The sequence below is a fragment of the Ranitomeya imitator genome, chromosome 1 (genome assembly GCF_032444005.1).
Source record: "Ranitomeya imitator isolate aRanImi1 chromosome 1, aRanImi1.pri, whole genome shotgun sequence".
In the NCBI taxonomy this organism is placed as follows: domain Eukaryota; kingdom Metazoa; phylum Chordata; class Amphibia; order Anura; family Dendrobatidae; genus Ranitomeya; species Ranitomeya imitator.
Window position 1 is genome coordinate 305,132,910 of NC_091282.1, and position 144,179 is coordinate 305,277,088.

At 44.0% G+C, this 144,179-nt stretch overlaps 4 protein-coding genes across 6 annotated transcripts in view; 1 reads left to right on the forward strand and 3 right to left on the reverse strand.

The window, feature by feature from the left end:
* The window catches only part of LIMK2 (LIM domain kinase 2), a 63,517-nt gene extending 62,386 nt beyond the window's left edge, over positions 1–1,131 (reverse strand). The window contains exon 1 of the mRNA XM_069757884.1: positions 1,033–1,131. Coding sequence (XP_069613985.1) covers positions 1,033–1,069 — 37 coding nt within the window. The 5' untranslated portion in view covers positions 1,070–1,131. The remainder of the gene's footprint in view (positions 1–1,032) is intronic.
* A 30,388-nt stretch (positions 1,132–31,519) lies between these two features.
* On the reverse strand, positions 31,520–42,482 carry RNF185 (ring finger protein 185). 2 transcript variants are annotated; one of them, XM_069757935.1, is made up of 8 exons: positions 42,403–42,482; positions 38,715–38,848; positions 38,413–38,633; positions 36,479–36,497; positions 35,892–36,004; positions 35,742–35,796; positions 34,036–34,153; positions 31,520–32,303 (listed from the first exon to the last, which is right to left on the reverse strand). In XM_069757935.1, exons 3-8 carry the CDS (start codon positions 38,580–38,582, stop codon positions 32,206–32,208), a joined length of 573 nt encoding a protein of 190 aa, XP_069614036.1. In that variant the 5' UTR covers positions 38,583–38,633; positions 38,715–38,848; positions 42,403–42,482; the 3' UTR covers positions 31,520–32,205. The 2 variants fall into 2 exon arrangements, with proteins under 2 accessions (XP_069614036.1, XP_069614042.1); XM_069757941.1 differs by lacking the exon at positions 42,403–42,482 and adding an exon at positions 39,023–39,160.
* On the forward strand, positions 42,482–63,472 carry C1H12orf43 (chromosome 1 C12orf43 homolog). The gene is made up of 6 exons (XM_069757924.1): positions 42,482–42,629; positions 46,326–46,389; positions 46,830–46,928; positions 47,010–47,083; positions 52,868–52,958; positions 62,231–63,472. Exons 1-6 carry the CDS (start codon positions 42,536–42,538, stop codon positions 62,646–62,648), a joined length of 840 nt encoding a protein of 279 aa, XP_069614025.1. The 5' UTR covers positions 42,482–42,535; the 3' UTR covers positions 62,649–63,472.
* Positions 62,972–93,715, reverse strand: HNF1A (HNF1 homeobox A). 2 transcript variants are annotated; one of them, XM_069757906.1, is made up of 9 exons: positions 93,186–93,715; positions 74,085–74,284; positions 73,819–74,005; positions 73,322–73,530; positions 72,931–73,239; positions 72,579–72,767; positions 69,637–69,758; positions 69,328–69,442; positions 62,972–63,110 (listed from the first exon to the last, which is right to left on the reverse strand). In XM_069757906.1, exons 1-9 carry the CDS (start codon positions 93,503–93,505, stop codon positions 62,980–62,982), a joined length of 1,782 nt encoding a protein of 593 aa, XP_069614007.1. In that variant the 5' UTR covers positions 93,506–93,715; the 3' UTR covers positions 62,972–62,979. The 2 variants fall into 2 exon arrangements, with proteins under 2 accessions (XP_069614007.1, XP_069614014.1); XM_069757913.1 differs by having other exon boundaries at positions 73,819–73,990; positions 93,186–93,636.
* Between the last annotated feature and the right edge of the window lie 50,464 nt (positions 93,716–144,179).

Genomic DNA, 144,179 nt, shown 5'->3' on the forward strand with positions numbered 1-144,179 from the left:
AGCGATGTCACAGCAGGATCCAGATCGCTACTGCGTGTCAAACACAACGATATCGCTATCCAGGACACTGCAACATCACGGATCGCTATCGTTATTGTTCTAAAGTTGCTCAGTGTGAAGGTACCTTAAGGGTATGTGTCCACGTTCAGGATTGCATCAGGATTTGGTCAGGATTTTTCATCAGTATTTGTAAGCCAAAACCAGGACTGGAACAATTAGAGGTAAAGTATAATATAAACATATGCTCCACTTTTGCATTTATCACCCACTCCTGGTTTTGGCTTACAAATACTGATGAAAAATCCTGACCAAATCCTGATGCAATCCTGAGCGTGGACACATACCCTAAGAAGCTCCACAAGCACTGCGGCAGCTTTCATCTCTGAAGAGTTTTAGTAAATAATATAAAACCATGGTGACTATCACCTTGAATCTTATCTGACTGTCCGCTTATAAGTTATGGAATAATGGCCCCTGCAGACTTTCTCATTCTTGATTCCCCTAAAGCCGGAGCTTTTAGCTTAAAACAGTCCTGATGTGGCAGGAATGCACCAGCAGGTGGCGCTGCAACAAAGCCTTTCTAACATTAGGATTTTCACTGTGTTCCTGAAAACTAGGATGTGCATGTAACCCAGTCCAGGGGGTAGTCCCGATCATACACTACTACGCCACAACACGGCGGGCGGCACAGGCAGAAACATTCTACATAAGCCTGGCATCAGCATGATCACAGGCACTGAGCGCTTACTGTAAAGCTACACTGGATACGGCTGCTAACAGATTGCAGAGACCAGGGACTTCCCATCAGTAATGTCAGTGATTACACTGCAGTCAGCCTCTGATCATCCTCAACTGGCTGATAACAGAAAGCGATAGCGTAACATCCAACAAGTAGTAGTGCAGATGGCAGCAATGGTAACAGAGCCCGAGACGTGCCCTGCTATGGATGTAGCTGCACAATACAGAGGGCTCATACAAGCAACTAACGTGTCCTAGGGTGGTGGCAGCAGCCCGCCGTCTCCTCCTACCTACCGACCACTCCGGTCTCCTCCGGCCGCTCCCGCCTCATACACACACACCGACAGTGACATCACCTGCTGACGTCACTCTATGGAGACCGGTAAGGCTCAATCCGTACCTGTGTCCTGTGCGCCCCTAGCTAAGCCCCGCCCCCTCTCCCCCAGTTCCTGCCCATGGAGAGGGCGTCTCCTGCTGGTCAGCTCTGGGCTGCGCCTGCTCCAGGCAGCACAACACGTCTGCACCTGTGCGCGGCATTCCTCGGCCCTGAGGCGGTCTGTGCGGAGCAGGAACCCCGGGAGGGGCTGAGGACAGCTGTGCTGCTCCCGGGACTGTGCGCCGCTGAAGAGAAGATGTTACACCGTACACACAATAGCAATCTGCTCACATTATTGCAGCTATACATGCGTTTTTCGTTAAAGGGGTAGTCTCAGGTTTGAACTCCTCGATCCACAGGGTAGAGCTACCCAATCACTGCCAGTCTGGCCACTGGGACCCCCACCCACCCCAAGATCCTCTGAATGGAGTAGTGGTCAATTATGTGCAATGCCACACAATTCTTCAAGGGGTTCTCCAGGCATTTCACTAAAGGTTGGCGTCCCATGGTGTGCTCCACACCTGAGGATTTATAAGTCTGCAGTCACACGGAGTTCTGTGAAAAGCCCGGAGAACCCCTTTAAAGGAATCTATCACCACGTGACCTATAGGAACTGTTAAAACGGGCATACAGGTCATATGGGCATACAGGTCATAGACTGCTGGGAAACAGACAATGCTGACGTTGGGTTCTTCAGCATTTTTTTCCTGTGTTTTTTGCGGATTTAACCGCAAAATTCACAATAATGCAATGCAGTGAGGCGCCTTGCTGGGAAAAAGCAGTTACAAAACTGGCACAAAAATTGGCACCGAAGGGCGTTATTGAAAGGGTTAAATGACATTGGGCTACATATCTCACACTGCGGACACACAGTGATGCCTCACATCTAACTCCGGTCCCTTCAGCCTGGCCCAAATGGGTTCTGGGTATCAGAGCTGCCAGTGAAGTGGGCAAATCACAAATTTTCCCAGATTTGAGTAACTTGATATCTTTGGGGGGGGACTGCTGGCACGAGGCCCGAGGTGGAGACTATGGGTAAGACCTGTTAGTAATGGCTTTAGCCGTATATACTGCCTGATCAGCTGCCACTTTTTGATCACTAGATGGTGGCCCGTTTCTAACGCTTCGGGTATTCTAGAATATGCATGTCCACGTAGTATATTGCCCAGCTACGTAGTATATTGCCCAGTCACATAGTATATTGCCCAGTCACATAGTATATTGCCCAGTCACGTAGTATATTGCCCAGCGACGTAGTATATTGCCCAGTCACGTAGTATATTGCCCAGCCACGTAGTATATTGCCCAGCGACGTAGTATTCAGCACAGAGCCACTTAGTATATTGCCCAGTCACGTAGTATATTGCCCAGCCACGTATATTGCCCAGCGACGTAGTATTCAGCACAGAGCCACTTAGTATTTTGCCCAGTCACGTAGTATATTGCCCAGCCACGTAGTATATTGCCCAGCGACGTAGTATTCAGCACAGAGCCACTTAGTATATTGCCCAGTCACGTAGTATATTGCCCAGCCACGTAGTATATTGCCCAGCCACGTAGTATATTGCCCAGTCACGTAGTATATTGCCCAGCCACGTAGTATATTGCCCAGTCACGTAGTATATTGCCCAGTCACGTAGTATATTGCCCAGCCACGTAGTATATTGCCCAGCCACGTAGTATATTGCCCAGCCACGTAGTATATTGCCCAGCCACGTAGTATTCAGCACAGAGCCACTTAGTATATTGCCCAGTCACGTAGTATATTGCCCAGCCACGTAGTATATTGCCCAGCCACGTAGTATATTGCCCAGCCACGTAGTATATTGCCCAGCCACGTAGTATATTGCCCAGTCACGTAGTATATTGCCCAGTCACGTAGTATATTGCCCAGCCACGTAGTATATTGCCCAGCCACGTAGTATATTGCCCAGCCACGTAGTATATTGCCCAGCCACGTAGTATTCAGCACAGAGCCACTTAGTATATTGCCCAGTCACGTAGTATATTGCCCAGCCACGTAGTATATTGCCCAGCCACGTAGTATTCAGCACAGAGCCACTTAGTATATTGCCCAGTCACGTAGTATATTGCCCAGCCACGTAGTATATTGCCCAGTCACATAGTATATTGCCCAGTCACATAGTATATTGCCCAGTCACATAGTATATTGCCCAGTCATGTAGTATATTGCCCAGCCACGTAGTATATTGCCCAGCCACGTAGTATATTGCCCAGCGACGTAGTATTCAGCACAGAGCCACTTAGTATATTGCCCAGTCACGTAGTATATTGCCCAGCCACGTAGTATATTGCCCAGCCACGTAGTATATTGCCCAGCGACGTAGTATTCAGCACAGAGCCACTTAGTATATTGCCCAGTCACGTAGTATATTGCCCAGCCACGTAGTATATTGCCCAGCGACGTAGTATTCAGCACAGAGCCACTTAGTATATTGCCCAGTCACGTAGTATATTGCCCAGTCACGTAGGATATAGCCCAGCCACGTAGTATATTGCCCAGCCACGTAGTATATTGCCCAGCCACGTAGTATATTGCCCAGCCACGTAGTATTCAGCACAGAGCCACTTAGTATATTGCCCAGTCACGTAGTATATTGCCCAGCCACGTAGTATATTGCCCAGCCACGTAGTATATTGCCCAGCCACGTAGTATTCAGCACAGAGCCACTTAGTATATTGCCCAGTCACGTAGTATATTTCCCAGTCACATAGTATATTGCCCAGCCACGTAGTATATTGCCCAGCCACGTAGTATTCAGCACAGAGCCACTTAGTATATTGCCCAGCCACGTAAATATTGCCCAGCGACGTAGTATTCAGCACAGAGCCACTTAGTATATTGCCCAGTCACGTAGTATATTGCCCAGTCACGTAGTATATTGCCCAGCCACGTAGTATATTGCCCAGCCACGTAGTATTCAGCACAGAGCCACGTAGTATATTGCCCAGTCACGTAGTATATTGCCCAGCCACGTAGTATATTGCCCAGTCACGTAGTATATTGCCCAGCCACGTACTATATTGCCCAGCCACGTAGTATATTGCCCAGCGACGTAGTATATTGCCCAGCGACGTAGTATTCAGCACAGAGCCACTTAGTATATTGCCCAGTCACGTAGTATATTGCCCAGTCATGTAGTATATTGCCCAGTCACGTAGTATATTGCCCAGCCACGTAGTATATTGCCCAGCCACGTAGTATATTGCCCAGCCACGTAGTATATTGCCCAGCCATGTAGTATATTGCCCAGACACGTAGGTATATAACACTGCCCACGCAGTATTTAGCAGTGTGTGCACCATATCCCTGTTAAAAAAAATAATCAAAATAAAAAATAGTTATATACTCACCCCTGGGATCCAGCGAAGTTGTGTGATGCGGCCGCCATCTTCCGTTCCCAAGATGCATTGCAAAATTACCCATATGACTTAGCGGTCTCGCGAGACCGCTAAGTCTTCTGGTTAAGTTCGCAATGCATCTCTGGAAACGGAAGATGGCGGCCGGCGCGAGCGCATCGTCCGACGACGGAAGGTGAGAATAGCAGGTTTTTTGTTTTTTTATTTTTAACATTACATCTTTTTACTATTGATGCTGCATAGGCAGCATCAATAGTAAAAACTTGGTCACACAGGGTTAATAGCAGCGGATACGGAGTGCATTACCCGTGGCATAACATGGTCCATTACCGTTGGCATTAACCCTGTGTGAGTGGTGACTGGAGAATATTATGGAGCGGGCACTGACTGCGGGGAGTATGGAGCGGGCGCCGGGGACACTGCGGGGAGTATGGAGCGGGCGCCGGGGACACTGACTGCGGGGAGTATGGAGTGGGGAGTATGGAGCGAGCGCCGAGGACACTGACTGCGGGGAGTATGGAGCGGGCGGCGGGCACTGTGACTGTAGGGGAGAGACTAATCGGACTGTGCCTGTCGCTGATTGGTCGCGGCAGCCATGACAGGCAGCTGCCGAGACCAATCAGCGATGCGGGATTTCCATTACGGAAGTGGAGGATAGAAAGACGGAAGTACCCCTTAGACAATTACAGTGGGGCAAAAAAGTATTTAGTCAGTCAGCAATAGTGCAAGTTCCACCACTTAAAAAGATGAGAGGCGTCTGTAATTTACATCATAGGTAGACCTCAACTATGGGAGACAAACTGAGAAAAAAAAAATCCAGAAAATCACATTGTCTGTTTTTTTAACATTTTATTTGCATATTATGGTGGAAAATAAGTATTTGGTCAGAAACAAACAATCAAGATTTCTGGCTCTCACAGACCTGTAACTTCTTCTTTAAGAGTCTCCTCTTTCCTCCACTCATTACCTGTAGTAATGGCACCTGTTTAAACTTGTTATCAGTATAAAAAGACACCTGTGCACACCCTCAAACAGTCTGACTCCAAACTCCACTATGGTGAAGACCAAAGAGCTGTCAAAGGACACCAGAAACAAAATTGTAGCCCTGCACCAGGCTGGGAAGACTGAATCTGCAATAGCCAACCAGCTTGGAGTGAAGAAATCAACAGTGGGAGCAATAATTATAAAATGGAAGACATACAAGACCACTGATAATCTCCCTCGATCTGGGGCTCCACTCAAAATCCCACCCCGTGGGGTCAGAATGATCACAAGAACAGTGAGCAAAAATCCCAGAACCACGCGGGGGGACCTAGTGAATGAACTGCAGAGAGCTGGGACCAATGTAACAAGGCCTACCATAAGTAACACACTACGCCACCATGGACTCAGATCCTGCAGTGCCAGACGTGTCCCACTGCTTAAGCCAGTACATGTCCGGGCCCGTCTGAAGTTTGCTAGAGAGCATTTGGATGATCCAGAGGAGTTTTGGGAGAATGTCCTATGGTCTGATGAAACCAAACTGGAACTGTTTGGTAGAAACACAACTTGTCGTGTTTGGAGGAAAAAGAATACTGAGTTGCATCCATCAAACACCATACCTACTGTAAAGCATGGTGGTGGAAACATCATGCTTTGGGGCTGTTTCTCTGCAAAGGGGCCAGGACGACTGATCCGGGTACATGAAAGAATGAATGGGGCCATGTATCGTGAGATTTTGAGTGCAAACCTCCTTCCATCAGCAAGGGCATTGAAGATGAAACGTGGCTGGGTCTTTCAACGTGACAATGATCCAAAGCACACCGCCAGGGCAACGAAGGAGTGGCTTCGTAAGAAGCATTTCAAGGTCCTGGAGTGGCCTAGCCAGTCTCCAGATCTCAACCCTATAGAAAACCTTTGGAGGGAGTTGAAAGTCCGTGTTGCCAAGCGAAAAGCCAAAAACATCACTGCTCTAGAGGAGATCTGCATGGAGGAATGGGCCAACATACCAACAACAGTGTGTGGCAACCTTGTGAAGACTTACAGAAAACGTTTGACCTCTGTCATTGCCAACAAAGGATATATTACAAAGTATTGAGATGAAATTTTGTTTCTGACCAAATACTTATTTTCCACCATAATATGCAAAAAAAATGATAAAAAAACAGACAATGTGATTTTCTGGATTTTTTTTTCTCAGTTTGTCTCCCATAGTTGAGGTCTACCTATGATGTAAATTACAGACGCCTCTCATCTTTTTAAGTGGTGGAACTTGCACTATTGCTGACTGACTAAATACTTTTTTGCCCCACTGTATATATATATAGATGTGACCTGTATTATGAACCTCTGAGATACTATTTATGAGCCTGGATTTTGGATTTATATTGTTTGTGTGGTGAGGCTTTTACTGTAATTGATATGCTGGGAGGCCATAGGAAATGTGGTTAGGAACTGGCCCGTTATTTGCAATGCTGCTATTCCCATTGGTCCCCCATCCACTGTATTTTTGGGGTCTATGTGCTTTTTGCACCTTTGTTCAACATTGTCCATCTTTGTCATTTTCGCTGTTCTTATGCCTAAGGGTAGGGTTGGGGCTAGGGTTGGGCTAAGGTTAGGTTTGGGGTTAGGGTTGGGGCTAAAGTTGGGGTTAGGGTTTTGGTTAGGGTTGTGATTAGGGTTAGGGGTGTGTTTGGGTTAGGATTAGGGCTATGTTAAGGTTGGAGTTAGAATTTGGGGGTTTCCACTGTTTAAGTACATTGGGGGTCTCCAAACGCGACATGGTGCCCGCCATTGATTCCAGCCAATTTTGCGTTTAAAACGTCAAACGGTGCTCCCTCCCTTCTGAGCCCTGCCATGTGCCCAAACAGTGGCTTTCCCCCACATATGGGGTATCGGTGTACTCTGGAGAAATTGCACAACAAATTTTGTGGTCCATTTTCTCCTGATAACCTTGTAAAAATAAAAAAAATTTGGTTCCAAAGTAATTTTTTTGTGAAAAAAGTAAAATGTACATTTTTTCCTTCCACATTGTTCTTGATCTTGTGAAGCACCTGAAAGATAAATAAACTTCCTGAATGTGGTTTTGCGCACCTTGAGGGGTGCAGTTTTTAGAATGGTGTCACTTTTGGGTGTTTTCTGTTATGTTGATCCCCCCAAACTCACTTCAAGTGTGAGGTGGTCCCTAAAAATGATTTTGTAAATTTTGTTGGAAAAATGAGAAATCGCTGGTCAACTTTTAACCCTTATAACATCCTAAAAAAAAAAGATCTTTACAATATTGTGCTGATGTAAAGTAAACGTGTGGGAAATGTTATTTGTTATTTATTTTGTGTGATCTGATTTCCTGGTTTAACACTAGAACTACTGATGGAGTCATTTTGACTCCTTTCGTTTTTTATTTCTCTTCTGTGACTACATTTTTCAGAATTCCGGCTTGAAACTCGGTGACTTTTCCTCAAATATGATGTGAAAAAAGATTTTGTGAGAATAAATAATTTTGGTAAAAAATTTGCGCTTTTTTTTCAAAATTTACCAAGAACTACTGAAGGGAGTCATTTTGACTCCCTACTATATTTTGAGGTCCTTTTGTCACTAAATGTTGCTATAAAGTTTTGTGCATAATTTTTTCACTCTGTCTTATTTACCCTGATGTTCATATAGATGTAGTTCAATTTACATGTCAACTTTTCACATTTTCCTTGTGTTTTACCTGCTTGTATTACTGTGTAATGCTGAACAAAATAGCTTGTTTACTCTAGGCTCTTATCTTATGCTAATGAAGGGTGGTGTTTTTCTAAGGTCCTAGCAGGAGACAGTATTCTGGATAGTAACTTTACTTTCAGTTCAGCTGAAGAGACAAAGAGAACAGACGCAGACATACGAGCTCTGAAGACTCATACAGGTATGAATTGTTATGAAATAGTTTAGCTGTCTGTCAACTGATTCAGCCCACCTACTTTTGAAGGTGGCAGAACAGTTATTATTTCTTTTAGTTTTCATTTCATTTCTATTTTTCAGCAGGGAACTATATAGAATTATGGGATTTGTGAGGAATATGGAGAGAAGACGTTTGATAAAGCCTCAGGATATTCTGGCTACTTTGCAATACATACCGGAGGATGAATCGGAATCCGAATTGCAGGAACATGTATTTGATTCTGACAGTGATGAAGATTTCATTCCTCAGAACATATCAAGTGAATCTGAAGACTCAGAAGGAACAAATCCAGAAGGTAAGTAGTTATGTGTATTTATTTGTTCTTCCACACACTGAGTTAGGGCCTGTGCACACTAGCAGAATTCTGGCTGAATAGCCATCTGGATATTCTTGCCGCAATACAGGCCGTACCTGCCCGCTCATGCCTGAAGCTCCGCTCCGAACCCCGGGCTGGAGCCGCTGTCAGGGACAGAGCAGCGCTTGCTTACGCGCGAGCACGGCTCCGTCCCAGACAGCGGCTCCAGCCCGGGGTTCGGAGCGGAGCTTCAGGTATGAAACTCCGCTCTGTACCTGAGCGGGCAGGTACGGGCCGGATTGTGGTGAGAATATCCGGTCGGATATTCCGCCGCTAATCCAGCCAGTGTGCACGGACCCTTACAAAACAAAAATTCTAAATATTCATCAACTTTTTTCCAGATATTCCAAGCACATCAACTGGGGATCGGGCTCATGCAGTTATGTTGCCTCGTGACCATCCTCCTGGTCGTGGACAGAAAAAAATCAGCAAAACGTCCCAGAAATGAAAGAACAACAGATAACGATGGCGGCGAAGGTAATGCAACAACAAACACCAGAGAAGGCGAATCTGAAGGAATACTAGTTTCAGCGGATGGTATTCAATGGAAACCTGTTGAAATTGGACAACACTTGCCTGGTAGGCGTGACAGCCAAAATATTCTTCGAGAAGCACCTGGCCCTACAGGATACGCCAGAAGAAATATCATTATCGATAGTCCTTTGAGCGCATGGCGTTTATTTTTTGATTCATATATATTGACACATATAAAGAACTGTACGCTTGCAGAAGCATGCAGGAACAATAATTTACAGTTTACTCTATCTGATGAGGAGCTAGATGCATTCATTGCGATATTCTATGCTCGTGGAATATCTGGCACGAACCGTCACTCGATTAGCAGTATTTGGTGTAATGACTGGGGAATACCGTTTTGCAAAGCGACAATGTCTAGGGACCGCTTTGTTGAAATTATGAGGTTTCTCAGATTTGATGAGAAATCTACTCGATCGGAGAGACTGCAAACGGACAAGTTTGCTCTATTTTCTACTGTGTGGGACAGGTTTATTGAAAATTGTATTGCGTGTTACAAACCTGGCCCATACATAACGGTGGATGAGCAACTTTTCCCAAGCAAAACTAGGTGTCCATTCACGCAGTACATGCCTTCCAAACCAGATAAATATGGCCACAAATATTGGCTAGCTGTTGATAAGGAGAGCAAATATCTGGCAAATGGCTTCCCTTATCTAGGCAAAGATGACACACGCCGTGCTGAGGACCGTTTAGCTGACCATGTGGTAATGAAGTTATTGGACCCGTTTTTGAAAAAAGGTCGCAATGTTACAACCGATAATTATTTTACTTCATTAAAATTAGCTAAACAGCTAAAAAGCAAAGGAACAACCATCGTGGGAACACTGAATAAGATAAGGCGAGAAGTGCCTAAAGAAATAAAATCCATGAAAGAGGAATTGTACAACACTAAAGTGTTTAGAAATGAAGACAATTTTACACTTACAGTATATCAAGGAAAGCCCAACAAAAATGTTGTCATTTTGAGTTCCGTCCATCCAGATGTTGTTGTTGCGTCCGATTCCGCTAAAAAAACTCCAGAAACGGTAAAGTTTTACAATGAAACAAAATATGGAGTAGATGTAGTGGATCAGATGACACGAAAATATACCACACGAACATCCACAAGGAGATGGCCTGTTCATGCATTTGAAAATGCCTTAGACTTTGCGGGTATAAATGCATGTATAATATTCAAGGAGATTACCCACCAAAAAATGTCACGCAAGGCATTTTTGCAAACGCTTGTGAGAGAGTTGAGTGGTCCTTATGTCACAGATAGGGAAAAGGGTTCCACGTCCCAAGTTTCTACATGTTCAGAAGTGATGGTTCAAACAAAATTTTGCCAGATCAAAGAAAAGTGCAAGAAAAATAGATCTGTCGGCAATTGTAAGACGTGTGGTAAGTCTTTGTGTGGCCAATGTACTGCCATAAATCAAAGGCAATGCCTAAAATGCGAAACACCAAATGTTTAGAAGGTGAATTCTGCGCCATATTTTCATTTTTATGCTCCTCCACCTACATTTTCTCTGCTTTTTGTTCTTCAGTTGTTGTTTATATGTGTGCACTTGAATAAAAAAAAAATGTTTGAAAAACGTCTATTATAATTATTGTTATTTTCTGTAGAAAAATAAGAAAAGCAGAAAAAAAACAATCAAAAGCATTACTGTTGGATCTCACAATAATAATACATTACAAAAAATATAATTATTAATAAATAACCACAAATGAAACTCTAAAAATAAACGAAAACAAGCAAGGAGTCAAAATGACTCCTTTCAGTAGTTCTAGGCGGGGTCACGAGTCCAGTAGTCCTAGTGTTAAGGGCACAAAAATTAAAAGTTTGAAAATTGCAAAATGTTCAAATTTTTTGCCAAATTTCCTTTTTTTTCATAAACAAAAGCAAGTGATATCAAAGAAATTTTACCAATAACATGAAGTATAATATGTCACAAAAAACATTCTCAAAATCAGTAGGATCCGCTGAAGTGTTCCAGAGTTATAAGCTCAAAGTGACAGTGGTCAGAATTGTAAAAATTGGCCTGGTCATTAAGCACCAAATTGGCTCCGTCACTAAGGGGTTAAACCCATTGACCCTCTCCCTGTGGAAACGGATTTAAAGTGGTCCCCGAACCTTACAAAAAGGGGTCTATTAGTTTTTCCAATATAGAAACTATTACATGGGCAGAAGATGACAAACAACAAACCGAGTTCTGCAGGAAATACATTGATTGACATAATGTGATATTTCATTTAAAGAAATTGGATTAGTTTTTAAATGAAATTGACAACAATGACAAGAGCCACATTTGTGATTTCCCTTTGTAGTGGAAGTTTTTAACCAATTCTTTTAAAGCAACTTTAAACGGATTTGGATCAAGTTATCTTTCAAATTTTGACACCATCTATAAGTAATTAACGCAATCCTCCTCAAGCGCAAAAGTTTACTATATGGCAATACGTTCTGCCATAATTAAAAACTGGCATGTCCTAAGTTCAGATGAAGATCTAAGATGAGAGCATTATATTGCCTCTGTACAAATCCCTAGTTAGACCGCACATGGAGTACTGTGTCCAGTTTTGGGCACCGGTGCTCAGGAAGGATATAATGGAACTAGAGAGAGTACAAAGGAGGGCAACAAAATTAATAAAGGGGATGGGGGAACTACAATACCCAGATAGATTAGCGAAATTAGGATTATTTAGTCTAGAAAAAAGACGACCGAGGGGCGATCTAATAACCATGTATAAGTATATAAGGGGACAATACAAATATCTCGCTGAGGATCTGTTTATACCAAGGAAGGTGACGGGCACAAGGGGGTATTCTTTGCGTCTGGAGGAGAGAAGGTTTTTCCACCAACATAGAAGAGGATTCTTTACTGTTAGGGCAGTGAGAATCTGGAATTGCTTGCCTGAGGAGGTGGTGATGGCGAACTCAGTCGAGGGGTTCAAGAGAGGCCTGGATGTCTTCCTGGAGCAGAACAATACTGTATCATACAATTATTAGGTTCTGTAGAAGGACGTAGATCTGGGTATTTATTATGATGGAATATAGGCTGAACTGGATGGACAAATGTCTTTTTTCGGCCTTACTATGTTACTATGTTACTATATGTAGTTCAGGAAAAAGCATTCATTACGATGCTGAAGTTGGTTTATTCATCCTGTCTCTTATTCCGTGCTGAAGTTGGTTTCTTATTCAGCAGGTTTTTTTTTTAAGGGTTAAATACAATGCAGGGAGGTGCATTTAAAAGCAGCTACAAAACTGGCACAAAAATGGGCATCAACGTGGGCACCAAAGGGCGGTATTGAAAAGGTTAAATGACTTTGGGCCACTGATCTCACAAAGCGGACATACAGATAGTGATGCCCCACATTTAATTCAGGTCAATACAGCCTGACCCAAATGGGTTCTGGTTATCGGAACTGGCATTTTAACAAATTGAATAAGTAACTGGTGTTTTTGAAGGGTTAAATAACTTTGGGCCACGGATATCATATCACCTTTACATAGATAGCGATACCCCAAATCAAATTCAGGTCCCTCCAGCCAGGCCCAAATGGGTCCTGGGCATTCGAACTGGCCTCAAAGTGTTCAAATAGCCAATTCTCCTAGATAGTAACTAGTGTTTTAATGGGTTAAATAACTGTGGGCCACATATCAAATTCCGGTCACCTCAGTTTGGCCCCAGTGGTTTCTGGGCATCAGAACTGGCATCAAAGTGGGAACACAGTTAATTTTAATAGATTTGAATAGGTAACTATTGTTTCAAAGTGGCTAAATTATTTTAACCCCTCAATGACCAGAGGTATTTTTGGTTTTGCATTTTCATTTTTTGCTCCCGTTCTTCCCAGAGCAATATGGCCATAGGAGTGCTTGTTTTGAACTTTTGAACAACACCATTGGTTTTAACATATCTTGTACTGGAAAACGGTAAATAATTCCAAGTGCTCTGAAACTGCAAAAAAGTGCAATCCCACACATTTTTTTTTACTATGTTCACTAAATGCTAAAACTGATCTGCCATTATGATTCTCCAGGTCATTACGAGTTCATAGACGCCAAACATGTCTAGGTTCTTTCAAAGATTGTTAAAAAAATGGCGCAATTTTCCGATACCCATAGCGTCTCCATTTTTCGTGATCTGGGGTTATGTGGGGAGTTATTTTTGCATGCCGAGCTGACATTTTTATTGATACCATTTTGGTGCAGATATGATCTTTTGATAGCCCTTTATTGCATTTTAATGCAATGTTGTGGCGACCTAAAAAACGTAATTCTGGTGTTTTGACTTTTTTTCTCATTGTGCTGTTTAACGATTGGGTTAATTCTTTTATTAAATTGATAGATTGGGTGATTCTGAACATGGCAATACCAAATATGTATATGTTTGATTTTTTTAATCATTTTATTTTGAATGGGGCAAAAGAGGGGTGATTTGAACTTTACATTTTTTAAATTTTTTTAAATATTTTAAATTTTTTTTTAACTTTTTGCATGCTTCAATAGTCACCATGGGAAACTACTGTAGAAGCTGTACTTGTCTGATTAGCTCTGCTACATACAGGCGATGATCAGATCGCCTGTATGTAGCAGAATTGCTGATTTGCTATGAGAGCCGACCACTGTATGCCTCATATCAGATGTCTTGTTGAGAAATCATCTTTTTATCACTTTATATTAACCCCTTAATCCCATATGACGTACTATCCCGTCCAGGTGACCTGGGACTTAATTCCCAGTGACGGGATAGTACGTCATATGCGATCGGCCGCGCTCACGGGGGGAGCGCGGCCGATCGCGGCCGGGTGTCAGCTGACTATCGCAGCTGACATCCGGCACTATGTGCCAGGAGCGGTCACGGACCGCTCCCGGCACATTAACCCCCGGCACACCGCGATCAAACATGATCGCGATGTGCCGGCGGTACAGGGAAGCATCGCGCAGGGAGGGGGCTCCCTGCGTGCTTCCCTGAGACGATCGGTACACGGTGATGTACTCACCGTGTACCGAGCGTCTTCTCCCTGCAGTCCCCGGATCCAAAATGGCCGCGGGGCTGCATCCGGGTCCTGCAGGGAGTACTTCCGGGTCGCCTGCAGGTGCTGGTAAGCCTGCAGCGGTCAGTGAGATCGCCGATCTTACAGAGTGCTGAGCAAACTGTAAGATCGGCGATCTGTGATGTCCCCCCCTGGGACAAAGTAAAAAAAAAAAATTTCCACATGTGTAAAAAAAAAAAAATTACTAAATAAATAAAAAAATATTCCCATAAATACATTTCTTTATCTAAAAAAAACAAAAAAACAATAAATGTACACATATTTAGTATCGCCGCGTCCGTAACGACCCGACCTATAAAACTGTCCCACTAGTTAACCCCTTCAGTGAACACCGTAAGAAAAAAAAAAAAAAACGAGCCAAAAAACAACGCTTTATTATCATACCGCCGAACAAAAAGTGGAATAACACGCGATCAAAAAGACGGATATAAATAACCATGATACCGCTGAAAACGTCATCTTGTCCCGCAAAAAACGAGCCACCACAGAGCATAAGCAAAAAAAGTTATAGTCCTGAGAATAAAGCGATGCCAAAATAATTATTTTTTCTATAAAATAGCTTTTATCGTATTGTCGGGGTCGTCACGACAATACCCTTCATCCACCAGTCATTCCAAATCAGATTAGGAGCATGTTGGTACCGGATAAGAATGAGTCAGACACAATGCTGGTTCAAACTCATTGCACGCTCGTGTGTAACGTCACAGCAACTGAACTGTTTATTTCATATACATAACATTATATAGTCCATTGGGGGAAGGTGTGCAGAGGGCGGGGTTAGGCGGGGTTTAAGCAATGTATCTAGTATTCAGTCCCTCTGATTGGCTATGACATCATCTGATGAATCTTCCTTTGTCCACATCTTGTTAAGTTTCCATTTCTCCAGAAACGATACTTTAGCTTCAGAAACGAAAGTAGATTCTTGGCAAGTACAAAAACTAAGGCAAAAGTGAACACTGGCAGCCATCTTAAATACAGTTAAATTTGCATTTAGCAAGCAAAGGGGAAAAACTTATTGTTTCACAGCATAAGAATATATATAAGTACAAAAGTGTATAAAGATAAATATTTTTACCTTGACAATCCCCCCTAAACACTAAGTTTTTCCCTAAAAAGAAAGATCCTTTGAGACTGTCCATGTGATGGGGAAAGGGGAGGTGGATTTCTTCATCCAGACACCTCAGAAGCTCTCCCCTTGTGAGAGGCCTCCAGGCAGCTGAGCCCTTCACTAGCTTCACATGGAGTTCTCCTGCTGTCCCTAAACTAAATCTCTTAGCATCATCTGAAAGTAAAGGGTATTGTCTAACATCTTGAGGGGGACATACTTAGGGATTTCCCCCGGATCAGTGCCATTGTACTCTAGTGGGTCTACTTCTTGGTTGAGGAAGGTGCCAGTCGGAGTTGCCTCAGTGATAACCTTTTTATACAGGGGAATAACACAACAGAGGATTATTGATCCAACTACAAGAAGGGCAATCAGTACTAGACAAGCTTGTTGGAGGAATCCTTTGAGCCCACCCAACCAACCGGAAAAGAAAGATGTGTCTACTCCTGCATTAGTTTTTAATTCTGCTGCTAACCCATTTATCTTCTTAAGGGCTATCATGGTCTTTCCATTTACCCCAGAGTTCTGAGGGATATAGGTACAACACTCCTCTCCCACCATCCCACAGACTCCTCCTTCCTCAGCTAAGATCATATCAAGGGCTAGTCGGTTTTGGAGGGTCATTCTAGTGTTAGGGCGCAACTCCTCAACTATACCCTGCAAAGCATCACAGGTAAAATTGACAAACCTTTGTTCACTGTAATATGTGTAATTGATCCAATCAACATTCTTATTAATCTGCACCTGTGGATTAAAGAAGCAAAGCCAACATAGATCTGGTTCTGGGCTTTAAATTGGTCAGGCACCCCCTTGGCACTCCAACGCCATCGACATATAACAATGGATTTTCTTCATAACTCATGTGGAGCTGATCAAGGCTTCTCCTCATTCTGGTATATTCATCAGGTGTCTCTGGATCCCAAGGTAAAATCTTGAACTGCATAGCTAGTTTAACAAGGGTGCATTGACCTGTCCAGGTATTAGGCAACCTAGGACGGAGCTTACCATCTCCACATAACCAATAAATGTCGTACATATACTGTGTATGTTTAGTTAGGAAATCAGTATCCAGGGAACTGTTCTCTTTACAGAAACCTGTCTTGAAGACCCCTACTGGTGTACCTGTAGTGTCATGGGAATTATAGCAGGTATAATTATCAGCTAATACGGTTATCCCTCCTGGGACCTTTAATTTAGGTGCTTCATGAATTAGTGAGACATAATCTGAGCAATCAGTGGGCTTTAGACCCTTCAACAGTTTCATAACACAGACAGTGGTATTGTCATCAGGAAAAAACAATGCATGTGTGTATAGATGTGTATTCGCTGCAGCACAAGCAACATATCCTACAGAGATATTCTGGACTCGTACATTGTATCTTACCCATTCTAACCATAAATTTGTCCTTGGGACTGTTTGTGTTTCTATAGAGAAGACTTCTTGCCAACTAAGACCTGGAATGGGGATTACTTCGTTAACTATATTTTGCAAACGTTCACCTGGGCCTGTTTTAGGTGTACTGGTAACGGGGGCCTTGGTTGGTCTGAAGCTAATATCCTGGAGCTGTATATGGCCTAAATTCCCATAGTATCCACTATTAAACACATTATGAAAATATCTTCCCAGCACAATTGTTATCTCTGGTAACACATATATAATGCTGGATAATTCCCTCTACCACCCGCTGAGTCTCGGGGCACTTGACTACATCGCAGAAATCAAATCACCAGATATTTACCGGGGCCGTTAGGTTTACCCAAAGAATAGTGGCACCGGAATTCTTATTTACAATAGGGACCGAGGAGGTAGGGGCGAGGATGGCCCCCAGCCTCAGGACCAAAAACAACAGCAACATTTTCCTTCGATCACCATTGTGACTAAACGCTGGTCCGGTCTCTTCTGCAGTGTGAAGCGTGGATTCAGGTGCTCTTTTCTTCAAGTTTTACTGACATAGCTTTTCACGACCATAAAACCACCAGGCTTCAAATTGTGACAAATATCGGTTTCTGCTGAATCTGGAAGGGAAAAAGAAACTAAAACATGGGTGTTAGCAACATTTCTTACTAAACTGAATAACATATTGAACAGCACGGTCAGTTTCTTCTGACAACTACTGAGACTGAAAATTTACAACTGAAAACCTAGCACCAAACAATATCTCATATGGGGACAGGCCATGTTTTGCAATAGGGTAGAACGAATGTGTAAGAGCCCTGGCCATGGAGCCGTAGTCTCCTGCATCATTTTGGTCAATTGTCCCCTCAGTGTGCCGTTCAGCCTCTTATCTTTCCCACTGGATTGTGGAGAGTATGGAGTATGGAGGGCTACAGTGGATCCAAGCATTGTCAGAACCTCCTGATACACGAGAAGGAAAGGCCCGGGCCTTGGTCACTTTCAGCAACTTCTGGAACACCATATCTGCATATAAGTTCCATCACCAGTTTCTTTGCTGTGATCTTTGCAGTCACGTTGGTAACGGGGAATGCTTCTGGCCAACTGGAGAACATGTCGACAACCACCAGACAATAGTCATACCTTCCAGACTTCGGCAACATGATGAGGTCCACCTGGAGCCTTTGGAAAGGATAGTCGGGCTTAGCAAGATGCTTCGGGGGTACACGTTGAAGTTGACCGGGTTAGCAGGTCTGACAGATACCTCGATATGTGGAACCATGCGCCCACGTGGCAATAGCAGGGTACATCTGCTTAGGGAGACACACAAGTTGGTCCTTTTTCCAGCGACCATGTCCATACGTGCTCCATCAGCTTTCCACTGCTTCACTTCTTCCTTTGGAGACATTCTCTGCATCGTCATTAAGCGGTCTCGCGGGGTCCGGTAGAAAACCTCAGTCTGGCATAGATCATCAGGTTCCTGTAGAGTCAGTGTTTCTTGTAACTGTTTACGCAGAGAGCGTGTGGTCACCATAGCTGGTATGGTCTGTTCAACGGGTAGAAGAGCAGCGGCTTTTACTTGCATATCCGCAAAGGCATTACCAACAGTCTGTGGACTGTTCCATGGTACCGTGCTCCTTAACTTTGATAATGGCCACCTGGGTAGGTAATTCGATTGAGTCCATGAGGGCTTTAACAGCTTCAACATTCTTCACTGAGTCCCGGCGGTAGTAACAAATCCTCGATTGGCTCATAGGCTCTGAAATCATGAGCAATACCAAATGCATACTGTGAGTCCGTGTATTTATTAGCCCGCCTGTCCTTGGCCAAAGTACATGCAGTAGACAGATCCTGACATTCTGCTTCTTGTGCTGACAGGGAGGGAGGGAGTGAGTGCAGCTCCGTGCACTACAGTGTCTTCCGTAGTAACAGCGTATCATGTGTGAAATCTGCCAAAATCATCACCATATCTTGAACAGTCTTTCAGGGCCTTGTAGAGAGGTTGCATTATGCGGGATGCATCCGGTATCCACTGACAACAATAAGTACATAGTCCAAGAAAACGCTGGAGCTCAGTCACATCTTTTGGGAATGGAAGGGAGCTGACGGCTATTTTTTTTCTTTCTTCTGTGAGGTGTCTGGCACCCTGAAGGAGACAGTGACCCAAAAATATCACTTGACCAAGGCAGAACCGAAGTTTCAAGGCCGAAGCCCGACAGTTCAGATCTGCCAGATACTTGCGAAAACTAACAGTGGCAACAATGGCTTCCTGCTCTGTCTGTGCACACAACAAAAAACAAAAAAAAATTACCCACATACTGAAGTAACGTGACATAGGCATATTCTAACTGACAGGGTTAGAGACACTATCCCCCCTATTTTTTTTTTTTTTTCTACAGGCATTATTGAGGGTGGATCTGGGCCTATCAGGGCCATCATAACCGTGGAAAGGGCATGTAAGATATACATCTCATTATACTCATCTACATAGGGGTTATATAACATAAATACCATCTGACCATCATCTTGGCTCACCAACTCTCTAGGTCTGCTCAGGTGCACTTATACGTCCATCATATTGTCTTTGTCTGTATAATGGGAAAGGTTTGTTCTCAGGGTCAGCCAATTATTTTAGCGTAGCTAGCTAGTCAGAGGGCTTCCAGGGATAATACTCCTGTATCTGTCTTACACTACCTGGTGTGGTTGGTTCTCTGGTGGTGGGGGTGACTAGATAACCGGTTGGGGGTGACATGACATGCTGGTCTACAGCTCCTTCCCAAAAGGATTACTGTCAGCTTACTCCCAAAATTAATGTCCCCACTACCCACTAACCACAATCCTGTGTCAGCTTATCACTACATGTGATCTTATCTGGACAGGAATCAGTGTAATTCACTTAGGTTGCAGCACAGATTATACAAGTATTTCTCCAGTCTGGGTTTGTCTGACCGCAATATTTACAAATCCATCTGTCCTGTCTTGGTCTGAGAATTAACATGGCGAGAGAGATTTCCAGACACAGGGTTAAAATGAATATTGGAATATGAGACTAGATTTGCATAAGGGAGGGGGAGCTGGAGCTGAAGTCTTCTGCTTCTTGGGCCACTGATAAGGAAGCGAGCTGCGAGTTGTGTCCTTGAAGCTGCGAGGGGAGGGGGACTAGAGAGCGAGTGAGGATCGCTGCAGCTGCTGATACAGACTGGGTTAAGTTCTTCTGGAAACTTTGGCCCCCCTTTCTCTGGCCGGCAGCACAAAGAGGAAAAATCACAAACAATTCACGCACGGGTTCACCCCTCCCATTGGGTGTCTCGGAAAACCACACAGTGTGACGAAATACAGCAGTTCTCAGACTCAATTAATTTCTACAAAACCTTCACACAATTCATATACCAAAACACCTTAGAAAAACCAATGGTTGAGATATTTTATAGCCAAACACGGGCTCTGCATCCTCTCATCCTTCCTCTCCATCAACCTTTTTGCTCGTTCTTTATGAGATGGTGCCATGTAGACAGCTGCAATCTCCCTGTCGAGGGCAATCCTACATGCTCGTACACCTTCTCGACATTCTTGACTGCCTTCTTGCCCTCCCGTGACTCTACTATTGTCTTGACTTCCACAGCATCCTCATCTAACTCGTGGGGCACGGACTTCTTCTTTAAGAGACGTAACATGACTCACAGAATACTACGCCCTTCTGCAGTAGGCCGCTGACAGCGACAGCAACACGTGTGTCCTAACACGGAGCCTCGCGCTCCACGTGTTATGAATAAAGAGCCTCGCGCTCAATATTTTTCCCTAACCTGAACACCAGTGATTACAGTCTGTCCTGTCACGATATTCTAAACGTTGGGAGGCTGTCTCCTAGTGAGACCCCTCCACTGTGTTTCTGGTGGTCCCCCTCTTGGGACGTCTTAATTACCGATATGTGCAAGTGTGTGCAAGTGTTTCTGGTGGTCCCCCTCTTGGGACGTCTTAATTACCGATATGTGCAAGTGTGTGCAAGTGTTTCTGGTGGTCCCCCTCTTGGGACGTCTTAATTACCGATGTATGTGCGTGCAATATCACAGAGGCTACGTCTCCTATCCCAATCCACAAACTTCTCAATCTTTCACTCTATCACTACTAGGCAACAGTCACGGGTAGGGTGGTTGAATGGAGTACAATGACCGGTGGAGGAGGTGTGGTGTACACGAGGACGCGCAGAGTGCGACGTCTCTCAGTTGCTGGTTCGAAGCGTGGCACGGGATCGCGCTCGGTCTCACCACTCGACCAGTCACTCCCCAGACCCAAGGAGACCACAGACTAACCAATAATGGCTGAAACACTAGCAAGTGTGACACATACATAGTATGCGATCTCCACTTACCGTGTTTGGAGGGTGATCAGTCCTCGAGGTCAGCCACTACGGGTGTCGTCCACGGACGTCCAGGCATGGGTCCAGGGGGTCTCGGATCGCGGGCCGTGCCCCACGTTGGGCGCCAAATTGTCGGGGTCGTCACGACAATACCCTTCATCCACCAGTCATTCCAAATCAGATTAGGAGCATGTTGGTACCGGATAAGAATGAGTCAGACACAATGCTGGTTCAAACTCATTGCACGCTCGTGTGTAACGTCACAGCAACTGAACTGTTTATTTCATATACATAACATTATATAGTCCATTGGGGGAAGGTGTGCAGAGGGCGGGGTTAGGCGGGGTTTAAGCAATGTATCTAGTATTCAGTCCCTCTGATTGGCTATGACATCATCTGATGAATCTTCCTTTGTCCACATCTTGTTAAGTTTCCATTTCTCCAGAAACGATACTTTAGCTTCAGAAACGAAAGTAGATTCTTGGCAAGTACAAAAACTAAGGCAAAAGTGAACACTGGCAGCCATCTTAAATACAGTTAAATTTGCATTTAGCAAGCAAAGGGGAAAAACTTATTGTTTCACAGCATAAGAATATATATAAGTACAAAAGTGTATAAAGATAAATATTTTTACCTTGACAGTATAAAAGCGCCAAAACATAAAAAATGATATAAATGAGGCATCACTGTAATCGTACTGACCCGACGAATAAAACTGCTTCATCCACTTTACCAAACGCGGAACGGTATAAACGCCTCCCCCAAAAGAAATTCATGAATAGCTGGTTTTTGGTCATTCTGCCTCACAAAAACCGGAATAAAAAGTGAACAAAAAGCGTCACGTGTCCAGAAATGTTACCAATAAAAACGTCAACTCGTCCCGCAAAAAACAAGACCTCACATGACTCTGTGGACCAAAATATGGAAAAATTATAGGTCTCAAAATGTGGAGACGCAAAAACTTTTTTGCTATAAAAAAAGCGTATTTTAGTGTGTGACAGCTGCCAATCATAAAAATCCGATATAAAAAACGCTATAAAAGTAAATCAAACCCCCCTTCATCACCCCCTTAGTTAGGGAAAAATAATAAAATTAAAAAATGTATTTATTTCCATTTTCCCATCAGGGCTAGGGTTAGGGCTAGGGTTAGGGTTGGGGCTAGGGTTAGGGTTGGAGCTAAAGTTAGGGTTAGGGTTGGGGCTAAAGTTAGGGTTAGGGTTGGGGCTAAAGTTAGGGTTTGGATTATATTTACGGTTGGGATTAGAATTAGGGGTGTGTCAGGGTTAGGGGTGTGGTTAGGGTTACCGTTGGGATTAGGGTTAGGGGTGTGTTAGGGTTAGGGTTTCAGATAGAATTGGGGAGTTTCCACTGTTCAGGCACATAAGGGGCTCTCCAAACGCGACATGGCGTCCGATCTCAATTCCAGCCAATTCTGCGTTGAAAAAGTAAAACAGTGCTCCTTCCCTTCCGAGCTCTCCGGTGCGCCCAAACAGGGGTTTACCCCCAACATATGGGGTATCAGCGTACTCAGGACAAATTGGACAACAACTTTTGGGGTCCAAGTTCTCTTGTTATCCTTGGGAAAATAAAAATGTGGGGGGTTAAAAATCATTTTTGTGGGAAAAATAAGATTTTTTTTATTTTCGCGGCTCTGCGTTGTAAACTGCAGTGAAACACTTGGGGGTTCAAAGTTCTCACAACACATCTAGATAAGTTCCTTGGGGGGTCTAGTTTCCAATATGGGGTCACTTGTGGGGGGTTTCTACTGTTTGGGTACATCAGGGGCTCTGCAAATGCAACGTGACGCCTGCAGACCAATCCATCTAAGTCTGTATTCCAAATGGCGCTCCTTCCCTTCCAAGCTCTGCCATGCGCCCAAACAGTGTTTCCCCCCCACATATGGGGTATCAGCGTACTCAGGACAAATTGGACAACTTTTGGGGTCCAATTTATCCTGTTACCCTTGTGAAAATACAAAACTGGGGACTAAAAAATCATTTTTGTGAAAAAAAAAAAAGAATTTTTATTTTCACGGCTCTGCGTTATAAACTGTAGTGAAACACTTGGGGGCTCAAAGCTCTCAAAACACATCTAGATAAGTTCCTTAGGGGGTCTACTTTCCAAAATGGTGTCACTTTTGGGTGGTTTCAATGTTTAGGCACATCAGGGGCTCTCCAAACGCAACATGGCGTCCCATCTCAATTCCAGTCAATTTTGCATTGAAAAGTCAAATGGCGCTCCTTCCCTTCCGAGCTCTGCCATGCGCCCAAACAATGGTTTACACCCACATATGGGGTATCAGCGTACTCAGGACAAATTGCACAACAACTTTTGTGGTCTAATTTCTTCTCTTACCCTTGGGAAAATAAAAAATTGGGGGCAAAAATATAATTTTTGTGAAAAAATATGATTTTTTATTTTTACGGCTCTGCATTATAAACTTCTATGAAGCACTTGGTGGGTCAAAGTGCTCACCACACATCTAGATAAGTTCCTTAAGGGGTCTACTTTCCAAAATGGTGTCACTTGTGGGGGGTTTCAATGTTTAGGCACATCAGGGGCTCTCCAAACGCAACATGGCGTCCCATCTCAATTCCAGTCAATTTTGCATTGAAAAGTCAAATGGCGCTCCTTTCCTTCCGAGCTCTGCCATGCGCCCAAACAGTGGTTTATCCCCACATATGGGGTATCAACGTACTCAGGACAAATTGTACAACAACTTTTTGGGTCCATTTTCTCCTGTTACCCTTGGTAAAATAAAACAAATTGGAGCTGAAATAAATTTTGTGTGAAAAAAAGTTAAATGTTCATTTTTATTTAAACATTCCAAAAATTCCTGTGAAACACCTGAAGGGTTAATAAACTTCTTGAACGTGGTTTTGAGCACCTTGAGGGGTGCAGTTTTTAGAATGGTGTCACACTTGGGTATTTTCTATCATATAGACCCCTCAAAATGACTTCAAATGAGATGTGGTCCCTAAAAAAAAAATGGTGTTGCAAAAATGAGAAATTGCTGGTCAACTTTTAACCCTTATAACTCCCTAACAAAAAAAAATGTTGGTTCCAAAATTGTGCTGATGTAAAGTAGACATGTGGGAAATGTTACTTATTAAGTATTTTGCATGACATATCTCTGTGATTTAAGGGTATAAAAATTCAAAGTTGGAAAATTGCGAAATTTTCAAAATTTTCGCCAAATTTCCGTTTTTTTCACAAATAAACGCAAGTTATATCGAATAAATTTTACCACTAACATGAAGTACAATACGTCACGAGAAAACAATGTCAGAATCGCCAAGATCCGTTGAAGCGTTCCAGAGTTATAACCTCATAAAGGGACAGTGGTCAGAATTGTAAAAATTAGCCCGGTCATTAACGTGCAAACCACCCTCGGGGCTTAAGGGGTTAATGACCTCTTCAAAGATATGAGGAGGATGGTGCATAGAAGATAACTTATACAGGGATGACTTATCAGCATTCTATAAGGCTACGTTCACATTTGCGTCGTGGGGCGCAGCGTCGTCGACGCATACCGACGCATGCGTCATGCGCCCCTATCTTTAACATGGGGGGCGCATGGACATGCGCCGTATGCGTTGTCATGCGTTTTATGACGTATGCGGCTTTTTTGGCGCACCTGACAGGACGCGGATGACGCTACAGGTTGCAGTTTTGATGCGTCACATTTCCGAACAAAAACGCATGCAACGCACCTGCGTCGTAAATGCACCAAAAAGACACATTAGTGTCTATGAAAAATACATAGGGCACAGGTGCCTGCGTTGAGCCGCGTTTTTTGACTAAATGTATTTTTTGGGGCGTTTTGGATCTTCAATTGTATAGGACAACGCATGCGTCAAAAAACGCTGCATTGTGTATGCGTTTGCCATGCGTTGTGCGTTGCGTCGACGATGCTGCGCCAAACAACGCAAATGTGAACGTAGCCTAACCTGTATGCCCATATTAATAGCTTAGATATGTCAAATATGGTGACAGATCCCCTTTAATGCGACCCCAGGAGATAGAGTGGTGCGCCTGTATCTCAGCATGGGCTAGTAGCCTCGGGTGAGGCACTGGTCTGCTTCTGTCACACCCCGTCAAGCAGGGCCGGCTCCAGGTTTTTGAGGGCCCCGGGCGAAAGAGTCTCAGTGGGCCCCCCTTTAACACATACCCCGATTCATGATCGCATATAAACACAGCCATGTAGTATATAACACTGCCCACGTAGTATATAGCAGCCCATGTAGTATATAGCAGCCCATGTAGCATATAGCAGCCCACGTAGTATATAGCAGCGCAGCCCACATAGTATATAGCAGCGCCACTCACTCATGCACTGGTAGGACTAGGAGCTCCTCCTGAATCTGCCTCATAACTTCAGGAGCACGGCAGCCAGCCAGGGGCGGAGATCAGAGCAGAGAACGTGCTCTCTCCCCCCACGAACAATGTCACGCTGGCTGCCTTCTCTTAACCCCTATGTGTGCCTGCCTGGCTGCACTCACTGAGTGATAAGATGCTTGTGTCAGAGCTGGCACATAGGGGTTAAGAGAACGCAGCCTTCAGTGACTTTGTAGGCGGAGAGAGCATGTTATCTCCTGCTCTGCTCTCCCAGCTGTATCTATGACTGCATGAGTGGGCCCCCCTCTCTCCCCAGGGCCCCGGCATTTGCCCGCTGTGCCGGGTGCTGACGCCGGCCCTGCCGTCAAGCTACATAAAAGAGTGGGTCCTGGCTGGGTGTTGGTGTTAGTGTTGTGTGGTCCTTGCACCCGTGCAGGCCGCTTTTAGCTGATGGTGTTGGCTGGCCAGGACCACAAATTACACAGATTTAAAAAGGAGACTTCCATTCAAACATGGGGACTTTCCAAAACTTAATAAGGATTTATGTTCAAGAGAAAATTGGCATACAGTCTTAAGCACATTTTCTTCACAGTAAGAACTCATTTCATTGCCACTGTATACTTCCTCTCTAGGCTACTCCAGGGCTCTGCAGCTTATCTGCTTTTGTCTCTACATCACCACAATGCAGCTTCTAGGCCACAGTCCTAACTGGCGAGTTTCTCTCTGCTCGCTCAGCGGTTCCATGTCCTATCACCATGGACTCCCTGGATCGACCACTCGGGATCCCCAGTAGTCCCATGCTTTTAGTCATGTTTATTTCCGTTACTTTTGGCACTAGCAAGATCCTGGATTTTTTGTGACGCGACGTCTTATCCAATAACGCCTTCCGGAAGGTCTGTCAGTCTAGTCAGTAACTGTCTTTAGGATCTCACTATTCCTCGCTCCGGTCTCTTCTAGCTGTGGATCACCCCTTGGCAGTACTGCACACTTTTTACTCTACAAATTCTAGATAACTCTATCCAGGTAGCACATCTCTATCACATCCTTCATTACTATACATTATGTGTCTTCAACACTTATCACACTGTTATAATACATCACACTGGAACATATTACAATATACACATATAATGCACAGCACTATTCACATGTGATTGTGCCCTAAAGGGTGAGAATGAGACAGTTCAATCCACACCTTACATTCCTCCCCTCCTTAACCATGGCTGTCCTTGACCATGCAGCGACCCGCAAGACACCAAATGCACATGTGACATATATCTCCTATTCCAGGGGTATATAGTGTCTTTTTTGTAGTGGTCAGCACTGACCCTGGTCCCAGTAGGTTTGAGACCCTGGAAACACAAGATCAGGTTTCTTAACAGGCCCGTAGGCCGACATAATTGCCCAAAAGTTCATTGGCACAACCCAACTCTTTCTGTCCTGTCAAGAGTCCTGCCAGGTCAACATTGGCCCTGCTCCACGAAGACCTTCAAGCTGGTCACGAGGCTTCAACCCGATTGGGACATTGGGTCGTCAAGCCCCCTCCCCCAAACATAGGTTCTCAAGACCAGAAGTATATATATATATATATATATATATTTTTTTTTTTACAGAGTCCATAGGTCATGCAAACAGTTTATTCATGCAGGGGGATGTGCAATTGGCACAACAAACCTTCTGCTGTCCACAGCCAACATGGAATGCCAGTCAGATGGATCCTAATCCTGATGAAACTTTCGGGAACGAACACTGGGATTCCGCACTTAATATATTTTACTTGCATTTCTTCAGGCTATCCCTAGACGCGTGTAAGGAAACCCGCACAAAACAATACAGATTTCAACAATGTCCTAACACAAAATTCTATCTAGAGGTCCTCCCGCCTCCTCCTGTTTACACAGAATCTCACCAGTAGTAACCTACCAGCTCCTATCTCAGTAATGCAATAATCCAATTTGACTGAATACAGATTTTACCAAAGAATTGAGAATGAACGATCAGTACAGGACGATTACTCTTTAACCCCATCCTGACCTTGGATGTACCCAGTACATCATGGAAGGGAATGACTTCCTGACCTTGCGATTTCATGTCGATTTAGCGTGTACAAGAGCTGTGTGCGTGTAATCATCATAGCTGACACCTGGCTCTCACTGCCAGAAGCAGTCCCTGCAATATTGATCGCAGCACTTAGAAGGCAGGGAGAGGGGGAGAGCTGACAGTTACGAAGCATTGCAATGCTTTATAACAGTGATCAGACATATGAAAGTGAAAGTCCCATAGAGGGACCAAGTAAAAAAATAAATCAAAATAAAAAAATACATATGTACCCATAAATTTCGCCTAATTTACGGGTGTGTATCTCCAGAAGTATGAGCTGGGCACAGTGTACTGGGCACTACATCATCCACTACTGCTTGTTTCTGGAAAACACACATGGAATCAAAATAGTCACTACCCCAAAATGGGGTCACTTGAGGGGAACATTCTGCTCTTTTAGCACTTATACAGAACCCCTATGGAGTCCACAAACTATTCTATAAAAATCTGTGCTACAGGAGGCAAGTAGTGCTCCATCCCTCCAGAGTCTTGCCGCGTGGCTAAGCAGTACTGTACAGATACATATGGGGTATTTCCATGTTCAGCAGAAATTATGGGACAAATTTTGGTGCCATTTTTCCCCATGTGAAAATGTAAAATATGGGGTTAGCACAAAATTTTAGTGGTAAAAATTTTATTTTTTTCTTCACTGCCCAAGGGCATAAAATTCTGAATATGATCACTGCACCCCTAGATGAATTCATTGAGAGGTGCAGTTTGTAAAAAGGGGTTACTTATGATGGGTGGGAGGGGGGGGGTCTGCTACTCTGGCACCTCATGGGCTCTTCCAGTGGGTCATGGCACCCACAAACCATAGCACTGAAATCTGCACTCTAATAAGGCGCGCCTTCCCTTCTCAGCTTTGCACTGTGCCTGAAAAGTATTTCCTGATTACATGTAGGGTATTGACGCACTCAGGAGAAATTGCACAACAAACTGAGGTTCATTTTTCCTACGAGCCCTCGTTTTTCGCTCCCCTCCTGCCCAGAGCCATAACTTTTTTATTTTTCCGTCAATATGGTCACGTGAGGGCTTATTTTTTGCAGGATGAGTTGTACTTTTGAACGACATCATTGGTTTTACCATGTCGTGTAACAGAAAACGGGAAAAATTCCGTGCGGTGAAATTGCAAAAAAAGTGCAATCCCACACTTGTTTTTTGTTTGGCTTTTTTGATAGGTTCACTAAATGTTAAAACTGTCCTGATATTATGATTCTCCAGGTCATTACTAGTTCATAGACACCAAACATGTCTAGGTTATTTTTTTATCTAAGTGGTGAAAAAAAATTCAAAACTTGGCTTAAAAAAAAATAAAAAAAAAAATACCCGTAGCATCTCCATTTTTCGTGATCTGTAGGTCGGGTGAGGGCTTATTTTTTGCGTGCTGAGATGACATTTAATGATACCACTTTTGTGCGGATACATTCTTTTGATCGCCCGTTATTGCATTTTAATGGAATGTCGCAGCGACCAAAAAAACGTAATTCTGGTGTTTCTAATTTTTTCTCACTACACCGTTTAGCGATCAGGTTAATGCTTTTTTGTCATTGATAGATCGGGCGATTCTGAATGCGGCGATACCAAACATGTGTAGGTTTGATTTTTATTGTTTTATTTTGGATGGGGCGAAAGGGGGGTGATTTCAACTTTTATATATATTATTTTTCATATTTTTAAAAACTTTTTTTTTTTGCCATGCTTCAATAGCCTTCATGGGAGGCTAGAAGCTGGCAGAACTTGATCGACATAGCATGCAGCAGAAATGCAGGTGTGCTATGAACACCGACCACAGGGGGGCGCTCACAGCAGGCCTACATCAGTAACCATAGAGGTCTCAAGGACCTCTATGGTTATCATCCTGAGACAACGCCGACCCCGATCATGTGACGGGAGTCGGCGATGCGCTCATTTCTGGCCGCGCGGTCTGAAGCGCTGGTTAAATGCCGCTGTCAGCGTTTGACAGCGGCATTTAACAGGTTAATAACGGCGGGTGAATAGCGATTTCACCCGCCACTATTGCGCGCACATGTCAGCTGTACAAAACAGCTGACATGTCGCGACTTTGATGTGGGCTCAGCGCCGGAGCCCACATCAAAGGGCTTCCCCTTCCCCCAGTAATAGTACGGCGCATGTCGTGAAGGGGTTAATTTATTGGGGGGGTTTAGTTTGTAAAATGAGTTCACATATGGGTGGTTTCTGTTGTTCTGGTACCTCAGGGGCTCTGCCAATGTGACATGGACCCTCAAACCATTCCAGCAAAATTTGAACTGAAATATGGAGCCTCATCCTTTCTGAGCTTTGCACTGTGCCTCAAAAGTAGATTTTGACTACATTTGGAGTATTGGTGTACTCAGGAGAAATTGTGCAACAAATTTTGGGGTTCATTTTATTAAAATTTGGGGCTAAAACATTTTTGTGGGAAAATGTTTTCATTTTCACACATTGTTATAAAATTCTGTGAAGCACCCGTGGGTTCACGGTGCTCACCACACATCTAAACGTGTCTAGTTTCCAAAATGGGGTAACTTGTGGAGGGTTTCCTTGTTTAGATACATCAGGGGCTCTCCAGATGCGACATTACACCTGCAGACCATTCCAAAGTCTACGTTCCAAAACGTCACTATTTCCTTTCTGACCCCTGCCATGTGCCCAAACACTAATTTTACCCAACATATTGACTATCTGCGTACTCAGGAGAAATTGCACAACAAATTTGAGATATTATTTTCTCCTGTTACCCTTGTGAAAATCACAAATATGGAACTAAAAGAAAAATTGTAGAAAAAAAAATGTGATTTTAATTTTCATGGCTCTACGTTATAAACTTCTGTGAAGCACCTGGAGTTTCAAGGTGTACACCACAAATCTAGATACATTCCTTGAGGGAATGTTTGCGTTCGAAAAGTGAAAACTGAGCTCCTCCCCTTTCGAGCCCTGCCATGTGCCCAAACAGTAGTTTCCTCCCCCTCCACCCATATAGCATATTGGTGTACTCAGGAGAAATTGCACAACAAAATTTGGGGTCGATTTTCTTGTTAGCCTTGTGAAAATAAAAAACATGTAAGGCGAAAGTACATTTTTTTAATGAAAAAGAAAAAAAAAGTAAAAATGTTCATTTTTTCCTTCTACATTGCATTAATTCTTGTGAATCAGCTGAAGAGTTAATAAACTTCTTGAATGTGGTTTTGAGGGGTGCAGTTTTTAGAACGGTGTCAAGTTTGGTCATTTTCGGTCATATAGGTCCCTCAAAGTCTCCTCAAATGTGATGTGGTCCCTAAAAAATGGTTTTGTAAATTTTGTTGGAAAAGTGAGAAAAATCGCTGGTCAACTTTTAACCCTTATAACTTCCTAACAAAAGAATGATGCAGATGTTAAGTAGACATGTGGTAAATGCCATTTATTAACTATTTTGTGTGACATATCTCTCTGATTTAAGGCCATAACAATTAAAGAGTTTGAAAATTGCAAAATTTGACAAATTTCAGGTTGTTGTTTTTTTTCACAAACAAGTCATATCAAACAAATTTTACCACCTGCAAAGTGCAATATGTCACAAAAAAATCAATCTGAAAAACAGTGTGCTCTATTGAATCATTCCAGAGTTATTACCACATAAAGTGACACTGGTCAAAATGGTAAAATTTAGCCTGAACATGAAAGGTGATGGGAGGGTGGATTGAAGGGGATAAATAGGTTTATTCTTTTAAATTTCTTTATTTTCATACTGGCAAAAGGGAAGGGTTTTAAACTTAGGTTTTTTTTTTGTTTAGAACCGATTTACTTTTTACCCATTTTCTTTTAGTCCCCCTTCAAACTCCCTTATAGGACTTAAACCTGTGCATATACAAAGCATGTTAAAATGAAGACAAGAATACTTGACTGTATCGTAAAAATTAACTTTATTCCCAGTGAATTTTAAAATCTCAGAAAATTGAGGAATCAACACCCTTTAACGCCAAAGCACAGAGAATATCTACAGACTGCATGGCATCTTCCATTGGAGTAGATCTCGGAGCATGCATTTTGGACAAACGAAAACCAATTTGCTCTTTATCCAGAGTCTTTTGCCCCCTGATCCACCACTTCTTATCACCTTGCAGGGTATATCATGCGCTGCAGCACATCTTGCCCAGAAATCTGACGTTTTGCTGCCATGTATTTGCCAGTATGAGGCAATGCTTTCAATGTCCTGAGGTGCCTTTTTAATTTCCCGTTCTTCACCATTTTCTTTTTCACATTTAGGTATGTGGTTTCTTACACATATTATTCTGATTTGCATATGTTCAGTATTCTTACCATTCCCCCTCCAAATAATTATAACGGTGCTTCTCTCACACCTCTATTTATGCCATCTGTGACGCTACTTCATAGCCATTAATACTTTTATTCTCTTTTATCTAGCCGCCCTTTCTCTTGTAATCTAAAAGGGCAGAGACCAGAGAATAGCACATCAGAGGCCACAGAAGGACACAGGGCAAAGTTCAGGGTAAGATATCACGGGGATAGGGTTGATATCCGTGAATGGCGCGCAGTCCTCATTGCCATCCATATTGTAATTAGTGATAATCAAGCGATCAACAGCCAAAACATTATGACCAAGGCAACAAAGAGGAAAAGACGAGACAGGAACTGCTCATCCACATACTGAGGGGTTCCGGGGACAGCTGTAAAATAGGTTAAAAGAAAGAATACAGTATAAGAAATCTTCTGCAGAAATTTGTCTAAAACTAAAATAAAAGTAGACACACAAAATAGCCTCAAGTTGCTAAAAAAAACAAAAACAAAAAACGTTGTCTATTTTAACCTAAGCAATCATTCTTCAGTTGCAAAAATGTATTTTTTAGTAGATCGTCACAGTTTGGAAAGAAACATTTACAATTTTCATGTGACAGTCCCTAATCCACACTGGATAGTTTTTGCAATAATGGTTTTTCTTCCGTCTAGTGTCACTGAACATGTAGGGGCCAGTTACAGCAAACGCAACGGTTAGTAAGGCGTAGCGTACAGATGCGTCAGTGCAACAATTGTGCTTGCATTGGTTTCTTTACCATGGAGCTACTTGTATCTCATGTATATGGCCACCTTCAGGTGTAATCTCATAAAAATTCCAATCTGCATCATTGAATCATGCAGATGGAGCCATATAAAGATGCCGATTTTGGCGGGATCAGAGGTCAAGCGTACGGGTATGGTGGCTTCCCCACTCCACCCATTAGATGATGTCAGGGGGAAAGGAGGATTGGATTGAACTTCAAGGCCTGATTTTTTTTTTCTTTTTAACGTTGTTAAGAGCATCTTTCACCTCTCTCCCTGTTGAAAACACACGAACGCACCAAATGCGTGCACATGTGTATGGTGAAATCGGGAGAGATTGCCGTCTGCCAAGCGAACATTCAGTAGACAGCCTTCTCATTTATGGCCAGCTTAAAGAATGGTAAAATCTTTATAAAGTTAGAAAACAAAAGTTGAAAACCTTTTTCTTTCTTCTTTTATAGGTATATTTTTGGATAAGGTGTCTTTTTTGGGCTCCCTATAAATTTCTGACGTCTTCCGCTAGGAAAACCACGCAAACTAAATGAAGGCCACTTCTTTGAACCGCTGCCTGTATTTTGACATCTGGAGTGGTTACAGATCGAACATGTCCACACCTATGTCAAAATGACATGCTGTTCATATAGTCAGCCTTTTAATCATATTTCTGAGTATTTTTAGGGCACTTTCTCAGGTGGGTTTCAGAGCTAAGGATAAGGTTTTTAAAACTTGTGAAACACTGCATTACAGGCAGATGCCAGATTATGAGTTTCTATTGGCATTTTTTCATTTTGCAACATTTTGTTCATGAGTGTTTTTTTATTTTTAGTGGTTTAAAGTCCCATAAAAACGTCTATTGAAGGAGAAAGAAAAACAAAAACCAGATGTAAGGCATCCGGTATTAAAAAAAAAAAAAAAAAAAAAACAGACATACATACATTGAAAATGGCAGGAGAAATCGCCAAGATTGGCTTGTAAGTACTTGCACAGTTGTCAAAGACCTCTTCTGACAATTACAATTTTCTGCATATTGTTACAGTAAAGTAGTTACAGGTGGTAGAGAGATCTACAATTATCCCAATAACTTTCAATGTGGGATATAAGGCTGCAGTCACACTAGCAGTATTTGGTCAGTATTTTACGTCAGTATTTGTAAGCCAAAACCAGGAGTGGGTGATAAATAGAGGAAAAGTATAATAGAAACATGTGCACCACTTCTGTATTTATCACCCACTCCTGGATTTGGCTTACAAATACTGACGTAAAATACTGACCAAATACTGCTAGTGTGACTGCAGCCTAAAACGGAGTATGCTGCTAAAAAGCAAAAATTATTATTATTAATAATAATCATCAGAAGAATACCTGGTGGAGGACGACCATCATTAATGTTAAATGCTGTAGCAAACATTCCAAATGGAAACGCTCCAATGCCAAAGGACATCTGAAAGCCTCCGTCTCCAAAACCAAATCCTTGGAAACCCTGGAAAAAAAAATAAAATCAAAATCAATAAATACTGAAGTTGAATGATCTTTACATTGTATAGGTTTTACAAGCAATCCTATGAATAGATAATACATGTCTTTCGAGGGGAAACCTCTTATAAGATTAAAAATGAAATCTACAAACTTTGGGACTTTGTGTACTGACCATCAATGAATCCTTGTGTCTGGTAAGTGCTTAAAGGGACACTGTCACCTGGATTTGGAGGGAACAATCTTCAGCCATGGAGGCGGGGGTTTGGGGTTTTTGATTCACCCTTTCCTTACCCGCTGGCTGCAATATTGGATTGAAGTTCATTCTCTGTCCTCCGTAGTACACGCCTGCACAAGGTAATCTTGCCTTGTGCAGGCGTGTACTATGGAGGACAGAGAATGAACTTCAATCCAATATTGCAGCCAGCATGCAGCCAGCGGGTAAGGAAAGGGTGAATCAAAAACCCCAAAACCCTGTCTCCATGGCTGAAGATTGTTCCCTCCAAATCCAGGTGACAGTGTCCCTTTAAGTGTAATTTTTTCTAAACTAGCAGAGCAGCAGCATTGTGTCAAGTATGTCACCAATTCCTTTAGTGCCCTGGCAATGATGATGGGTGACAAAGAGCTCCTGCATCACCTGTACTTAACTAATGACAGAGAAAGTCCACACAATAGACATTGATGAGAAGCTGGTAATTTTCCAGCTGCTATTAGTGGAGAAGAGCACAAAGTGGCTACATGTTTACTACTACATACCAAGAGGAGTATTATGTGCACTTATATAGCGCCAATACATTCCACAGCGCTTTACAGACATCATCATCACTGTCCCCATTGGGGCTCACAATCTAGATTCCCTATCAGTATGTCTTTGGAGTGTGGGAGGAAACAGGAGAACCTGGAGGAAACCCACGCAAGCACGGGGAGAACATACTAACTCCTTGCAGATATTGTCTTTGCTGGATTTTAATCCAGGACCCCAGCGCTGCAAGGCTGCAGTGCCAGTCATCTAATCTCATCTTCAATGCAACTAATTTTTTGTGTATAAAAATTCATTATTTCTGAAACTATTTTTATACAATTCCAACCATCATTAAATATTTGCACATACATTCATGCTCATACATAAGTGCAGCACCTGAAATGGCGCACAAATATATGACAGCGACATTCTCTAAGAGCAATGGTTCACTTTTGTCCGTAAAGTGGAATGATGCAATGTGACAAAGTGGCCATCTTCTCCACTGTAACAGCAGCAGGTGATAGAGGACACCAAGGCCTAAAAGATGCCTCATTCGCACCTTGCCACGCTGGTACAAGTCACAAAAGCCGCCAACGCTGTGGTTTACATCGCAACAAAACCATCATTGGCTCATGAAGAGCAGGAAATGGCCAATCACAGGTTTAGAAGCATGAAATGAATGCCAGGAAGCGCTCTGCGCCCTGTGTCATCTTGTTATTGTTAATTAGTTTTTCTCGTGGGAAGCTCGTTATGCGTTAACTAACAATTCCCAGGAAGCAATACAGAATTACAGATGAGAAGCAATGGTTTCATCATGTGACACCCGCCGTACAACCCTTCACCCTACACTCACCCCTCTGTTCTCCGGTTCTGGTCGCTGCCCTTGAGGCCGTGGAGGAGTTTTTTCCCTAATGGAAAGATTATTGTATAGGATTAGCTCTTATGTAACACCGAGAAATAAAGAATGGTGAGCTTACACAGAAATACAGCAAAGGTTACGCACCGTGGGTCTTCTTGCCCCGTGCTTCCTCTTCCATACAAAGGTATTACTTTATCACGGCTAATTCCAGCTTTGCACACAGGACACACCTGACGATTGGGTCGTGTTTCTAACCACTGAAGACAAGGAGAAAAAAATAAAATCAATTCATGATTTGTCTGTAACTATTATGACTTACGCAAGAAGAAATACTAAAGGCTCACGTGTTCGTGTCATTATGGGGGCAGAATTGGAATTCTAAGAAATATAATGGAATTGTTACTACAAGTGAAATATATGTGGTGCCATAAGTCAAGACTATACACGAGGTTTTTCGCCCCAAAGTAATGAAGTTGTCCACATCTAGGGAATTTTCTTAAAAAAATTTAAATGTATGTATTTGGGGCTAAAAAAATTTTTTTTTTTAAGAAAGCTAAAAAAAAAAGAAGGACAGACAATACTTAAACTTTTCAGTTTAGACCCAAGGAATGAGCTCGCTGAAGGATTCTCAGTGAACCCATTTTGCAGCCCACAATAGAAGACATTGCTTAAATGAAATTGTCAATGAATGCCATTCACAGAATACATACATACAATAGTACACCACTTACTTGATGCAAACATGGCCAGCTAGAGGAGACATAAAAAGATGAAAATGTTATATAACCAACAATCTTTTTCACTATAAGTCATATCAGACAGTGAAATACCAGTAAGATAAAGACTAAAGAATTGTAAACTAACAGCCCCGAATGATTATTGCATTTGTGCCTTTTTTCTGGTCTAGTATTTGGTATTTTTAGTCTGTTTTTGATTTATGCTAAATTCTTTAATTGCCGCTTTATTAGGTCAATGCACAACTAAATATATAACAGAGAAAGCAATACTACATTGCACTGCTGGAGATATTATGGTGGTTCTGCACACCCCGTATAAAATGAATATTCACCCATGTAAAACATTCTGAAAGATCTCTGTGCTACTTGTACGTCAATGACAACTGCTTAAAATGCAATGCCCTACATCGAGGACTCACAATTTTCACGGGAACAACACCGGCACAGGAGGCGAGTATAAGCGATTTTATTTTCATGGGGGCTAGCATGCAGATTGAGAAGAGGATGCCTTGGTAGTGGAAACCCCTTTAATCTATGTTTAAAGGCGCAGTCAGACGGCCATAATACTTGTACTACAATCGCATCACAATCCTCGGACGGCCGTCGGCTCTCCTAACCTGGACAGCTGCATAGGAATACATACTGTCACACTCGGTTTAGGAGAGGCGACGGACAGTCCAAGGATTGCGATGCGATTGTTGCACGAGTAATACGGCCGTCTGACTGCGCCTTTATACTGAGAACTATTATCAACCATGTATGTAGATCTTAGCCTGTATACTGTCATCTCTGGTGTTAAAGACATCTTGGTATTTGCCCTTGGTGCAGGGCATTGCCTTATAAGCAATTGTTATAGACATACAAATTGCGCAGAGATTTTCCTGTATGTTTTATATTGGCGAATATTCTACTACTACGTGGTGTGCAGAGCCGTATAATACCTCCAGCAGCTAGCAGTACTGCTTTCTCTACATTATTTAAAGGGAACCTGTCACCCCCAAAATCGATGGTGAGGTAAGCTCACGTCATCAGGGGCTTGTCTACAGCATTCTGTAATGCTGTAGATAAGCCCCCGATGTAACCTGAAAGAGGAGAAAAAGAGATTAGATTATACTCACCCAGGGGCGGTCCCGCTGCGGTCTGGTCAAATGGGTGTCTCAGATCCGCTCCGGCGCCTCCTATCTTCATTCCATGACGTCCTCTTCTGGTCTTCACGCCGCGGCTCCAGCGCAGGCGTACTTTGTCTGCCCTGTTGAGGGCAGAGCAAAGTACTGCAGTGCGCAGGCGCCGGAGCCGCGGCGAAGACCAGAAGAGGACGTCATGGAATGAAGATGGGAGGCGCTGTTGCAGACCTGAGACACCCATCGGATCGGACCGCCCCTGGGTGAGTATAATCTAACGTTTTTTTCTCCTCTTTCAGGTTACATCGGGGGCTTATCTACAGCATTACAGAATGCTGTAGATAAGCCCATGATGACGGTGAGCTTACCTCACCATCGATTTTGGGGGTGACCGGTTCCCTTTAAGGGTGCCGATGTAATTACTATACCAATTGACTACATTTTATGAGTTCGCTTATTTTTGCTTTCCGCACGATTCATCAATTACGACTTTTTAAAGAGTTGACCAATGTTTGCACAAACGCGCTCTAGTCCCCCATAGAGTGATTATATGCATGTCTGGAACTCCCCTCTTCCCCTGTAAAGTTTGCAACATTTTTGAAGAACATGTGACTTTTTGAGCTAAAGGATCACAATAAAAGTTTAAAGATAAAAATAAGGGGTTTGTTGATTTTTGTGAAAAATTAATGAACCGGGTGCTCCATCTTGATGGCAACGTATACCACAAGACGAAAAAAAAAGTGGCTTAAACCCTGCAAATGATGAATCAGGACCTAAGTGTATAACCAGCCTGTAAAGTCCACTTACCAGAAGAGGTGGCCACATAAGCTAATCACTGCATCCTTGGCGGTGTCTAGGCAAATGTTGCACTCAAACGTACTGTCCTGGCTGCTCCCCTCGCCATTGCTACTTCCACTTGCTCCACCAGGGCCTGAATTCTCCGCAGATGCAGAGGCGGCTGGACCTGCACTTGCCATCCTACCCAGGGGGCACCACAGGAATATGAGCACTAATCCAAGACAATGGACCTACCAGACACAAGAAAATCATGAAGGCATCTATACATGCATGAGAAGGTCAGGCCAATCTCAAAAGCCAGGCAAACTTACCAAATCTGTTGATCTGCTCTGATAGAACTTGCAGCGAGGAATCACAGTCACTCAGTGATGGGTGAAGACCAGAATAAGCTCTGTGTATGTGTGTTGCTTTTTCAATCTGTTACATCATGTCCCCATAGAATAAACTGATGACAAGAGAAAAAAAAAAAAGCTTGGAGTGACGCACAACAGTGAAAGTAGCCAAAATGGTTCTGGAGAAAGGAAAAGGAAGAATAACAGAGAGGGGAGGGGTAAAATAGACAGTAATTAAAGCAGTGAAATCGGAGAATGCTATAGAGATCTGCAATAAACCCTCTCACCTGTCTGGGCCGTCCCTCTGTGTGCACAGGTAGCCCAGCTAATCCCGTCCTCAGGGACCACCTGCACAGCTGTCACGTCATGTCACAGACAGCTATAGGAAGCCAGGGACTGGCACAACGGTTAGCGAGACTAGTCTGGCAAGTGAAATTACAGAACAAACCAAGGCAGTCAAACACCGGCCTGGAAGAAAACCTGCAGGGCTTGTATAGGTCACAGACTGAGGATTACCTGCTGTAACAATTCTAAAAAGATTGAAGGACCCACATCAAAATAGGGCCAACCTCTTAAAACAACCCCTGCGCTCACCCCACAAGACTGGACGCGGTGACGCAAGTGCTGAGGTCTGCAGTCCGGTGACAACCTGTGCGCGTCTAGAACAAGAAGCTGTCCTGACGTTAAAGGGAACCTGTTACCCCCCCACGGAATGCTGTTAAGCTGTATGGCATAAACCAGTCTCACCTGTATTTCTCATAGCTGCGGTGTAGATATTAAAAGTGCATTACCCAACCTTTTAGGTTAATGATTTCTTCCAGGCTCCGGGGCGTGCGGTGGAAGAAATCTTGGCCTCCTGTCTTCATTACAATGCCACCCCCTCCCACCAGCATCACGCTGACCTGTGACGTGCAGTTGTGGCGCCATAATCCCGCGCATGTGCCATGCACTCGCACGGTTAGGGTTACCTTACACACCCTTCTAATGGTAGTGTCTTCATCCTGTTTCTGCGCAGGCGAGTCACTGCTGCTGCGCGGAATTATGGCACCGCAACTGCACGTCACAGGTCAGTGTGAGATCCATGGGAGGGGGTGGTATTGTAATGAAGACAGGAATGTATTCCAGGCACTGCACGCCCCGGAGCCTGGAAGAAATCATTAACATAAAAGATTAAAAGTGCATTTCTCAACATCTAGACCATAGCTGTGAGGCATACAGGTAAGACTAGTTTAACCATTCTATTACCTGTATGCTTAAAAGCATCCCGGGGGGGGGGGGGGGGTGCTTGGGCGACAGACTCCCTCTAACCCCTTTCCAACATTGAGTGTAATAGTACACCCACGTCGGACTCGCCCTTTTGGTGCGGGCTCTGGCGTTGAGCCCGCATCTTTCCAGGCACATGACAGCTGATCTGTACAACTGAAATGTGCCCGCAACAGACGCGGGTGGAATCGCCATCCACCCGAGGCTGTTATCTAGTTAAATGCCGCTGTCAATCTCTGACAGCGGCATTTAACTCATGCTTACTGGAAGTGTGTTGTTAATCCTACCCATTGGTGACCCTGTCACATGATCGCGGATCACCGATGACCGATGGGTCGGCATGACAACCAGAGGTCTGAAGCAGACCTCTAAGGTTGTCATTGCCGGATTGCCATGAGTGCCGCCCCATGTTAGCAAGTGAGCATTTCTGCTACACACAGGGGATCTGATCATCAACTGTGTGTAGCAGAGGCGATCAGGCAACTGCAGCTTCTAGTCTTCCAAAAAGTAAACAAAACAAAAAAAAAAATTAACATAAAAATATATATTATATATAAAAAGTTCAAATCACCCCCCTTTCTCCCCATTCAAAATAAAACAATAAAAAAAAAAATCAAGTATACACATATTTGGTATCGTCGTGTTCACAATCGCCTGATCTATCAATCTAAAAAAAAGAATTAACCGGATCGCTAAACGGCGCAACGAGAAAAAAATTCAAAACGCCAGAATTTTTTGGGTTGCTGCCACATTGCAATAAAATCCAATAACGGATGATCAAAAGATTGCATCAACACCAAATTATGATACAACACACTTTATTGATCCTGGGGGAAATTACTGAGATCAGTGGCATACCATGAGAAAATGGTATCAATAAAAACATCAGCTTGGCACACAAAAAATAAGCCCTCACCCAATCCGAGATCATGAAAAATGGAGACGCTACGTGTATCTGAAAATGGCGTGGTTTTTTTTTTTTTGGGGGGGGGGGGGGGCGGGGGGGTTAACAAAGTTTGGAATTTTTTTTTCACCACTTAAGACAAAAAAGAACCTAGACATGTTTGGGATCTATGAACTCGTAATGACCTGGAGAATCGTAATGGCAGCTCAGTTTTAGCATTTAGGGAACATGGTAAAAAAAAAAAAAAACCAAGAGAAAAACTGGAATTGCACTTTTTTTTTTTACATCTTCACCACACTTGTATTTTTTTTTCCTGTTTTCCAGTACACGATATGGTAAAACCAACGGTGTTATTCAAAAGTACAACTCGTCCCGCAAAAAACAAGCCGTCCCATGGCCATACTGATGGAGAAATAAAAAAAAGTTATGGCTCTGGGAAGGAGGGGAGCGAAAAAAGAAATTCAAAAACTGATATATCCCTGGTCGTTAAGGAGGTTTTCCAGCCAAAATATGTACCACATAGCCACGGAGAAGTGGATGACTGACAGATCACTGGGGTCGGATGGAAACAGCTAAGAATTTCACATTGCCAACTATGAGCGGGGTCTTCTCTAAGGCCTCATTCACACGTCCGTCCGTGTACGTCTGATATCAGTTCCTTTCCACGGATAGCACAGGTGCCCATTATAACCTATGGTGTCCATTTTTTCTGGATGACAAGTCTATGGGTCAGTGAAAAGCATGTGTAGCATCAGTGCACAGTAGAAGAGAAGCTCTGTACTTTATTTATCCACACCAGGAAAACACGGATGGTAAAAATGGAAGCACGGATGACACTGGTAGCGGTTTTTCGCGCCCGTGTTTTATACAGACGGAGGCTTACTGGGTAGCAAGCGCTGCTGAGATAAGGGCCAGGCTCACTAGGCCATGGATGGCCTCTCCATAGGACATTTCATCAATATCAGATTGGTGGGGGCCCAACGCTCAGCCCCCACCACCAGGTAATACGGTCACATGTCGTACCCGCCGTAACCCCAGCAGCGTGGCCCTGCAGGTTACTGGGTGTGCACAGGCCCCTACACACAGGACTTCTGCGCCACCGTCCTCCTCCATAGAAGGCGATGGATAATCCGTACGGTTACAGGTGTGGGAGGGAAGGGGCGCGACACTGGGACTCCAGGGCTCAAGCAGCCAACATTTACCTACAGACAGCTGCCACTAAACGACCCTGGGGGCTGTGCTGGGACTTGTAGTTCTACAGAGGGAGAGAGGCTGGCACAGCCCCAGGGTCTGACTGTACACTGGTGAGGGAAACAACGGCTCCTACTAAGCCGATTAGCGCAGGCTCTCGGCATTCCCAGCCATGGCCGTGCCACTGTGACCCCATATGGAGGCGAGGGCACGGTGCCCACTACCAGGAGGCCATGGGCACGGTGCACACCACTAAATCTCACTTTGTTTGCAGACATATGTCGGACAAGGAAGTCTCTCAGCGCTCACCTCCAATAAGCCGAGGTCCACCATCACCAAGCGTCAGCTGTAGGCCGGCCCTTGTACGTCACTGCCGGCTCACCGAGGCCTGCGAGAGACTACAGCGACCGAGATGCTGTGCGGCCACGGCACGTGATGCAAGATGGCGGCGCCCAGGAGCTCCTCGCAGGAGGCGGATTCAGACAGCAGTGCTGAGGACCTGGAGCGGTTCCGTGAGGCGGCCTGGGAACCTCCCGGTGAGAGGCCGCTGTATATAGTCCGTGCTGCTCCGCAGCCTACAGACTGTGTAAACTGCAGAGTCGTGCAAACCTGGAGATCACTGGGCAGAGACATGTTGGTGATAGGAAAAATGGAAACAACGTTTTCAGAACGTCTCTACTATAGAGTATGTGCACAAGTACCCAACCTTACATGCTCTGCTGCTATTAATGGTTGTCCGAGGAATGTTCTGCCGCTCTGATGCAGTCAGGCACACAAATCATCAAAATCCACTGCTGGCAGCTCCCCGTGCAATTGTAGACCAACATCGTCCCAAACGTTGTTACCGTTGTTACCGTTGCAATTGTTACCATCCACCTCTCGTGTCTCCCCTTTTCCCCATAGTTTGTAAGCTTGCGAGCAGGGCCCTCACTCCTCCTGGTATCTGTTTTGAACTGTATTTCTGTTATGCTGTAATGTCTATTGTCTGTACAAGTCCCCTCTATAATTTGTAAAGCGCTGCGGAATATGTTGGCGCTATATAAATAAAATTATTATTATTATTATTATTAAACGTTCTCAATAAGAGACAATGTGATCCTGGAACACAAACTAGAGGGGTGCACTGACCATACATTACACCACCCCATACAGTACTCACAAGAGTATGACCGGTGTGATGTTACCTGTCAGTGGCGCTGTCCACGTGGCCTCCAGGCAAATCTCCAGCTATCATTGCTGCACTCGCCACAGAAGTAGAAATGCCACCTTTTCCGCCATCTTGCTCTGCAGCATGCTAGCCTTTGAGAATGGCAGCGTGAAGTGAATGGAACACCTGTAGCTGGACTTGTAGCCCCCAGTGTCACACAAATACCGTCTGATTGTTTGTGTAGATATTTGATGCCTTGGTATGTGTCACCTAATTTCACGTGCTGTACAGAATAGATCACTAAGCGCCACTCTTCATAAGTGCCACTCTTCGTATCTTTCAAGACCACATGGGCGACACCATGAAGAGGCCTTCACGATGGAGCGTCACACCGGTCCTGCTCCCGGGATTATGGTGGGGCATGAGGTACTGTAGCTGCTCACCTCTAGTCTCCGTTCCAGGTGCATTAACAGTTTGACATTACATTGATTTGGTCATGGAACCAGTGGTACGGCATTTCTCTAAAGTGTCCCAGAAGCTGTTTTTTCTCCATGATAGTGCCCGGCCACAAGTTACTCATGTTACTGTGAGCAGCATGTGTGACCCATACGTGCTGCCATGACCTACAGAGGCTCTGGATTTGTCTTCTATCAAGCACCTCTGGGACATCATTGTCAAAAATTAGAAAGGGAGCTGCCAGCAGCAGATCTTGGTGATTTGCATGCCCAAGTGCATTCGGCGTGGCAAAACACTCCATAGACAACCATTAATTAACCCCCATTGATGGTATGCCAAGGCGTGTAAGTGCAGGTATTTCTACTTGGTACCAAACAAATCGAGGTATTTTGAACATTTTGTTTCCATTTTGTCATAATTTACATTTCATTAAGATTGATCCTGTTTTTTTCCATAATTTTTTCCTTCATGGTGTTGCAATTTAAATGTTAACCCCTTCCTGCCAAAGGAAATCGTACTACATCTCTGTTGAAGAATCCTCTGAGTCAGCTCCTTGCGCTGCTAAATTCAATAGCGGGCATCTGTGTCTAAGGGTATGTGCAAATGGTTAGTAAACTTATGCAGCATATACGGTAACCCGCAGCAGCCAGATGTTCTATCATATGGGATGGGATTTCCACAGATGCCTGCGGCTCACCCATAGAGACTGAGATATAGCGCGTCTCTCCAACATGTTCATTTCTCTTGCAAGAGAAATGTCACCTATACAATGTATTGGACGCCGTGATTCCACTCGGTTCAGTGAACACATGCGGATTTACCTGCGTTCAATAGACCGCAGCGCTTTGGACGCAGTGAACATGCACTGCGTCCAAAGTGCTGCCACTTCCAGATCATCTGCTCATATCCTTACAACCGTGGTCAAAGCTAAGCTCCCACAGCTGCCGTTAACCATTTAGTTCCTGCGACATAATTTCTGGGGATCCATAGGTTACTGTGGCAGCTGGGGATCTGCTAAAGGATGGAAAATCGCAGCATGCTCCGATTGTACGCGAATATCGTCCAAAACTCACCAATGCAAGCCTATGGGTGCGAGAAAAGGTTCGCACAGCACTCGGCACATGTGAGTGCTGTCTGATTTTTACGCACTGGTGTCCAATTCTGGCGCTTAACACAAACCTCATGATCAACTACAAAAAAGTCTGACTGCTGTGCTTGCCAACAAGGGTTTTGCCACCAAGTATTAAGTCTTGTATGTCAGAGGGATCAAATATAGTGATGAGCGAGTGTACAAATCTCCAGGTTTGTGTTTTTAGACTTGTGTTCCCCATGAGCATCTGTTCTTTTTTGATTGTGCTATCCCCTAGTTATTAGAAATAGGAGTGAATTGACAGCTGGATGTTGCCAGTTGGGGATGTGTCGTTACACAAAGACACACACCACTGACAAGTAATGCTAGTGCTAGTTCTAGGAGGAATAACTGAGGAATAGCACAGCTCAGAGGTCTAAGAATAGAGGATGCATTCAGTGTCTACAAGTCAGAAAATGAAAAGGTGTTGATTGGCCCCCAAATGTGAATAATTTTAAAAAGTTTGTGATCACCACAGAGCTAAAGAGGTCGTCCACTACTTTATCATTGATGACCTATCTGTAGGATACGTCATCAATGTCTGATTGGTCACGGTCTGACTGCTCCGCCAATCATCTGACCTCTGTCAGCGGCGGCCGCCTTCCGGAAATACTTAAATGAGGAGCTGCTCCGGCTTTTGATAGTGGCTGCGACAGGGCAATGTGCAGTACCCAGTCTCAGCCATTATCCCATGACGGAGCAGCTCTGCAGTTAGAGCATTTGCTGTCGCGGACACAGAAAAACTGATCAGCGGGGCTATCGGGTGTGGGACCCCAACCAATCAGACATTGATGACCTATCCTAAGGATAGGTCATCAATGATAAAGTAGTGGTCAACCTCTTTAATTCCTTGGTGATCATTCACTTCTTATTCATTTGTTTTTAATTTTATTAAGACAGTCTACAAAATTATGCAGATTTTGGGGCCAATCAACACCTTTTCCTTTTCTGACTTGTAGACAATTTAAAATGCATTCAGTAGCCAACAGTAGATCTTTAGAAAAGGATAGGTCATCAGTGATCAAGTGGTGGACAAGCTGTTTAATAAAGTGTACTACAGCTAGCATTGCTTATAGAAAAGAATGTTTCTAACTTAGGACAGCAGATGGCGCATCATAGAGTAGCACGTGTAGGTATATAGGGCTGCAGATTCCTCCCACGTCCTACAGCGGTCTGCATGAGGCCTAAACCTAACTGTATTGTCATGTACTGTATGTCTTTTTTCATGTTCATTGGAAAACGGGCACCGTAAACCAATAAAAAAGCACCTGTTGCCCTACGGCAAAGGTGGTGGATGTTTGGTATCACAAAAAAATAGTGATGCCATTATTTTTGCAATGTTTTCAGAAAAAAATGCTTTTTCTTATAAAAGCTATCCTTCACTCTAGGACAAGAATTAAAGGAAAAAAGCATTTATGTAAAAACAAAAGGACTACTATAGTACATATATACACATTCATTGCACTCCTGGGCATATACTGCATATTTATCATCTTACAGGTCCAGTGAAGAAAACAGTACTGCATCCAGAAAATTCTGCGTTTCTTGTTGTTCCAAGCTTACGGTATGTATATTTAAAGTTGTTGTCCACTACTCAGACATCCCTATCTCAGTCAGCAGGTTTACATGAGTAAAACACTCCCCTCTGGTGCCGGTACTCGCTCTCCCAGGGCTCGTGTGAGATTATGTCACGTGAGCCCTGAGCCCAATCAGCGCTGGTGTCACTCTCCCCATCAGTAATCAAGATGAAGTGAGCTGCGACTCGCCACTCGCGTCCTCTTGATGTTTGATACATCTGAAGGTGGGGAGAGTGACACCAGCGCTGATTGGGCTCAGGGCTCACGTGACATAATCTCACACGAGCCCTGGGAGAGGTGAGTGTTTTACTCATGCAAACCTGCTGACTGAGATGGGGTTGTCTGAGTAGTGGACAGCCCTTTTAATGATCATGACCAGATTCTGTATCTTTTGCTGAAGCCATCTGAACACTTTGTTGTTTTGTAGGGGTCGACCCAACAGCCACGAACATGATGGGAATGAACTACAGACTACCCCTGAATTCCGCTCACATGTCGCCAAGAAGCTTGCAGCCATGCTGGACAGGTAATCGGAGGATCTTTGTACATGAGTACTGGGTAATTTCTGCTTTATTACTGTTATAGATAACTGACTTGTGTTATTCAGCTGCATCAAAGAAATTCCTGGAAATAACAGCGTCAATCAGGAGTTTACAGCCACATCAGACTCTGAAGACGAAGGTAAATAACCAGATGACACAGATCTTGATACAGGTTACACATTCTTAAAGGGAACCTTCCACTTTATTCATCCTGCCTAAATCAGAGAAATTCCAGCTATTTTACCCCCTAAGCTGGGGTTGATTTTATAGTGGTTGTCTATTTTCTGTCATGTCAAATTAAGTTGCTTTCAGGGAATAAGCTCATGTCCCCCCTTTTTTGAATGTAGAAATCCACATCTGCAGGTAGTAGCTATGGATATTAGATGTGCCGTGTTTCTTTGGCCAGATCACATTTTACAGAAGGTGTCGGCCATTCTGAACTGTGTGCAGGATGCTGGAGTGCCTATATGCTGCATTTCAGTTCACAGGTGGTGTGATAACTCCAGTCCAATGCACCATTCATAGATGTGGGAGTAATCTCACATCATGAGCTGTAAGCTGCCCGGAGATGGGTCTGAGACAGCATCAGAATACACTGTACCGCTAAGACCATGTGTGAGTCAGCCTTGACAGACACAGCAATGACCCAAGACATTATTACTAGTTACTCGGACCTGTCAGTTCAGATGATATTGCCGTAAAAAAGTTAAATGTTTTTCACGTTTTAATATAAATAAAAGGGATCTTGTCCGCTTCCCTACACCTGGCAAGCAGCCACCATAACTTTAAATCAGCCTGTCCTCTGATTTTATTATCTTACTCACGTATATAGCGCTATTAATTTCCACAGCACTTTACAGACGTCATCATCGATGTCCCAATTAGAGCTCACAATCTAGATTCCCTATCGGTTTGTCTTTGGAGTGTGGGAGGAAACTAGAGAACCTGAAGGAAACCCACACAAACACGGGGAGAACATACAAACTCCTTGCAGATGTTGTCCTTGGTGGGAATTGAGCCCAGGACTCCAGCGCTGCAAAGAAACAACTCTAACCATTGAGCCACCATGCTGCCCATGGATTACAGCAGTCATTTATGTGCCTTATAAAAGTTACTATTTTCTTGTGAATTGAGATACTGATTTGGCTCTTTTCTTATTATTGCAAGACTCGTTAAAGGGTTGATTGTGACTTGTAGGATCGCTACTTCCAACAGGTGGCGCTATAGAGTTCACGTCCTCTTTTTCTCTGAAGAGGCAATTAGCATATTGTTTTTTAAATTAAGTTTTACGCTTTGTGTTATGCAAATTAGGCAGGGCTTGTTTCCCCAAACTGATCTGGCCTCAGGTCATATAGTCGCTCTAGGCGTGTCAGCATCCACCAAACAGGCAATATAATCATTGGGTCTTTGCAAACCTTGGCCATCCAGCAATGTTCTGCATGTTTAGGCATGTATAATGACACCGGGTATACATCCAGGAAGGCGTTAATGGCTCCTCCGTGTCTGCTTGCAAAGGAAAGGGCAGCATAAAAGCCTCCTTGGACTTACACCGCTGATGAAGCCAGAGAACGCACACTCAGTTTTATTATGCATGCCCTGGAAGGTAGAATATCATGAATTTGCCTAGACCCTATGATGACAACATTTGTGTGCTGGCTATCGATCACGCCCAGGAGGGCTTTAATCCAAGAACAGACTAGTCTGGAGGAATTAATTTCCTGCCGGTCAAGAAAAAGAAACCATTATATGACACATAAATAACTTTATTCTAATTGGATTATTTAACTTTATGGTGGTGGGTTTTGGAGAATAGGGCACCTTGTATGTCTCTTTTACATGGTCCTTTTTACTGTACAATCTTCCAGTCCAGCTAGGGTCTGCCTTAGCTCCAAGTGTCTTCATGATCTAAACTTTATCTCTACCCAGCTAGTCTTACTGACAAACTGCAGGTTGCACTAAGCAGAGTGAGAGTTAACTGCAACACGGCATCGTTTTATTATTTTTTTTAAAGGGAACCTGTCAACCCGAAAATCGCGGGTGAGGTAAGCCCACCGGCATCAGGGGCTTATCTGCAGCATTCTGTAATGCTGTAGATAAGCCCCCGATGTTACCTGAAAGAGGAGAAAAAGACGTTATATTATACTCACCCAGGGGCGGTCCCGCTGCTGGTCAGGTCGGATGGGCGTCTCTGGTCTGCTGCGGCGCCTCCTATCTTCATTACAAGACGTCCTCTTCTGATCTTCAGCCACGGCTCCGGCGCAGGCGTACTTTGCTCTGCCCTCTTGAGGGCAGACAAATTACTGCAGTGCGCAGGCGCCGGAAAGGTCAGAGGCCCGGCACCTGCGCACTGCAGTACTTTGTCTGCCCTCAACAGGGCAGAGCAAAGTACGCCTGCGCAGGAGCCGTGGCTGAAGATCAGAAGAGGACGTCTTGTAATGAAGATGGGAGGCGCCGCAGCGGACCAGAGACGCCCATCCGACCGGACCAGCAGCGGGACCGCCCCTGGATGAGTATAATATAACGTCTTTTTCTCCTCTTTCAGGTAACATCGGGGGCTTATCTACAGCATTACAGAATGCTGTAGATAAGCCCCTGATGCCGGTGGGCTTACCTCACCCGCGATTTTCAGGGTGACAGGTTCCCTTTAAATTGACATACAGATTTTTTTCTTCACAAAGTATCCGAAAAATGCAGAATGCTATCTAAAGGCTTCTGAGATGTCGTCCTGTGAGCCTGCAGACACCCAGTTGTATACCTTCTTGTTCAGGCTCAGTGGTTAGCACAGCAGCCTTGCAGTGCTGGAGTCCTGGGTTCAAATCCCACCAAGGACAACATCTGCAAGGAGTTTGTATGTTCTCTCCATGTTTGCGTGGGTTTCCTCCGGGTTCTCCGGTTTCCTCCCATATTCCAAAGACATACTGATAGGGAATTTAGATTGTGAGCCCCAACGGGGACAGCAATGATAATGTGTGCAAACAGTAAAGCGCTGCGGAATATGTTAGCGCTATATAAAAATAAAGATTATTATTATGTACCCATCTATTATCAATAATCCCATCCATCACTGATGGTAGAGGAGTGTAATATATAGGTAATGAGATGCGTGTAGTGTGCTGCACACGGGGTTGAACTATGAAGCTCTGCATTTCCAAGGATTAATTTCCTTTGCTCCTCACCTCCACGTGTACTGTCGCCCCAGTTTTCACCAGGGACCACTGTCCAGCTTTGGTTGAAGCCCTGCGCTTCTAGTGGGGACGTTTTCTAAGGGCAGTGGACTCTAGTGACAAACAACATGCAGAGTAAAGACAGTGACAAAGACAAATAAATAGGGATCATACATATGACCCAGACATCTGACTGGAACTGCTCAAATACATAAGAGATAAACATATGTGAACATTATTACATATACACAATCTGGGGGCGTCTTAAATACTGCTCTGGAATATTTATGTATTATTTTGTCTGGGGACTAATGGAGGGACATATATAGGTGTCCCTGCTTTCTTTGGCACATTTGGTCTGGGCCGCGTTATATATATTCTGCTATATGGCAGCATCTAAGCGTGTTGTTTCCTTTCAGTATATGCAGGGATATTATTGCCTCTGCATCTGCGCAGTCTTGCCCTGCTTGTTGGGCAATTTGATCATGCGCACTAAATCTATCAGACCTTTGAGGAGGAGACACCGTAATGAGCTGTTACACTTCCTGGATAATTATATCCCTATTAGTGGAACGCAACTTGCGGTGCACCACCGCTGTTGGCACCTGCGCAGTAAAGCTAGTCTCCAGGACATGCGCACTCGCTCCATTTGAATGTGGCTCCGGACGTGCACCGGAAATAGTTTGTGCACTTCCGGGCTAATCGCACTTATACCTGAAGCGCGCTCCCAGCTCCACTACTTCCGGACCGCGTGCAGCGTCTGTACTTCTCGCTGCCCACGCCTATCATTGGCATCCCCTGATGAGCCCCGCAGGATCTCCTCCGGGGTGAAACGCGTCGGGATGAGACATTGTCTCTTAAGATAAGTGTATCGCTTATGTACACAGATGCTGTTATGCTGGCGGTCTATTATGATTTTTTTCACCTGTTTTTTGCTGCATTACATTAATCATGCAGCATCATTGTGTCATTCCCCCTGATTATACATATTAATGTTTTGGGGGTTTGCCTGCATTGATAGTGATGCGATTGGCACAGGTGTTTTGTGACAGCCTCTGGTGATGCTTGTGCATATGCGATGATCCTAATAACATCTTTTTGGCAGTGACGCTATGTATGGATCAGTTCACTGAGGGCTCTGTTCTGGCAATGATGCCAATATCCGTTGATACTTACAGATCATCATATCTCTGGCGATGATGCCCTCACATATATCTGAATAGACTGACTTTTTTCTGGCGTTGATATCACTGTATATTATATTTGGATCATGATACGCTTTGGCGACGATGCCCTCGCATATGCTATGACTCTGTTTTATTTTTTCTGGTGGTGATGCCATCAAGCTTTGATCAGCTTACTATTTATGCTCTATTTTTGAGACATGATGCACTTATAAATATTCATATAATGGAATAAACTGATTATTTGTCTAGCGCCGATGCCAGTGTGCACCAAAAAGGGACTGAACATTGTCCATCATTTACGTTCAGATGTTTGAATGAATTTATCTTTTTCTGGCGCTGATGCCACTGTGCACTATAAGGGATTGACCTAAATATCATTAATAGCCATGTCCCTATATATATATTTTGTCTGGCATCGACACCATAAGATGTATCAAGACTCTTCTGTTTACTAATAGGTGACTACTTGAGAATTTTTTCTTATACTCCACCTGTATCTACCTCTGAGAAGAGTAAAGTGTGTTATCAAACATTGTTTATACCTTATCTTTGTAAATCACTTTATCTTCTAGTGATTCACATTAGTAAGAGTCTTGGTAACCTCTTAGGGTACCGTCACACAGTGGCATTTTGATCGCTACGACGGCACGATTCGTGACGTTCCAGCGATATATCCGTGACGTTCCAGCGATCTCGCAGTGTCTGACACGCTCCTGCGATCAGGGACCCCGCTGAGAATCGTACGTCGTAGCAGATCGTTTGAAACTTTCTTTCGTCGTCTAGTGTCCCGCTGTGGCGGCATGATCGCATGGTGTAACAAAGGTGTGCACGATATTGTATACGATGTGCGCATAGTAACCAACGGCTTCTACATCGCACATACGTCATGAAATTATCGCTCCAGCGTCGTACATTGCAAAGTGTGACAGCAGTCTACGACGCTGGAGCGATATTGTTACGACGCTGGAGTGTCACGAATCGTGCCGTCGTAGCGATCAAAATGCCACTGTGTGACGGTACCCTTAGAGTTTATTATAATAAGCTCACCATCACTATCAGCAGTCAGTACTAGCGACAGCATTTTAGTGTACATATACACTTTTTTCTGTTTTTTTTGTGGTGTTTGTTTGGGTGGTGGCTTGTGGTAGGGATACCTACTAGGGTTATCAGGGTCAGTCGACGTTGAGCGGGGGCGCCATTTCGTATCCCAGGGTGCCAACCTCCGCGGCAAGGAAGGATACAGCTTAGGGTGAGGCACCACTATCATCCCTAATCCTTTCCTTATTATCATATATATTTTTTCTTGCTCTATTATTTTTTATGAGCTTATCCTGACCCTAGGATCCCTACTTTTTGTCTATAGGTTATAAGTGGTTCTTTATTTATATTTTATTTTTATTTATTTATAATAAAAATATATTTTTTAGGTCTTTTTTGTATTTTTTGTTTTTTTCTAGCTGAATAGACCTTGGTCATTTGTTTTGGGTGTTGTTCAAATACATAAGAGGGCTGCGCAAGTGTGCCATCAATTACTTTTTTTTTTTTTTTACTTGTTATACTTTTATGTTTAAGGTTTTCGTCTGTTAACTACATCTGTTCCTGGAGATTCTGGGAAAATATTACCTTCTCCAACTTTAAAGCGCAGAGTGGCATCTTCTACCAGGTATACTATGGGTTGGAAATTGTATTTATTGCATTAGCATGCAGACTGCACTTCAGAAGCAGCTACATGGCAGCATTACATTAGGCTAGCTTCACACTAGCGTTCGGCAGGGCTGCGGATGGCGGCCTTCGTCCTCCATTAAGCCCCGCCCACTGCCGTGCCTCTTCCTTCAGCTCCGCCTATGTCTGCATGCGTCCTGCGTACCCTATCTTCAACATCATTTTGACGCTACGCTGACCGCAACAAAATGAAACATGTTGCGTTCGACTCAGCGCAGTGTCAAAACGACGCATGCGGAGACATCAACATACATCCACATGGCCTGCATACTCAATGTTAAAGATAGAGGACGCATGCAGCTGTAGGCGGAGCTGAAGGAAGAGGTGCCGCAGTGGGCGGGGCTTAACAGGAAGAAGGCTATCATCCGCAGCCCTGCTGAAAGCAAGTCTGAAACCAGCCTTAGAAGAAGACTTTACGCTTTTAACAATCTCTCTCCAAGTACAGACTATAGAGTTAATATGTGGCAGCCTGTATTCAGCTTGCGCTCAGATTGCTATGAAACTGTTTAGTTCCTGTATGAATTGGGGCAATTAATGCTCCTCTTATATTAGCCATGTTATACTTTAATAACATGTTCATGATTGAACTAATCCTTCTAAAAGCTAAATGCTTGCACATATCTATATTAAGGATATAGCAGTATGTGGTGTTTAACCTGTTCTTGCTCCCTTACATTTTTGAAGAAAATGAGTAAAACTAGTCCGGTGTTGGTTGTCACGACCAGTAAAGGCTGTTTCCTAAAATAGGACATCAAAGGATCTTTAACACCCCTTCATGACATGTGACAGAATGGTAGGTGTTGTGTTAGCTCATACACAATGATGCTGGCAGATAATGGCTGTGTTACACAGTCAGGATCTGCACCTAACAGCATTGCTGTTAACTACATAAATGCTGCTGTCAGTCTCTGACTGTAGCATCTTAAAGCGCACGGAGCATAGGGTGCGGCATTCCATGATATCCATGAGAGCAGGGGGTCCGCTGAAGACTCCTGTGTCTTTCAGAACAGTGGTCCTTTGGCTGGGCCTTACAGAAGACTGTGATTTTTGCCATATACTTCAATGCTGTAGTAATTGCAGTATAAACCATTCAATAATCGCAAGTTCAAATCTTGTAAGGAGACTACCAAATAAAGTAAAAAAAAAAAAAAAATGTTTGCATATGTGTATAATATATACCTAATAAAAAAATAATATATCTGCGCTGGATATAATTCCCTTTTTGTTTATATAAAGCAGTGTTCAGGAGAGAAGTCTCTATTATTACGGTTATCGGCTAATTCTAATTAGTGTCTAATTAAGCCTTTGGCTTTTTGGTCCACTGCGCTTTCCATAGCCAGTCACGTGTGCGGAACACGTGACTGGGGCGTCACGCTAGGTCCTGCACTGTCAGGAGACCGAGCGGCTAATATCTACAGCGCGCATTCACCCCACGCTACTGACTGTAAGTGACGGCTGTGGTTGTGCACTGCCACCTGCCGGGGCAACGCTCACCACCCGTTCAAGCTCCAAACAGACTCATTTGGACATGCAGATGTGAGGATCATAACTACAGGCACAAAGGAGTGGAGGAACAAATCGGACGACAGGAGGTAACGTCCTCTCCAGTAAATACCTCAAAGACTTTAACTGACAATATATTTATATATTGGATCATTTATGGGCTTTTATATATTTTTATACAATTTTATATATTTTTATACATACTCTGCTGAGAGGGCTGATGTGCCTATATAACACTATATACGTTTATTTCTCCTTCGCCTCATTGGGGGACACAGACCGTGGGTGTTTGCTGCTGCCACCAGGAGGCTGACACTAAGTAATACAAAGAAAGTGATCTCCTCCCCTGCAGTATACACCCTCCTGCTGGCCCCCAGCTAACCAGTTCTTGCTTAGTGTCCCTAGGAAGCACACGGACGGGTCTGCTATTCAGACCCAAAGAACTCTTTTTACTTTAACCTTATACAACGGACGAAGGGAGCGACGGATTCTTTCATGTTCCGATCTCTCCCGAACCAACAACAGGCGAGCACGGGAGTTTCATCTCTCCGTATCCTCTCCTGCGACGTGGGAAGCCACTGCTTGAGCTGATTTTAGGGGCGACGGGCCCCTTCTAGGGCACCGATCTCCCTCCTCCCTTATCAGACGAGCACTGGAGTTTCACCTTCAGTATCCTCTTCTGCAGCCAGGCCTATTGCCGGACATTCAGCCCTGCCCACCAGGTTTTACCCTCGGCTGTACAGAGGCACCTTCCAGCGTGGCGTCCGAGCAGCCCCCACTGCATCACCACTGAAAAAGCGGATGATGGAAGGAGGCAGACGGTTCCTCTCCACCTCCCTGCTAAAGGAACGATGGATTGAGGACTTTTCTTATCCCTGCACCGTCCAAACAGCAGCAACAGCACAGGATCTTTTCTCTACCTCTGACCTGCTGAACAAAGCTGCATACTGGGGTAAGTGCTGGGACTCGAGCGGTTGGAGGGCTCTGCGCATCTGGCGGTTTATTCCCTCGTTCGGCGCCAGCTGGCTTAAAAAATTTAGCCCACGGCTTCGGGTTTGTGTAGGCCGCAACCCGGAACTCTTCAGGCTCCGCCCCCCTATTCAGGCGCCTCTCATTCAGGATGAGAGCTCTATTCTCGGCGGCCATCTTCTTCCTCCTGCCATTTCCGGACACGAGCTCATCCGGAAGTGGCTGCTGCATCGCATCGGCGGTACTCAGCGCTGAACTCAGCGCTATTCCAGACGGGGGACTCAGAATCTCGGTAAGGAGAATCCTCCCTCCGCACCCCTTCCCCGCACGCACCCCGGCAGCATAAAGGGACTAGCGTTCCCTCTTTTTTAATACTTAACACCTGCAATCTCTCCAGCAGCCTCTGGTCTTAAAGGCACAGGTCTTAAGGGTACATGACCGCATTCCCTGGCCTTAAAGACACATGCCCCTTATAGGTACATGTCCAGCTTTCCATGGCTTTAACACATGACCAGCATCCCTGGTCTTAAAGGTTCCCTAGTTTTTATAAAGGGGCACATTACCAGCATTCTCTGCTCTTTAAGTCATGACCAGCCAGGAGCCGGTCACCTTCCACAGAGTACTTAGTTCAAATGAGCTCAGGAGCCCTCCGCCGCCGCCGATCCCGGCTCTTCCCAGAGTACCTGGTTCCCCTCAGGGGCTTCACCTCTGGCATAATCTTTGAAAAATGCCCCGGTCTTAAAGGCACATGACCAGTATTCCTGGTCTTAAAGGCACGTGACCAGTATTCCTGGTCTTAAAGGTACGTGACCTGTATTCCCTGGTCTTAAAGGCGCATGACCAGTATTCCTTAGTCTTAAGGGCACATGTCCAGTATTACCTGGTCTTAAAGGCACATGACCAGTATGTCCTGGTCTTAAAGGCACATGACCAGTATGCCCTGGTTTTACGGGCACATGACCAGTATGCCCTGGTCTTAAAGGAACATGACCAGTATGCCCTGGTTTTACGGGCACATGACCAGTATGCCCTGGTCTTAAAGGCACATGACCAGTATGCCCTGGTTTTACGGGCACATGACCAGTATGCCCTGGTCTTAAAGGAACATGACCAGTATGCCCTGGTCTTAAAGGCACATGGCCAGTATGCCCTGGACTTAAAGGCACATGACCAGTATGCCCTGGTCTTAAAGGCATGTGACCAATATTCCCTGGTCTTAAGGGCACATGACCAGTATGCCCTGGTCGTAAAAGCACATGACCAGTATGCCCTGGTTTTATAGGATCATGACCAGTATGCCCTGGTCTTAAAGGCACGTGACCAATATCCCCTGGTCTTAAGGGCACATGACCAGTATGCCCTGGTCGTAAAAGCATATGACCAGTATGGCCTGGTCTTAAAGGCACATAACCAGTATGCCCTGGTTTTAAAGGCACATGACCAGTATGTCCTCGATTTAAAGGTACATGACAAGTATGTCCTGGTTCTTAAAGGCACATGACCAGTAGGCCCTGGTTCTTAAAGGCACATGACCAGTATTCCCTGGTCTTAAAGGCACACGACCAGTATTCCCTAGTCTTAAAGGCGCATGACCAGTATTTACTGGTCTCAAGAGAACATCATCAATCCGAGGCTGGTCACCCTAACTGAGCTCTGGAGCCTTCCGCCGCTCATCCCCTAACCACAACCCATGGTTTCTCTGACAAGATATGGAATCCCTCTGTGAACCCTCTGTGGCTCGGAGTGCTCGCAGGACCGATATACATGGTCCCTCTCCTACATGGGAGCCGTCGGCTAGCAGGGGCCGCAAGTGTTCTATGAAATCGTACAGGCGTCTAGAAAACGGAAGTTTTCACTTCCTGATCTCTCCCCTATGATTTGTTGAGTACAACGCTGAATATGGATCGCATATTGCCTTGGATTGCCAGAGCTTCAGCAAAAGAGGGACTCTCCTATTTATACCATCAACAAATTGACGAGTGATTCACTGGACAGAAGCCTCTAAGTAGGTTGCCATACCTGGTCTGTTTTTTATGGGCGACGGGTCCTTTAAAAGGCACCGTTTCCCCCCCCCCCCACATCTTCAACACACGAACACATGCAGTGTCGCCTCCATGTATCCTCTTCTGCATCCAGGCCTAACGCCAGACAGCCTGCCCTGTCCACCCGGGGCCCTCAACTCTGGGGATGTACAGAGGCACTTATTTTTGGCGTCCGAGCACCCCCCTTTGTATCACCACTATTCAGCGGATGATGCAAGAAAGCGGACGATCCCTCTCCACGTCCCTGTTAAGAGGATGATGAATCGAGGGTTCCTAATTTTCTACTCTGCACGACGATGGCAAGAGACCTGCTGGTTGCAGCCCCGCTTTTTGCCACTTGGCAGACTAATCGGGTAGAATTTCTTGTGGTATACCTACCAGTATCTCCGCCCGATGTATCATCAATTAAAATACCACAGACGGTCGGATAGCAAATCTGGTGCGTTCCGTCTTGTGGTTTTGGGTTCAGCGCTCTCCACCACATGGGTTGCTTGACCAATAGTCTCCTGGTCAGAGACCTTAACTACTTCGATTCAAATCAAATCTTCTGAGCGGGAGACTAACAAGGGATCGTGTCTTTTCTACAGACCCATCCAGCAGTGGAAGCGTTGTCCAGGACAGTCTAGATCTAAGGAATCTTGGTTTCAAAAAGGAGGCAACGAAAAGTAAGATCATTCCTGGACCTCAAACTTCTAACAACCTTTCACAGGCTCCTCCATTTTCAGATGGAGTTCCTCCGCTCAGCCATCGACATTCGGGATTCTTACCCTCACATGCCTATTTTTTCCCCTCTACAATAATCTCTTCGCCTTTCCATTCGCGAACAGCAAGGGACATAGCGGTGGTCATGTGCTTCTTGCATCCTAGAAGCATAGTTGTCCTGCCCTACTTGGTCGACTTTCTAGCCGCTCTTCAAGGACCACGCTGAGTCGTTTATATCACTTGCAATACCCTCTCACTTGGGCTAGCAGCTAAACTTAGACAAGTTTTTCCTCATTCCCAGCCCAGCAGATCCTCTTTCAGGATGATCCTGCACAAGAAGGATGTTGATTCTCTCTCGAGTCAAGGTCGTGGCCCTTCAACAGGGAGCTTGTGCACTTGATCTCTCATTCTCTCGGTTCATTCAATTCGCTAGTCGGGTTCTGAGGAAAAAGTCGACAATGGAAGAAGTATCTTTCGCTCCTCTCATTTGCAGCAAGTGAATCAGGCTTTCAAAGTTAGTCTCTAAGCTCCATCCTCATCCAGAGCCTTCTCCTGGTCCAATAGTTATTAGGGAATCCCGATGCCAGTCTTCTTCTCCCGATCATTTCTCTGGACATCCGAACGGTACGGCTAATCCTACAGCAGGTCCACTGCCTTTAGATGGATCAACCATCCGTCTTCAATTGGACAATGCCACGGCTGTACCATACGTCAATCTAGCAGGTACCCACAGTCAAGCGCCATGGCCGAGGTACCTCGCCCTCTGATGGGCTGAGATCTATCATTCGGTGATCTCAACAGTACATATCCCTGGAGTAGAACACTGGGCGGCTGACATATTCAGCCGTCAGGGTTTCTCCTCAAGTGAGTGGGAACTTCACTCGGAAGTCTTCCTTCAGATCTGCCTTCACTGGAGTACTCCAGTTGTAGGTCGGATGGCGTCCAAGCTGAACGCCAATGTACTCCAGTTCATGGGTTGGCCTCGAGATCAGAGACCATCGCAGTGCATGCTCGGTTCTTCCATGGTACCAATTTCCATATCCCCTCTTCCACTACATCTAAGGTCCTTTTGGAAGCAGAAAGGGCCCCAGTGATCCCGGGAGACCCGCACTGACCATGTTAGGTTTTCTCACTTGCGGTGATAGTATTTTTCCGTCTTAGTTCGACAAAACTGGAAATATGGTCTTTCTCGCAGGGAGCCTTCACCTGTAGTTCTTCCCTACCGCGTACCGTTAGATCTGTGGGACCTTAATGGTCCTGGGGATCTTACAGTAGACTCCTTTTTCGATCCAGAAAGACTTTACTATCAGGGAAGGTCTCTCCCCTTTTTTTCTCTGCGTTCTTGTCTTCCGGATGAGTCTTCAGAGCTCCCCGCTCTGTTTTCTTTCAGCCTTTTTTTCTTATTACCATCAAAGCAAGGTTGCCCTCAAGCCATCCCCTTCGCTCGTTGCCAAGGTGGTTTTGTATTCCCACTGTTGCAGGAGCATCGTCCTCTCATCTCCTTCGGCTTCAGTCCACAAGACGGAAGGGGTTCTCCATAATCTGGAAGAAGTAAGTGCTCCGAGCGGGTACGTATCGAGGACGGCGTCCTTCCGAAGGTTGGACACTTTACTTGGGCTTCTCGATGGTAAGTAGGCTTCCTGACGGTCTCAGGAAGTGTTTAACCGTTTCATCGGCCATGTTAGCCTGGTGGATTCTTTTCACCATCCAGGAGTACTTCCGTGCTAGATGTTAGCCTATCTCCCTGTCTGAGGGCTCTAGACACCAGACGTCGGAAGCACGACCGCAAGCTTACGAATTCCGCCAGTCCGCAGGCATTCTTGCAGCACTATAATTCACACACTTCCACAGAGGTGAGTCTGGGCAGGTGGACTTTGCAGGCCACGGTGGCGCACTTGTCAGTAGCGGTTCCACGGCCTGATCTGATGTTGTCCCCACCCAGGGACTGCTTTGGGACGTCCCATGGTCTGTGTCCCCCAATGAGGCGAAGGAGAAATAGGGATTTTTGTGTACTCACCGTAAAATCCTTTTCTCCGAGCCATTCATTGGGGGACACAGCTCCCTCCCTGTTATTAGTTTCTACTTGTTTTTATCATTTGATATGTTATACTCTCCTATATATTGTGACATGCTATACGCTTATATGTTCTAATTGATCTCCTACTGCTTTTGCACCGAACTGGTTAGCTGGGGGCCAGCAGGAGGGTGTATACTGCAGGGGAGGAGCTAACTTTCTTTGTATTACTTAGTGTCAGCCTCCTGGTGGCAGCAGCATACACCCATGGTCTGTGTCCCCCAATGAATGGCTCGGAGAAAAGGATTTTACGGTGAGTACACAAAAATCCCTATTATATAGTATCCAAATTTGGATCGTAGTGGGTATAGAGAGACGAAAAAATAACTCAAGATTTTCATCGTGCCTAATCAGGTAAAACTATAGACACTAATTAGAATTAGCCGATAACCGTAATAATAGAGACTTCTCTCCTGAACACTGCTTTATATAAACAAAAAGGGAATTATATCCAGCGCAGATATATTATTATTTTTTTATTATTTCTAGTATGACACGGGTAAGTGGTGCGTTGTGAATATCTGCTTACAGGAAACTAGTTGAGCAAGTGCCACTGGTATTGAAATACCAATTCTCTATAATATATACATACCTTTTTTTTTTTTTTTTACAGAAATCTAAAAAATGACCCTGAAGTTCAAATCCCTAACTTTTTTTTCCCCAATTAAAAATAAAAGTTGTGTTGCTGTTTCACTAAGTCAGATCTATCAAAATATAAAATTAAACGGCATAAGAAAAAAATTCAAACCGCCAGAATAGGTTTTTTTTTTTTTGTATTTGCAGAAAATGAAAAAATGCAACAACAAGCAGTTAAAATGTCGTATCTGCCCCAAAACGGTATTTTAAAAAAACGCCACAAAGCTCACCACTTAAATAAAAAATTTGTACATACTTGGTATCTCTGTAATCAAACTGAGCTGGCAAGTCATGTCCACAAGTTATTTTTTTTTTTTAATCAAAGTATGAATACGGTTATTTTGTATCATTTGAAATATCACTGCATTTGAATTTTTGTTTTTTTTTCTGTAAAACGAATAGTGCCATTCAAAACTACAACTTCTCCCACAAAAAAAAAAAACACCAAACCTCATAGATCTGTATAGACAGATAAATACTGAGCTCCATCACTCGAGACAAATCTTACCGTTTTCGTGCAGACGACGATCATCCAACTTGCGTGCCTTTCCTAGGACATCGTCAGTGTCACATACCAGTTATTACAAATAGTTTGTGACAAGTCTTATTTTATTTATTGTTCGGTTTGTTAGATTATATAAAGTGCAGCTTACATTGTGTAACGCTATATAAATATTAATGTATATACATCGTATCATCTTCCACACTGATTTATCTATTCCGGAGGTCTGGATTGAGGTCTTTTTAGAGGGGGATTACATGGCAGCGATGAAATGATTCTTGCTGTTTTAGCTAGATTTTGTATACTCCACATTGCTTCTAGGAGAGTCTTACTGTAGGACAGGGAAAGCTATTCCCTGCACTGTCCAATGGTGGAGGAAGAAAAGTAGCAATCTCTCGAGTATTTTAGTTCCTTTAGTGCCTGAGGGCGTCTCACGCTGCAGTAAAGATTCACCACGTTTCATGTAATGAATCTTCGACCTGTATACCGTTTCGAAAGGATTGTTCAGCCACAGCTTGACTGAAAAAATGCTCATTGTAATATCACGATTATCCAACCATTTTGAAATTTGTTTTTAAAGTAAGTTCACCAGCCTCAACAGGTCTAAGAGATCTGTTAATTAATGGAAGCAGTTTGTATAGTGAGATCTTGTACCAGATCCTCTTTAAATGTAGTATTTCACATAACTGTTCTTCAGGGTTGTTATTTTTTTTCATCCACTCGTTGTCTACTAAATAATTGCAATTTTTCACAAAATTCTTTTCCTTTTCATCTCTGCCTGGCAGTGAGGACAGTGAAGAGGAGAAACAGAGAAGATGTCGGGAAGCTGCTGTGTCGGGTTTTGATATTCTGAGAAGCAGTGCATTGCAGACAATCCCAGTGGAGATCGTCGATACAGCCAACAATAACCAAAAGAAGAAGAAGAAGAAAAAGACGAAAAGAGGACTGACTGATGAGGCTGATGACCAAAGCATGGAGTCCAAAGGTAAGATAAATGTGTTTAAAAAGAAGAAAAAGAGAGAAAGAAGAACAAGTGACGAGACTCATTCCAAAGAGCAGATTGAAATGCAGTCTAAAAAGAATAAAAGTGGATCAGACCATAATAATACCGTGGACGCTGTAGTGGATGGATCTAAGAAGAAAAAGAAGGAAATAGGATTGAATAAAGATGCTGCATCTGAGCAGAATGTCAATCCGTACTAAAAATAAGAAAAAGAAGTCGTGGAACATTGTAATGTATGTGACTGACACGGATATCAATGGCTCATCTCGGGAAATCCTTTGTGTTTGATAAAGACACATCTAGTTTTGTATTGACAGGTTAATCCTCGGTGGTTTCAGCCACGTTCCCAGTCCGCATGTACGCTAGAATAGGTACACGGTAGCCATTCTGCACGAGCCAGACATCCGAGGCAGAGGGTGATAGTCTTTATGTCTCGCAACCTGTGTCTGGCAATGACTGTTTATATCGTGCACATCCTTTACTATGAGTCCAAGGAATGTACTGGCAGGTAGAGCAATGGTCGCAGGTCTTCTACTGCGAGGAAGAAGCCATCTGTGTGGACATATAATTGTCTATAGTGTGAGAAGGGGAGAGAAGATGGCTGTGGTTATGGCTGTCCGGGGTACTGGAATTCTGGTAGTGTACCAAGCTTGCTGAAGACACTGTACACAAGAAAGGAAAAAAATAGGAGTATGGTTATTATTCCAAAATATTTTTTTGACAATGTCTTTACAAATATGGTAAACTATTTTTATTAAAGGAAAAAAAAAGTATTTGAGATTTATGTGGTATGAAACGTGTATGGCATAATCTTGCTAATGTTATCACAGGTAAAATGACTGCACAGAAGTTTTTTTTTTTTTACATAACCGTACCCTGGAAATATCGCTCAGTGCTGCAGTAGGGATACAAGAGCTGCAGAATGTGCTCGTCGGATGTGAGCAAAACTTTTTTCTTTTTTTTTTGTGGATGTAAACATATTGTTATCTGTCGTTGTCAAAAATATAAAACTTAAAATTCTATAGAGATCTGACCGTTTTCATATCGACCACAGGGGCCAAACACCTCTTGCCTCTCTTAAATGAACCAAAAATGCATTGCGTGCTCTTAAATACGGTAAGTTGGAACCATTTGAAGATAAAGTTTGATTAACTCTTAAGAGAAAAGCTATTTCAAAATTCAGCCTCTGGGGTAATCGGCTCATTTTTGCTGCAGAAAAAGGAACAATGTGGTTGCTATTCAGATAAATGGCCATACGTCTATTAACCCCTTCCCGACCTTTGACGCATACGCTGCGTCATGAAAGTCGGTGCCATTCCGACCCATGACGCAGCATATGCGTCATGGAAAGATCGCGTCCCTGCAGGCCGGGTGAAAGGGTTAACTCCCATTTCACCCGATCTGCAGGGACAGGGGGAGTGGTAGTTTAGCCCAGGGGGGGTGGCTTCACCCCCTCGTGGCTACGATCGCTCTGATTGGCTGTTGAAAGTGAAACTGCCAATCAGAGCGATTTGTAATATTTCACCTAAAAAACTGGTGAAATATTACAATCCAGCCATGGCCGATGCTGCAATATCATCGGCCATGGCTGGAAACACTTATGTGCACCCACCCCACCCCTCCGCTCGCCCCCCCAGCCCCCCGATCTGTGGTCCGCTCCCCTCAGTCCTGTGCTCCGCTCCCCCGTCCTCCTGTCCGCTTCCCCCGTGCACCAATCACACCCCCCGCGCTCCAATCAAACCCCCCCGCACTCCAATCCCCCCCCGCACACAGCGACCCCCCCCCCCCGTGCTCCGATCCACCCCCCCGCACAGCGATCCCTCACCCCGTGCTCCAATCCTCCCCCGTGCTCCAATCCTCCCTCCCGTGTTCCGATCCACCCCCCCCATGCTCCGATCCACCCCCCCGTGCTCCGACGCCCCCCCCCTTATACTTACCTAGCCGCCCGAGGTCCGTCCGTCTTCTTTCCTGGGCGCCGCCATCTTCCAAAATGGCGGGCGCATGTGCAGTGCGCCCGCCGAATCTGCCGGCCGGCAGATTCGTTCCAGAGTGAATTTTGATCACTGAGATAGATTATATCTCAGTGATCAAAATAAAAAAAATAGTAAATGACCCCCCCCCTTGTCACCCCCATAGATAGGGACAATAAAAAAATAAAGAATTTTTTTTTTTTTCACTAAGGTTGGGGTAAGAACTAGGGTTAGGGTTAGGGTTAGGGTTAGGGCTAGGGTTAGGGCTAGGGGTAGGGTTAGGGTTAGGGTTAGGGCTAGGGTTTCGGTATGTGCACACGTATTCTGGTCCTATGCGGATTTTTCCGCAGCGGATTTGAAAAATCCACAGTGCTAAACCGCTGCCGATTTATCGTGGATTTACCGCGGTTTTTCTGCGCATTTCACTGCGGTTTTACAACTGCGATTTTCTATTGGAGCAGTTGTAAAACCGCTGCGGAATCCGCAGAAAGAAGTGACATGCTGCGGAATGTAAACCGCTGCGTTTCCGTGCAGTTTTTCCGCAGCATGTGTACAGCGATTTTTGGTTCCCATAGGTTCACATTGAACTGTAAACTCATGGGAAACTGCTGCAGATCCGCAGCATTTTCTGCAGCGTGTGCACATACCTTTAGAATTAGGCTATGTGCACACGGTGCGGATTTGGCTGAGGATCCGCAGCAGTGTTCCATCAGGTTTACAGTACCATGTAAACATATGGAAAACCAAATCCGCTGTGCCCATGGTGCAGAAAATACCGCGCGGGTGCGCTGCGTTGTATTTTCCGCAGCATGCCAATTCTTTGTGCGGATTCCGCAGCGTTTTACACCTGTTCCTCAATAGGAATCCACCGGTGAAATCTGCACAAAAAACACTGGAAATCCACGGTAAATCCACAGGTAAAACGCAGTGCCTTTTACCCGCGGATTTTTCAAAAATGGTGCTGAAAAATCTCATACGAATCCGCAACGTTGGCACATAGCCTTAGGGTTGGGTTGGAATTAGGGTTGTGGTTAGGGTTAGGGGTGTGTTGGGGTTAGGGTTGTGGTTAGGGGTGTGTTGGGGTTAGGGTTGTGATTAGGGTTACGGCTACAGTTGGGATAAGGGTTAGGGGTGTGTTGGAGGTAGAATTGAGGGGTTTCCACTGTTTAGGCACTTCAGGGGGTCTCCAAACGCAACATGGCGCCACCATTGATTCCAGCCAATCTTGTATTCAAAAATTCAAATGGTGCTCTCTCACTTCCGAACCCCGACGTGTGCCCAAACAGTGGTTTACCCCCACATATGGGGTACCAGCATACTCAGGACAAACTGCGCAACAATTACTGGGGTCCAATTTCTCCTGTTACCCTTGAGAAAATAAAAAATTGCTTGCTAAAACATCATTTTTGAGGAAAGAAAAATGATTTTTTATTTTCACGGCTCTGCGTTGTAAACGTCTGTGAAGCACTTGGGGGTTCAAAGTGCTCACCACATATCTAGATAAGTTCCTTGGGGGGTCTAGTTTCCAAAATGGGGTCACTTGTGGGGGGTTTCTACTGTTTAGGCACACCAGGGGCTCTGCAAACGCAACGTGACGCCCGCAGACCATTCCATCAAAGTCTGCATTTCAAAAGTCACTACTTCCCTTCTGAGCCCCCACGTGTGCCCAAACAGTGGTTTACCCCCACACATGGGGCATCAGCGTACTCAGGAGAAACTGGACAACAACTTTTGTGGTCCAATTTCTCCTGTAACCCTTGGGAAAATAAAAAATTCTGGGCTAAAAAATTATTTTTGAGGAAAGAAAACGTATTTATTATTTTCACGGCTCTGCGTTATAAACTTCTGTAAAGCACTTGGGGGTTGAAAGTGCTCACCACACATCTAGATAAGTTCCTTTGGGGGTCTAGTTTCCAAAATGGGGTCACTTGTGGGGGGTTTCTACTGTTTAGGCACACCAGGGGCTCTGCAAACGCAATGTGACGCCCGCAGACCATTCCATCAAAGTCTGCATTTCAAAAGTCACTACTTCCCTTCTGAGCCCCCACGTGTGCCCAAACAGTGGTTTACCCCCACACATGGGGTATCAGCGTACTCAGGAGAAACTGGACAACAACTTTTGTGGTCCAATTTCTCCTGTAACCCTTGGGAAAATAAAAAATTCTGGGCTAAAAAATTATTTTTGAGGAAAGAAAACGTATTTATTTTCACTGCTCTGTGTTATGAACTTCTGTGAAGCGCTTGGGGGTTCAAAGTGCTCACCTCACATCTAGATAAGTTCCTTTCGGGGTCTAGTTTCCAAAATGGGGACACTTGTGGGGGGTTTCTACTGTTTAGCCACATCAGGGGCTCTGCAAACGCAACGTGACACCCACAGAGCATTCCATCAAAGTCTGCATTTCAAAACGTCACTACTTCACTTCCGAGCCCCAGCATGTGCCTAAACAGTGGTTTACCCCCACATATAGGGTATCAGCGTACTCAGGAGAAACTGGACAACAACTTTTGGGGTCAAATTTCTCCTGTTACCCTTGGGAAAATAAAAAATTGCGGGCTAAAATTCATTTTTGAGAAAATAATTTTTTTTTTTTTTTTTTCATGGCTCTGCGTTATAAACTTCTGTGAAGCACTTGAGGGTTCAAAGTGCTCACTACACATCTAGATTAGTTCCTTTGGGGGTCTAGTTTCCAAAATGGGGTAATTTGTGGGGGATCTCCAATGTTTAGGCACACAGGGACTCTCCAAACGCGACATGGTGTCCGCTAATGATTGGAGATAATTTTCCATTTAAAAAGCCAAATGGCGTGCCTTCCCTTCTGAGCCCTGCCGTGCGCCCAAACAGTGGTTTACCCCCACATATGGGGTATCTGCATACTCAGGACAAACTGGACAACAACATTTGTGGTCCAATTTCTCCTATTACCATTGGCAAAATAGGAAATTCCAGGCTAAAAAATCATTTTTGAGAAAAGAAAAATTATTTTTTATTTTCATGGCTCTGCATTATAAACTTCTGTGAAGCACCTGGGGGTTTAAAGTGCTCAGTATGCATCTAGATAAGTTCCTTGGGGGGTCTAGTTTCCAAAATGGGGTCACTTGTGGGGGAGCTCCATTGCATAGGCACACAGGGGCTCTCCAAATGCGACATGGTGTCCGCTAACAATTGGAGCTAATTTTCCATTCAAAAAGTTAAAAGGCGCGCCTTCCCTTCCGAGCCCTGCCGTGTGCCCAAACAGTGGTTTACCCCCACATATGAGGTATCGGCGTACTCGGGAGAAATTGCTCAACAAATTTTAGGATCCATTTTATCCTATTGCCCATGTGAAAATGAAAAAATTGAGGTGAAAATAAATTTTTTGTGAAAAAAAAGTACTTTTTCATTTTTACGGATCAATTTGTGAAGCACCTGAGGGTTTAAAGTGCTCACTAGGCATCTAGATAAGTTCCTTGGGGGGTCCAGTTTCCAAAATGGGGTCACTTGTGGGGGAGCTCCAATGTTTAAGCACACAGGGTCTCTCCAAACGCGACATGGTGTCCGCTAACGATGGAGATAATTTTTCATTCAAAAAGTCAAATGGCGCTCCTTCCCTTCCGAGCCTTACCATGTGCCCAAACAGTGGTTTACCCCCACATGTGAAGTATCGGTGTACTCAGGAGAAATTGCCAAACAAATTTTAGGATCCATTTTATCCTGTTGTCCATGTGAAAATGAAAAAATTGAGGCTAAAAGAATTTTTTTGTGAAAAAAAAGTACTTTTTCATTTTTACAGATCAATTTGTGAAGCACCTGGGGGTTTAAAGGGCTCGCTATGCATCTAGATAAGTTCCTTGGGGCGTCTAGTTTCCAAAATGGGGTCACTTGTGGGGGAGCTCCAATTTTTAGGCACACGGGGGCTCTCCAAATGTGACATGGTGTCCGCTAAAGAGTGCAGCCAATTTTTCATTCAAAAAGTCAAATGGCGCTCCTTCCCTTCCAAGCCCTGCCGTGCGCCCAAACAGTGGTTTACCCCCACATATGAGGTATCAGCGTACTCAGGACAAATTGGACAACAACTTTCGTGGTTCAGTTTCTCCTTTTACCATTGGGAAAATAAAAAAATTGTTGCTGAAAAATCATTTTTGTGACTAAAAAGTTAAATGTTCATTTTTTCCTTCCATGTTGCTTCTGCTGCTGTGAAGCACCTGAAGGGTTAATAAACTTCTTGAATGTGGTTTTGTGCACCTTGAGGGGTGCAGTTTTTAGAATGGTGTCCCTTTTGGGTATTTTCAGCCATATAGACCCCTCAAACTGACTTCAAATGTGAGGTGGTCCCTAAAAAAAATGGTTTTGTAAATTTCGTTGTAAAAATGAGAAATCGCTGGTCAAATTTTAACCCTTATAACTTCCTAGCAAAAAAAAATTTTGTTTCCAAAATTGTGCTGATGTAAAGTAGACGTGTGGGAAATGTTATTTATTAACTATTTTGTGTCACATAACTCTCTGGTTTAAGAGAATAAAAATTCAAAATGTGAAAATTGCGAAATTTTCAAAATTTTCGCCAAATTTCCGTTTTTATCACAAATAAACACAGAATTTATTGACCTAAATTTACCACTAACATGAAGCCCAATATGTCACGAAAAAACAATCTCAGAACCGCTAGGATCCATTGAAGCGTTCCTGAGTTATTACCTCATGAAGGGACACTGGTCAGAATTGCAAAAAACGGCAAGGTCTTTAAGGTCAAAATAGGCTGGGTCATGAAGGGGTTAAAAGGACGGATCAGGCCTGCCAGAATGGTAACTGCATACAAAGCGGCTGTCTGTTGTGGGTCAAAGTGTAGAGCAATGAGTTTGTACTCTCCACCGTGACGGCCTTATTGGCCCCTTAGAGTTTAGGAATGGTAGGTACTATTTCTTACTCACTTACCGGTTGGACTTGGGGAAAGTCGGTGGCTGGGAGCAAGATGCAGGATATTGGTGTCCTGACTCTGAAGCTGGGAACTGTGAGAATCTCCCTGTGCACTAGCATGCAAAGAGTGGATCTGAAGAGAGGAGAATTCTGTAGATTTATCACGCATAATAAATACCAGTCATAAAAGCTCGAGATTATTTTCTCATTACTTCCTAAGTGAGATCAAAGTTTATCGGGGAACGACCCCATATCTGCGGTGTCTTCTATTTATCTGTATGTTTGACAAAATAGAACCAACACTTTATTGTACTGGACTGTAGATACCTGTTTGCTGGGCGTCAGACTGGTTAACGTTCCCAGGTTAGATGTGTCAGTGATGACCATTGTTTGTGGAAAGAAGCTAGCCGATGCATACTGTGCAACATCCGGTTTATGGCTGTATAAAGCTGTAGAAATGAAAAGTTGGGAAAATCTGTAAATGATCCAATTTTAAATAAATGGAACCTGCACTTTTATATATGACTATCAAATTCCAGGGGCATGATTACAGCTGCGGTCACCGAGTAGTGAGCGGTGACTGAGTGGAAGCAAGCTGCAATAGGGAGGATATAAGTCTATATTTTCTCTTTCTTTAGCTCCAGTAAGACAGCCTAACATATTTAAAGCTATTTACCTGCAGATTTACCCTATAGCTGCAGATAAGTAGCATTTTTGGACATGGCGGGTTGCCTTTAACGTTACTTAAAAAGGGTGTCCTACTCGGCAACACTTTCTGAAACCCTATGTTTCCCCACCAGTAAAACAATAACATGTATGCTCACTTCTGGTGCCATTCCAGCAGTGTCAGCAATGACTCTCCCAGGAATTGCGTGACATTATGTCACGCAATGCCTGCAGCCATTCATTTCTGACTTCACTCACCTCTCCTACGGATGTAATTGACATCTTGAGAGCACTACAGCTCTCTCTCTTCCTCTGGATGTCTTGATTTGTCCTAAAGATAGGAGAGAGAAGCCAGCGCTGACTGGCCTCACAGATTGCGTGACATGTCATGCAATCCCTAGGAGAGCCAATGCTGATACCGCTGGAATGGCACTGGAGGTGAATATAGGTGTTGTTATTTTATTGGGGAGAAATATATATGTATGTGTGTGTGTGTATATATATATATATATATATATATATATATATATATATATATATATACATATATACATATATACATATATACAGTGCCTACAAGTAGTATTCTACCCCCTGCAGATTTAGCAGGTTTACACATTTGGAATTAACTTGGCATTGTGACATTTGGACTGTATATCAGCCTGGAAGTGTGAAATGCCCTGCAGCAAAAAAGAATGTTATTTCTTTGTTTATTTTTTTTTTAAATTGTGAAAAGTCTTTTCAGAGGGTCATTTATTATTCAACCCCTCAACCCACCAGAATTCTGTTTGGTTCCCCTAAAGTATTAAGAAGTAGTTCAGGCACAAAGAACAATGAGCTTCACATGTTTGGATTAATTATCTCTTTTTCCAGCCTTTTCTGACTATTTAAGACCCTCCCCAAACTTGTGAACAGCACTCATACATGGTCAACATGGGAAAGACAAAGGAGCATTCCAAGGCCATCAGAGACAAGATCGTGGAGGGTCACAAGGCTGGCAAGGGGTACAAAACCCTTTCCAAGGAGTTGGGCCTACCTGTCTCCACTGTTGGGAGCATCATCCGGAAGTGGAAGGCTTATGGAACTACTGTTAGCCTTCCACGGCCTGGACAGCCTTTGAAAGTTTCCTCCCGTGTCGAGGCCAGGCTTGTCCGAAGAGTCAAGGCTAACCCAAGGACAACAAGGAAGGAGCTCCGGGAAGATCTCATGGCGGTGGGGACATTGGTTTCAGTCAATACCATAAGTAACGTACTCCACCGCAATGATCTCCGTTCCAGACGAGCCCGTAAGGTACCTTTACTTTCAAAGCGTCATGTCAAGGCTCGTCTACAGTTTGCTCATGATCACTTGGAGGACTCTGAGACTGACTGGTTCAAGGTTCTCTGGTCTGATGAGACCAAGATCGAGATCTTTGGTGCCAACCACACACGTGACGTTTGGAGACTGGATGGCACTGCATACGACCCCAAGAATACCATCCCTACAGTCAAGCATGGTGGTGGCAGCATCATGCTGTGGGGCTGTTTCTCAGCCAAGGGGCCTGGCCATCTGGTCCACATCCATGGGAAGATGGATAGCACGGCCTACCTGGAGATTTTGGCCAAGAACCTCCGCTCCTCCATCAAGGATCTTAAGATGGGTCGTCATTTCATCTTCCAACAAGACAATGACCCAAAGCACACAGCCAAGAAAACCAAGGCCTGGTTCAAGAGGCAAAAAATCAAGGTGTTGCAGTGGCCTAGTCAGTCTCCTGACCTTAACCCAATTGAAAATTTGTGGAAGGAGCTCAAGATTAAAGTCCACATGAGACACCCAAAGAACCTAGATAACTTGGAGAAGATCTGCATGGAGGAGTGGGCCAAGATTACTCCAGAGACCTGTGCCGGCCTGATCAGGTCTTATAAAAGACGATTATTAGCTGTAATTGCAAACAAAGGTTATTCCACAAAATATTAAACCTAGGGGTTGAATAATAATTGACCCACACTTTTATGTTTAAAATTTATAAAAATTTAACTGAGCAACAAAACTTTTTGGTTTGTAAGATTTATGCATCTGTTAATAAATCCTGCTCTTGTTTGAAGTTTGAAGGCTCTAACTTATTTGCATCTTATTTAACCTGCTAAATCTGCAGGGGGTTGAATACTACTTTTAGGCACTGTATATATATTTATTTATTTATATATCTATATATACTGTATATTATATATCTCTATCTATGTATATATGTGTGTGTGTGTATATATATATATATATATACCGTATATATATATATATATATATATATATATATATAATATATGTATATTTATTTTTTTAGAATCTTTTCAAAAATCAACAGAGCCAAGTGAAGTTAACATATCTTGTTAGAGAAAAATGCTTATTTTCTGTCCTGCATGTATCATTCACTCTCCAACTGAGGGGCTGGAGGAAAACAAGCAGGGAGGCAAAAGCTGCTGAGACTTCTAGTGCAGTGGAAAAGTGCTAAACATGCAGGATACAAGTCATATGATGTCTAGCAAAAGTGTCATGTCTCCTGTACACACAGTACTGCTTATTCTAAAAATCATGTGAAAGTGCAGTTACACTTCAGCCTTTCTTACCATGTGGAGACTGGAGCTGAGCCATTGTGGCCATGAATGGATTCTGTGTCATATGGCTTTGGACCTGTTGGACTATTGGCTGCTGGTGGGACGGATGGATTTGCTGAGAGAACTGAACAGGCTGCAAGGTGGTCAGACTGCTGCCAACACTGTTTATCACGGGGACACTCTGAGATTGTGACGTTAGACCTGAAATGTAAAGTTAGTATAAAGCCTTACTACTATACAGTGTCTCTGTTGTCTAGGTATCCCTCTTACTTCCAGCTTCTTCCATAAATGAAAGGTAAAGTTTGATCTACGACAGATAAAATATTATACTAGTATCGTTTTACTTGTGTACATATTTCCTCACCTATGACTAAAGTTGAAGGGCCAGAATTGCTAAATGCTGGTCCAATTGTATCTGCGCCAATTGTCATGACACTGGGGAGTGAAGCCATAATGAGGTTTTGTGCTTGGCTCAGTGTGTGCTGTCCATGGTCCAGGCTATGTAGAGCCGTCAGTGTGCTGACCGGTGGAAGGGAGCCCCCTACTGTTGAAATTAGCTTGTCACTGCTCATGAGACTGTGGCTATTCTCCATTCCCGATGGAGACAGGCTGCTTTGGCTGGTTACCATTGCGGTCCCTCGCTCATTGCTAGGGTCTTGGGAATAGCGAAGACCTGTTAAAAAACAAAAAACATTGACAGCATGGGGTGTAGTAACACATCAGAACGTTTTGGGGGAAACAGACATCATTGTTACCTGCTGCTTTGGATGTAGGAAGATCGTGGGCTGACAACGAAGGGGCAGAGCTCTGCTGCCCGTTGTATGTGTCCATTGCAAGCTTGTGTCGAAATGCTTCTTCCTTCCTTCGGTTTGCAAACCAGTTGTACACTCTCACTTCCGTCACTAAGTTAGAGCCTAGTCCTTGCGCTTGTGATGGAGACACCCCTCTCTGTATACACTCTGCCCTTGAGTTGAAGAAAATAAGTCTATTAATGGTTCAGAAACGTTGGTAGAATGTTGTGAGAATGCAACAAATGTGGTCCATGTGTATTCGCGGCCTATACTATGGGCTGATTTGTGCAGACCGCCTGGACATTTCTGATATTATGCCATTTATGTTGAGTGAATTATTATTGAGTTGCATTAGGTTTCTCCAACTTTTTATAAAAATGCCAAGTCGCAACATTTTTGCAATTTCTTTTCAAATCTAAGCTCCTCCGCTTACCTACAGATTTCATATATTTGTTCTTTACCTGTTGCATTCCTCAACAAGTGCTTCACGTTCCTCTTTGCTGGGATTCTTCTGTCTTTCATAGGCTTGGAACAAGATGTGTTGCGAAGCTGGACCCCACTTGAATCGGTTCCTTCTCATTTTCTTATTTGGTACTTCGTCACAAGACATGTCATCTGACATCATGGTTTGGCCTGCGTGTGTGAACTCTGTCATTAAAAGACAAGTATAAGGGCCCCGTATACTTTAATCACAACTGAGGTCTATTAGATATTTAGGCATACTCACGCCTTGCAATTTCTCGCTGTTTACCGACATACCAGGTATACAGGGCTGCCCGCTTTTGGGTTTTCATGGGTGTCCCCTTGTTGAGATGCTGGGATAGATGTGACTGGTTGAGCCCGGTGGTGTCCACCACTTCCCTTTGAGGAATATTGTGCTGTTGTAAGTAGGATTTTACCAGTTTTGCCACATGCCATGGGTCTTCCCTACAAGAAAACAAAAAATTAGTTTGCCATGAAAACTTTTTTTTTTGTTAATCAATACATATTTATAAAAGATCTTTTCTTTTACGAAAAAAAAAAATCAAAATTTCTGTCCTGCTTGGGTGACAGTGTAGATACGTGCCTTTTTTGCGCCACAATTTACCTTAACTGTGTGTGCGCTCACAATGCGGGTGTGTGATTCAGCCTCACAGCATTACAGGCGCAGTGGCCTGGAGAGAGGCAGATTGATATTGGGGGCTGCCCATTCTGGATTCAGTGCAGTGCTTACAAGCAGTGGAGCTTGTAAGCGCTGTCCTGTCTATGAACAGTTGGTTGATCTGGCAATGACCAATAAACTATAAGAATAAGTAGAGCTAGCAGGAGAACTGGGCTAAATATTAATAAAGTTAGTTGCAATGTTTCTAGTTTTTAAAACATGCAAACATACCCATCTACGTAGATATGTTCTTTAAGGCCTCGTTCAGATGTCAGTGATTTTTTTCATGTACATAAGAAGCAGTCCAAGTGTCGTCAGTGTCGTTTTTTTACCGTCGGTGTTGAGCAGAAATAAATGACAAAGCTTCTGATGTACATTACAATGTTAATCACAGACAACACATGGGACTGTACTCATGTTCTTTCCATGATTTTCATGGACCCGTATACTTGTATGAGTAAGATTGATCTGCAAAATTCAGATAAAAACGGACACAAAACAGACAAGTGAACAGCCCCATAGACTATAATGGGTGCATGTTCTTTCTATGAAAAATGGATAGAAGACGCATGTCAAAAATGAAATCTCAATAAGGCCTAAGGTACAATGAGCAGAGTATAGTTAGAATATAAGGGGGGCACTTATAATTTTATTTCCTCCATATTATTGGTCTGATTTGCTCCATTTTTGTGCTACACATTTTTAACGCAACATTTACTGCTTTTGCCCCATTTTTGTCAGCATGTGTGCTCTGTCCATCAGTTTCTTACTTTACTAAGAGTTAAAGGAGTGTGGCCATAGTGTCGTATGGACATGCTCTACATTTCTTTTTTGCGACCTTTTATACTGTTCCATTTTTTTTGCTCAGTTCTACTCCACCAGTGAGGTTGTGTACAATGACTAAGGGCAATGGGCATAAATTTACGATGAGGGTCACTTCTTGAATTGTATATAATTTGGGTTTTCAATCATTGTGGTGAGGGGTGGGTGTTAAAGTTGGTTTGTGACAAATATATTGTGCGGCAAAAAATGTATTCAAAAGCCCACATAGTATTAAAAACAAATACCCGTACAAAGTTTTACCCTTTATTGTAATTTCTATCCTAATTGTCCGCCAGAAAACAAAAACATATGAACAGCCTATAGCTTGTATGTGTCCTGTCCGTGGAAAAAGCAGAACACTCACAACATTTAAGGCTGCAGTCAAAGCTCCATGATTGCACAAACTGACTCTTATCCTGGAATGGGCCACTGCACCCTTCCCCAGACAGATGAGGGCCACAAGTTGGGCTATCAGAGTGGTTGACACCATAGTTCGCCATTACCATCAGAGCCTTCCAAATGTCCTGTACTACATCATAATAAAGCCTGGTAATTCAGTACCACAATGGACATAGAGGTCAGAGCACATACAGTGATCTGACAATAATCCAAAAACATAGAACGAGCTCTGAGACGTGGGAACTCTGCTGACCGCAATCCCTAATCCTCTCCAACCACACTAGAGGCAGCCGTGGATTGCGCCTAATGCTTCCTATGCAACTTGGCACAGCCTGAGAAACTAGCTAGCCTGAAGATAGAAAACAAGCCTACCTTGCCTCAGAGAAATACCCCAAAGGAAAAGGCAGCCCCCACATATAATGACTGTGAGTTAAGATGAAAAGACAAACGTAGAGATGAAATAGATTTAGCAAAGTGAGGCCCGACTTTCTGAACAGAGCGAGGATAGGAAAGGTAACTTTGCGGTCAACACAAAACCCTACAAAAACCACGCAAAGGGGGCAAAAAGACCCTCCGTACCGAACTAACGGCACGGAGGTACACCCTCTGCGTCCCAGAGCTTCCAGCAAGCAGGAAAAAAACAAATAGACAAGCTGGACAGAAAAAACAGTAAACAAAATAGCAAAGCAGAACTTAGCTATGCAGAGCAGCAGGCCACAGGAACGATCCAGGAGGAAACAGGTCCAATACTAGAACATTGACTGGAGGCCAGGATCAAAGCACTAGGTGGAGTTAAATAGAGCAGCACCTAATGACTTCACCACATCACCTGAGGAAGGAAACTCAGAAGCCGCAGTACCACTTTCCTCCACCAACGGAAGCTCACAGAGAGAATCAGCCGAAGTACCACTTGTGACCACAGGAGGGAGCTCTGCCACAGAATTCACAACACTACACACATCTCTGTGTAAGAATATATCAAAATATGTTTGTTTTTAATAGAATTACTGCAACAGAGGTTGGGCATGTAGGTTGATATATGGACACAGCTGTCCATGTATTTTTAGAATGCTTTCTTCAAAAACTGTTCAGTATCTGACTCTTAAATTAGTGAAATATATTTCTTACATTTTTTTATTTTATTTTATTTTTTACTATCTTCCATTGTGAGAAATTTAAATGACTACACTATTAGGGTACCGTCACACTATACGATTTACCTACGATCACGACCAGCGATACGACCTGGCCGTGATCGTAGGTAAATCGTAGTGTGGTCGCTGGGGAGCTGTCACACAGACAGCTCTCCAGCGACCAACGATCCCGAGGTCCTCGGGTAACCAGGGTAAACATCGGGTTACTAAGCACAGGACTGCGCTTAGTAACCCGATGTTTACCCTGGTTACAAGCGTAAAACTAAAAAAAAAAAAAAACAGCACATACTTACATTCTGGTGTCCGTCAGGTCCCTTGCCGTCTGCTTCCCGCACTCACTGACTGCCGGCCGTAAAGTGAAAGTGAAAGCACAGCCGCTGTGCTCTGCTTTCACTTTACGGCCGGCAGTCACAGTGCGGGAAGCAGACGGCAAGGGACCTGACGGACACCAGAATGTAAGTATGTGCTGTTTGTTTTTTTTTAGTTTTACGCTTGTAACCAGGGTAAACATCGGGTTACTAAGCGCGGCCCTGCGCTTAGTAACCCGATGTTTACCCTGGTTACAAGCGAACGCATCGCTGGATCGCATCGCTAGATCGGTGTGACACACACCAATCTAGCGATGACAGCGGGAGATCCAGCGATGAAACAAAGTTCCAAACGATCTGCTACGACGTACGATTCTCAGCAGGATCCCTCATCGCTGCTGCGTGTCAGACACAGCGATATCGTAACGATATCGCTGGAACGTCACGAATCGTACCGTCGTAGCGATCGAAATGGCAGTGTGTGACGGTACCCTTAGATACTGTTTTGTTAGTAAAAGCTGAAGGTTTTTTGTTATCTCTTTATATAAATACTAGATGGTGGCCCGATTCTAACGCATTGGGTATTCTAGAATATGCATGTCCACGTAGTATATTGCCCAGTGACGTAATATATTGGCCAGCCACGTAGTATATTGCCCAGTGACTTAGTATATTGCCCAGCCACGTAGTAGATTGCCCAGTGACGTAACATATTGGCCAGCCACGTAGTATATTGCCCAGCCACGTAGTATATTGCCCAGTTACGTAGTATATTGCCGAGCTACGTAGTATATTGCCCAGTGATGTAATATATTGGCCAGCCACGTAGTATATTGCCTAGTGATGTAGTATATTGCCCAGCCACGTAGTATATTGCCCAGTCACGTAGTATATTGCCTTTTTACGTAGTATATTGCGCAGCCACGTAGTATATTGCCCAGTTACGTAGTATATTGCGCAGCTACGTAGTATATTGCCCAGCCACGTAGTATATTGGCCAGTCACGTAGTATATTGCCCAGCTATGTAGTATATTGCCCAGACACGTAGCATATTGCCCAGCCAGGTTTGTCACAGGTGAAAAAATAAACATATACTCACCTTTCCGAGGGAGCCCTTGTAGTCCACGGCAGGTTCCGGTCCCAGGGTTGGTATGAGCACAGGACCTGTGATGACGTTGCGGTCACATGACCGTGACGTCATGGCAGGTATTTGTAGCGCAGGCGTGCAGGGCCTGTGATGACGTCGCGGTCACATGACACTGACGTCATGGCAGGTCCTTCTGCCACCGGAACCTGCAACGGAAGATGGTGGCCAGCGCGAGCTGCAACGGAGGGTGAGTATAGCAAGTTTTTGTTTTTTTTTTAATTATTTTTAACATTACATTTTTTACTATTGATGCCGCATAGGCAGCGTCAATAGTAAAAATTTGGGGACACACAGGGTTAATAGCGGCGGTAACGGAGTGCGTTACCCGCGGCATAACGCGGTCCGTTACCGCCGGCATTAACCCTGTGGTAGCGGTGACCGTAGGGGAGTATGCGGGCGTCGGGCACTGACTGCGGGGAGTAAGGAGCGGCCATTTTCTTCTGGACTGTGCCCGTCGCTGATTGGTGGCGGCAGCCATGACAGGCAGCTGCCGAGACCAATCAGCGAATGAATAACTGTGACAGAAGGACAGACAGGCGGAAGTGACCCTTAGACAATTACATAGTAGATTTTTGTGTTTTTATTGGATTGTAGTCAGATAATGAGTATTGGTATTTATTATCCTTATGTGGCTCTGAAAGTGTTACGAGTTATCTAGAAACACAGGGCAATAAAGGAAAAGTAGAGGGTAGGGTAACCTTTGGATTCAGAGTTAGAGTTAACACAGTATGTGTCTAAGGGCGCTTTGACATTGCGCTTTTCTGCACATTCGTGAGTCCTGTCAGGGCTTGTGTCCGAACTGCCCTGCGGTATGCGCCAATGGGGCCATAGACCATAATGATGCTGACAGAGCGAACGTGCATCAATCATTTTCGGGTGTATATGCCTACTTGAGGCGGACACTCAAAATCAGAATGAACGTGCGCAATATGAGAACACCCTTAGGATACCTCCTGATGCATTTGTTAAACATATCCATTTCCTTAAGGAGGAAATCGTCCCCGACGCCTTCGCATTGTTTTTTTCTGGGCATGCGCAGTTGCGCTGCCCTTGGCCTTTGTACTTACAGCTCAGGCGCCAGGGGGCGATAATACAGCAAGAGGATGGCTGTGCTGCGTCTGATTAGGAAGGAAAGTCCCACCTCCGGGACGATTTCACGGTATTAGGGGGCACATTTTATAAACGTTTATTTCAGCGTGTGCAGGGAGCATAACAAAAAGAGCCACCTTGTCAGAATGCAGCATTTGTGCTGCACAAGGTGGCTCTTTTAGTTACAAACGCCTAAGGGGGGTGACAGGTTCCCTTTAATCTTTTCTTTAAAAAAAAAAAAAACAGCATAAAATCAGATTTAATTGGGTCATCCAATAAGGGAAGATTAAAGAAATATTCATTGATGAGACTTGTTTACTGTAAATGCAGTGTAAATATAAAATTGTTTGCTCCAGCATGTTGTGATTGCCTTTTAAAATCTTAATGAATCATCAATCTGAATGACTGACCTAAAAGGAACCTGCTACTTGATTCATGCTGCACAAATTACTGGCAGCGTGAATCAGAGAGCGGCTCTGATGCAGAAATATAATATTTCTCACTCTGAAACGCTGGGACGTTTCATAGAAAACCTCTTAAATGTCAGCAGGGGACGAAGTGATTAGGAGGACTGGTCACAAAGGTATGTCCCCCCCTCCTCCCCAATTTCTCTCATCTCACCTAGACTGACTGGTCTCTCCATGTGTGTATGTAAGGAAATACCTGTCAGTCTTTAGGAGCGGGACAGGTAGAAGCTGGTGAAGATATCTCTGACTAATCATCCCTGGCTACTGATTTAAAGTATATTTTCTCTGAAATGCCGCAGAGTTTTAGAGTGAAATATACAGGTCTGCAATGATGGAGCTGCCTGTGCCTCAAGCAGCAACAATCCACTGACAGGTTCCCTTTGGTCATTTCTTCACAAAAATTTAGTTTAATACTTTGTAAAAATCCCTGTGCTCTTCACATTCTGCTCCTCTTTTCCATTTCGCACTGCACTGCTCCATTGCAGAGATATTCACTTGTTTCTTCTGGAGCACAATATGTGAAATCTCTGAAGAATTTCCCATTTGTCTGCAAGCAGAATCTTTTCTGATGGCATGCACTTTCACCCCTCCCTCCCAGACACTGCCAATCACAGCTTGAGATTGCTAGACAGCTAGATCAGCTTCTGAGCTGTTATCGTCAACGACTGGGAAGGAAGGAAGGAGTGAAAGAGCAAACATCTAAAGACTCAGAAGAAATGCCCAGTTGGATTGCAGGGAGAGATTTCACATGGTGCGCTCCAGAAGAAACAAAATTGAATATATCTTCAATGGAGTGATGCAGTGTAGAGTGAAGGGAGTGACAGAATCAGGGAATTTAGGGATATTTAAAAGGTTTTTAACTCAATTTTTTTCTTTAAAGTATTCTAGGTTCTGGACATTCGAAGAAGATTGAGACTTAATCTGTTTGCCATAGTTGGAGGCAAGAATGTGTATACTCATTTGTTTGGAATTCCCCTGTTTTGTGCTACAGCAGAACACCTCTCTAAGGCTACGTTCAGACTAGCGTTGTGCTAGTGTGCGTCGCATTAGCGTCGGGCGACGCAGCGGCGACGCACGCGTCATGCGCCCCTATGTTTAACATGGGGGACGCATGCGTTTTTGTTTGTTGCGTTTTGCGACGCGTGCGTCTTTTTTGCCGCTAGCGTCGGACCAAGAAAACGCAACAAGTTGCATTTTTCTTGCGTCCGATTTTCAGCAAAAAACGACGCACGCGTCGCAAAACGCAGCGTTTTTGCGTGCGTTTTGCCGCGTTTTTCGGTGCGTGTTGCGTCGCCGACGCAGCGGCGCACAACGCTAGTCTGAACGTAGCCTAAATTTCTGCAACATGGTGGGTGCCTGCAGTGGCTTCCTCTGATCCTAACAGCGGCTGTGTCAAAGTCCCTAGCAAAGTACTGGAGGAGAGTTACGTCTCACTGAGGCTATTAGCGGCCATTTTAGGGGCTGGGATTTTTTGGACAACCATTGAGAAGGTGGGAGGTTGACCACCATCTCTCTACGCCAGGGTGTGGTCTGGGGTTTAAATAGTCGGCCTCCAGAAGCATTCAGTGTGTCTGGAGAGGCTAACTCCAGTGTAGTGTTTGTGTTTTTTCTAACCCTGAGGGGGCGGATTCCTGCAGACGTATGGATTGTGATATACCATTTTGTTTTGTTTTCCTGTTTTGCCCACAGGGCCGTGTTTATTTTTACTTTACCATGGTTTATGCTGCATGTATATAATAGAGACTGTGTTCCCGTGCTGATAAAATAAAAACATCTGTGCTGGCACCGTTCCAGTGGTGTCCGTACTACTCCAGTGGTGTCTGCACTCTTTCCCAGAGCTCTCGTTTGTAATATGACATGTGGGCCCCATGCCCAATCAGCGCTGGCTTCACTGCCCTCACCTACGGACAAATCAAACATCAAGAGGAAGTAGGACAGCAGCCGCAGTCCTTACTATTTGTTGATGTTCAATACTTCTGAAGTTGGGAGTAGTGGTGCCAGCACTGATTGGGCGCGAGGCTCACGTGTGGTCATAACTGCACGAGAGCTACAGGATCGCGAGTGACGACACCAGTGGAACAGCGTGAGCACTGGAAATGAGTATAGGTGTTTTTTATTTTATTGGCACCAAACATTCAGATCGAGAAGGGGGTTATCCTAATAGTGGACAACTCCTTTAAAGGGAATCTGTCACCCCAAAAATCGTATATGATCTAAGGCCACCGTCATCAGGGGCTTATCTACAGCATTCTGTAATGCTGTAGATAAGCCCCCGATGTAACCTGAAAGGTAAGAAAAACAGGTTATATTATACTCACCCAGGGGCGGTCCCGCTGCAGTCCGGGTCCGATGGGCGTCGCGGTCCGGGTCCGGCGCCTCCCATCTTCATACAATGACGTCCTCTTCTTGTCTCCTGGCAGTGGCGCAGGCGTATTTTGTCTGCCCTGTTGACTGAGCAAAGTACTGCAGTGCGTAGGCGTCGGGAAATGTCAGAGAGGCCCGATGCCTGCGCACTACAGTACTTTAGGGCAGACAAAGTACGCCTGCGCCGGAGCCACGGCAGGAAGACAAGAAGAGGACGTCATTGTATGAAGATGGGAGGCGCCAGACCCGGACCGCGACGCCCATCGGACCCGGACCTCAGCGGGACCACCCCTGGGTGAGTATAATATAACCTGTTTTTCTTACCTTTCAGGTTACATCGGGGGCTTATCTACAGCATTACAGAATGCTGTAGATAAGCTTCTGATGCCGGTGGCCTTAGCTCATATACGATTTTCTCTTACCCCCCATGACGGCACCACGGCAGGGACAGGAAACTTACAGGTGAAAAAAGCGGTACCTCTCTCCCACATCAGTTCGGTTTCCTGTCCCTGATGGGGAACCTGAACCTGCAGCATGATATTCGTGGGATGCCGGGGGTCCATCGGTTCTATTACTGGCAGCGGGGGGCCCTGCCTCGGACACAGTGGATATCCTCCCCGAAGGCCATGATCACGGGGTCGGCGGGCCTTGTGCGTGAGCGGGGGAGAAGCAGTGAAGAAAAAATCCAGTCTGCTTCTCCCCATAAAAAATTAGCAGCCGGTAATAGGTGACGGCGGTCACCTGGTTTCTTACCGCTGGTTCTCCTGCTGGGTGTCATGGAGTGGCGCTCCCTCCATTGTGCGCCGTCGTGCGCCTGTAACCCTAGGGAGGCTAAGGCTGGTCAGGTGCGGTGGTGGCCTCTTTCAACTTGATAATCTGGCAGTCGGTGGAATGGATGCTCCCTCCAGGAAGCAAGACGCCGGGGAAACGAACACGTGCGTACTGGCCACAAAGCATTCTGGTAATCCCAGAATGCTCAGCGCAGGGGTCACTTCCGGGGCGTCGCACGGCATCTTTGGGTAATGGATCCAGCGGTGCGCCGCCCCGCTTACGCATAAGAGGGGCAGAAAACAGCATGGCCGTGCTCAGAAGTAGTCTCACCATGAGTGAGAAGGAGCAACCTGCAGAAGAAATTCTGCAGTCCCCCCGAAAAAGCGCCAACCGCAGCAACGTCAGCAGCACCATCACCAGCAGCGGCGACAGCATGATACTCCTTCCCAGCGTCGCAGCTCAGGATCTCAACGTAGCAGAGGCTCGGGTGGATCCGGAAGGCCAGTAACGGTTCAAGTCGAGGAAGCTACTCCTACGCCAGAACCGGTATCCCCCTTAAATTAGGAGGGTAAGTGATCTTCGTGAATGCTCATTTTCTAAAAGGGGTTTTATTGTTTTTCTTAGGGGAAGAAGTGTACAGATCTGCTCTGTAGAATTGCCTGCTACATGGGTAAAAAAAAACTCTGTGCCATATACATAGAAAATACCATTTCCGAAGAGTCCTCAAGATTCGCATCTGACTTAAAACAGTTAAATAAATCCCAGGTGGAGGATGCGTTAAAAAGTGCCAAAGGTTTAAAAAGGAAACATAGGTCCAATCACAGATCCCCGGAACCAAGTTCCAGCGAAGAAGATGGCAATACCTCTAATTCAGACAGTTCGCTTTCCTCTCTATCATCCTCTTCTTCCTCGGAGGGGGGCCGCAATTGCTTTCCCATTGATGAGACAGACGCTTTAGTAAAAGCGGTAAGAACAACCATGGGACTAGTAGAGACCAAATCCAAGAAAACCGCACAAGACTTTGTTTAGCGGTCTGGAACAAAGAAAACGAAGAGCGTTTCCAGTAAATTATAAAATACATGCCCTAATAAAAAATAGAGTGGAAGAGGCCAGACAAAAAAGTCCTCTTAACCCCGAAAAGGAAATATCCTTTTGACAACCCAGCCTGTTCTTCCTGGAGTAAGGCACCAAAACTGGATGTCGCCATTGCAAAAGCATCGAAAAAATTTGCTTTACCTTTTGAAGATATGGGGACTCTATGGATAAGAAGGCTGAGGTATTTCTAAAAGGTTCTTGGGAAGCTGCTGGGGGAGGACTAAAACCAGCTATAGCCGCCACATGTACCGCCAGGGCATTAATGGTGTGGTTAGATCATTTACAATCACAACTAAAAGATCTCCGAGAGAATCAGTATTAGATTCAATCTCAATAATGGAAGGAGCGGCTGCGTTTCTAGCAGACGCATCTATAGACTCTGTGAGATTGGCGGCAAGAGCTGCTTCCTTTTCAAATGCAGCAAGGAGGGCTTTATGGCTCAAATGTTGGCCGGGGGACCTACAAACGAAAGCCAAATTATGTTCTATACCCTGTGAAGGGGAGTTCCTATTAGGCCCTACCTTAGATGATATCCTGGAGAAAGCGGGGGACAAGAAAAAAGCCTTTCCGGGGTTCCCTAACCAATTATATAAACGGTCCTTTCGGAACAGAAAATTCATGCATAGAAGGCCCCAAAAAAATCAGTAAGAAGGATGGGACGATAAAAAATTTAAGGGAAAAGGCTACTTGTTCAACAAGCCTGACACCATAAAACAACCCCAATGAAGGTTGTCCCCAGACTGGCAAACTTTCTTCCAGCCTGGGAAGAAATATTGGGGAGCCTATGGACACTAAATATGATTATAAACGGGGCTGAAACTAATATTCCATACAATGCTGTCTTGTCACTTTGTCATGACACCACAAAGGAAAGCGGAGGCCGAATAGCTGGGCCTTCAAAAGGAGATACAAACGCTATTAGCAAAGAATGTCCTACAGGAGGTCCCAAACCAGGAGAGAGGTATGGGATACTACTCTCCTCTGTTTCTTCGGATGAAACCGGTTGGAACTTACAGGACGATAATTTTAAAAAAATGGAACCAGTACCTAGTGACGGAGAGTTTCAAGATGGAAACAATAAAGACATGTGTGAGAACGCTTTATCCGTCTTGTTTTATGACTGTCATCGATCTAAAGGATACATATTACCATGTACCCATACACCCAGACTACCAGAAATTTCTCAGAGTGGCGGTATTAATGCAGGGAGAGTTAAAGCACTACCAATTCAGGGCCCTTCCCTTCGGCCTAGCCATAGCCCCGAGGGTATTTACGAAGTTGATGGCGGAGGTCATGGCTCACATAAGAGAGCAAAACATTAATAGTTCCATATTTGGACGACCTCCTGGTAGTTGGCAAAACTCCCCTCCACTGCACTCAACAATTGAACAAATTGATGACATCCCTGATAAACCTAGGTTGAATGTTGAACCTAGCAAAGTCCAGAATCATTCCAACCCAAGTACAACAATACTTGGGGTTAATAATAGACTCAAACCGGCAAGAATGCCGCCTTCCAGGGGAAAAAGTTTCAAATATGGTCTAACTGGTAGAACAACTCAGAGAGTCTCCAGTAGTAACTCTACGAAAAGCGATGTCCATACTGGGATTGATGACAGCCTGTCTTCCAGCGGTCCAATGGGCCCAGAGTCACACCAGAGACCTCCAGTGGGAGATCTTAGAAGCAGATTCTATGTTAAAAGGGAATTTAGAAAAGCATTTAAAAATCTCCTTGTAAACAATACATTCCCTAGCTTGGTGGGTGAATCCACACAATCTAACCAGGGGTGTTCCATGGGTACGGCCAACATCTATAACCCTAACTACCGACACAAGTCCTTGGGGTTGGGGGCTCATGTAGACAACCGGATTGCTCAAGGATCATGGTCGGAGGAAGAAAAACTGGGTTCCTCAAACATGAAAGAACTCTTAGCAGTAAAATATGCAATCATCCACTTCCTACACTCCCTCCATTCACATCACGTGAGGGTATTATCGGACAACAGGGTGGTGCTAGCCTACTTAAATCACCAAGGGAGGCACGAGATCTCGTACACTGATGGAAGTGACAAAATCCATTCTATTGTTAGCAGAGACCAATCTGTTGTCACTGTCAGCCTTTCACATCAAGGGGTCGGAAAATCAAACTGCAGATTTTCTAAGCCGAACACAACTCAAACAGGGAGAGTGGGAATTGAATCAGGCAGTCTTCAACCACATAGTACAATTGTGGGGTCTCCCAGAAATAGATTTATTTGCGAACAACCAAAACCGGAAAACTCGGACCTTTTGTTCAATCGACCCGTGCGGGAACCCGGTGACCCTAGATGCCTTTTCAGTTCCATGGAATTTTCATCTAGCCTATGTGTTTCCCCCAATAGCGCTAATTCCTTTAGTGTTGAGAAAGATTAGGGAAGATGGAGCGAGAGTCATCATGATAGCTCCCTTTTGGCCAAAGAGAGCATGGTTTCCATGGCTAAGGGTAATGTCTTTAACAGACCATTGGGTCCTTCCAGAGATTCCGAACCTGCTGTATCAGGGGCCAGTAAACCACCCGCAAGTAAAGAACTTGCATATGACGGCCTGGAATTTGAAAGGAAGCTTCTAATCAAGAGAGGGTTCTCTTCAAATCTAGTCTCCACTCTTCTGCTAAGTAGAAAACCAGTGACTACTAGGGCGTATGGGAAGGTTTGGCGGAGATTTTTATCAGTATCCGGTGCCAGTTTATCTGAGGAAATCCCAATTCAGAAGGTACTAGAGTTTCTTCAGAAGGGGCTAGAAAAAGGCTTAGCTACAAGCACGCTTAAAGTCCAGGTAGCAGCGCTGGGGGCCCTTTACAACTGTGACTTGGCAGGGAACCGCTGAGTAAAGAGATTCATTAAGGCCTATTCACTAGAGATTCACTAGACCAGTGGTACACCATACTACACCTCCCTGGGATCTAAATCTAGTTCTCTCCGCACTAACCAAAGCACCTTTTGAGCCACTGTCCCAAGCCTCTTTAAAAATAAGATCTCTAATGACCTCCCTTCTTATGGCACTAACGTCAGCACGGAGGATTAGTGGCATGCAGGCCCTATCGGCATACCCACCTCTGACACGCATACTAGATGACAGAGTAATCCTTAAAACCGATCCATCCCATCTTCCTAAAGTGGCATCACGTTTCCATAGATCTCATGAGATCTCGTTACCCTCTTTCTTTCCAAATCCCAGAAATAGGAAAGAGGAACATCTACACACACTAGACGTTAAAAGATGTTTAGTCCTATATCTAGCGGCCACAAGAGACTATAGGAAGGATAGGGCTCTGTTTGTGTGTTTTCAGGGTCCAAATAAAGGGCATAAAGCATCGAAGGCCACACTTGCGAGATGGATAAGGGACGCCATCATCCTCTCGTATTTGTCAAGTAAAGAAGCCATTCCAGAACAAGTCAGAGCTCATTCAACCAGATCGGTGGCGACCTCCTGGGCAGAGAGCGCAGGAGCATCAATTGAACAGATATGTAGGGCGGCCACTTGGTCGTCTCCTTCCACATTCTTTAAGCACTACCAAATAGACCTGACTCCCTCTTCAGACCTCACCTTTGGTAGAAGGGTTCTAGAGGCATTGGTCCCTCGCTAATGTACATCTATGAAATTCTCTCCGTGGTGCCGTCATGGGGGTAAGAGAATATCTTAGTTACTTACCGATAACAGTATTTCTCTGATCCTATGACGGCACCTGTACATTCCCTCCCTTCACGTGTGAGTGTGAACACTAGAGTTAGTCTTAATACTTAGTCACGCGGTGCCTCTGATAAGTTAAAATTAAAATGTTGTTTGATAACATTTAAGTTACAGCTGAAGTTCTATTAAGTCTCTGTAAACCAACTGATGTGGGAGAGAGGTACAGCCTCTTTCACCTGTAGGTTTCCTGTCCCTGAAGGTGGATCCCTCTCTCTCCGTGGTGCCGACATGGGATCAGAGAAATACCGTTATCGGTAAGTAACTACGATATTTGGGGTGACAGATTCCCTTTAAGTTTGTTTTTATAAACTGCAGCAATTTCTGTTTACATCTATAATGGGCCCATGTTGTGATAGTATATATGATACACTGCCTATATTTTTGCATGTTTTGGCTTTTTCTGTATATTCATTTATGGCTGCAATCAGGGAGAAACATAGCTTAAAATACATATCTACCGTAATAAGAACAAATAGGAACCAAATACACAAATTGAGAGAAATGACCGATTCTCAGTGTCAGTGACTTGAAGTTCTAGATGTAGATAATAAGCTAATGCTGGTTCCTTATAGACATATTTCTATATTATCTACTTATATAATTGTCTACGGGTCACTTCCGTCTGTCTGTCCTTCTGTCACAGATATTCATTGGTCGCGGCCTCTGTCTGTCATGGAAATCCAAGTTGCTGATTGGTCACGGCAAAACAGCCACAACCAATCAGCGACGGGCACAGTCTGGAAGAAAATGGCCGCTCCTTACTCCCCGCAGTCAATGCCCGGCGCCCGTATACTCCCCTCCAGTCACCGCTCACACAGGGTTAATGCCAGCGGTTACAGACCGCATTGTGCCGCGGGTAACGCACTCCGTAACCGCTGCTATTAACCCTGTGTGTCCCCAACTTTTTACTATTGATGCTGCCTATGCGGCATCAATAGTAAAAAAAAAATGTAATGTTAAAAATAATAAAAAAAAAAAAAAAAAACTGCTATTCTCACCCTCCGTCGTCGCGTCCTCTCCTCGGCAGTGCAAGCGGCAGGTTCCGGGGCCAAGGATGGTATGCAAGAAGGACCTTCCATGACGTCACGGTCATGTGACCGCGACGTCATCACAGGTCCTGCGCTCATCCAACCCTGGGACCGGAAGCTGCCGCCTGCACCGCACACAGGCGACAGGACTACAAGGGCTCCCTCGGAAGGTGAGTATATGTTTATTTTTTATTTTAACTCGTTTTTTTAACCTGTTACATACGTGTCTGGGCAATATACTACGTGGCTGGCCAATATACTACGTGGCTGGGCAGTATACTACGTGGCTCTGTGCTGTATACTACGTGGCTCTGTGCTGTATACTACGTCGCTGTGCAATATACTACGTCGCTGGGTAATATACTACGTGGCTGGGCAATATCCTACGTGGCTGGGCAATATCCTACGTGGCTGGGCAATATCCTACGTGACTGGGCAATATACTACGTGGCTGGGCAATATCCTACGTGGCTGGGCAATATCCTACGTGGCTGGGCAATATCCTACGTGGCTGGGCAATATACTACGTGGCTGGGCAATATCCTACGTGGCTGGGCAATATCCTACGTGGCTGGGCAATATACTACGTGGGCTGTGCAATATACTACGTGGACATGCATATTCTAGAATACCCGATGCGTTAGAATCGAGCCACCATCTAGTGTGCATAGTAATACTCTCTAGACCAGAGATTCCCAACCTGGAGGTCGGGACCTACATCTGGATATCTGGCTTGTGGAACCATGATTTGTGTCTGGCCGCTATCTGCCAGTTTGGTGTATTTCACCAGGTCTACAAAACATCTAGGAAGGGTAGGTCTTCAGATGGTGTCTTTTAGGAAGGGCAGGTCTTCAGATGGTGTCTTTTAGGAAGGGCAGGTCTTCAGATGGTGTCTTTTATGAGAAGCCTCACACAGATCTGGATATGCATATACTGGCCTTATGGTTGGAGAGCTATATTATGAGACATAGGATAATACTGCTATGGGGGTGCCTGAATCTGGATGTGTTAGCGTGGTGGGAGTGTTTGATGTAAGAATATTGAATGAGGATAAGGTGGGAATCCCTGGATGTAAGTATTCTGCCTTGGTTTAATTTCTGTGGAGAATCTTTTGTTGTCTTAATACCGATAATGTGGGCTCTGGGTGTCACTACTGGTGGTGGAGAGGGATCTTTAAATGTGGCTTGCGACTGTCTGTCAAAGCTAAATGTAGCTCTTAATGTTAGAAAGGTTGGGGAACATTGCTCTAGATCATAAAATAATTATTTGTAGCATTGAAGTGTTCACATTTTCTCCACAAATGGAACAAAGAATGACTTGTACAGGCCTAAGGGCATTAATGCATCTTAGAGCCATACGTCATGCTTAGGTGGGTGGAATATTAACCTTCGTCAGGCTGCATCATTTTACAACGTTAACAGGCTGCAGAGGTACATTTGTACCTTCATGTATATTTTTTTTTAAATTTGGCCAATATATTCTGGACCAAAACTGCAGAGATGTCACGAAATTTCAGCCCTCTACGGCTTTTCGAAAAAAAAAAGTTATTGCAATTTTAAAACGGAATAGTTACAATTGTACCTACTCAGCCGGACGAAGGTTAAACTATGGCTTACATACTTGCACACTATGAAATGTAGAACAGATATAAGAATTACAGTTATTGGCAGCAGAATAGTAGAAAGTTAGCCATGTCTAGGCATTGAAATGAAATTACTCTGAAATCTATTTAGTATAACTATAACACAATGGAAACCAGTGCGTTATGATATTTTGTGGGACACATGGCATTTGGTTTGTTGAATTATTGTTTCAAATAAAGGAGGTTGTTTCACAATGATAAGCTTTCTCAAGTCACATCTGTGAGGTCATCAGTAGAGATGAGCGAATTTGCTCAGGGTTCCCTTCATCAAGCTATAGCGCTTGCCTAATAAGCTGCAGCAGAAACCCGCCTTCCTGGATGGCAGCGGCTGATCTGCGCCACAGCTTCATGTGTCGCAGCTATGTAAGTCACAACATATGCATGGAGGGCCCAACAAACAGGCTGCAGCCTGCAGCTTATTAGGCAAGCGCTATAGCTTGCTGAATAAGAGGGAACCCGAGCAAATTCGCTCATCTCTAGTCATCAGCTCACTGGATGGGCCTTGCTCATGTACCTCTTGTTGATCAGCCTTGGGGGAAATGTAGCATTACACATGAAATAGCTGACCCATGTAAGATTGTATATGCCTGACCTTTTAACTTGGAGACTCTCTTGTATGGCTTTCAGAACGGGACCCCAATTTAATGCCATATGGCGTAATCGGTTGTATGGACAGGGACTGTTTTCATAAGACAACCCATGTTAAACATAGAATGTTGTGAATTGTACTGTCATTCTCTGTTCTGCTGAGATCCATCACTGCTTTTTTATAATGGAAGAGAACATGAAATGTTCCATGTGTAAGTGAAAATGTAGTAAAACAAAAATGGTTGATTGTATAAGTAGATATTGTCATTAAATTTTGGATATTTCAGAGCTGCATTATGTGCTAAGAGTGTGTCCATACACACCTGGACACACAAGGCAAACCCTCCCCCAGCGCCAAATGGTGCCTCTCTACGCTACCGATACCTTCTTATCTGAGCACAAAGTCCAACCTGACGGTAAACAATAACTGCTATGTACTAGGGACATGGAGCTGCACTTATATCAAGGGGCCACCTGTGTTCCATAGGGTCTTTTGCAAAACAAGCATATAAATGTCCCGAACTGAAAAAGATTAATGATGTAGTCAACCTTCAGACTTATTTATGGATAGGATGAATCCAAAAGTACCATGAAACAAAATTCTCTTTCTCAGTCTCTTTACATAAATGATTACCTCGTGATCTCCAGGAAATGCCATCTTGTGCAGTACGTGTACAATGTCTTAGACGGATCTTGTAGAAATATACAGATGCTTTTCTGGGTACATGTGATGCCCCTCAGCCCCATAGTCTATCCTTAAAGGTCATTTCTAAGGGCGTTTTCACCTCCCTTTTGTTCCGTGAACAATAAGTAACCCAGTTAGTTAGTTATCAACTCAGTGGAAACAAGAGGCTGGTTGATAATTTATAGCACCTTAACCAATTTAAATGGAAAGTTCATATGAAGAGATTTCTATCTCAGTAGACCCAAAACAGGCATACACTGTCTCTTATTTCATTCTGTAGGTTGCATGGGGCTGAAGCACAGTACCTTGCTACTAAGCTAACCAGAGAGCAGATCATATTCTAGAACTGGACTGAACCTGGGATTGCAAGGTGGACATGGTCAGAGGTAAGAGTGATTGGCTACCCGAAGACATACTTGGTCAGGACTGCTCCGGAAAATTGGGAATTTCTCAATTCGATGTTCATGAAAGGTTGACTATTAACATAAGTTGTTTGGAAACGTGTAACCTTCAGAAACCAAATTAGGAAAGGAATTTAGTCAACTGTATCTGCCCAGCTGAGTGTTTTGCCCGATACAGGCAGTCAAGCAGAACATTATTGTTATGCCGTCCGTAGCAGCACTATCGCTGTATCTCAGTTCAAAGTAGCATTAGAGTGGTTAATCATCACAAAAGGCTGCGGCCATTTGGTTTATAAGTGTACAAATTATGGAGGGCCTAGATAATTAGTAACCAGCCCAGGCCCCCTGAGCCCCATTGATTAGGAGAACCCACAGTACCCTGAGGAGATTCAGAGCAGGACCCAGAGCACCATAAGCAGAACGATTACAACGTCAACTATAAGAAAGATCAGCATCACCAAAGAAGATATAAAATTGTAGCAAGAAAATGGAGGGATCCCACAGCATCTCAGAGGATTTTACACAATATAAATATCTGGAACCTTGGTGGCCTAAAAAGTGGAGTTGGAAGGCTAAACCATTGGAAGATATCTACTTTGAGAGAGAACTATTTCTTAACGAAGTTCTTTATCATTCTTCTTGGGATAAAATAACAGGACTTGCAAACCTAACATGGGAGATTATGGATTGAGATCAAAAGAGAATATGATTTATAAATGTCTTCTGAAACTGGGCAAATAATCAAGAGACAGTCCACACGCCTTACATTAGACAATTTTGTCATGTACCTATTGAAGGTAAAGCGTTTTCTGCATGCAAGTGGTATTATAATTCTAACATTTTTATCTGCTACAACATGATTGTATATATATATATATAATACATTTATGCAAATAAGATAAAGTATAAAGAAGGTGGCTGAAATAGGAAAAAGTATCTGAACATAAGTATAGAGTCTAGACAGTGTAATGGAGAGTAAAGTGTAGAAAGATCTTACTGGAGCAGACGTTCCACCACGGCCTTCTGATGAGCAGCCTCCTCTGGGCTTAATCTCTCTAAATCCTTAATAACGGGAGGCGTGAAATCTGCCCCATCCTCCGAACTGTCGTCTTCTGACATATGGGGCTCTCCGAGCCCATTGGGAAGCTGTACACAGTGCTCCCCATCTTCCAAACTACTCATATCGTCCAGAGGATCCCTAGGATATTGGTATTTGTTGCCATCGTTTAGCGCTTTAGTAATCGTCTCTTTAGTAACACCTGAGTCCAGCAATGCCCTTAGTAGTTCCTGCTGCAAGTAAGTAAGCTGAGACGCCATCCTTAATGTTACCTGCTAACATCTCACCATCCTGCGGTTGCAATAGGGATCAGCAGGCGGGAGCCCATGCTCTACCCACCTTCTGTCTCCTCCTCCCCCCCAAAAAATACTTGCTCTGCGGCCTCAACCAGCAAGTGGTCACCCCCCGGACTGTCTTCACTGAGACATAGCAGATAAGGGACCCTTGTCACTCTCTGTTTACATCAGAGCAGTGTAAATCCTCCAAGGTTCATATTTATCCCTGCGCTTCACAAGTTACTGAACTTTGGACCCCAACTCTGCACAAAGTGCATGTGTGAGAGAGGGGGGAGAGAAAGGGAAGAGCGAATAAGAGGAAATAAAGACAAGAGAGTAGGAAAGCCAAAATCAGGGATTAAAACAAGAAAAATCTAAAGAACGAAGATTATTGAGATTATAGATAACCAATTCAAGGTTGTGGTGGGAGTGGTTAGAAGCCATGAAATTATACCCTGGTGATTGAATCGGCTTAATCTAGTCCCTACACCAATGGTGCCCAATATGTCCACACCACAGACCACTTACTGAAATATCAGACGATGAGTGCCCCCTAAAGACTTGACATACACTGTTGGGGTATATGTACTACAGGTTGGAAACTGGGACCCCACCCTAAAGTGGCTGGGAATATTTTTTACATTTTGGAGCTAAAAATTTTTTGCAATTGGGTTTTAAATGCTGTGTGCTGCCCTACGGTATGGCTGGTTACAGAATGAGTTATCTGAAAATCTGTCAGTGACCTTGTTCTGATGGGAGACTTTGTAGCTCTTTTATCTGTCTCTTTCTGATTTGCTCTCAGCTGATTTATGACCAGAGACCACATCAAAGTTGAATGTGCAGGTAAAACTCACAGTGCAAAATAATGTAATGAACACAAAATTGTAAACAATGGATTTTTACCCCCAAACACATGCATTTAAAGGGTTATTCCCATCTTCAGATGGATATTGTCAGAGCAGCATTATAAAAACAAGCACTGCTTATTAACATTTTCAGCCATTCATAAGATTTTTTTTTTCTTTTCTACAGTTTATTACCACTACTGTCTACCTTATAAGCACTGCACTTAAGATGCCAGGATTAGGGCTCATTCAGACATCCGTGCAAATCGGTATAGAAATCTATGAAGCTGTTGTGCTACGTCCAGAGACCTGCGGCCAGTCTGATTTGCACGGACGTCTGAATTAGTCGTTAAGAGGTAACATTGACCTCCAGCGATCCTGTTCAGCTTTAAAAAAAAAAAAAAGTGCTTACAAATTGGTTGTCAACACTGCATGTTTTGCTGTCTAGGAGAGGTGGTCGGTCTCTAAGGCAACAAACTGTAAACAATAGAAAGGGTTTCATATCTCAAGAAGGTATTAAAAATTTAATAAGCAGAAAATTTGGTTAACAAGCACTATCCAATAATACCCATATATGAGGATGGGAATAACCCTTTAAGTAAAAAAGCCCCCTAGAGTAAACAACCCCCTTAACGACATAGCACCTCACTGTCAGTAGAATATATTGTGTGCAGCATCATACTGTAATTTCAATTATTAATCAACTTTTTCTTAAATGGAAATAAGTAAGAAAAATTTTCATCTACAATCAGCGTAGGGTCATGTTGGCACAGTGCAGATTTAGTCAATTTTTTGGGGGTGGTGGTATTTAGTATACCAAAGTATAGATTATAATAAAAAAATATATTTTTTTTTCATGTAATATTGATTTAATCCTAAATGAAACGCATTCAAATCCAGAACACCACTGTATGAACAAGGCCTTAAATTTTAAAGGGGAAGTATCAGAGTGCTCCATTTTGGTAACTACATGTGTGTAATGGAAATAAATGTACCTCAATAGCATTTTGGTGCCGAACACTAAAATCCCACATCCTAGATATCACTGAATTAAGTATTCCAGTTGCAAATCTTTATTCATTACATAGTGGAATGCGTTGAGAAGAATAAAGCATAGAAATGATGAATGTAAATCAAAATTAATATCCCATGGAGATCTGAATTTGGAATGATACTCAAAATCAAAGTGGAAAATCAAATTACAGGCTGATCCAACTTCAGTGGAAATGCCTCAAGACAAGGAAATGATGCTCATTAGTGTGTGTGGCCTCAATGTGCCTATTCGACCTCCCTACTATCCTGATGAGGCGGTGGATATTCTCCTGATGGATCTCCCCCCAGACCTGGACTAAAGCATCAGCCAGCTCCTGGAAGTCTGTGGTGCAACGTGACATTGGTGGATAGTGCGAGACATGATGTCCCAGATGTGTTCAATTGGATTCAGGTCTGGGGAACGGACAGGCCAGTCCATAGCTTCAATGCCTTCATCTTGCAAGAACAGTGGACACCCTCCAGCCACATGAGGTCTGGCATTGTCCTGCATTAGGAGGAACCAAGGGCCAACCGCACCAGCATATTGTCAAACCGTGTTGCTTCCTAAGTGGACAGTTAGATTTCACAGAAGATTGATTTACTTGCAGTTAGATTCTGTTGTTTAAGTGTTCCCTTTATTTTTTGGAGCATAATAACATAACTAAAGCTTTTACATTGCAAGCTCCCATGGGCAGGCTTTTTAACCTCATTGTCTGACTATGATCACTTTTTGTCCTTATTTATGATTTTGTATCTTTACTACTTCCCCACAATGTAAAGTGATGTAGAACATGTTGGTTTTAAATAAAGGTTTTTATAAAGATTTATTACAACTGTGTTCTTCCATTTATAGATGACTAATTCACAGACCCTATTAATTATTGTCAGTGCTCGCTAGCAGATCGCGTTAGTAGTTTAGGGGTTAACAACGCGCAGGTGACAGAGGCCAGTGGTGCAGTGTGAGGCAGTTCCTGTTAACAGGTTCACAGACTTCATTAAAATGCAGCAGCAGCAAGGTCAACAGATCTATAAACATAAGCTACAGATACCGACTTAAGAACAGTCTAGTGTCATGCCCCGCACCCGCCTCGCTAGGCCTCTCGGCTAGGCATTTATGATTGCTTACACACTCGGAGCAAAAGACAGTGTGGGATCCAAAGCACGAAATGAAATCTTGACTAAAGGTGGCCATAAATTCAACTCTTGTTGTTCAGGATGATAAATGATCTGATAATATACAGATTATTTTACAATCACGTAGAACATCACACCTACACCATAAACATTCCAACCCCTCTGAACTGCAGAAGTTGGGCTCGTGAGCGTCTCCCGCCTCATTTAGAAATCACAGTTACAGGTAGATGTAACAATTATAGAATAATCTTTAATACCTAAATAAAAATCTGAAAAAGTAAAAAAAAAAAATAAGATGCAATTTTCCAAGAGGGTATTTCTTTGTACTGTTATTTTTTCTTAAACTGTGTTTTTTGTTTTGCTTAAGTTTTGAACACACTTATTTTTGTCACAGGATTTGTGCTACATTTGTTGCAAAACTGAAACAAAAACTCGAATGAAGGAAAAAAAAAAAATTATAAAAAATGACCCTCATGATAAATTTCTGCCCATTGTGAAAAAACTTTGTAACTTTTTAAAAAGTCTCTAATAATATATATCATGCACTTATCACAATATAGCCATATATTGCTTTAAATTCCACAACAAATTTGTGAGAAGTCTACATAAAGAGAGTTATTATGGGTTGCGTGGCATTTTTCCCTCCTCGCCGCCTACTCTTTGTATGGCCTTTTTTTAACGCCATTTTGTCATAGGTGTTTCTAAAAGTCTGTAAAAATATCAGAAAAAAATGTTACAACTTAACAAAATAGGAAACCCTACACCAAACACTTGTAAAAGATGTAAAAAGAATAAAAGCTTGGAAATTTATTGCATTTTTTGTTTTTCAAGTGTTAAATTTGTGTTGGATCTTAATTGAAGTTTAATAAGGGTTTTACATTTTAACATAGTAACATAGTAACATAGTTAGTAAGGCCGAAAAAAGACGTGCGTTTGCGTTTTTGCGTTTAGCAATAATGGTACTTGCAAAGTAAAATGTATAAAATAAAACTTAGGATAAAACAATGAGCTAATACTCTGTGTGGGTACGTATATAGTAATAGTACATGTAAATAACATAGGGTGCTTAGTTGACACTATTTTGATTTAAAAAAAAAAAAGAAAAGTAAAATCCATCTCTCTGCTACAAGGTGTACCCAATCTGGATGGTCTGATCTCTAGTATTTTACCTGTCTATTTGTGACATTTCACCCCTCTACCACATAGATGAAATGCTAGAGATCGGATCATACTGATTGCTCTTAGCTTGTCGCGGTGAGATGGCTTTTACGCTTTTTTTAGCAAAAATTAAATTTTGCTATGGTTATAGCTTTCTTTTAAAGCAACAATTCCAGGAAAATATATTAGGAAACCTTTGTTCAGTAGCATAACGCCTGATTTACTCAGTTACCATTCATTTAATCTAATGGTCACCACATAGGCTCATGACAATGCCTTATATTTAAGAAATACATGGAAGTATTTTATCCCAACTAAAAATCATAAACGAATATTTAAAATAATGACCGATTGGAAATGATTTGGTGAAATTATCATTTACTTCCAAGAGCTTAAGAAATTTAGTACAATACTTAATAGACAAACACCACCAGATAAGCTTTCAGTGCAGTGCAAGTTGCTGTTTACTAACAGTGTGTAATGTACACACTGTTAGGATTTCACTCTACATTTCTGTTCGAGCAGTCGTCACATGCAATTATTATACTTATGGTCACAAACCAACTAACTTCTCATCTGCTTCTCTCAATGTTCTATTGATAGCAATGGATAAGAAACTGGTAAGCATGTGACCGCTAATATGCAAATCTCACACTTAGTCACTTGATGATGGCCTCAACCGGCTAACAGATCCAAATCCTAACATTGTGTATGTAGACTACACATTGGTAGTGTTTACTAACCTGCTCTGCTTGCCAATACATTACTCTGTGGTTAAAAACCCCAATAAGGGGGTTGTCTCAACTTGATTTTTTCAGGGACGAAACACTCATATCCCTGGGTTTCCTGCTGTGTAGGAAGTGGTGTGAAGGTTCACAGCAGATTGACAGTTTGGACCAGTGGCATTGTCGCACTGTTGGTCCAAACTGTGCACTCTCCAAAACCATGCGCTCTCCAAAACAGTGTGCTCTCCCGAACCGTGCACTCTCTGAAACAGTATGCTTTCCAGAACCATGCGTTCTTCCAAACTGTGGGATCCAGTCAGCTTCAAAGTGGCACAATCAAAATCTAGAGCATATAGCCTCCTAATCTAGGTAACCGGCCACTCTGGAACTGCAGAGTGGCCAGTAACCTAGGCAGCGAGCTGTACAATATAGTATTAAAAATACCAATCTTCTCGATTTATTGAGAGGATTTTATTAAGACATAAATTGCCAAGTTGATTGTTTTTACAAGCGCTTTGCATTTTTAGCAACATCAGAACATGAAATTAGAAAAAGGAAAAAAGATGAGAGCTACAGGTAGGAATTTAAGATCAATAACCTGATGTTTGATATTATGTGGCATTGACCTTGGTGATATGACCATTCCTTTCAAACCACAATGTGTCTTTGTACAGAGAGTTTCCTGCTCGATTCTCTGACAACCTTAACCTAATAACTGTCCAAGCTAATATTTTAAGGTGGCACAGTTTTCACTGATAGCATTGTTCATTCTTTGTACAGGAGTAAAGGTACCGTCACACTAAGCGACGCTGCAGCGATACCGACAACGATCCGGATCGCTGCAGCGTCGCTGTTTGGTCGCTGGAGAGCTGTCACACAGACAGCTCTCCAGCGACCAACGATGCCGGTAACCAGGGTAAACATCGGGTTACTAAGCGCAGGGCCGCGCTTAGTAACCCGATGTTTACCCTGGTTACCATCGTTAAAGTAAAAAAAACAACCACTACATACTTACCTACCGCTGTCTGTCCCCGGCGCTGTGCTTCTCTGCTCTGGCTGTGAGCGCCGGGCAGCCGGAAAGCAGAGCGGTGATGTCACCGCTCTGCTTTCCGGCCGCTGTGCTCACAGCCAGAGCAGGAGGAGTGCAGAGAAGCTGAGCGCCGGGGGACAGACAGCGGTAGGTAAGTATGTAGTGTTTGTTTTTTTTACTTTAACGATGGTAACCAGGGTAAACATCGGGTTACTAAGCGCGGCCCTGCGCTTAGTAACCCGATGTTTACCCTGGTTACCAGCGAAGACATCGCTGAATCGGTGTCACACACGCCGATTCAGCGATGTCAGCGGGAGATCCAGCGACGAAAAAAAGTTCTGGACTTTCTTCCCCGACCAGCGATATCACAGCAGGGGCCTGATCGCTGCTGCCTGTCACACTGGACGATATCGCTAGCCAGGACGCTGCAACGTCACGGATCGCTAGCGATATCGTCTAGTGTGACGGGGCCTTAAGAGCTAAGGACAGCCACCGTCTAATCAAATTATGTGTGAATGATTCCTAAATCTGGTCACGTTTGAAGGGAAATCAACAACTATCCATGGTAAAGATTATAAATGTCTGATGGGTGGTGGTTCCAGCAGTTACCAGAATGGGGTCCCAAGAGCTTGAATAGAGTGGACGTTGATCAAATGCCATCCCGTGATATTCAATGTCTATAGGGCTGACAGAAACAGCAAGTCAAATAGGGGCTTGGACTTCAGTCTTGGTGATCACTTGGTTCTCCAGTGGTGAAGCCCCAAGAAGGTGAGTGCAGCTGAAGACGTCTCCTTTGCAGATACCTGCAGGCATGCATGCACAATCAGCAGGTGTCCTATTCTAAAGAGACTGTTATGAAAGGCAATTCAGTACCGCAATGGACATAGCGGTCAGAGCACATACAGTGATCCGACAATAACCCAAAATCATAGAACGAGCTCTGAGACGTGGGAACTCTGCTGACCGCAATCCCTAATCCTCTCCAAACAACACTAGAGGCAGCCGTGGATTGCGCCTAACTCTGCCTATGCAACTCGGCACAGCCTGAGAAACTAACTAGCCTGAAGATAGAAAATAAGCCTACCTTGCCTCAGAGAAATACCCCAAAGGAAAAGGCAGCCCCCCACATATAATGACTGTGAGTTAAGATGAAAAGACAAACGTAGAGATGAAATAGATTCAGCAAAGTGAGGCCCGACTTTCTTAACAGAGCGAGGACAGAAAAGGTTACTTTGCGGTCTACACAAAACCCTAAAGAAAACCACGCAAAGGGGGCAAAAAGACCCTCCGTACCGAACTAACGGCACGGAGGTACACCCTTTGCGTCCCAGAGCTTCCAGCAAAAAATTAGACAAGCTGGACAGAAAAAATAGCAAACAAATAGCAAAGAAGAACTTAGCTATGCAGAGCAGCAGGCCACAGGAATGATCCAGGGAAAAGCAAGTCCAACACTGGAACATTGACAGGAAGCCAGGATCAAAGCATTAGGTGGAGTTAAGTAGAGAAGCACCTAACGACCTCACCAGATCACCTGAGGGAGGAAACTCAGAAGCCGCAGTACCACTTCCCTCCACCAACAGAAGCTCACAGAGAGAATCAGCCGAAGTACCACTTGTGACCACAGGAGGGAGCTTTGCCACAGAATTCACAACAGAGACAGATGTGAGCAGCACCGCACTTCTCCTTTAATGACATGTTCCAACATGTCATTGGAAAAAAATGTGCTTTTCTATCAAAAATAAGGACATTTCTATTTTTGAAAGAAAAGCACATTTTTTTCCAATTAAGCTAACATTAAATGATTCAGAAATACACTGTTAATGTGGTAAATGACTATTCTAGCTGCAACCGTCTTGTTTGTAACACAATATCTTCATAGGTGTATAGAGGCCCATTTCCAACAACCATCACTCCAGTGTTCTTATGGTACTTTGTGTTTGCTAACTGTGTAAGAAGGCTAATGGATGGTTAGGATACCCTTGAAAACCCTTGCGCAAGTGTGTTAGCACAGCTGAAAACTGTTTGGCTGATTTGAGAACCTATAAACCTGACCTTCCTTTGAGCTAGTTGAGAATCTGGAGCATTACATTTGTTGGTACCATTAAACTCTCAAAATGGCCAGAAAAAAAGAACTTTCATGTGAAACTCGACAGTCTATTCTTGTTCTTAGGAAGGCTATTCCATGCGAGAGATTGCCAAGAAACTGAAGATTTCCTACAACAGTGTGTATTACTCCCTTCAGTGGAGAGCACAAACAGGCTGTAACCAGAGTAGAAAGAGAAGTGGGAGGCCCTGCTGCACAACTGAGCAACAAGACAAGTACATTAGAGTCTGTAGTTTGAGAAATCGACACCTCACAGGTCCTCAACTGGTAGCTTCATTAAATAGTACACGCAAAACGCCAGTGTCAACGTCTACAGTGAAGAGGCAATTCTAGGATGCTGGCCTTCAGGGCAGAGTGGCAAAGAAAAAGCCATATCTGAGACTGGCTAAAAAAGTAAAAGATTAATATGGGCAAAGAACACAGACATTGGACAGAGGAAGATTGGAAAAAAGTGTTATGGACAGATGAATCCAAGTTTGAGGTGTTTGGATCACACAGAAGAACATTTGTGAGACGCAGAACAGCTGAAAAGAGGCTGCAAGAGTGCCTTACGCCATCTGTAAAGCATGGTGGAGGTAATGTGATGGTCTGGGGTTGCTTTGTTGCTGTTAAAGTGGGAGATTTGTACAAGATAAAAGGAATTTTGAATAAGGAAGGCTATCACTCCATTTTGCAATGCCATGCCATACCCTGTGGACAGTGCTTCATTGGAGCAAATTTCATCCTGCAACAGGACAATGACCCAAAGCAAACCTTTAAATTATGCAATAACTATTTAGGGAAGAAGCAGGTAGCTGGTATTCTATCTGTAATGGAGTGGCCAGTGCAGTCACCAGATCTCAACCCCATTGAGCTGTTGTGGGAGCAGCTTGACCGTATGGTACGCAAAAAGTGCCCATCAAGTCAAATCAACTTGTGGGAGGGGCTTCTGGCAGCATGGGGTGGGAGGGGCTTCTGGCAGCACGGGGTGACATTTCTCCAGATTTCCTCAGCAAATTAACTGCTAGAATCCCAAAGGTCTGCAATGCTGTAATTGCTGCAAATGGAGAATTCTTTGATGAAAGTAAAGTTTGAAGGAGAAAATTATTATTTCAAATAATCTTTTTTTCAAACCTTGTCAATGTCTGGACTAGATTCTGAATTCATTTGGCAACTCATTTGATTAATAAGAGTATGATCTTCAAGAGCTTCAAGAGGTAGTCACAGGAAATGGTCTTCCAACAATCTTGAAGGAGTTCCCAGAGATGTTTAGCACTTATTGGCCCTTTTGCCTTCACTCTGTGGTCCAGCTCACCCCAAACCATCTCGATTGTGTTCAGGTCTGGTGACTGTGGAGGCCAGGTCATCTGGCGTAGCACCCCATCACTCTCCTTTTTGGTCAAATAGCCCTTACACAGCCTTGAGGTGTGTTTGAGATCATTGTCCTGTTGAAAACTAAATGATGGTCCAACTAAACGCAAACCGGATGGAATAGCATGCCGCCAGGGCCGGCTCCAGGTTTTTGAGGGCCCCGGGCGAACGAGTCTCAGTGGGCCCCCCCAACCCCCCCTTTAACACATCTGTGACGCAGTATATAACACACAGCCCACGCAGTATATAACACACAGCCCACGCAGTATATAACGCACAGCCCACGCAGTATATAACACACAGCCCACGCATGCAGTATATAACACACAGCCCACGCAGTATATAACACACAGCCCACGCAGTATATAACACACAGCCCACGCATGCAGTATATAACACACAGCCCACGCAGTATATAACACACAGCCCACGCAGTATATAATGCACAGCCCACGCAGTATATAACACACAGCCCACGCATGCAGTATATAACACACAGCCCACGCAATATATAACACACAGCCCACCCCACGCAGTATATAACACACAACCCACACAGTATATAACGCACAGCCCACGCAGGATATAGCGCACAGCCCACGCAGGATATAGCGCACAGCCCACGCAGGATATAGCGCACAGCCCACGCAGGATATAACGCACAGCCCACGCAGGATATAGCGCACAGCCCACGCAGGATATAGCGCACAGCCCACGCAGGATATAGCGCACAGCCCGTGAGTCTACACTGTCGGCGAACCATGATGTATATGTGCACAGATGTTACTTTCAGACTTTCAGTTCACGATTTAAATCTGTTACAAAAATACAAACATGAAAGCTGCAGACTGTACGAGGTGGCTGAATACATTAGATTCACATTTACTTAGTCATAACTTCCACCACTGACTCAGTTTTTATAGCGCTTACTTCCACTCCCCCGGCCGGCCGCCGCCGCGGAACAATGCTTCGGTTGATCCTTTGATTGACAGCCATATTGGCCATCTTTCTCATACACAGGAGCATTGCTTGGCCAACTACTGCGTTGTTCTCTGAGACATCTCTGTTAGAGACTTATCTTTGGTAGTACGAAGGGATCAGCAGTCAGAAATTAGACATGTCGGATGGACATTTCCACCACCATCAGTCGTCTGGCTCCTCCATACTTACACATTAGTTTTGCAATCTTAGATTAGTGTGAAGCTTGAAACTGACCTAACCAATACTTTAAAGAGTTTGCAGATCAAATACAAGATGGAATAAAATGGTTAAATTATACCTTTATTGTAAATTAGAAAACATTCATATACTAACATGGTCTTATTAGCCCATGTAGATGTTGCATTTATGATTTTTGGCACTGGTGGACACAGACAGAATATGGGCTCTTTATATGTAAAATAAAAATAGTTTGTATTCAACTTCAGTGCCAGTGCCATTCTAGTGATATGTCTGATATGTACAAGAAGTTAGAACAATATGGGAACATTCCAGTCCAGTAGCTCATCATAATGCACAAGCAGTCCCCCCCCCCGGACCTCCTTTCCCCCGCAAAGTGCAGCGTTGGGAGTTGGGACGGACCCTCACCCTCTTTTAACCTCACCGAAGATGATTCACTGTCTGACACTGACAGACTCACACAGAGACAGTACTCACTGCTTCGCCGGCCCCCTCGTAGTGGACACAGCAGGAGAGGGTGCACCGTCCTCACTGCAGGCTGCAGCTGCTGCTCGTTCTCTTCTCCTCCTGCTTGGCGCTGCCGGTCCGGATCTGTCCTCTCCTGTGCTGGATCATCTGGATGGTGGACGCAGCCTGGACGGATAGATTCTGGACCAGTGCCTGGAATGGGAAGGCTTCAGGCGGCGCGGTCCAACTCCGAACCGCAGCTCTCTCTCTGTCCTCTCTGCCCGCCGACCGGATGTAAGGAGAGATGACCCAGCGTCGCGACCCGGAAGTGTCTTCTCTCTTCTGTATCAATGGTGAGGGCCGGGCGGCGGTGAGACTGTATTGCTGCTATTGCAGCTGCGCAGCGCCAGGCAGGCACCAGCGAAATGGCCTCAGAGAGACACAGCTGACTGTGCCCCCTGCAGCCAAGGCGCCGCCGGGGGACGTGTGGATCATGTTGTGAGTGTCGCGCGCTGGCGGCTGACGTCACCGTGTACTACCAAATGGGCCCCCCCCGTCTTGCCAGGGCCCCGGCATTTGGCCGGGTGCTGACGCCGGCCCTGCATGCCGCTGCAAGATGCTGTGGTAGCCATGCTGGTTCAGTATGCCTTCAATTTTGAATAGATCCCCAACATTGTCACCAGCAAAGCACCCCCACACCATCACACCTCTTCCATGCTTTACGGTGGGAACCAGGCATGTAGAGTCCATCTGTTCACCTTTTCTGCGTCACACAAAGACACGGTGGTTGGAACCAAAGATCTCAAATTTGGACTCATCAGACCAAAGCACAGATTTCCACTGGTCTAATGTCCATTCCTTCTGTTCTTTAGCCCAAACAAGTCTCTTCTGCTTGTTGCCTGTCCTTAGCAGTGGTTTCCTAGCAGGTATTTTACCATGATGGCAGAGGCGTATCTAGGGTTTCTGGCACCCGGGGCAAGAATTCATTTTGGCGAGTCGTTCTCCTTTTCTTCATCTTGTCCAGACCCCATGATGAGTTTTCTCATCCACAGCCGTCGCTGCAGACTTCCATCTTCTCCGTTCTTTTGCAGAAAATCTCAACATGATGCCCTTAAAGATACAAGTCATTTAAAAAACCTGACCGGCACATCCAAACATAGACTCAGTGTGAACAGGTGCTGAACCTAGAGTCGCCAACTCGTATATACAGGTCCTTCTCAAAAAATTAGCATATAGTGTTAAATTTCATTATTTACCATAATGTAATGATTACAATTAAACTTTCATATATTATAGATTCATTATCCACCAACTGAAATTTGTCAGGTCTTTTATTGTTTTAATACTGATGATTTTGGCATACAACTCCTGATAACCCAAAAAACCTGTCTCAATAAATTAGCATATCAAGAAAAGGTTCTCTAAACGACCTATTACCCTAATCTTCTGAATCAACTAATTAACTCTAAACACATGCAAAAGATACCTGAGGCCTTTATAAACTCCCTGCCTGGTTCATTACTCAAAACCCCCATCATGGGTAAGACTAGCGACCTGACAGATGTCAAGAAGGCCATCATTGACACCCTCAAGCAAGAGGGTAAGACCCAGAAAGAAATTTCTCAACAAATAGGCTGTTCCCAGAGTGCTGTATCAAGGCACCTCAATGGTAAGTCTGTTGGAAGGAAACAATGTGGCAGAAAACGCTGTACAACGAGAAGAGGAGACCGGACCCTGAGGAAGATTGTGGAGAAGGACCGATTCCAGACCTTGGGGAACCTGAGGAAGCAGTGGACTGAGTCTGGTGTGGAAACATCCAGAGCCACCGTGCACAGGCGTGTGCAGGAAATGGGCTACAGGTGCCGCATTCCCCAGGTAAAGCCACTTTTGAACCATAAACAGCGGCAGAGGCGCCTGACCTGGGCTACAGAGAAGCAGCACTGGACTGTTGCTAAGTGGTCCCAAGTACTTTTTTCTGATGAAAGCAAATTTTGCATGTCATTCGGAAATCAAGGTGCCAGAGTCTGGAGGAAGACTGGGGAGAAGGAAATGCCAAAATGCCTGAAGTCCAGTGTCAAGTACCCACAGTCAGTGATGGTGTGGGGTGCCATGTCAGCTGCTGGTGTTGGTCCACTGTGTTTCATCAAGGGCAGGGTCAATGCAGCTAGCTATCAGGAGATTTTGGAGCACTTCATGCTTCCATCGGCTGAAATGCTTTATGGAGATGAAGATTTCATTTTTCAGCACGACCTGGCACCTGCTCACAGTGCCAAAACCACTGGTAAATGGTTTACTGACCATGGTATTACTGTGCTCAATTGGCCTGCCAACTCTCCTGACCTGAACCCCATAGAGAATCTGTGGGATATTGTGAAGAGAAAGTTGAGAGACGCAAGACCCAACACTCTGGATGAGCTTAAGGCCGCTATTGAAGCATCCTGGGCCTCCATAACATCTCAGCAGTGTCACAGGCTGATTGCCTCCATGCCACGCCGCATTGAAGCAGTCATTTCTGCCAAAGGATTCCCGACCAAGTATTGAGTGCATAACTGAACATTATTATTTGATGTTTTTTTTTGTTTGTTATTAAAAAACACTTTTATTTGATTGGATGGGTGAAATATGCTAATTTATTGAGACAGGTTTTTTGGGTTATCAGGAGTTGTATGCCAAAATCATCAGTATTAAAACAATAAAAGACCTGACAAATTTCAGTTGGTGGATAATGAATCTATAATATATGAAAGTTTAATTGTAATCATTACATTATGGTAAATAATGAAATTTAACACTATATGCTAATTTTTTGAGAAGGACCTGTAGTTAAGTAAATAAGGCAGTGTAGGACCTGGTATAAGAGAGATGCCGTAAAGGGGCTACCAGGTACACATAAAATTGGCCATTTTTATGCGCTAAACGCTCTCATTTTTCATATTTCTAGTGCAGTAATGCAGTTCAAATTTCGTTTTTCAAGTTTGTATGTTCTAGCGCTGCAGTGTGCTGCTTTATTTACTTAACTATATACGAGTTGGCGACTCTAGGTTCAGCACCTGTTCACACTGAGTCTATGTTTGGATGTGCCGGTCAGGTTTTTGAAATGTATTCTCTAGCCTTCTGATTGTGCACTCCGCCTCCTAGCCACAGGTGTTTTAATTACAGCAGGTCCAATACCCCTCTACAGAGAGAGAGAATTTTAGTCTAGGAAGAGGTTTCACATGTACCCATTCAGATGGAGACGTTTATTCTCAGCGAGGTAAGGCAAGTGTAGGACCTGGTATAAGAGAGATGCCGTAAAGGGGCTACCAGGTACAAATAAAATTGGCCATTTTTATGCGCTAAACGCTCTCATTTTTCATATTTCTAGTGCAGTAATGCAGTTCAAATTTCGTTTTTCAAGTTTGTATGTTCAAGCGCTGCAGTGTGCTGCCTTACTTACTTAAAGATACAAGTGGCATTATAATGCTCCTGAATAAAAAATTGCCCCTCACTATATTGTCTGGAAAAATATGACCCCCACTCTGTCCCTCTTATGGTACATGCTCTTTACACGGACCTCCCCTTTCCATACCGGCCCCCATTTTCACACTGTCCTCTCACACTGTGTCCCTCCTATAGGGCCCAGTAATTATACTGTACTCTCCTCACACTCCCCCTCCTTGGTATACTGTCCCCTCCTGGCTGTGCCCTTACACTGTCCCCCCCATGCTACGCATGCAAACATCCCAACACCCTCACTCCCCGTACTCTGTCCATATACGGTTTTCACATCGCTACTCATACTGTGTCTGCATACATTCCCCCGTTTGCTCCCCAAACTGTCTGCACCCATCCCCCATACTGTTTCCTCATTTATGCCCCCCATTCCCCAGTATTGTTTCCTCATACATGCCCCCATCTCCCCCTTTGCTCTTCATTTTGTGTCCTCAAATCTCCCGCACACATTAAATCCCCCATCCCCACTCCAAATATCACCCCACACATTAACCCCCCCCATCCCCATGACAAATCTCCTAACACATTAAATCCCCCATCCCCATGCCAAATCTCCACCCACACACATTCAATCCCCCATCTCCACTCCAATTCTCCCCACACACAATAAATCCCCCCATCTCCACTCACATTAAATCCCTTCCCCACAATAAATCCCCCCATCTCCACTCATATTAAATCTCCCCATCCAATAATAAATCCCACCATCCCCACTCACATTAAACCCCCCCCACAATAAATCGCCCCATCTCCACTCACATTAAATCTCTTCCCCACAATAAATCCCCCCATCTCCACTCACATTAAATCTCTTCCCCACAATAAATCCCCCCATCTCCACTCACATTAAATCTCTTCCCCACAATAAATCCCCCCATCTCCACTCACATTAAATCCCCCCCACAATATATCCCCCCATTCCCACTCACATTAAATCCCCCCTGCACCTTCGGTGTCTTCAGCTCCACTGGAGCACTTACCACCGATCTGCGTCTCAGTGGCTCTGCTCTGCAGCGCGGGCGAGTGACGTCAGCAGCGTGATCACATGACCTGATCATGCTGCTGGCGTCGCTCTGACCCGGCAGTCAGAGCTTCAATTGTACTTGCATCTCAGATGCAGTACAATTGAACACTGGGAGTCGGCGTGTTGCAGCTCCTGTGTGCCGGCTGTCAGCTTGACAGTCGGCACAGAGAACAGCTGACTCCCAGTGCGGGGGGCGTGTTGTGGATTCTGTTTTTGGGCTCCCTCTGGTGGTTACAGATGGTACTGGGTGACTTGTGTTCTCTGTGGTCTCTGGTGTCCACCTGTTCTATCAGGATATGGGAGTTTCCTATTTAACCTGGCTTTCTTGTCATTTCCTCGCCGGCGATCAATGTAATCAGTGTGTCTTGTTACTTCTGCTTTCCGCTTCAGTAATCTTCTGGACAAGCTAAGTTTTTGATTTTCCTGTTCCACGTTTTGCTTTATTTTTGTTTTAGTCCAGCTTGCAGTTATGTGATTCCTTGTTGCTGGTTGCTCTAGTGGGCTGATATTACTCCTCATGTTCCATGAGTTGGCACATGAGTTCAGGTAATTTCAGGATGGTTTTTTGTAGGGTTTTTCGCTGACCGCGCAGTTCACTTTTGTATCCTCTGCTATCTAGTTTTAGCGGGCCTCATTTTGCTGAATCTGTTTTCATTACTACGTATGTGCTTTCCTCTCATTTCACCGTCATTACATGTGGGGGGCTGCTATTTCTGTGGGGTGTTTCTCTGGAGGCAAGAGAGGTCTTTGTTTCTTCTAATAGGGGAAGCTAGTCCTTCGGCTGGCGCGAGACGTCTAGAATCATCGTAGGCACGTTCCCCGGCTACTGCTAGTGTTGTGAATTAGGTTCAGGATCGCGGTCAGCTCAGTTTCCATCACCCTAGAGCTTGTTCTGTTTTTTGTGTGCTTGTCCTTTTGTGATCCCCTGCCATTGGGATCATGACAGTATCGCCGGCCCAAAAGTGGTAATCGTATTGGCTGAAGTAGGAGGAAAAGTAGTCTGAGGAAGTTTTTTTTTTTTTTTTTTTCCCCTCAGAGTTTGCTGCATAGCCTTAATTGCAGCCTGGCTGCGTCTTACCTCCTCTTAATCCTTGAATGGCTCTGACCTCAGCTGTTTATCATGGACGTCCAGAGTTTGGCTTCCAGCCTGAATAATCTTGCTGCTAAGGTTCAAAATATACAAGATTTTGTTGTACATGCTCCTATGTCTGAACCTAGAATTCCTATCCCAGAGTTTTTTTCTGGAGATAGATCTAGTTTTCTGAATTTTAGGAACAATTGCATGTTGTTTTTTTCTTTGAAATCTCGCTCCTCTGGAGACCCTGCTCAGCAAGTCAAGATTGTAATATCTTTCCTGCGGGGTGACCCTCAGAATTGGGCATTTGCATTGGCACCAGGGGATCCTGCGTTGCTCAATGTGGATGCGTTTTTTCTGGCATTGGGTTTGCTCTATGAGGAAACTAACCTAGAGATTCAGGCTGAAAAAGCTTTATTGGCTCTCTCTCAGGGGCAAGATGAAGCAGAATTATATTGTCAGAAATTTCGGAAATGGTCGGTGTTTACTCAGTGGAATGAGTGCGCCCTGGCTGCAAGATTCAGAGATGGCCTTTCTGAGGCCATTAAAGATGTTATGGTGGGGTTCCCTGCGCCTACAGGTCTGAATGAGTCTATGACTATGGCTATTCAGATTGATCGGCGTTTACGGGAGCGCAAACCTGTGCACCATTTGGCGGTGTCTTCTGAACAGGCACCTGAGACAATGCAATGTGATAGAATTCAGTCCAGAAGTGAATGGCAAAACTATAGGCGGAAAAATGGGTTGTGTTTTTATTGTGGTGATTCAGCTCATGTTATATCAGCATGCTCTAAACGCACAAAAAAGGTTGATAAGTCTGTTGCCATTAGTACTTTACAGTCTAAGTTCATTCTGTCTGTGACTCTGATTTGTTCATTATCAGCCATTTCCGTCGATGCCTATGTGGATTCAGGCGCTGCCCTGAGTCTTATGGATTGGTCATTTGCCAACCGCTGTGGGTTTAGTCTGGAGCCTCTGGAAGTCCCTATTCCTTTGAAAGGAATTGACTCTACACCTTTGGCTATGAATAAACCTCAGTACTGGACACACGTGACCATGCGTATGACTCCCGTTCATCAGGAGGTGATTCGCTTCCTGGTACTGTATAATTTACATGATGTCTTAGTGCTTGGTCTGCCATGGTTACAAACTCATAACCCAGTCTTGGACTGGAAAACGATGTCTGTGTTAAGCTGGGGATGTCAGGGGGTTCATGATGATGCACCTCCGATTTCTATCGCTTCATCTACTCCTTCTGAGGTTCCTGTATTTTTGTCTGATTATCGGGATGTTTTTGAGGAGCCTAAGCTCAATTCGCTTCCTCCTCACAGGGATTGCGATTGTGCTATAGATTTGATTCCTGGCAGTAAATTTCCTAAAGGTCGTTTGTTCAATCTGTCAGTGCCAGAGCATACTGCTATGCGGGATTATGTTAAGGAGTCCTTGGAAAAGGGACATATCCGTCCATCTTCGTCTCCTTTGGGAGCAGGTTTTTTTTTCGTGGCCAAAAAAGATGGTTCCTTGAGGCCTTGTATAGATTACCGTCTTTTGAATAAGATTACGGTCAAATATCAGTATCCTTTGCCATTGTTGACTGATTTGTTCGCTCGCATTAAGGGGGCTAAATGGTTCACTAAGATTGATCTTCGGGGTGCGTATAATCTTGTGCGGATTAAGCAGGGTGATGAGTGGAAAACCGCATTTAATACGCCTGAGGGCCATTTTGAGTATTTGGTGATGCCCTTTGGACTTTCTAATGCTCCTTCTGTTTTCCAGTCCTTTATGCACGATATTTTCCGTGAATATCTGGATAAATTTATGATTGTGTATTTGGATGATGTTTTGGTTTTTTCTGATGACTGGGAGTCCAATGTTCAGCAGGTCAGGAAGGTGTTTCAGGTCCTGCGGGCCAATTCTTTGTTTGTAAAAGGTTCAAAGTGTCTCTTTGGAGTCCAGAAGATTTATTTTTTGGGGTATATTTTTTCCCCTTCTACTATTGAGATGGATCCCGTCAAGGTTCAAGCTATTTGCGACTGGACGCAGCCTACATCTCTTAAGAGTCTACAGAAGTTCTTGGGCTTTGCTAATTTTTATCGTCGTTTCATAACTAATTTTTCTAGTGTTGTTAAGCCTTTGACGGATCTGACTAAGAAGGGTGCTGATGTTGCTGATTGGTCTCCTGCGGCTGTGGAGGCCTTTCAGGAACTTAAGCGCCGGTTTTCTTCTGCTCCTGTGTTGCGTCAGCCAGATGTTTCGCTTCCTTTTCAGGTTGAGGTTGATGCTTCTGAGATTGGAGCGGGGGCGGTTTTGTCACAGAGAAGCTCCGATTGCTCGGTGATGAAGCCATGTGCGTTCTTTTCTAGAAAGTTTTCGCCCACTGAGCGGAATTATGATGTTGGTAATCGGGAGCTTTTGGCCATGAAGTGGGCATTTGAGGAGTGGCGTCATTGGCTTGAGGGTGCTAGACATCGTGTGGTGGTCTTGACTGATCACAAAAATCTGATTTACCTTGAGTCTGCCAAGCGTCTGAATCCTAGACAGGCTCGTTGGTCACTGTTTTTCTCCCGTTTCGATTTTGTGGTTTCATACCTGCCAGGTTCAAAGAATGTGAAGGCGGATGCTCTTTCTAGGAGTTTTGTGCCTGATTCCCCTGGAAATTCTGAGCCCACTGGTATCCTTAGGGATGGGGTGATTTTGTCGACTGTCTTCCCAGACTTGCGACGTGCTTTGCAGGAGTTTCAGGCGGATAAACCTGATCGTTGTCCGCCTGAAAGACTGTTTGTTCCGGATAATTGGACCAGTAGAGTCATCTCCGAGGTCCATTCTTCTGCGTTGGCAGGTCATCCTGGAATATTTGGTACTAGAGACTTGGTGGCCAGGTCTTTTTGGTGGTCTTTCTTGTCGAGGGATGTGCGTTCTTTCTTGTGAAGTTTGCGCTCGGGCTAAGCCTTGCTGTTCTCGGTCCAGTGGATTGTTGTCACCTTTGCCTATCCCGAAGAGGCCTTGGACGCACATTTCCATGGACTTTATTTCGGATCTCCCTGTCTCTCAAAAAATGTCCGTCATCTGGGTTGTGTGTGACCGCTTTTCTAAGATGGTTCATCTGGTACCCTTGCCTAAGTTACCTTCCTCCTCTGAGTTGGTCCCTCTGTTTTTTCAGAACGTGGTTCGTTTGCATGGGATTCCGGAGAACATTGTTTCTGACAGGGGATCTCAGTTTGTGTCTAGATTTTGGCGGACGTTCTGTGCTAAGATGGGCATTGATTTGTCCTTTTCGTCTGCATTCCATCCTCAGACGAATGGCCAGACTGAACGAACTAATCAGACCTTGGAAACTTATTTAAGGTGTTTTGTTTCTGCTGATCAAGATGACTGGGTTACCTTTTTGCCGCTTGCCGAATTTGCCCTTAATAATCGGGCTAGTTCTGCTACCTTGGTTTCTCCTTTCTTTTGTAATTCGGGGTTTCATCCTCATTTTTCCTCTGGTCAGGTGGAGCCTTCTGATTGTCCTGGAGTGGACATAGTGGTGGATAGGTTGCATCAGATTTGGAGTCATGTGGTGGACAATTTGAAGTTGTCCCAGGAGAGGGCTCAGCAGTTTGCTAATTGCCGTCGCCGCGTGGGTCCTCGACTTCGTGTTGGGGACTTGGTGTGGTTGTCTTCTCGTTTTGTTCCTATGAAGGTCTCTTCTCCTAAGTTCAAGCCTCGGTTCATCGGTCCCTATAGGATCTTGGAAATTCTTAACCCTGTGTCGTTTCGTTTGGATCTCCCGGCATCGTTTGCTATTCATAATGTGTTCCATCGGTCGTTGTTGCGGAAGTATGAGGTACCTGTTGTTCCTTCGCTTGAGCCTCCTGCTCCGGTGCTGGTGGAGGGAGAATTGGAGTATGTTGTGGAGAAGATCTTGGATTCTCGTGTTTCCAGACGGAAACTTCAGTATTTGGTCAAGTGGAAGGGTTATGGTCAGGAGGATAATTCTTGGGTGGTTGCCTCTGATGTTCATGCTGCTGATTTGGTCCGTGCATTTCATAGGGCTCATCCTGGTCGCCCTGGTGGTTCTCGTGAGGGTTCGGTGACCCCTCCTCAAGGGGGGGGTACTGTTGTGGATTCTGTTTTTGGGCTCCCTCTGGTGGTTACAGATGGTACTGGGTGACTTGTGTTCTCTGTGGTCTCTGGTGTCCACCTGTTCTATCAGGATATGGGAGTTTCCTATTTAACCTGGCTTTCTTGTCATTTCCTCGCCGGCGATCAATGTAATCAGTGTGTCTTGTTACCTCTGCTTTCCGCTTCAGTAATCTTCTGGACAAGCTAAGTTTTTGATTTTCCTGTTCCACGTTTTGCTTTATTTTTGTTTTAGTCCAGCTTGCAGTTATGTGATTCCTTGTTGCTGGTTGCTCTAGTGGGCTGATATTACTCCTCATGTTCCATGAGTTGGCACATGAGTTCAGGTAATTTCAGGATGATTTTTTGTAGGGTTTTTCGCTGACCGCGCAGTTCACTTTTGTATCCTCTGCTATCTAGTTTTAGCGGGCCTCATTTTGCTGAATCTGTTTTCATTACTACGTATGTGCTTTCCTCTCATTTCACCGTCATTACATGTGGGGGGCTGCTATTTCTGTGGGGTGTTTCTCTGGAGGCAAGAGAGGTCTTTGTTTCTTCTAATAGGGGAAGCTAGTCCTTCGGCTGGCGCGAGACGTCTAGAATCATCGTAGGCACGTTCCCCGGCTACTGCTAGTGTTGTGAATTAGGTTCAGGATCGCGGTCAGCTCAGTTTCCATCACCCTAGAGCTTGTTCTGTTTTTTGTGTGCTTGTCCTTTTGTGATCCCCTGCCATTGGGATCATGACAGGGGCGGCAGAATGCAGCCACCAGAGGAGACACTGCGGACCGCCGCTTTAGGCGGCCCGACTGCGCCTCCCTGCCGGCTGCGCCCGGGGCACATGCCCCAGCTGCCCCCCCTTCCCTAGATACGCCACTGCATGATGGCCTGCTGCACAAAGTCTCTTAAGGGTATGTGTCCACGTTTCGGATTGCATCAGGATTTGGTCAGGATTTTACTCAGGTAAAATCCTGACCAAATGTGCACCTGAGGTCACTGGCAGGTCACCTGCGTTGTCCTTGCATTGTTTCAGCATTGTAAGGACCTACTGTCTTAAAAGACGCGCCGCATGTCCGTTTCCGCGGGTATTCCTCATACATCTTTTAATGCATAGTGGAGACGGGATTTCATGAAATCCCCTCCACTATGCTGTAACATCTGGACGCTGCGTGTTTGACGCTGCAGCTCTACGCAGCGTCAAACACGCAGCGTTTCCTGAACGTGGAAATATACCCTTACAATTGTTGTAGAGATGTGTCTGCTGCTAGAACTCTGTGTGGCATTGACCTGGTCTCTAATCTGAGCTGCTGTTAACCTGCGATTTCTGAGGCTGGTGAATCGGATAAACTTATCCTCAGAAGCAGAGGTGACTCTTGGTCTTTCTTTCCTGGGGCGGTCCTCATGTGAGCCAGTTTCTTTGTAGCGCTTGATGGTTTTTGCCACGGAACTTGGGGACACTTTCAAAGTTTTCCCAATTTTTCGGTCTGACTGACCTTCATTTCTTAAAGTAATGATGGTCACTCTTTTTTCTTTACTTAGCTGCTTTTTTTCTTGCCATAATACAAATTCTAACAGTCTATTCAGTAGGACTATCAGCTGTATATCCACCAGACTTCTGCACAACACAACTGATGGTCCCAACCCCATTTATAAGGCAAGAAATCCCACTTATTAAACCTGACAGGGCACACCTGTGAAGTGAAAACCATTCCCGGTGACTACCTCTTGAAGCTCATCAAGAGAATGCCAAGAGTGTGCAAAGCAGTCATCAAAGCAAAAGATGGCTACTTGGAAGAACCTAGAATATAAGGCCAGGATCACACATACGCGAGATACGGCCGAGTCTCGCAGGTGAAAACCCAGCTCTGGCGCCGCCACTCCAGAGCGGAGCGTGCAGCCGCACAGCAATGCATGGAGCTGCACGCTCCGCTCCGGAGTGCCGGCGCCAGAGCTGGGTTTTCACCTGCGAGACTCGCACGTATCTCGCGTATGTGTGATCCCAGCGTAAGACATAATTTCAGTTGTTTCACACTTTTTTGTTAAGTATATAATTCCACATGTGTCAATTCATAGTTTTGATGCCTTCAGTGTGAATGTACAATTTTCATAGTCATGAACATACAGAAAAATCTTTAAATGAGGTGTGTCCAAACTTTTAGTCTGCACTGTGTGTGTGATATATATATACGCAATACTCTACCCCTGTTCTATGGAGAAACGAGAGAACGAAAGAGAACTTCAGGCAGCTGAAAGAGGTATGAGAACATCTAGGAGGATCAGAAAGAGGAAGAATAACACAGGTATGATCTGCTATACAGGGCAGAGCATTTATATCACCTTTTTATGTAAACAATAGGTATACTTTAAGCAAAATCCAGAACACCTGTATGTAAAAGACTGAGACTCCTCCTTTTGTCAATCTATTCATGACATTGGCTGTAAAAACAACATAAAAAAATTCAGCATGGAAACATATCCAGCAGTTCCAGCAAGGGTAATGGGTTTTTGACAACTATGAGAGACAATTTCCTTTCACAACTGGTTCAGGACCCAACAAGAAGGGGGGCACTGCTAGACCTAATATTAACCAACAGGCCAGACTGCATAGCAAATATAAGGGTTGGGGGTCACTTGGGGAATAGTGATCACAAAATAATAAGTTTTCATGTATCCTTTAATAAGATGTGTAGTAGAGGGGTTACAAGGACACTAAACTTCAGGAGGGCAAATTTCCAACGGATGAGAGAGGATCTTGGTGCAATTAACTGGGACGATATCCTGAGACATAAAAATACACAAAGAAAATGTGAGACGTTTATTAGCATCCTGGATAGGACCTGTGCACAGTATATACCATATGAGAATAAACATACTAGAAATAGGAGGAAACCAATATGGCTAAATAGAGCTGTAAGGGGTGCAATAAGTGACAAAAAGAAAGCATTTAGAGAATTAAAGGAAGTAGGTAGTGATGAGGCATTAAATAAATACAGAAAATTAAATTCTGTAAAAAGCAAATCAAGGCAGCAAAAATTGAGACAGAGAGACTCTTTGCCAGAGAGAGTAAAAATAATCCCAAAATATTCTTCAACTATGTAAATAGTAAGAAACTAAAAAATGATAGTGTTGGCTCCCTTAAAAATAGTCTGGGTGAAATGGTGGATGATGATGAGGAAAAAGCCAATATGCTAAATGATTTTTTTTGCATCAGTATTTACACAAGAAAATTCCATGGCAGACAACATGATTAGTGATAACAAAAATTCCCCATTAAATGTCACCTGCTTAACCCAGCAGGAAGTACGGCGGCGTCTGAAAATCACTAAAATTGACAAATCTCTGGGCCTGGATGGGATACACCCCCGAGTACTGCAGGGATTAAGTACAGTCATTGATAGACCATTATTTTTTTTAATATTTAAAGACTCCATAATAACAGGGTCTGTAAAACAGGAATGGCGTATAGCAAATGTGGTGCCAATATTCAAAAAGGGGACAAAAACTGAACTCGGAAATTATAGGCCAGTAAGCTTAACCTCTACTGTGGGTAAAATCCTGGAGGGCATTCTAAGGGATGCTATACTGGAGTATCTGAGGAAGAATAACCTCATGACCCAATATCAACATGGGTTTACTAGGGACTGTTCCTGTCAGATTAATCTCATCAATTTCTATGAAGAGGTAAGTTCCAGACTGGACCAAGGGAACCCAGTGGATGTAGTGTATATGGACTTTTCAAAAGCTTTTGATACAATGCCGCACAAAAGGTTGATACATAAAATGAGAATAATGGGGATAGGGGAAAATATGTGTAAGTGGGTCAAGAGCTGGCTCCGGGATAGGAAACAAAGGGTGGTTATTAATAGAGCACACTCGGACTGGATCGCGGTTAGCAGTGGGGTACCACAGGGGTCAGTATTGGGCCCTCTTCTTTTTAACATATTAATTACCTTGTAGGAGGCATGCAGAGCAGAATTTCAATATTTGCAGATGACCCTAAACTCTGCAGGGTAATCAATACAGAGGAGGACAATTTTATATTACAGGATGATTTATGTAAACTAGAAGCTTGGGATGACAAATGAGCTTTAATGGGGAATAAATGTAGGGTCATGCACTTGGGTAGAAGTAATAAGATGTATAACTATGTGCTTAATTCTAAAACTCTGAGCAAAACTGTCAATGACAAAGACCTGGGTGGATGACAAACTCACATTTAGTGGCCATTGTCAGGCAGCTACTACAAAGGCAAATAAAATAATGGGATGCATTAAAAGAGGCATAGATGCTCATGAGAACATAATTTTATCTCTAGATGCCTTTCTTGAAAAGTATAATGTTACAGGGTACTAGATTCCTTGATAGGGCATTGATCCAGGGAACTAGTCTAATTGCCGTGTGTGGAGTCAGGAAGGAATTTTTTCCCAATGTGGAGCTTACTCTTTGCCGCATGGGTTTTTTTTTGCCTTCCTCTGGATCAACATGTTAGGGCATGTTGGGTTAGGCTATGGGTTGAACTAGATGGACTTAAAGTCTTCCTTCAACCTTAATAACTATGTTACTATGTTACATATACATACAGTCATGGCTAAATGTGTTGTCACCCTTGAAGTTGTTCCAGAAAATTATTGCAATTATACTATTTGCTGTACACATGTATTTCCTTTGTGTATAGTGGAACAAAAGGTGAGGGGAAAAAGGCAAATTGGACATAATTTCACACAAAACCCCAAAAAGGGGGTGAACAAAAATGTACACCGTTGGAATAAATAACTGCAATCAATATAAACATCAACAAGCTTCTTACACCTCCCAACTGGAATTTTGGACCACCCTTCTATGGCAAACTGCTTAGGTCTCCCACATTTGAAGGGTCACTTCTCCGAACAACAACTGTAAGATCTCTCAGTAGGGATTTAGATCTGTTCAATGGGATTTAGATTCATACTCATTGCTGACCACTTCTGAACTCTCCGGTGCTTTGTTTCCATCCATTTATGGGTGCTTCTTGAAGTATATTTGGGGTCATTGTCCTTTTGGAAGACCCATGACCTACAACGCAAACCCAACTTTCTGGCTCTGAACACAGTCAAGGCACCCAGTGCAAGCGGCAGCAAAACATCCCCAAAATATCTTAGAACTTCCTCCATATTTAACTGTAGTTACTGTGGTCTTTTCTTTGTAGGACTTATTCTGTTTTCGGTAACAGTAGAATGATGTGCTTTACCATAAAGCTCTATCTTAGTCACATTTGTAAACAAGATGCTTTCCAGGAATGATTTTGGTATACACAAGTACATTTTGGCAAACTGCAATCTACCTTTTTTATGTCTCTGTGTCAGAAGAGGGGTCCTCCTGGGTCTCCTGCCATAGCATTTCATTCAAATGTCATCAGTTCGCACTGACACTGATGCACCCTGCGCCTGCAGGACAGCTTGAATTTCTTTGGACCTTGATTGGGACTACTTATCCACAATCCAGACTGTCCTGCATTGCAACCTTTCATCAAATTTTCTTTGCAGTCCACGTCCAGGAAGATTAGCTACAGTGCCATGGGTTGTAAACTTCTTGATTATGTTGCACACTATAGGCAAAGGAACATCAAGATCTATGGAAATGGACCTGTAGCCTTGAGATTGTTGATATTTTTCAACAATTTTGGTTCTCAAGTCCTCAGACAGTTCTGTTCTCCTCTGTATGTTCTCCAGTCTTAGCGTGGCACCCACAGCAAACAATGAAAAGATTGAATCAACTTTTTCCCTTTCTATCTGGTTTCAGGTGTGATTTTCATATTACCCACACTTGTTACTTGCCACAAGTGAGTTTGAACAAGCATCACATGCTTGAAACAAAGTTGTCTACCCACAATTTTGGAAAGGTGGCAACAATTTTGGCCTGTCCGTTTTTGAGATTTTTTGTTCAATTTGCCTTTTTTCTGTGTTGCTCTAATACACACAAATGAAATAAATATGTGTATAACAAAAGCTGTAATTACAATAATTTCCCTTGAGAAATGTTTCATTTCCTGGAACAATTTCAAGGTTGTCAATACTTTCGGCCATGACTGTGTTATATATACATACCGTATATATGCATACTGAGGCTTAACGATCTTGGTCGTGCTGGTGGGGGCCTGCCGACACCAGGGCAAAATTCAGCTGGATGTTTGAGGGACATTAAGCTGAAGTGTATTGCGGTGCAGAGGCCTGCAGGATCCGTGCACGGCAATACACACGGCCAGCCAATCAGGGGGTAGCAGCTGACATCAGCGTACATGTGACTGATGACGTATGGCAGTGACGTCACGCGCTCCCGTCGCTTATATGCTGAAGTCAGCTGGGTATCGGATGGAAGGTACGTGTGTAGATTTTTTTTTTCTATTCAGTAAAGAACAGTGGCAGGAAGGGGGATATATACCAGTGTGGGGAACATATATACCAGGAAGGAGGACATGTATTGAGAGACATATATGCCAGGGTGAGGGACATACCAGGCTGGAAGAAATATGGACTTAAATACTAGGATGGGCCCAAGATGGGCCACATTACTACATAATGAGGGAGGGGATGCAACTTGTATGTCCTCATAAGATTTAGAATGCTACAAGGGCCCATCCTGTGTGTATATATGTGCATATATATTTATTTATATATATTTTTATATATATAGTTATTTTTTAGGTAGGTAGTGAGTAAAGGCAGTTGACATTTCTTCAGCCCTCTATGACTATATTACCATTTAAGTGCTACTATATATAGTTTGGTTTCAAAACCAATTTTATTTCATTTGTAAATTGCTTTTCAGTATTTTTAATCTACATCTGCTAGGAGATTACACTGCATCTGTTTCTATTTGTATAAAAGATTATTTTTCTTTATTTAGCTCCAACATATTATTTAGTGTTCTACTTACAGACATATAGAGAAAAAAACAAATGTAGTGAAAAACAAATTAGCCCAGCTATATTTATTTATCTGTCTCTGTCTGCAATCTGGAAGTGAAAAATATACATGCAAAAATCGGGACATTTGTAATACATTTCTGCTAGCAGAGGAAAAATATATATATTTTTGTTGTTAATTAAAGTTTGCTGCAGGTGTCACAAGACATTGGGGAGCAGGGAATGGTCATTAGCCCTTTTTCTTCATGTATGTGTTTTTTAAGTCGCTTTTAAGTTTTGTCTTTTGGTATTAATTGCTGATTTTAGCGCCTGTTCTTCTGAAATGGCGATTGCGGTTCTTAAATTTTGAACAGCAAAAAAATCATTTTTATCTTTAGTCCACATGCACACATTCAGTATTTGGTCAGTAGTTTACATCAGTATTTGTAAGCCAAAACCAGGAGTGGAACAGTCAGAGGGAAAGTATAATAGAAACATGTCACCACTTCTGTATTTATCACCCACTCCCGGGCTAAGCAAGTTGAAGATTAAATTATCTCTAAAAGGTCTAAAGTTAAAGATGACAGATTTCCTCTCTGTTACGCTAAATTTTATTTTATTTTTTTACATTTTAAACAATGCAAAAATGAAAATGGGATCAATCCCATATGTCCAAAAAAAAAACAACAATACGTTTCAGCCACTTCAAAATGATAAACCAACTAAATCGGGTGGGGGAATACCCCATTCGATAAGAAGTGGTTCCTGCCAATAATTAATAACACAATTACTTTTATTAAATAAACAACATATAAAAACAGAATAAAGGAGACAGGGGAAAAAAAACCTCCAAAAAAGGAGGGGAAATCTATAGCTAAAATGTAGGTAGAGATGGAGGGTAAAAAGTTCAAGCATTAACAAGTAACGCTGATTTTGTGAACGTGGGGCCAAAGTCACAAGGAAGGAAATACAGGCACTTCTGATATCTCACAGGAATCCAGTGGTATAATATACCCAGGTGCATTCCCCTACTATAGGCTTTGCAATGTAACCCATTGCAGGAGACGTTCAGCATTGAACATATGGCATCAACCACCAGGGATCACTTGCTCCATACCTAAAAGGTTATACTAAACAAAATAGGCATCCTTTTTACCTGCCAGGAGATGATGCTAAGAGATGTGGTGATGGCTTCACTCCTTTCTATTTTAGGCTAAGAAAAATGTTGTATTTTTTATATTTTAAACACTACAAAAAGAAAAATGTGCCAATACAAAAGTTTGGGCACTCTGCATGGTTAATATCTAGTAGCGCCCCTTTTGCAAGCATCACAGCTTGTAACCGTTTTTCGCAGCCAGTCAAGAGTCTTTCAATTCTTGTTTGAGGGATTTTCATCCATTCTTCCTTGTAAAATTCCTCCAGTTCTATGATATTCCTGGGTCGTCCTGCATGCACTGCTATTTTGAGGTCTAGCTACAGATTTTCAATGATGTTCAGATCAGGGGACTGTGAGGGCCATTGTATAACCTTCACCTTGCGCCTTTTGAGGTAGTCAAAGTTAAAGATGACACATTTCCTTTATATTTTAGACCAAAATAATTGTCATTTTTCACATTTTAAACATTGCAAAAAATAAAAAGGGCCGATGCAAAAGTTTGGGCACCCTTAGAGATATGTGTGCTCAGATAACTTTGACCTAAGTTTCAGACCTTAATTAGCCTGTTAGGGTTATGGCTTGTTTGCTATCATCGTTAGGAAAGGCCAGGTGATGCAAACTTCCCAGCTTTATAAAAACCCAGCCTTCTCTACCCTTGTGCCAAAAAGAAAGCAGCCATACATTCTTCTAAGTAAGGAAAGATTTGGAATGATACTCAAGATTAAAGTGGAAAATCAAATTACAGTCTGATCCAACTTCAGTGGAAACTCCTCAAGACAAGAAAATAATGCTCAGTAGTGTGTGTGGCCTCTATGTGCCTGTATGGTCTCCCTACAATGCCTTGGCATATTTTACCCTGATATGGGGTATCAGTGTACTCAGGATAAATTGCACAACAAATTGTATGGCGCAATTTCTCATGTTTCCCTTGCGAAAATGGAAAATTTGGGGCTTTAAAAAAAAAAAATATTTTTGTGGGAAAAAATTATTTCGTTTTTTTTTTATTATTCACGGCTCAACGTTATAAGCTTCTGTGAAGCACCTAGGGGCTCAAGCTGCTCATCATACAGGCTTCTATGAGCAGTACTTGGCACAATGTACTTGAATCACTATGTACAGAAAAAGGCAGCATCTTATTCATTTAACACTATACCCAGTTCATTGTTATATACATTTGCATGTATTTGAAAAGTGGGACCCTGGAGATGGTTAATGGTGGGCCCTTGGCACCCTAGTCCGACACTGTCAACACACATCTAGATAAGTTCCCTGAGCAGTCTAGTTTCCAAAATGGTGTCACTTGTGAGCGGTTTCCACTGTTTAGGCACATCAGGGGCTCTCCAAACGCTACATGGTATCCACTAATTACTCTAGCAAATTTTGCATAAAAAAAAAATCAAATGGCTCTCCTTCCCTGCCGTGCACCCAAGCAGTGGTTTTCCCCACCCCCCACATGTTGTAAAAAGTGTAAAAAAGTTGTAAAAATAATTTGGGGGTCCATTTTTTTCCTGTTACCCATGCAAAAATAATAAAAAATTGGGTCTAAAGTAACAAATTTTGGGAAAAAAAGTGAAATGTTCATTTTTTCCTTCCGTATTCCATTAATTCCTGTGAAGCACCTGAATGCTTAATAAACTTCTTGAATGTGATTTTGAACACCTTGAGGGGTGTAGTGTTTAGAATTCACTATGAATTTTGATTTTTGGCTTCATTTTTTTTAACCCCTTCATGACCCAGCCTATTTTGACCTTAAAGACCTTGCCGTTTTTTGCAATTCTGACCAGTGTCCCTTTATGAGGTAATAACTCAGGAACGCTTCAACGGATCCTAGCGGTTCTGAGATTGTTTTTTCGTGACATATTGGGCTTCATGTTAGTGGTAAATTTAGGTCAATAAATTCTGCGTTTATTTGTGATAAAAATGGAAATTTGGCGAAAATTTTGAAAATTTCGCAATTTTCACATTTTGAATTTTTATTCTGTTAAACCAGAGAGATATGTGACACAAAATAGTTAATAAATAACATTTCCCACATGTTTACTTTACATCAGCACAATTTTGGAAACAAAATTTTTTTTTGTTAGGAAGTTATAAGGGTTAAAATTTGACCAGCGATTTGTCATTTTTACAACGAAATTTACAAAACCATTTTTTTTAGGGACCACCTCACATTTGAAGTCAGTTTGAGGGGTCTATATGGCTGAAAATACCCAAAAGTGACACCATTCTAAAAACTGCACCCCTCAAGGTACTCAAAACCACATTCAAGAAGTTTATTAACCCTTCAGGTGCTTCACAGCAGCAGAAGCAACATGGAAGGAAAAAATGAACATTTAACTTTTTAGTCACAAAAATTATCTTTTAGCAACAATTTTTTTATTTTCCCAATGGTAAAAGGAGAAACTGAACCACGAAAGTTGTTGTCCAATTTGTCCTGAGTATGCTGATACCTCATATGTGGGGGTAAACCACTGTTTGGGCGCACGGCAGGGCTTGGAAGGGAAGGAGCGCCATTTGACTTTTTGAATGAAAAATTGGCTCCACTCTTTAGCGGACACCATGTCACGTTTGGAGAGCCCCCGTGTGCCTAAAAATTGGAGCTCCCCCACAAGTGACCCCATTTTGGAAACTAGACCCCCCAAGGAACTTATCTAGATGCATAGTGAGCACTTTGAACCCCCAGGTGCTTCACAAATTGATCCGTAAAAATGAAAAAGTACTTTTTTTTCACAAAAAAATTCTTTTAGCCTCAATTTTTTCATTTTCACATGGGCAACAGGATAAAATGGATCCTAAAATGTGTTGGGCAATTTCTCCTGAGTACACCAATACCTCACATGTGGGGGTAAACCACTGTTTGGGCACATGGTAAGGCTCGGAAGGGAAGGAGCGCCATTTGACTTTTTGAATGAAAAATTATTTCCATCGTTAGCGGACACCATGTCGCGTTTGGATAGCTCCTGTGTGCCTAAACATTGGCGCTCCCCCACAAGTGACCCCATTTTGGAAACTAGACCCCCCAAGGAACTTATTTAGATGCCTAGTGAGCACTTTAAACCCTCAGGTGCTTCACAAATTGATCTGTAAAAATGAAAAAGTACTTTTTTTTCACAAAAAAATTCTTTTCGCCTCAATTTTTTCATTTTCACATGGGCAGTAGGATAAAATGGATCATAAAATTTGTTGGGCAATTTCTCCCGAGTACGCCGATACCTCATATGTGGGGGTAAACCACTGTTTGGGCACACGGCAGGGCTCGGAAGGGAAGGCGCGCCATTTGACTTTTTGAATGGAAAATTAGCTCCAATTGTTAGCGGACACCATGTCGCGTTTGGAGAGCCCCTGTGTGCCTAAACATTGGAGCTCCCCCACAAGTGACCCCATTTTGGAAACTAGACCCCCCAAGGAACTTATCTAGATGCATATTGAGCACTTTAAACCCCCAGGTGCTTCACAGAAGTTTATAACGCAGAGCCATGAAAATAAAAAATAATTTTTCTTTCCTCAAAAATGATTTTTTAGCCTGGAATTTCCTATTTTGCCAAGGATAATGGGAGAAATTGGACCCCAAATATTGTTGTCCAGTTTGTCCTGAGTACGCTGATACCCCATATGTGGGGGTAAACCACTGTTTGGGCGCACGGCAGGGCTCGGAAGGGATGGCACGCCATTTGGCTTTTTAAATGGAAAATTAGCTCCAATCATTAGCGGACACCATGTCACGTTTGGAGAGCCCCTGTGTGCTTAAACATTGGAGATCCCCCATAAATGACACCATTTTGGAAACTAGACCCCCAAAGGAACTAATCTAGATGTGTGGTGAGGACTTTGAACCCCCAAGTGCTTCACAGAAGTTTATAACGCAGAGCCATGAAAATTAAAAAAAAAAATTATTTTCTCAAAAATGATCTTTTAGCCTGCAATTTTTTATTTTCCCAAGGGTAACAGGAGAAATTTGACCCCAAAAGTTGTTGTCCAGTTTCTCCTGAGTACGCTGATACCCCATATGTGGGGGTAAATCACTGTTTGGGCACATGCCGGGGCTCGGAAGTGAAGTAGTGACGTTTTGAAATGCAGGCTTTGATGGAATGCTCTGTGGGCGTCACGTTGCGTTTGCAGAGCCCCTGATGTGGCTTAACAGTAGAAACCCCCCACAAGTGACCCCATTTTGGAAACTAGACCCCCAAAGGAACTTATCTAGATGTGTGGTGAGCACTTTGAACCCCCAAGTGCTTCATAGAAGTTTATAATGCAGAGCCGTGAAAATAATAAATACATTTTCTTTCCTCAAAAATAATTATTTAGCCCAGAATTTTTTATTTTCCCAAGGGTAACAGGAGAAATTTGACCCCAATATTTGTTGTCCAGTTTCTCCTGAGTACGGTGATACCCCATATGTGGGGGTAAACTACTGTTTGGGCACATGCCGGGGCTTGGAATTGAAGTAGTGACGTTTTGAAATGCAGACTTTGATGGAATGCTCTGCGGGCGTCACGTTGCGTTTGCAGAGCCCCTGATGTGCCTAAACAGTAGAAACCCCCCACAAGTGACCCCATTTTGGAAACTAGACCCCGAAAGGAACTTATCTAGATGTGTGGTGAGCACTTTGAACCCCCAAGTGCTTCATAGAAGTTTATAATGCAGAGCCGTGAAAATAATAAATACGTTTTCTTTCCTCAAAAATAATTATTTAGCCCAGAATTTTTTATTTTCCTAAGGGTTACAGGAAAAATTGGACCCCAAAAGTTGTTGTCCAGTTTCTCCTGAGTACGCTGATACCCCATGAGTGGGGGTAAACCACTGTTTGGGCACACGTCGGGGCTCAGAAGGGAAGTAGTGACTTTTGAAATGCAGACTTTGATGGAATGGTCTGCGGGTATCACGTTGCGTTTGCAGAGCCCCTGGTGTGCCTGAACAGTAGAAACCCCCACAAGTGACCCCATTTTAGAAACTAGACCCCCCAAGGAACTTATCTAGATATGTGGTGAGCACTTTGAACCCCCAAGTGCTTCACAGACGTTTACAACGCAGAGCCGTGAAAATAAAAAATAATTTTTCTTTCCTCAAAAATTATGTTTTAGCAAGCATTTTTTTAGATTCACAAGGGTAACAGGAGAAATTGGACCCCAGTAATTGTTGCGCAGTTTGTCCTGAGTATGCTGGTACCCCATATGTGGGGGTAAACCACTGTTTGGGCACACGTCAGGGCTCGGAAGTGAGGGAGCACCATTTGACTTTTTGAATACGAGATTGGCTGGAATCAATGGTGGCGCCATGTTGCGTTTGGAGACCCCTGATGTGCCTAAACAGTGGTAACCCCTCAATTCTACCTCCAACACTAACCCCAACACACCCCTAACTCTAATCCCAATTGTAGCCATAACCCTAATCACAACCCTAACCGCAACACACCCCTAACCACAACCCTAACCACAACACACCCCTAACCACAACCCTAATTCCAACCCTAACCCTAAGGCTATGTGCCCACGTTGCGGATTCGTGTGAGATATTCCCGCACCATTTTTGAAAAATCCACGGGTAAAAGGCACTGCGTTTTACCTGCGGATTTTCCGCGGATTTCCAGTGTTTTTTGTGCGGATTTCACCTGCGGATTCCTATTGAGGAACAGGTGTAAAATGCTGCGGAATCCGCACAAAGAATTGACATGCTGTGGAAAATACAACGCAGCGTTTCCGCGCGGTATTTTCCGCACCATGGGCACAGCGGATTTGGTTTTTCATATGTTTACATGGTACTGTAAACCTGATGGAACACTGCTGCGAATCCGCAGCGGCCAATCCGCAGCCAAATCCGCACAGTGTGCACATAGCCTAATTCTAAAGGTATGTGCACACGCTGCGGAAAACGCTGCGGATCCGCAGCAGTTTCCCATGAGTTTACAGTTCAATGTAAACCTACGGGAAACAAAAATCGCTGTACACATGCTGCGGAAAAACTGCACGGAAACGCAGCGGTTTACATTCCGCAGCATGTCACTTCTTTGTGCGGATTCCGCAGCGGTTTTACAACTGCTCCAATAGAAAATCGCAGTTGTAAAACCGCAGTGAAATGCGCAGAAAAAAACGCGGTAAATCCGCCATAAATCCGCAGCGGTTTAGCACTGCGGATTTATCAAATCCGCAGCGGAAAAATCCGCAGAGGAACAGAATACGTGTGCACATACCGAAACCCTAACCCTAGCCCTAACCCTAGCCCTAACCCTACCCCTACCCCTAACCCTACCCCTAACCCTAACCCTAACCCTACCCCTAGCCCTAACCCTAGCCCTAACCCTAACCCTACCCCTAACCCTACCCCTAGCCCTAACCCTACCCCTAACCCTAACCCTACCCCTAACCCTAACCCTATTCTAACATTAGTGGAAAAAAAAAATTTCTTTATTTTTTTATTGTCCCTACCTATGGGGGTGACAAAGGGGGGGGGGTAATTTATTATTTTTTTTATTTTGATCACTGAGATAGATTATATCTCAGTGATCAAAATGCACTTTGGAACGAATCTGCCGGCCGGCAGATTCGGCGGGCGCACTGCGCATGCGCCCGCCATTTTGGAAGATGGCGGCGCCCAGGGAGAAGACGGACGGGACCCCGGCTGGATCGGTAAGTATGATGGGGTGGGGGGGACCACGGGGGGGGGATCGGAGCACGGGGGGGGGAATCGGAGCGCGGGAGGGGTGGAACGGAGAACAGGGGGCGTGGAACGGAGCACGGGGGGGCTGGAACGGAGCACGGGGGGTGGAACGGAGCATCGGGGGGGTGGATCGGAGTGCGGGGGGGTGATCGGAGCACGGGGGGGTGATTGGAGCACGGGGGGAGCGGACAAGAGCACGGGGGGGAGCGGAGCACTGGACGGAGGGGAGCCGGAGCAGTGTACCGGCCAGATCGGGGGGCTGGGGGGCGATCGGTGGGGTGGGGTGGGAGCACATTAGTATTTCCAGCCATGGCCGATGATATTTCAGCATCGGCCATGGCTGGATTGTAATATTTCACCCGTTATAATAGGTGAAATATTACAAATCGCTCTGATTGGCAGTTTCACTTTCAACAGCCAATCAGAGCGATCGTAGCCACGAGGGGGTGAAGCCACCCCCCCTGGGCTAAACTACCACTCCCCCTGTCCCTGCAGATCGGGTGAAATGGGAGTTAACCCTTTCACCCGGCCTGCAGGGACGCGATCTTTCCATGACGCCACATAGGCGTCATGGGTCGGAATGGCACCGACTTTCATGACGCCTACGTGGCGTCATGGGTCGGGAAGGGGTTAATAAACTGGAATTTTAATCCAAGTCTTCATGCTGGAGTTTACGCTTCCTCCTCCCTTTTCCTCGTTGTGGACAACGCCTCTGAACGAGGCACCTCCATTAACCCCTTTACCCCCAAGGGTGGTTTGCACGTTAATGACCGGGCCAATTTTTACAATTCTGACCACTGTCCCTTTATGAGGTTATAACTCTGGAACGCTCCAACGGATCCTGGTGATTCTGACATGGTTTTCTCGTGACATATTGCATTTCATGATAGTGGTAACATTTCTTCGATATGACTTTTTTCGTGAAAAAAATGGAAATTTGGCAAAAATTTTGCAATTTTCCAACTTTGAATTTTCATGCCCTTAAATCACAGATATATGTTGCACAAAATACTTAATAAGTAACATTTCCCACATGTCTACTTTACATCAGCACAATTTTTTACAACACCATTTTTTTTTAGGCACAACATCACATTTGAAGTCACTTTGAGGGGTCTATATGATAGAAAATACAAAAAAGTGACACCATTCTAAAAACTGCACCCTCAAGGTGCTCAAAACCACATATAATAAGTTTTTCAACCCTTCAGGTGTTTCACAGGATTTTTTGGAATGTTTACAAAAATGAACATTTAACTTTTTTTCACAAAAAAATTACTTCAGAACCAATTTGTTCTATTTTACCAAGGATAACCCAAACATTGTTGTACAATTTGTCCTGAGTATGCCGATACCCCATATGTGGGGGTAAACCACTGTTTGGGCGCATGGCAGAGCTCAGAAGGGAAGGAACACCATTTGACTTTTTTAATGAAATATTAGCTCCAATCTTTAGCAGACACCATGTCGCACACCATGTCCATTTTGGAAAGTAGACCCACTGAGGAACTTATCTAGATGTGTGGTGAGCACTTTGAACCCCCAAGTTATAATGTAGAGCCGTAAAAATAAAAAATCTTTTTTTTTTTCACAAAAATGATCTTTTCGCCCCCAATTTTTTATTTTCTCAAGGGTAACAAAAGAAATTGGACCCCAAAAGTTGTTTTGCAATTTGTCTTGAGTACGCTGATACCCCATATGTGAGCGAAAACTACCGTTTGGGCACACGTCGGGGCTCAGAAGGGAAGAAGTGGTGTTTTGGAATGAAGACTTTGATGGAATGGTCTGCGGGCGTCATGTTGTGTTTGCACAGCCCCTGATGTACCTAAACAGTAGAAACCCCCCACAAGTGACCCTATATTGGAAACTACACCCCCCCAAGGAACTTATCTAGATGTGTGTGAGAACTTTGAACCCCCAAATGTTTCACTAAAGTTTTATAAACTATAATGAGCCGTGAAAATAAAAAATCTTTTTTTTCTACAAAAATTATTTTTTTTATCCCCCAGCTTTGTATTTTCCCAACAGTAACAGGAGAAATTGGACCCCAAAAGTTGTTGTCCAATTTGTCCTGGGTACACTGATACCCCATATGTGGGGGTAAACCACTGTTTGGGCGCACGGCAGAGCTCAGAATGGATGGAGCACTGTTTTACTTTTTCAACGCAGAATTGAATGGAATTGAGATTGGATGTCATGTTGCATTTGCAGAGCCCCTGATGTGCCTAAACAGTGGAAACCCCCCAATTCTAACTCCAACCATAACCGCAACACACCACTAACCTTAATCCCAACCCTAACCACACCGCTAACCTCAACACACCCCTAACCTCAACACACCCCTAACCCCAACACACCCCTAACCCTTATCCCAACCCTAACCATAACCCTAACCACACCCCTAACCTGAACACACCCCTAACCCTGACACACCCCTAACCCAACTGTAAACTTGATCCAAACCCTAACCCCAACTCTATCCCCAACCCTAATCCTATCTTTAGCCCCAACCCTAACCCTATCTTCAGCCCCAACCCTAAACCTAACTTTAGCCCCAACCTTAAGGCTACTTTCACACTAGCGTTGTGCACTGCACATCGCAATGCGTCGTTTTGCAGAAAAAACGCATCCTGCAAAGTTGTCTGCAGGATGCGTTTTTTCTCCATAGGCGTGTATTGCGACGCATTGCCACAAATAGGACCCCAAAAGTTGTTGTCCAATTTGTCCTATGTACACTGATACCCCATATGTGGTGGTAAACCACTGTTTGGGCGCACAGCAGAGCTCAGAAGGGAAGGAGCACTGTTTTACTTTTTCAACGCAGAATTGAATGGAATCGAGATCGGATGTCATGTTGCATTTGCAGAGCCCCTGATGTGCCTAAACAGTGGAAACCCCCAATTCTAACTCCAACCATAACCGCAACACACCACTAACCTTAATCCCAACCCTAACCACACCCTAACCTCAACACACCCCTAACCTCAACACAACCCTAACCCCAACACACCCCTAACCCTTATCCCAACCCTAACCATAACCCTAACCACACCCGTAACCTGAACACACCCCTAATCCCAACCCTAACCGAACCCCTAACCCTGACACACCCCTAACCCAACCGTAAACTTAATCCAAACCCTAACCCCAACTCTAGCCCCAACCCTAACCCTATCTTTAGCCCTAACCCCAACTCTAGCCTCAACCCTAACCCTAACTTTAGCCCCAACCCTAACCCTATCTTCAGCCGCCCCAACCCTAACCCTAACTTTAGCCCCAACCCTAAGGCTACTTTCACACTAGCGTCGTGCACTGCACGTCGCAATGCGTCGTTTTGCAGAAAAAACGCATTCTGCAAAGTTGTCTGCAGGATGCGTTTTTTCTCCATAGGCGTGTATTAGCGACGCATTGCCACACGTCACAACCGTCGTGTTGTGGCGGACCGTCTGCACCAAAAAGTGTTGCTTGTAACGTTTTTATGGTGCGTTGTGTCCGCCATTTCCGACCGCGCATGCGTGGCCGGAACTCCACCTCCTCCTCCCCGCAGCTCAGAATGGGGCAGCGGATGCGTTGTAAAAATGCATCCGCTACCCCCGTTGTGCGGCGCTTCCACAGTATATGTCGGTACGTCGACCCGACGCACTGCGACGGGCCGAGTACGACGCTAGTGTGAAAGTAGCCTAACCCTAACTTTAGCCCCAACCCTAACTTTAGCCCCAACCCTAACTTTAGCCCCAACCCGAATCCTAACCCTAATGGGAAAATGGAAATAAATACATTTTTTTAATTTTATTATTTTTCCCTAACTAAGGCGGTGATAAAGGGGATTTTGATTTACTATTTTTAGTAGGTTTTTATGTTTGGCTGTTACACACTAAAAGACGGTTTTTATTGCAAAAAATAATTTTTCCTTATTTTGGTCCACAGAGTCATGTGAGGTCTTGTTTTTTGTGAGACGAGTTGACGTTTTTATTGGTACCATTTTTGGGCACATAACATTTTTTAATCGCTTTTTATTACGATTATTTGGAGGCAGAATGAACAAAAGCCAGCAATTCATGAATTTCTTTTGGGGGAGGCGTTTATACCGTTCCGCATTTGGTAAAATTGATCAAGCAGTTTTATTCTTCGGGTCAGTACGATTACAGCGATACCTCATTTATATCATTTTTTATGTTTTGGCGCTTTTATACAATAAAAACTATTTTATATAAAAAATTATTATTTTTGCATCGCTTTATTCTGAGGGCTATAACTTTTTTATTTTTTGCTGATGATGCTGTGTGGAGGCTCGTTTTTTGCAGGACAAGATGACGTTTTCAGTGGTGCCATGTTTATTTATATGTCTTTTTCATTGCGTATTATTCCACTTTTTGTTCGGCGGTATGATGATGATTAAGCATTGTTTTTTGCCTCTTTTTTTTTTTTTATAGTGTTCACTGAAGGGGTTAACTATTGGGATGGTTTGATAGGTCGGGTCATTACGGATGCGGCGATACTAAATATGTGTACTTTTATTGTTTTTTTTTAATTTATATTAAGAAATGTATTTATTGGAACAATATTCATTTATTTTTATTCTTTATTTAGGAATTTTTGTAAAACTATTTTTACACGTGTTAACTTTTCTTTATTTACTTTTTTCTTTGTCCCAGGGTGGGACATCACTATATAGTGTCAGATCGCTGATCTGACACTTTGCACAGCACTGTGTCAGATCAGCGATCTGACAGGCAGTGCAGGAGGCTTGCTGGAGCCTGCTCTCAGCAGGCACTAACAAGCCACCTCCCTGCAGGACCCGGAAGGACCCCGTGGCCATCTTGGATCTGGGGGCCTGCAGGGAAGAGGCCCTCAGAACAAGGCGATCACTATACGGATCCAATATGGTTGGATTCCTGTTGAGACTGGTGAGCTGAACTTTTTCCCTTCTCCTTTCCCTGTCTGCATGCATAGTTTTTAGAATGGTATCACTTTTAGGCATTTTCTGCCATGTAGGTCCCCAAATTCACTTCAAATGTGAGGTGGTCCCTAAAAAAATGGATCGGTAAATTTTGTTCGAAAACTGAGAAATCAATGGCCAACTTTTAACCCTTCTTACCAGGGCTGCCACTGGAAATTTTGGGGCCCCATACTGGCAAAATTTTCGGGGCCCCCTTGAAACTCCGCCCAGGCTCCACCCCAGCCCAGGCTCCACCCCAGCCCCACCTCCAGGCTCCACCCCACGAACTGTCCACAGTCCCACCGCTCTCTCTTGGAAAATCTCCACTTCTCACCTATCACACATTGACAGTTCCCATCACCAGATCACACATACAGCCGGCAGCTTTTGTTTTGGCCAAAATATTTTTTAAGTCGCCACCATAACACGGTAGACACTTTTGGCCGGGCCCTACTCTACTGTAACCTACTAAATATTTGTTAAAATATGCAATACAATTTAGGTATATTTTTATTTATTTTTCAATTTTTAAAATGACCTATAATACTACATACAAGGAACAAATACCACAGCACTATGACCAGATGGCATATTACCACCACAGTGATCGAATAATATAAAATACAAGGAACAAATACCGCTACACCATGATCAGACCGCATATTACCACAAATGACTGAATACTACAATACTGATCAGTAATAAAAAAAAAACCCACAATACTATCACCATCAGTGCCATTATGCACAGGAGATCTGTAATTAGTAAGCAGTGTCTGTGTACAGGTAATACAGTGATCACCGGTGACATTACACACAGGAGCTCTGGATATAATGTATAGGTAATACAGTGATCACTGGTGACATTGTACACAGGACCTCTGTATATAGTATACAGTGTATAGTGTCAGTGTATAGGTAACACTGACTCACCAGTGACATCTCTAGATGAAGTCCTTCATCTTTCATCCAGCACAGACCGCCATCACTTCATCCAGCCAGGACTCGTCTCTGCAGGAAATAAAACAGTTATCTCGAGTTCCGCTTGTAGAACACATTACTTAATTTTCCCAACTTCTACATTACACCACATGAAGAAGGCAACATAGTATCACTCTACACAGTAACAGGACCGCCCCCCATTTAAAACAGTATACTAAAAAAATAAAATAAATACATCACTGCAATAATAATATCCCTTAATTAGCCCCTATGGTAATATTCGCCATCCTAGCCCCCGTGTGTCTCATTCCAGGCTCTAGCCATATGTTCTCCCATCCTGCCCTCATGAGTATCCATTCTGCCCCATATGATCTCCCCATCCTGCCCCATCTGTCTCCAATCTTGCCCCATCTGTCTCCATTCGGCCCCATCTGTTTCCAGTCCTGCCCCATCTGTGTCCAGCACTCTGCCCCATCTGTGTCCAGCACTCTGCCCCATCTGTGTCCAGCACTCTGCCCCATCTGTGTCCAGCACTCTGCCCCATCTGTGTCCAGCACTCTGCCCCATCTGTGTTCAGCACTCTGCCCCATCTGTGTCCAGCACTCTGCCCCATCTGTGTCCAATCCTGCCCCATCTGTGTCCAGCACTCTGCCCCATCTGCGTCCAATCCAGCAGTGTGACTTGCGAGAAATACGCAGCGGTGTTCTATAGAAAAGCCGTCAATTCAGTGCGGTGTACAGTAAAATCACACTGACAGCTTACAATAGAATAAGTAGAATAAATGTGTACACATAGAATATATATATATATATATATATATATATATATATATATATACATATATATATGTCATTGAGACACATATATGTATATATATTAATATTTCATACAGCGCTAGATAGCTTTAAAGCCGGTAATTCAATTACCGGCTTTTGCTATCTCCTTCCTAAACCCGACATGATATGAGACATGGTTTACATGCAGTAAACCATGTCATATCCCCATTTTTTTTGCATATTACACACTACTAATGTTAGTAGTGTGTATGTGCAAAATTTGGGCGCTCTAGCTATTTAAGGGTTAAATGGTGGAAAAAATTGGCGTGGCCATGTTGTGTTTGGAGAGCCCCTGATGTGCCTAAACAGTGGAAACCCCCCAATTATAACTGAAACCCTAATCCAAACACACTCCTAACCCTAATTCCAACGGTAACCCTAACCACACCTCTAACCCTGACACACCCTTAACCCTAATCCCAACCCTATTCCCAACTGTAAATGTAATCTAAACCCTAACCCTAACTTAAGCCCCAACCCTAACTGTAGCCCCAACCCTAACCCTAGCCCTAACCCTAGCCCTAACTCTAGCCCTAACCCTAGCCCTAACCCTAGCCCTAACCCTAGCCCTAACCCTAGCCCTAACCCTAGCCCTAACCCTAGCCCTAACCCTAGCTCTAACCCTAACCCTAGCCCTAACCCTAGCCCTAATGGGAAAATGGAAAGAAATACATTTTTTTAATTTTTCCCTAACTAAGGGGGTGATGAAGGGGGGTTTGATTTACTTTTATAGCGAGTTTTTTAGCGGATTTTTATGATTGGCAGCCGTCACACACTGAAAGACGCTTTTTATTGCAAAAAATATTTTTTGCGTTACCACATTTTGAGAGCTATAATTTTTCCATATTTTGGTCCACAGAGTCATGTGAGGTCTTGTTTTTTGCGGGACGAGTTGATGTTTTTACTGGTAACATTTTTGGGCACGTGACATTTTTTGATCGCTTTTTATTCCGATTTTTGTGAGGAAGAATGACCAAAAACCAGCTATTCATGAATTTCTTTTGGGGGAGGCGTTTATACCGTGCTGCGTTTGGTAAAATTGATAAAGCAGTTTTATTCTTTGGGTCAGTACGATTACAGAGACACCTCATTTATATAATTTTTTTATGTTTTGGCGCTTTTATACGATAAAAACTATTTTACAGAAAAAATAATTATTTTTGCAGCGTTTTATTCTCAGGACTATAACTTTTTTATTTTTTTCCTGATGATGCTGTATGGTGGCTCCTTTTTTGTGGGACAAGATGACGTTTTCAGCGGTACCATGGTTATTTATATCTGTCTTTTTGATCGTGTGTTATTCCACTATTTGTTCGGCGGTATGATAATAAAGCATTGTTTTTTTCCTCGTTTTTTTTTTTTCTTACGGTGTTTACTGAACGGGTTAACTAGTGGGCCAGTTTTCTAGGTCGGGTCGTTACGGACGCGGCGATACTAAATATGTGTACTTTTATTGTTTTTTTTTTTAGATGAAGAAATGTATTTATGGGAATAATATATATATATATTTTTTTCATTATTTAGGATTTTTTTTTTTTTTTACACATTTGGAAAAAATGTTTTTAACTTTTTTATTTTGTCCCAGGGGGGACATCACAGATCGATGATCTGACAGTTTGCACAGCACTCTGTCAGATCACCGATCTGACATGCAGCACTGCAGGCTTCACTGTGCCTGCTCTGAGCAGGCTCTGTGAAGCCACCTCCCTCCCTGCAGGACCCGGATCTGCGGCCATCTTGGATCTGGGGCTGGAGCAGGTAGGGAGGGAGGTAAGAGACCCTCGCAGCAACGCGATCACATCGCGTTGCTGCGGGGGGCTCAGGGAAGCCCGCAGGGATCCCCCTCCCTGCGCGATGCTTCCCTGTACCTCCGGCACATCGCGATCATCTATGATCGCGGTGTGCCGGGGGTTAATGTGCCGGGGGCGGTCCGTGACCGCTCCTGGCACATAGTGCCGGATGTCAGCTGCGATAGGCAGCTGACACCCGGCCGCGATCAGCGGCGCTCCCCCCATGAGCGCTGATGATCGCATATGACGTACTATCCCGTCGGTGGTCATAGGGGCCCACCCCACCTCGATGGGATAGTACGTCTAATCTCAGAAAGGGGTTAAGGGCATAAAAAATTAAAAGTTTGAAAATTGATACATTTTCAAAATTTTCACCAAATTTCTAATTTTTCCACAAATAAACACAAGTCATATCGAACAAATGTTACCACTATAATAAAGTTAAATAGGTCACGAAAAAAACCACCTCAGAATCATTGGGATGCTTGGTGTGTTCCACAGTTATGATCTCATAAAGTGACAGTGGTCAGAATTGTAAAAATTGGACTGGTCAAGAAGGTCAAAACAGGCTTCAGGGTCAAGGGATTAAAAAATGTGCAAATTAAAAGAATTGCACAAAAATGTAAATCAATCATAAATCACCAGAATCTAGACAATGTCTAATGTCTATGCTTCTAGTGCCACTAGAGGGAGCTTATTACATGTGGATTTGATGCACAGTACAGAGGGGATTGTATAAAACCTATGGAGTGAGCTCCCCCTGGAGGTGAATGCACTAGTTTTATCTCATAACCATGGCTCTGTGGAGAGGAAGCAGGTAATTTGAAGCTTTGCATAATCAGAACAGACCAATGAGCTATCCAAAGAATTTTGAACATCTTGTATTTACTGTATATTAAGTAGAAATAAACTTCTTCACCAGGCCAAATCACCATTTTTTCAAATTTATCAGGGTTACCAATTGTTTATAAAATCCTGAAAAGTTTGTGAAACAGTGGTGGTTTCTTAGGCCACATTCACACATTCAGTATTTGGTCAGTATTTTACCTCAGTATTTATAAGTCAAAACCAGTAGCGGGTGATAAATACAGAAGTGGTGACGTGTTTCTATTATACTTTTCCTCTGATTGTTCCTCTCCTGATTTTGGCTTACAAATACTGATTTTGTTTGAGAACATGATACAGGTTATAAACGTATTCACATGCATAAGGTGAAATTAGAAATTTTGGTGCAGAATCCATTCCGTAATCCACATCACATCAGAAATGTGAACAGACAACTAAGAGGAGATGACAGAGGGAAGAGCAGATCCATAGCCTGGAGCAGTGGAACCTCTGGGAGCCCATCTTAGATTTCCAGTTGGCAGTGTAAGCCAGTTTCTGCGGAAAAAGGAATTCTGGCTACTCTTTTCATACCAGTGAGTCAGTGTTGCTGGCCACAGTTATAAGTGTAATGCATTACCATTAGTACAGAGATTGTGGCCCTGAGTTTTCATCTGATTAATTTTTGGTTAAAGGGAACCTGTCACCCCCAAAATCGAGGGTGAGCTAAGCCCACCGGCATCAGGGGCTTATCTACAGCATTCTGGAATGCTGTAGATAAGCCCCCGATGTATCCTAAAAGATGATAAAAAGAGGTTAGATTATACTCACCGGGGGGTTCCGGTTCGATCCGGTGGGCGTCGTGGTCCGGTCCGGGGCCTCCCTTCTTCATAGGATGACGTCCTCTTCTTGTCTTCACGCTGCGGCGCAGGCGCAGGCGTAATTTGTCTGCCCTGTTGAGCGCAAAGTACTGCAGTGCGCAGGCGCCGGGAAAGGTCAGAGAGGCCCGGCGCCTGTGTACTGCAGTACTTTGCTCTGCCCCCCGGAGCCGCAGCGTGAAGACCAGAAGAGGACATCATCTGATGAAGATGGGAGGCGCCGAACCGCGATACCCATCGTACCACATTACAGAATGCTGTAGATGATAAGCCCCTGATGCTGGTGGGCTTAGCTCACCCTCGATTTTGGGGGTGACAGGTTCCCTTTAATTCAGAGTCATTAAAGGAGTCTGTGTAACATAGTAACATAGTTAGTAAGGCCGAAAAAAGACATTTGTCCATCCAGTTCAGCCTATATTCCATCATAATAAATACCCAGATCTACGTCCTTCTACAGAACCTAATAATTGTATGATACAATATTGTTCTGCTCCAGGAAGACATCCAGGCCTCTCTTGAACCCCTCGACTGAGTTCGCCATCACCACCTCCTCAGGCAAGCAATTCCAGATTCTCACTGCCCTAACAGTAAAGAATCCTCTTCTATGTTGGTGGAAAAACCTTCTCTCCTCCAGACGCAAAGAATGCCCCCTTGTGCCAGTCACCTTCCTTGGTATAAACAGATCCTCAGCGAGATATTTGTATTGTCCCCTTATATACTTATACATGGTTATTAGATCGCCCCTCAGTCGTCTTTTTTCTAGACTAAATAATCCTAATTTCGCTAATCTATCTGGGTATTGTAGTTCTCCCATCCCCTTTATTAATTTTGTTGCCCTCCTTTGTACTCTCTCTAGTTCCATTATATCCTTCCTGAGCACCGGTGCCCAAAACTGGACACAGTACTCCATGTGCGGTCTAACTAGGGATTTGTACAGAGGCAGTATAATGCTCTCATCATGTGTATCCAGACCTCTTTTAATGCACCCCATGATCCTGTTTGCCTTGGCAGCTGCTGACTGGCACTGGCTGCTCCAGGTAAGTTTATCATTAACTAGGATCCCCAAGTCCTTCTCCCTGTCAGATTTACCCAGTGGTTTCCCGTTCAGTGTGTAATGGTGATATTGATTCCCTCTTCCCATGTGTATAACCTTACATTTATCATTGTTAAACCTCATCTGCCACCTTTCAGCCCAAGTTTCCAACTTATCCAGATCCATCTGTAGCAGAATACTATCTTCTCTTGTATTAACTGCTTTACATAGTTTTGTATCATCTGCAAATATCGATATTTTACTGTGTAAACCTTCTACCAGATCATTAATGAATATGTTGAAGAGAACAGGTCCCAATACTGACCCCTGCGGTACCCCACTGGTCACAGCGACCCAGTTAGAGACTATACCATTTATAACCACCCTCTGCTTTCTATCACTAAGCCAGTTACTAACCCATTTACACACATTTTCCCCCAGACCAAGCATTCTCATTTTGTGTACCAACCTCTTGTGCGGCACAGTATCAAACGCTTTGGAAAAATCGAGATATACCACGTCCAATGACTCACCGTGGTCCAGTCTATAGCTTACCTCTTCATAAAAACTGATTAGATTGGTTTGACAGGAGCGATTTCTCATAAACCCATGCTGATATGGAGTTAAACAGTTATTCTCATTGAGATAATCCAGAATAACATCCCTCAGAAACCCTTCAAATATTTTACCAACAATAGAGGTTAGACTTACTGGCCTATAATTTCCAGGTTCATTTGTTCAGTGTCATTTGTTCAAATAAAATACTTTACTCTGGCTGTTATTTTTTCGCAATATGACTATGGGGTTAGTAATGGGGTCGTCTTGTAGATGCCTCTCCATTACTTACCCCTGGGCTTGATGTCACCTGACAATAGAAAGGTAACATCAACCCCAATACTATCACCCCACTTGCCACCACACCAGGGCAAGTGGAAAGAGCGAAGCTAAGTGGCAGATTTGGCGCATCTTATGAAAGCAACATTTCTGGGGCACAATAATGCTTATGTTTTTACTCTGGGATAGGGCCAATAACCATGGCCCCTTTCTATGTTATTAGTATCAGCCCGCAGCTGTCTGCCTAGACTTTGCTGGTTATTAATTAGAGAGGGATCCTATGTAATTTTTTTGGGGGGGTCCCCCATTTTAATAACCAGTAAAGGCTTAGTATACAGCTGTGGGCTGATATTAGTAGCCTGGGAAGCTCTATCGGTATTACCCCATTTCCAAGCTATAAACATCTTCCCCAGCTTTCCGCTTTCCCTCAGCTGGTTAATAAAATTCCAGTGTACCCCACACAATTTTTTTTTTCCAGAAAATAACTAATTTATTAATAGAATACATGTACAGTAAGCTACACATATAAAGCACTGATTATATGCCAGAAATGAGCCAGAAGTGAACGGAAGGTAAGACAAACCACTGTTAATAAATGTACTAAATTTCATTTCCTTTCCGCCACACTTATTCTTATCATGCTGACATACGCTCTAACAGTTTTGGCTCCCTTACTCCTCACTCTCCTTCGCTATCCTCAAACCCCAAATTTTTATTTATATAGCGCCAACATATTCCGCAGCGCTTTACAAATTATAGAGGGGACTTGTACAGACAATAGACATTACAGCATAACAGAAATACAGTTCAAAACAGATACCAGGAGGAGTGAGGGCCCTGCTCGCAAGCTTACAAACTATGGGGAAAAGGGGAGACACGAGAGGTGGATGGTAACAATTGCTTTAGTTATTCGGACCAGCTATAGTGTAAGGCTCAGGTGTTCATGTAAAGCTGCATTAACCAGTATGTAGCAGTACAGACACAGAGGGCTAATACTGCATAAAGTGTATGAACATGATGCGATCCGAAATAAATCTTACCCACCTCAAATCCGTGCCAATGACGCCCACCCCCTGCACCCTCTCTGGATCACTATGGAATGCCCGCTCTATCTGCAATAAACTCCTCGTGATTCACGACCTCTTTACTCTTTACTCTCGTAATCTTTTCTTTCAGGGCATGGTTGACACCCTCTGACACAGCCTCCCCTGCTGCACTATGTTACGGTGGCCTTCACTTCACCCACACTCTGGCAACAAACACGGTGGAGGAGTGGGCCTTCTCCTTTCTTCCAACTGTTCCTTTAACCCAATCCCACCTCTACCCTCCCTCATCCTCCCTTCTTTTGAAGTCCACTCTACTCCCCCTACAACCTCCAAATGGCTATCATATACCGACCTCCGGGCCCGACCACTGCCTTTATTGACCAATTCTCCACCTGGCTCCTTCACTTTCTGTCTGCTGACATTCCCACCATCATCATGGGTGACTTCAACATCCCCATTGACACCCACCAGTCAGCAGCCTCCAATCTCCTGTCCCTTACTTCATCCTTTGGACTTACTCAGTGGTCCTCCTCAGCCACCCACACAGACGGAGACACATTAGACCCGGTCTTCACCCGTTTATGCTCCCTATCTAACTTCATAACCTCCCCTCTCGCTCTATCTGACCACCATCTACTCACTTTCTCATCCCTGTCCTCCTCACCAGTCACCTATGTCCAGCACCATGTGCACCCACTCAGGAACCTCGCACACCTAGACTATACACCAACACACTCTTTGACTCTACCCTACCACTGTCCTCTATATCCTCACTCCACGACACAGACACTGCCACTGCTTTCTACAATGCCGCTCTTGCATCAGCTATTGACATGGTCGCCCGTCATGCATAGCAGAGTGCAACGAACCAATAGACAACCCTGGCACAATAACATCACTAAAAAGCTTCGGCAAGTATCCAGAATTGCAGAATGGCATTAGAAGCAAACGCATTCACAAGATGATTTCACTGCACTCAAACAAGCAACATTGGCATTCAAATTCGCTCTCACCTTTGCTAAACAGGCCTACTTCACAACCCTCATATCTTCCTTATCCCATGACCCAAAACAGTTGTTCAACACTTTTAACTCCCTCCTCCGCCCACCACTGCCCCCTCCGAGTTCCCTAATCGTTGCCGAGGACTTTGCCACGCACCTCAAAAATAAGATAGACCAAACAAGGCAAGTCTTTGTTGTCCAACCACCACAACCCCTTTGTATGAGAGACCAATGCCCAAACCCCATAACTTGACTCTCCAAAATCTCTGAAGGGGAGCTTGCTCATCTTCTCGCCAAATCACACCTCACCACTTGTGCACTTGACCCCATCCCATCCCACCTCCTCCCCAACCTCACCACCACACCAATCCCATCCCTAACCTATCTCTTCAACCTCTCACTAACTTCTGGTACCTTCCCCTCTGCCTTCAAACATGCCACAATCACACCTATCCTCAAAAAGCCATCCCTTGACCCAAGCGGTATGTCCAGCTATCGCCCCATATCTTTGCTCCCATTTGCTTCCAAACTCCTTGAGCAGCACGTCCATGCTGCACTTTCCTCTCACTTTGTATCTAATTCTCTCTTAGACAACCTACAATCTGGCTTCCATCCCCACAATTCCACTGAGACTGCCCTGACCAAAATAACTAACGACTTACTTACAGCCAAAGCTAACAGACAATTCTCTATACTCCTCCTCCTAGACCTGTCCTCTGCCTTTGACACAGTTGACCACTGCCTCCTACTACAGATCCTCTCTTCCTTTGGGGTCAAAGACCGTGCCCTGTCTTGGATCTCCTCATACCTTGCCAACCGCACATTTAGCGTTTCCTACTCCCATACTACCTCTTCATCTCGCCCCCTCTCTGTTGGAGTCCCCCAGGGCTCTGTCCTAGGACCCTTAAGGTACCGTCACATTAAGCGACACTGCAGCGATATAGACAACGATGCCGATCGCTGCAGCGTCGCTGTTTGGTCGCTGGAGAGCTGTCACACAGACAGCTCTCCAGCGACCAACGATGCCGAGGTCCCCGGGTAACCAGGGTAAACATCGGGTTACTAAGCGCAGGGCCGCGCTTAGTAGCCCAATATTTACCCTGGTTACCTAAAAAAAACAAACACTACATACTTACATTCCGGTGTCTGTCGCGTC

Bases quoted from the DNA above. Each gene is read 5' to 3' on its own strand.
- HNF1A (XM_069757906.1), bottom strand. From the start codon at position 93,505: ATGGCGTCTCAGCTTACTTACTTGCAGCAGGAACTACTAAGGGCATTG. The intron at 73,531-73,818 runs GTAAAGAACAAA...CTTCAACTCAAG, and splicing joins CTTGTTGAGGAATGCAACAG to GGCAGAGTGTATACAGAGAG. The intron at 69,443-69,636 runs GTATCTACAGTC...TCCTCTCTTCAG, and splicing joins GTCTGACGCCCAGCAAACAG to ATCCACTCTTTGCATGCTAG.
- RNF185 (XM_069757935.1), bottom strand. From the start codon at position 38,582: ATGGCAAGTGCAGGTCCAGCCGCCTCTGCATCTGCGGAGAATTCAGGC. The intron at 35,797-35,891 runs GTGCGTAACCTT...TCTTTCCATTAG, and splicing joins ACGGGGCAAGAAGACCCACG to GGAAAAAACTCCTCCACGGC. The intron at 32,304-34,035 runs GTATTCTTCTGA...CCTATTTTACAG, and splicing joins TGATGGTCGTCCTCCACCAG to CTGTCCCCGGAACCCCTCAG.
- C1H12orf43 (XM_069757924.1), top strand. From the start codon at position 42,536: ATGGCGGCGCCCAGGAGCTCCTCGCAGGAGGCGGATTCAGACAGCAGT. The intron at 47,084-52,867 runs GTAAATAACCAG...TTTATGTTTAAG, and splicing joins ATCAGACTCTGAAGACGAAG to GTTTTCGTCTGTTAACTACA. The intron at 52,959-62,230 runs GTATACTATGGG...TCTGCCTGGCAG, and splicing joins AGAGTGGCATCTTCTACCAG to TGAGGACAGTGAAGAGGAGA.